The 144,179-nt window shown below is 39.2% G+C and overlaps 2 protein-coding genes and 1 long non-coding RNA gene across 3 annotated transcripts; 2 read left to right on the top strand and 1 right to left on the bottom strand.

The window, feature by feature from the left end:
• Positions 1–34,612: 34,612 nt before the first annotated feature.
• On the top strand, positions 34,613–42,331 carry LOC121522261 (FAST kinase domain-containing protein 5, mitochondrial). The gene is made up of 2 exons (XM_041806430.1): positions 34,613–34,729; positions 39,543–42,331. Exon 2 carries the CDS (start codon positions 39,552–39,554, stop codon positions 41,994–41,996), a length of 2,445 nt encoding a protein of 814 aa, XP_041662364.1. The 5' UTR covers positions 34,613–34,729; positions 39,543–39,551; the 3' UTR covers positions 41,997–42,331.
• Positions 42,332–43,930: 1,599 nt separating this feature from the next.
• Positions 43,931–126,089, top strand: LOC121522153. The gene is made up of 5 exons (XR_005992953.1): positions 43,931–44,230; positions 44,854–44,905; positions 46,140–46,232; positions 118,886–119,003; positions 124,170–126,089. It is a non-coding gene; the product is annotated as an uncharacterized LOC121522153 (long non-coding RNA).
• On the bottom strand, positions 105,820–109,248 carry slitrk5b (SLIT and NTRK-like family, member 5b). The gene is made up of 2 exons (XM_041806273.1): positions 109,054–109,248; positions 105,820–108,594 (listed from the first exon to the last, which is right to left on the bottom strand). The coding sequence occupies exon 2, from the start codon at positions 108,534–108,536 to the stop codon at positions 105,933–105,935; it is 2,604 nt and encodes an 867-aa protein (XP_041662207.1). The 5' UTR covers positions 108,537–108,594; positions 109,054–109,248; the 3' UTR covers positions 105,820–105,932.
• Positions 126,090–144,179: the final 18,090 nt, after the last annotated feature.

Below are 144,179 nucleotides of genomic sequence, written 5' to 3'. Positions count from 1 at the left end.
TACTGCAGCGGCAGTTTTGTCTGAACTGGACAATTTGTCTTTAGTTAAACAAAGGCACAAAGCAACATTGAAAGCTTTTCAACAGGCATCCTAGATCGTTGCGGTCAGCCATATACCAGGTTTTAACCTAGTCTTGTTCATTTATTTAAACACCATTTTTATTGACCTTCAATGATGACAAAGTATGAACATTAATCGTCACATATTTTACCCTTTTAAGGCAAGTCTATGTTGGTCTAAAGGGTGAAGTTTGTTGCTGAAAAAACATTTCAGTATAGGATTTTTGCATGTCTAAAAACCCCTCTGTTTCAGCCCTGCTCAGAACAAGCTGTTTGTGTGTCTGTAGCTTTAAACGTTAATGAGCTGTCTGACTCCGCCCCTCTCAGGAACCTTATGTGGCTCTCCACATCCTAGCTGAGAGGAGGATCAGTAGAAGAGGGTGGAACTTTCTTCCAAGTAGGGAGGGACAACTGAACCTGGGGGCGGGGCTAACTCCCCACATGACATCATGAGGGAAAAATCTGAGAATGGCTTGTTTCAGCACACATTTTCTGAAGGGGGGGGGGTTCTTATTCTTGGGGGTATTGTAGACAGGCCAGGGGGACATATTTTTGTAAGAAAAGCCCAAAAAGGTATATTTTGCATGATATGTCCCATTTAAGTGTCTGATAATGTGTGAGTAGAATAAAAAGGTGAATTTATTATGGTTAGTAAGCTGCCTCTGACATTGTGTTTTACCTCAGTTCATCCCTATTCACCAAGGCCAAAGTCAGCAGATATTCAGGTACAATAACAAACTCTTTGTGAGTGTTTCCAACAATGCCATTGTGCTCACACTAACCAAGTAAAGAGGAGGCAACTCTGCTTAATTTCATTTCGTGTCTTGTGACCTCCTGGTTTTGTTTTGGCATCTTTATGCAATGTTGAACATCTTGGTAATAAAAGCAAGCACACTAAAATGAATATTAGGCTACTAAACAGACAGGGCTGTGACTTTCACTGACATCCACATGAGCTAACTGTCATCACAGATCAGCTGGAAGAGAATCTAACCTGCAGAAGAAGTGGATCTTTCTATTCTGTGGATGAATCAATGCTGCCGTAGCCCAGGACAACAAATGATGTAACTCAGGGGCAAGAAGAAAATGAAATTAGAAAATAAACAGTCCGTTAATTAAGTTCTGCTTGTAGCCAGGGAAGTTTCGTCAGCAATCGACAGGTTTCTGGCATTTTCCATTGGCCTGTAATTAAAATAAATAAGCCAGTCGGTAAACCAGCTAATTAAAGTAGAGGATCAATGGATCAGAGAGGAGATCTAATGAAGAAGCCATGAAAATTTCGAACAATACTTGGCTTGGCAATTTGGGAAATTGAGGCATTAACTTATACTTATGGGTATATGGCTAGATTTATACTTTAACTGTGCAAGAAGCATATCAGACAGTGAGTTAAGTTATAGAATTTAGGTCAAACAGCTCCTATGAAATACAATTATCTCTAAGTTACAGCATAGGCATGAGCTTATGTGTTATTTTACAGCATTAAATCAGGTCATTTGACAGATCTGCCTTATCTCAGCCTCTCTCGTCTCCATTGTGGCCTTGGTATCTCACACAAACCCTCTGAGAAATACTAATAATGTTTTTTGCTGTATTTTACATCTATTATTGCAGTGAAAAAATCAGCTCCTTTCAACAGGCTGTCACACAAAATATATGGGCGCTATCTTAGGTCTTTATTAAAAGCTTTTTGTGTAACTGTGTGAGGGCAGGGAGTCACTCTATAAACACTAATCTTTTCTGCAAGTGGATTAAAAAATGAGTGGGTCTTTTTGTTGGAGCATTTTTGACCTCCATTTAACTTAATCTCTCTTCTTATTAAGGGACTCAGACACAGCAGCATGTCTCTAAGCCTTTTTATATTTAAATGTTTTATTTTGAATATTTATCTCCGTCTCATTTTGGATTTTCCTACTTGATTGTGTTCATTGAATCAGCAAAATTCGATTGAATTCCTGCCACCATCTTAAAAAAAGAAACAGTTTTCATTCTAGTGTGCTTTTGGTGGATGTCACTGAGTTCACAGAAGTGTGGTTCATCTCCCTCCGAGCGCTATGAGATGGTTGAGTTCAGTGTGCAGTGACTGCGGGCGTGTGTGTATCTAGTCCATGTCTGGTGTGTGCATGTAGGTTGTGTTTGCATGAGTGTGGACGTGTCGTGGTCTTCCAGCTTCCATTTTCCTGGCCTGAGGTAGCCACAAGGTCCATCTGGTGAATACCAGTTTTTTTAGTTCATGTCAGGATTTTTATACTTTTTTTATGTAATACGTGCAGCGGCCACAAGTAATTTGTTGGCTTTCTGTTGTAGGATTTTGGTAATGCTTCAGATAACAGCCTGCAGATTAAAGTCAAATTATTTAGTATAAAGACAGATTTAACAGCCCCAGCACTGAGTCAAATATGTTTCAGCAAGATAGAGGAACATGTTTGGTCAAAACAGAAATGTGCTGATTTACCCTTTCAGTTATCATATTAGCTGAAATATAAAGCTGGATTCCCAATTTGCATTGCAGTATCTTTAAAGCAGTGTTACTTAACCATGCTCAACCAAAGAGCCAAATTGTTGAAAAATACCTTTGCAAGAGCCACAATCTAAGGGGTGAAAAGTGGTAAAATGGCTTGAAGTAGCGATGAAATAAGTTAAAGTTGGCAAAAATGGTCAAATGACAGCAAAAATGAATGAAAATGGGGGAAGAAGTGGTCAGATAGTAGCAAAACTGGGTGAGAAATGACAAAAAATGAGTTACAGGTGGCAAAAAATGGTCCAGAAGTGGCAAAAATGTGGCAAAAAAGGAGAGAAAGGTGACTAAAATGGGAACAATAGTAGCAAAAATAGGAAACAAGTGATATTCAACGGCAAAAGGTAGCTTAAATGGGCAAAAAAATGATGGAAAAGGGCAAAAATTGGATAAAAGTGGCAAAAAGAAGTGAGTAAAATGGGCAAAAAAGGAAACAAGTGGTATTTAATGGCAAGAGGTAGCTTAAATGGGCAAAAAGTGGCAATAAAATTGTGAAAAGGGGCAAAAATGGGGGAATAAAATTCCAAATTAAGACATAAAAGAGCCACAAATAATCACAAAAGAGCCACACATTGAGTATCACTGCTGTAAAGTATTCACCCCCTTGGATGTTTAACCTTTTTATTGATTTGTAAATTAATCATGGTCAATTATTTTTAAAAACTAATGTCAGTTAAATAAATATATATGTAATGTAAAATTAGTGACTGCATAAATATTCACCCCCTTTAAAGAGACTGGCCTATTTCAACTGCCAATTGGTGCTAGTAGTCTTACAACTGGTGAAATGGGGATCACCTGGGTGCGGTCAATGTGTTTCAAGTGATTATAGCATGAAGACACCTGTGTCTGGAAGGTCCAGTCACCAGTATTCCTGGCTACCATTACACCATGAAGACAAAAGAACACTCCATGCAACTCAGAGAAAGTTTATTGGAAAGGAAAAATCAGGGCATGAATACAGAATAATTTCCAAAGCATCAATCTGCCATCAAGAAAGGAAGGAATATGGCACATGTGTCCAGATCAGGCCGTCCTCACAAACTGAGAGCAAGCAGGAGACTAGTGAAAGAGGCCACCGCGACACCTATGACTACTCTGAAGGAGTTACAGCTTCAGCAGTTGAGGTGGGAGAGACTCTGCAAATGTTGCCTGGGTTCTTCACCAGCCAAAGCTTTAAAGGAGAGTGGCAAAGAGAAAGCCACTTTTTTTTTTCAAAGGTTTATTTTGGGCATTTTTGTGCCTTTATTTGATACAGGAGAATACCGCACCCCATGTACGCCGTTCGCGTACATGGGGCACGCCTTAAACCACTTGTCCACCTGCACCCCAGAAAGCCAGAAATACAGTATGTGGCTTAAATATCTCAATCGCCCCCTTGTGGCTAGCTGCAGTATTGGGATTTAACTGTGTGAAGGGAGACTGAGTTCACTGCTAAATGCATAAAATAAGTACATTTCAAAGAAAATACAATTATTTAGATCAAAATGTGTCTTCTATTTAGTAAATCTGAGCTGCTGGCGCTCACAGTGTCTGCATAGACATAAGCTGGTCCTTGTACAAGGATAGTTGATGACCCCTGCCTTAGATGGTCCATGAACATGCCACACTGTATTCCACCTTACGACCAAAACAGTCATGATAACTCTCAAATCAAATTATTTATGGTCTTAACCTGGATGTTTTTCTATGAGCAGAGCTAACAGCTAGCTAGCTAGCATAGTTGACATTACACTTACTTCAGTTTGTGATATTATGGTTAATTGAGTTAGCAATAGTCCACTCACAGCAATAATCCACTTCCACAATAGTCCAAAATGATCAACAAAAGGTCTAATCTTTATTAATCACTTGATAAATAACAAGTGTTATTTATAAAGCAGTAGCATATTTCTAATTGGAGGCCTATAAGATACACACTAAACTTAACAAATTAATCATAAGTAATTTGTTCTTTGATGCCATAATTATGCTGTTTACCATCCATATTCTCACCATAGGTACCTGTCAATTATTCCCATTCTGTCGGCAGACATAACTCACTGCATGGCATTGGAGTTTAACAATTTTGACTTAATTATGAGTCAAAAACACAAGCCACAGCTTATCATTACAGCTTATTTTATTCCTGTATCGTACATTTATTTTTAAGCGTATAAGGGATGAAGACAGGTCATTTTATTTCTTTTCAGATGAGGTTGAACATTCAGCTTTGGGACCCACTAGTGGCTTCTAGGGTCCCATGCATTTGCACAGTCCACATATAGCTAAAAAAAGGCTCTGATCCCCACTGTGAAACACGGTGGTGGCAGCATCATGCTGTGGAGATGCTTCTCAGCAGCCGGCCCTGGAAGGCTTGTAAAGGTAGAGGGTAAAATGAATGCAGAAAAATATAGGAAAATCCTGTAGGACAGTCTTATTCAGTCTGCAAGGGAACTACAGCTTTAGAGAAGTTTTCTTTTCCAGCAAGACAATGACTTCCCAAGCATACAGTGAAAGCTACACAGAAATGGTTTAAAAACAACAAGTTGAATGTTCTGGAGTCAAAGCCCAGACCTCAGTCTAATGGAGAATTTGTGGTTGGATGAAAAGTGCTGTTCACCCACCATCTAATGCAACCTGACAGAGCTGGAGCAGTTTTGCAAAGAAGAATGGAGTAAAATTGCAGTGTCCAGATGTTTGAGTCTGGTTGAGACCTATCCACACAGACTCAGTGCTGTGATTGCAGCCAAAAGTGCATCTACTAAATACTAAGTCACTTGTTTTACATACAGATTTTCATTTAAACATGACTGATTAAGGGTAAAACATCCAAGGGGGTGAATACTTTTGATAGCCATCGTATACTGAAAACTCACCACTCTATCAATGCATATACTTGAATAAGCTAGATATATATACCTTCTTATCCTGTTTTTAGAGTAGCTAAGATGTTAATGAATGTAACCATGTGTCATATTAAAAATCCAGGCGTATCAATGCAACTGTTCATCATAAACTAAAATCCACATCAGCCTCACCCTGGTTTCTCTAGGCCTTTTGAGATGATGTGATCTTGCTCCGCCTATGCTCCATTACCACGATGGTGCTGCTGCAGAGGTTACGCCTCATTAATTCAAAGCTTGAATTACTTCACTGCAGACGATGAAGGTTAAGATAGGGGCTCTTCATTTGCTGAACAACAGAAAGGCCTCATTAAAGATGCTCTACTCTTAAGGCACAGGCTGTTATCATTCCTATTGGTTAATTCACACTCACTGACAAGGAGCCATAAGTAATATTTAAAATCTTCTCTAACATAGTAAAATCTTTTTGTTTTCTTGCAACAGAACATTATAGATGCACCTCAGGTTCAGATATGCCTGGAATACAATCCACCCACTAATTCATCAATAAGCTCCTCAAGCCTCCTGTTTTCATGTAATCCCACGCATGCCTATTGTTGGAATTCTTTGATTTACCTCTCTTCTTCTACAATGAAATGCATGCACAAAGCATTTTAAATCCCCTCGCTGGCAGGCTATATATCTAGCAGCAAATTGCATAAAAGCTGAAGTATATTTTGTGGTGTGTCGTGAAAAGGGCGCCGATTTTTGGACGGGGAGGTAAGCCATCATAAACTTTACTGTCTGCACAATGTCTGGCCTGATGCACAGTGATGGCTGTCTCGCTCTCTGGTGTGCAAACCACTTAGGACTTTTTCTGAATTTAGCCTTGCAGCATTGCTGGGTTTCTTGTGAAAACGCCTGCAAATGCTAAATCTCAACCTGAATCTATGAGCTCTCTTTGGATCACATTAGCAGAAATGCTGGTTCTTATATCTAGGACAAAGGGCATGTCAGTACCAAGGAGATCCTCCCAATCCAGCATACATTCCCCTCTGCCTCGCAGCCATTATGAAATGTAGTGGAACTGAGTGCTGTTTCTGAGAGGAAATATTAGTTTATTTCCAACAAATGGTACATCTTTAGCAGCTGTCAGTGATGCGTGTCAGCCACAGTCGGCCCCAGCTGTCTCATTTGACATTGCCTGCAGGAGTACAAGTGTCAAGTGTGATTTTCAGACAAGTGGGGTCAAAGCGTCAATCCTCCAGACGGAAGATGGTGACAGATAATCGCTCGCAGCTTTACTTTGTAAAACTTTCAGAGGATGGAGCGGAAATAATATGCTAATTCAGGCTGAGTAATTAGGAAACACAGTAATCTAATAGTTGCTCAGAGGGGAATTGCTGTGTGATGACAAAATATATAATTCATGGGCCGCAGTGGATCTGTAAACATCCTTCACTAGGAGAGATGGGAGGAGGATAGCACATGCATATGTGTTAACAGAAATATGCATGCAGAATTAACATGGACAGATTTGATTTAGAGGTTTGTTGACGGTGATGGAATCTGTTGAAAGCTCTAGATAGGAAACAGGAGAAAGTAGCTGTGTTTACCCGTTTCCACAATGCATTTGATACAAAAGATCATTGCTTCTGCAGAAATATGAAAGTACAAGACGATGGCTCTCAACTGGTTGAGCCTCAGGACCCAAGATCAACTGCTCCATGAGAAATCGGCTCCCAAATTTCAGGTATTTCCAACCAACTGTTTATTGTAAAAATAGCCCTGTTTGGACATCATGTAGTAGAAAATGACAAATAGAAACATGACAAAAACATGAATCTTTTAGAATAGGTTCATGGACGTTTTGGTGCCGCTTTTGTTCCCTGGAACACATTTGCAACCCATTGAAAGGGCTGTGTGACCCACTTTTGAGTCCTAATCCACCTGTTAAAAAAACCACTGGTATAAAAGGAGCTTTCATTGGGCGATAGATGGTATATCCTGGACTGGTCACCAGTCAATCGCAGGGCTGACATAGAGACAGACAACCAGGCATGCTCACACCCACACCTACAGCCAATTTAGAGTAAACAATTAACCTGATGAGCATGTTTTTGGCGGTGGGAGGAAGCCAGAGAGAACTTATGCATGCACACTGAGAACATGCAAACTCTACAGAAAAATGGAAAAAAAGACATGGAGAAAAGGCTGCTGATGAACATTTTTAGTCATATTTAAATTAACACTGCTTTAAAAGCATTTTTTCTAAGTCTGAGGATTAAAACCCACTGAAAAAGTGCAAGATTCAATGGTTGAAGAGGAGCCAGGTCACCTAACTGGAAGCTGGAATATATGGGTCAATGATGTGACGCATGTTTTAAAGTAGCCAAAAGTTTTAATACCTAAATATCTAAAAGGAGTGAATATTATTAAGATCCATACTAATCCCTTTCACCTATGTCCCTTTTACTGCCCTAGTCTAAATTTTCAGGTTTCAATCAACTTTTTTTTTTTTTTAAAGATTTATTTTTGGGCCTTTTCATGCCTTTATTTGATAGAGGAAGGACAGTGGATAGACTCGGAAACAGGGAAGAGAGTGGGGAGAGACATGGGGCAAAGGGCCACAGGCCAGATTTGAACCCAAGCCGCCCGTGTACATGGGTAGCGCCTTAAACCACTCGACCACCTGCACTCCTCAGGTTTCAATCAGCTTTGAGAGAATAATAGGGCAATTTAGGCAAAAATGTCAATGTGGTGTAACCAAAAAAAATTGGTACAAAAAAATTAAACTATTTTTTTTTAAAGGTGAAAATCCCAACTAAACACTCTGTAAACTAGTCTGGCATAATTTTACACTAGTACTGTTGAATATTAGATAAATGTCTTGAACAATTATTGTTTTATGTATTTTTGATAGTTTGTGGAATTTTTGGAGTCCAGTTGACTTCCTAAAACATCAACGTGGTGTAACCACCGTTCAAGGGGCCATTTTGCTAATATTTTTCAAAAAGACATTTTCAAAGGAAATGATGTCACAGAGATGAACATCTGATGATCATAACTGGTACACCTCAAGGTTGGTCTCTTATTAAAATCTGATATAATCAGACATTTCTAGGGCTTCCTAAGAAATGTCAATGATCATATGTCAAATGGTATGACCCAAGAAAAGCGTCTATATTGCATGATCTTTGTAAAAAAAACATTATTTACATTTAAAGTACTCTTTGACATCTTTATACCAAGACCATGAGCTACCATGAGTGTCTGTGATAATGGCTGTTAAATTTGATTTTAGAGTGAAATGTCCAATGGTGTAACCGGTTACACCATTTACACAGGCAAAAATAAAGGAAACAATGATATTTAATGGCAAAAGGTAGCTGAAAGGGGCAAAAAATGGTGAAAAAAACTGAAAAGGGGCCAAAGTGGTCCAAAAGTGGCAAAAATGTGGCAATTAAAAAATATGAGAAAAGTGACTTAAATGGGCAAAAAGCAGTCAAGAGTGGCAAAATAGAGTGAAAAATAGGAAACAAGTGGTATTTAATGGCAAAAGGTAGGCTAAAGGGGCAAAAACTGGAAAAAAAAAATTGTGAAAAAGGGCAAAAATTGGGAAAAGTGGCAAAAAGAAGTGGCAAAAACGAGCAAAAAACAAGGAGAAAAGTGGTATTTAATGGCAAAGATAGCTTAATTTGGTGAAAAGTGGCAAAAAAATGTTGAAAAAGGGCAAAAATGGGATAAATGGGACAGTTAAGATTGGGTGTGGTTAAAGTACACTCAAAAAGACTAAATCTGACTATTATGGAGTAAAATATTTGTTACTATGGAAATATTGATCCCAGATTTTCCAATGTGAAGATTTAATGATGAATGGAAATTGTTTAACCCTTTGTTGGGGTTAAAAAAACTTAACATGTAAAATGAATAAATCTTAGAATTCAAACCAGTGAATTTGTAAAACAGATGAGGATTATAATTTAAAGTATAATGCCATGTTTATTTTTCTGTCTCTTGCTGACCTTCTCAATTATTCTGCCACAGAATATGCAAAAATAAGCCATGAGCTTCAGCCTATTCCTTTTTCTGTTACTGACTGGAAACCTGTGTGTGACATAATGCACCTACAGTGGATCGGTTTGCATTTAAAAGCCTGCCACAGATATGTTTCGATTATTATAATGTTGCTTAACTGTATTTGACAAATAGACTTGCATTATAAACCACTGAGAATTACTGCTTTGCACCCACATCACCCACAGCAGTCCATAAGAAGCAGTGTAACAAGACCACTCCCCTTTGAGACTAATTACTAATTAATGAGACACCACTAAGAGGCCTGTGTCGTTCTCCTCTTAGTTGGTTTCCTCAAAGAAAATCGATTTGAGCTGTCAATAAATCCTCGCTGCCACGAGGCTTGATTTCCTGCAGACCTCTGCACCACACATTTCATATTGTGTGCAGAAAAAACATCTGAACATGAGACGACATCACGGACACAGATGGTCCAGGAAAGGGGGCGCATGTGTCAAAGCGTTTTCAACCATCGTACACGCAGCTTTTAACTTTATCCCTTAATGGTACGGGCAACAATTAATGTGCACGGTGCAACATCTGTCAGGTCTCATTAAGGCAGACAAACCCCAGCCTGACAATGGGTCAATGCATGTTACCTCGGGTGACCTGGCTTCACAACATTCCTTCAAAGCCTCAGCATGCAGGAGGAGAGCCAGAGGAAGGGGAGGCTGGAATAATCATCTAGAAGCACTGTAAGCAAATATAATCTTCACAATTTGTCTATACAATAAAATCAGCCTAGCATTCTTCGTGGATCTAATGTCAGTGTGACATTCTCCTGGATAGATTATCATCCATGAATGCAGAAGTTAAAAGATTTAATACCTAAAGGAGTTTTCTTCCAGTGCGTGCTAGGAGAGAAGAAGCTCTTTGAGGGGAAATGAGTTATGCCCAGGACTAAAAAGAAAGCTTTGCCTTTCTTCGATTGAACATAACTCCCGCCGTGGAATGCCTTAAGTGAGATAAGGCTAAGCCAATGTTTCATGTTGCCATTATAAAACATAAGAATGGGCTGAAAAGGCTCCTTTCTCCTCTTCAGCTGGAAAATAAATACATATTTCACTAAGGATGTGCTGTATGTCTAACAGGCACTCTACCACAGCAGCACGTAATGTTCTGTCATTTTTTTCCCTCCCAACATTTCCATGTTGCTGTTGGCCATGACAAGTGGTGCAACTGAGGACAAAGCGTAAGGTGACAGAAACACGAGACAACACGCATGAGGCTGTGTCAGTATGTGTGCTATTCTTGTAAATGTGTGAAATAAGCCTTTAGCTCCCACTGAAAGTGGAATCACAGAATGTGGTATGTAATCATGTGTTAATGAAGCTGATGTTTTCACTGTGAACAGATAGAAAACACTGGCAGAGGTAGATGATCGCCTCAGTCCCATTATCATGTAGAAAAAGTCGATCAAATACAAGAGCGTGTTTACCGTAAAGCATTTCGCTTTAAGGTTTAATTAAGATCTTCACATCAAAGTGTTCTCTCTGTGCTCTAAAGAGGACATACATCAAAAGGATTTCTGTATTGATTCGCACTTGATCCACCATCTGCCATCCGTCTTCCTGTTTAGTGTTAGATAGTATCCAGCAGATTTCCCTCAGTCTTTAAGCTAAAATCTTTTCACTGAAAGTTGTCCACTACCAAAGATAATGCAGCAAAGCCATTTCATTTCACAGTGAGGTATGGCTGAATTTCCAAGTATTGGCTGGGATTCATTAAAAGCTGAATACTTACATGAAGGAGATCCACCATACCAAAGAGACTTCTGAATTTAATCACATAATAGGCTGCAATATTTGATCTAACAGAACAAAGTGTTTCACTTCCGTCTAAAGCGGCTGGAATGACTGGTGCAAAATGATTTAAAACTCTTGTAAGGAACTTTTAAATTAATGCTGGTGCCTTTATACCACTGGTTCACAACCTTTTTTCCTATGAGCCCCCCTTACTTGTATCATAGAGGAGCTGAGGACCCCTAACCTCACAAAGCAGATGGATTCGGCCTGTAAAAAAGTGACAGGACCATTTCGGATAAAAGGCAGTACTTCCAGGTGTGGCGGAGTCGTGACGTATGCAAGGTGGTGCAATAATGGCAGAAGAGATTAGCGTGAATGGTGCTAAAGCGCCAGTTTTATCAGAACTTGACATTTCTTTGTCAAAAGAAGAACAAAGAACAGCATTGAGTTGTTTTCTTTTCAAAAACGACAAAAGTCGTGTACCGACATGTCTACAGTCGCCATGGTTCACGCTATGAGTTTACTCTTCAGTAGCGACTTTGTTGCATGTTTTGTTGCTCTTATTGGCACGTAAAGATGTGACAGACAGAATGTTCATCCAGTCACCCTCTGAGTTTTTTTCAAAGGCTCTGCCCTTTCTCAAACACCGTCTATGGGAGGGTTTTCCAGATAAATGTGTGAAATAAATCCATCTGGCGTGTCAGGTTAGAGGAGCTGAGGACCCCCAGGACCCACACAAACTAAAGGTGACACATTAATGTAAAAAAAAAAACAAGAAATTTAAATGTTTTCATTGTTCAAATATATAAAATACAAATTCATAAGGGTTTTATCATGATTTTAGTGAGTATGAGTGAATCTAATTTAGTCAGTCTCAAACAGACTGAGCCCAGCTACCACCCCTGAAATCTAGTTTCATTATTAAAACTCCAAAAAAGGTCTATACATACTTTTCTTATCAAAAGAGATTTATATAAACTACTTAATAAATGTATTATCATGGGTTTAGTCCAGTGGTCCCCAAAGTCCCCCCCCCCCCACCCACGGGGGCGTGAGGTCACGGCAAGGCCAGGCTAAGCAGCACCAGCTGATGACTGCAGCCCTGTAGAAGAGGAGGAGTTTACTGAAGTATCCTCAGATTCTACCATGTTTTTGCAGATCAAGTCCAAATCATTGTCAGCATTTTGGATTGGAGCAGGGTTGCCAGGTGGAATTGGGCTACTTTCAATGTACTCACGTGGGTAGATTTTTTTTTGTCCGTGGTTTGAGCAGACCCATTTTTAATGTCTTGTGTATGAGAATTTAATTTCTGTAGCAACAAACTACTCTATTTACACTCTTATTTCTTATGCACGAGAGCCTTCACCACACTTTTTCCTTTTGCATCATTGTACCTGAATGGGGATGTTGCAAAAAGCTGCTGCATCTACAATACAAAATCACGTCATAGCTAGACATTGAAAATGAACTGAGAGTGGCAGTCTCACAGCTGCACCCAAGATGCAAAAAGATCTGTAGCACCAAATAAGCCAACAGTTGTCACGGCAACTTATTGCAGAACTGGGTGAATAAACCTGAAAAATGTTTGTTAAGTTTTTATTTTCAGGGAGTTGTCCATCTTCAGGGAGTTAGATTTTTAAAACTCAACATTTAGGAAACAGTGTGGATCTCTGTCGAGTCCAAATATCCCCGATTGAAGCAGATACTAGTCCATTTTTCTCCCGTTTTTTCACAGAGACTTCTGTGTTTTGCAGCCTGGAGCCAAGCGTGCTGAAGTGACGTCAGTGCAAACCCCTATTGTTGTGTGTGTAGCTCCACCTTTTTGGGACGGATAGGTAAGATTGGTACCCCTACAGAAGGGTGCCAAAAGACTTGGAAACAAGGAAGATAGTGGGGAGAGACATGCAGTTAAGAGCCACAGGCCGGAATTGAACTCGTGCCACCCACGTACATGGGTAGCGCCTTAAACCACTCAACCATTCGCACGCTCAGTATAGGTAGTTTTTTTTTAGACTCTTTCCGACTTTTGCTCTATGGAAACGCAAAAAAATGTGTACCATGTTGTACCGAACTGGAGTTGCCCCCAATTTTGCAGCTTCTTCTTGGAAGGCTTTCCACAAGACTTTCTGAGGGAGTTTGTGTCCATTCATTCTGTAAATCAATTATGAGGTCAAGCACTGATGTTGGACGAGAAAGCCTGGCTCGCAATCTCTGATACAGTTTATCCAAACGATGCTTGACGGGGTGCTTGATGGGGTTGAGGTTGGGGCTCCGTGTGGGCCAGTCCAGTCAAGTTGCCATGTCTTTAAAGTCCTTGCTTTGTGCACTGGGGCACTGTTATGTTGGAGTAGAAGGGGCCTTCCCCAAACTGTTGCCACAAAGTTGGCAGCATAGCATTGTACAAGCCGAGGCATTAAGATTGTGTGAGATAAGGCCTAGCCCAAACTCTGCAAAACAGCCCCATACCATTGTCCCTCCTCCACCAAACACTGCAGTCAGGCGGGTAACGTTCTCCTGAAATCCACCAGAGAGAAGCGTGATATATCCACTGCTCCACAGTCCGGTGTCGGTGTGCTTTACACCACTCCATGTGGTACAAGTGGACTGTATTGTACGAAATACCACCATGTATACGTGTACATACTATGCAGCCTTTAAATTTTATATTCTAACTTTATATTTCACTGGAAATAGGGGAAGGGGGATAGGCGCTATCCTGCAATTACTGAGTAGGCTAATGACCCCACTACAACCTCAGTCAGTTCTGATTAACACTCAAAAATTGAGATATTTTACTTATAAGGGTCTTTGCATATTGAAAAAACATTAGGTTAACAGAAGAGTGTTGAGTCACTGGCCATGAATAGGACAAAAAGTCAATTTTAAATCAATTATTCTATCTAATATTGTTGAAATCGTCACTGATGTTTCACCACCTTCTGCTCTGTGTGGCCTTTAAAAAAAAACTGAACCAAAGAGGTAACTGCCAATTTCCTTCTACTCCTGTATCATTGTGCTCCTCTATAATGTAATTTAGACAGAAATCGGAAGGAGAAAAGGCAGATGCTACACTGAAGAAATAACCCAAGCATTGTAATTTGATTTGTATGATAAAACACTACAGAGCTACAAGCACAGTAAAACCCTTGACTAGAATCTGTTCTTATCTCAGTTACAACCCTGAAACAGTCTCTTAAACTGCAGGGCCAGGAAACAGTGGAGCAGTCAGCGCTTCAGCATCTGTGCCGCTGAAACCTCTGCCAGAGTCATCTCACTGCCCGGCCTACTGGAAATGAGACGAGCCGATGAAAAGAGATTGGAGAGGTTTTTAAGCCAAAGGGTACTCTGACTCCCCAAGGAGGGGGAATGAGAGACAGGTGACAGTAGGGCTGAGAGAAAATAGGACACAGATTGGTAAGCAGGGGGAAAAAAGTGTGGTTAAAGACATTTTATGTGATTTAGTGGAGCAGTATATCAGCACAGCAGTGTTGTCTCTTGTGCACAGGGCCCCATATTTCAAGGACAATTTAGGTAGCCCCAAACAAAACACACAGTACCTGTAAAAAAATATTCACCCCCTTGGATGTTTTACCCTTTTATTGATTTTATAAATCAATCATGGGGCTTCATAAATATTCATCCCCTTTATAGTGACTGACCTAATTCAACAGAGCTGCAGCCAATTGGTGCCAGTAGTCTCACAATTAGTGAAATGAGGATTACCTGAGTGCAGTGAATGTGTCTCAAGTGACTGTAGCATAAAGACATCTGTGTCTGAAATATCCAATCAGTATTCCTGGGTACCATTACACCATGAAGACAAAAGAACAGTTCAAGCAACTCAGAGAAAATGTTATTGAAAAGTTTAAATCAGGGGATGGATATAAAAAAAATCCAAACACTGAACATCCCCAAGGATTCAGATAAATCCATCATCAATAAATGTAAGGAATATGGCACATGTGTAAATCTGTCTAGATCAGGCCGTCCTCAAAAACTGAGTGACCGTGCAAAAAGGAGACAAGTGAGAGAAGCCACCAACACACCTATGACTACTCTGAAGGAGTTACAAGCTTCAGCAGAAGGGATGGGAGAAACTCTACAACAACCGTTGCAGGGTTTCTTCACCACTCAAAGCCCTATGGGAGGCTAGCACACAGAAAGCTTGTCCTGCCTCTGGCAGTGAAGTACTGTGAGCAGTGTTTTAGCACCTCCTAGTGGTTGTTAAATGAAAACAGGAAGTAAGTTAGTAAACAGAAAGTTGCTATGCAAGGCGGCTGCCATTTTCTCTACATGGGGAATGAGGAGCAGACGCATGTCTCATCTGCTGCCATCCTTTTGTTTAGGCTTGTGAGAGCATCATCTGTAAGTTTTTACACAATGTTATTTCATATTCTGATGATATTTGATGACATTTGTAAGGAAATGCTTGTTTAAATTGTTCGGACATGTTACTGTTAAAAATGTGACATGCATGTGGAAGATTTGTTGGTTATAGATGACAGAATACTGTGAGAGCAATATTTGATTTAAAGTGTGAGTTCATTGCAATTTTAAAAGGAATTCATTGAAGTGAAAGACATATTAGTTTAAGATTCATTTTGTATGAAGCAGTAAGCTACAGCAACTTTGTCATTCGTTTTCTTATTTCATGTCTTTACAGTTTCACTCTTGCTACATAAATGCATCAACAACAGCATCTTATTAAAGGGCAAAACTAAGATGAATCCTGACTCTACTGCATTTATTGAGCGGAGTTTGGCTTGCTGTTAATTTGTGTCGCCACACAATGAGAACAGTACAAAGCTGTTAAAGAAAAGTCGTTCGATCTCAACTAGAATTCACCATAAGGCATGTGGGAGACTCCGTGGTCAAGTGGAAGACAGTTCTTTGGTCTGACGAGACCAAAATGGGGTACTGCACATCACCACAAACGCACAATTTCCACTGTGGAGCACGGCAGTGGCAGCATCATGTTGTGGGGATGCTTCTTGTCAGCCGGGTCAAAGACCAGACCTCGATCAAAGAGAATTTGTGGCTAGACTTGAAAAGGGCTGTGTTGATTCCTGTGCAACCTGACAGAGCTTGAGCAGTTCTGCAGAAAAGAATGGAGTAAAATCGCAGTTTCCAGATGTGCAAGCCTAATTGAGACCTATCTGCACAGACTCGGTGCTGTAATTAGAGCCAAAGGTGCACCCCTTAAATACTGACATAAAAGGGGTGAGTATGCAGCTACTTTTTTTACATTACATTTTCTTATTCAATTTACATTCCTTTGTAGAAATCTGTGTTCACTTTGACATTAAGGAGTTTTTGTAGATTTTTTTGTCCAAAATGCCAAATTTTATTGACCTCAATTGATTTATAAAACTAATAAAAGGAAAAAAACATCCAAGGGGGTGACACTTTTTATAAGCACTGTCTTCTGAGCATGAACCAATCATGAGTGATCAAGCATCTGAGTTAAACTGAAATATTAAACCATGAATACTACATCAGCTCAGACAAGGTCTAAAAAGTTGGATGTGTTTCTTGTGGCGCAGCTGTCAAATATTGTTACTGATAAAAGATCCTTTACAATGAAGCATGTTTAGGTCTTTATAACCATCCAGAATGAGCTACTTAGAATAACTGATATGATTATTACTAAGGCAAATAAATCACAAGGGTCCTGCTTGACATCACAACACATCCAGCGTGTGAGCAGTATATTAAACAGGCGAGAGATTGTTTCCTAATCTCGAGTGGACATTCTTTGAATTCTGTGCGTGTCTCGCTCCACAAGCCACACAGTCAGCAAGTGCTGGAGCACAAAAGATTGCGATTAAGCTCCTTGTGAAAACTCCTCATCAACCTGCTCAGGAAATTAATTGTTTTTCGTGGCTAATTCAAAAAGTGCATTAGCATAAATTGACAGCCGCGGCGTGCCGTATGCATACGTAAAACCCAGAGTTCACCCCGCGGTCGGGCACCATCCTGGAGATGGAGGCGGGGTTAACTCGCAGAGGTCGGCTGAAGGATCAGACCCCCCATCAGAGTGAATGCCAGCAGTGAAATGCAGCTTCAGCAGCATGGCTGACACAGGCCTTTTTGTGTCTGTTAGCAGAATTAAACAACCCCCTAAGACATAACATCAACACACACAAGGTCCCCTCTGAATATTTAATCAGGCCTATAAAAGCTAAGAGGAGCTAACTAGGTTTGTCTTACATCAGTCACACCCTGTTAACCATGGAAATACCTGTACTGATTAAGCTTTCTGAGTTTATACACTACAAGTGGAGGAAACAAATCAGTAGCAGCTTAATTAGAACCGTCATGAGTGAGCTTCAAATTAATCTGCAGATTTAAGCAGACACGCTTAGCAGTGGAAATTTATTGTCATAACACGTGTTTGTTCAGGACTTATGCTAATCAAGTGTTTGAGGACAACTAAGGAGAATCATCGCTAATGAATGTGACTCAAAACTCCCTTCAATATTGAAATAACTAACTCTCCTTCTGTGCAATCTTTGATAAATTCACAACACTTAATAAACCAGAAAACACAAGAAACATGCATGGATTCCCATTAGTGTGATCACTGAGTAATGACCCTAAATCACTTTCTTTTTAGGCATACTTATTATTCAGGAAAAAAGAGAGCACATTGCAGCAGTAAGTGGATGAACAGCCTTGTTTATTTGGTGAGTGAGCACTATATTATCTCCTCTAATCCACAGAGAGTGAGGGCAATAACTGTTCAAAATAAAAGGTCAGTTTTGCATAAACCTAAGCTGAAAAATACCAGCCATGGGTGAGGGGGCTAGTAAAAAATTCTATCATTTCTGTCTGTGGATAAAAAGAGAAAAAGCCAGAGAGAAGGAGAGAGCAAAAGAGAGAGGAGGTGAACTCTGAATACAGATTAGGGAGGAATACGACCACGAGATGAGGAGCACAAGCAGGCACAAGGCAGGAAGCCCAACACGTTGAGCAAAGAGCGCTTTTGTGCTGAGAGGATTGTGTCTTAATTAGAGTCTGCCTTTGAATGACTTGAGACAACTGGCATCTGCAAAGAGACAGGTGTTCATTTCCCATGGCTACAACTAATAGCCCATCACATATCCTCTTATTGCCATCTGAGAGACACTGTAATACGATGACGTGCCCCGAACAACACTGAAATATTTGATAACCTACACATGTTATCATCTGCTCAGCAGGATTCACTACTGGCAGGGTAATCACATATGATTTATATTGTAATGAAGGGGATCATTTTAGACTATTCATTACTATAAATAGGCTATTTCACTGCTGATATACATTTTAAACCAAATGAAATCATTCCCAGGTACAACCTCGATACCAAAAAGTTGAGTCATACGGTAAAGATTTGCAAATCTCATAACCCATAATCTATTCACAATAGAATATAAGCTAAGCATCTGGAAGTGCTCCTGGGCCAATGCAGGGATTTCCAGTCCAGGATCATGTAAGTTAAAGCACTGTCTGTCAACACAGCTCACAATGCCATCCACAAATGCAGGTCTAAGCTGTATTATCAGAAGAAGTCATATGTGAACATAATTCAGACACTCACATTCCTGAGGAAAAAAAGAGAGAGACCATTAGTGCACAGCCTGCATTTCTTATGGTGTGGGGTTACATCACTAACTATGACATGACTAGTTTTCCCATCTAGAAAGGCACTATCCATGCTAAAAAGTACACAGAGGTTGCAATGCAACATCTGCTCCCATCCAGATGACATCTCTTTCAGGGGAGGCCTTGCATATTTCAGCAAGACAATGCTAAACCACAACAGCATGGCTTCACAGTCGAAGAGTTGTGGTGCTGAACTGGCCTTCATGCAGTCCAGACCTTACACCAATAGGAAACATTTGGTGCATCTTAAACAGAAAAATCTGGCAAAGAAGACTCAGGACATCAGACAAGAATGGGACAACATCCTTCTCCCAAAACTCCAGCAACCCGTCTCCTCACTTCCCAGAGGTTTTTCAGACACAATGCTACACAATGATCAACATGGCCCTGTCCCTACATTTTCGAGATGTGTTGCTGCATTCAAATTCAAAATGAGCTAACACTCATCAGGAAGTGGTAAGACATCTCAGTTTCAACATCTGCTATGCTGTTTATGTTTTTATTGTGAATCAAATATGGGTTTATGCAATTTGAAAATGACTGCACTCTGTTTTTACCTGCATTTTACATGGTGTCCCAACTTTTTTGGAACAGGGAAAAAAATATAGTTTTAAACAAAACCATGAATTAAAAAATTTTGAAATATATTGATTTAAAATATTCCAAAAATGTACAAGAAAAACTGGGTGATAAATGTATGCTACTGTATATTCAGGGTAACATGCTAGCAATGACACGGCAACATAATACCAACATGTTTGTAAGTTATCCCACCTTTACTACTGAGGGAGATATTGCTGTCAACCTGCTAACCAACTCAAGATTAAAGTTCTAATGCAATGAAGTTAAAAGATTTTATTTTGCACCGTCACAATTTTAGATGAGTGTGCTAGCATGCTAACATTTCTTTGTACCAACACAAAGAAACCTTCAGCTGAGGCTTATTAGAAGAAACAGAAACTAAATTCTAGTTTATTTCATTTATTAAAATTGTACATTGAAGGTAAAGTCAGCTAACATGACTTGCCTGCCTTTACTTTGTGAGTTAGCATGCTAACGTTTTTGCACACAGCAGTAGCACAGAGCAAGTTTTTGGTCGTACACCTGAAAAGTGAAAGGTTAGCATGCTATTAGTGACTTAGCTAACATTATTTATTTATTTATTTAAATTTGGATGATTTGAGATCAAAATTCCCATTTCCAAGAAAAGAAACACCAAACTTAAGCCAAAATTTAAGCCCTAGAAAAATACTGGTGGACATCCCTTTACTTTCCATTACTTTAGTCACTTATATTTTTTAAATTATTGTGAAAATCAAGGTCAGCGGAGCAACCATTTATGTTTTTTTGCCCATTTATGATAAAAAAAAAAAATCCATTTAGTGTATTCATATTAAATTTTTACAACAGAAACTAAATACAAGTGAAGTCTTATGAGTATCTACTTAAACATTAAAAACACAAAATATTCATTTTTCAAGACATGACTCTGTCAGAGGCAAGACAAGACTGGCTTCAGGAAACTTAAGTAATGGTGGTATCACCAGTTTTATCAATGATTCCAACAAGTTACTGATGATAATCGCTGATTTTAAACAACTAAGTTTATTTTAGTAGTGATGAGACTCACAATAAAAAAGGTTTATGCAATTGAAGTGTAATAAAACTGTTTTAAAACTGACTGAAATCACATATAAACCATTTATTTTTACTCTTAAATCCCACCAGAAACATGAGAAAAACTACAAATATTAAATGCCTGAATTTTTTAAGTAGATATAAGGCTTACAGTAAATTTAATAACTTAAATAAACCACGTAAATATTACAAAACTGTTGTAAAGTTATACAACTAATAAAAAAACACACTGAATTCCACATATACCCTAAAAATTCCTATTGATTAGAAAAATATACCACTGGATCGCTCTTTAATATTCTATAAACGTGGCAACATTTAACTACACTACAGAGTACTGTTTTTCTACATTATAATGATTTATATATCAGTAAAATATACTTTGTATGGCTTGCTAGATGTCTTGATACAGACGTTTTGCACTCCTCTATTTTTCACACTAAAATTTCAGTAATTGTGTTAAATCCTACACAGACAAAAATGATCATGACATTGTCATAATGTCTGAGTTTCATCGATTTACTGTGGTTAGTTAGGATGTTAGAGCTGTTTGGATTCAAAAGAAGTAAAACTGCATTTTTCGAGTTCTGATGGTGACAGGAAGTTTAAGACGCTCAGGGCCGTTTCTGATTGGTCAGATGGTGTGATGCCACTTTCCATGACGTAGACTGATCTCCAGTGATTGGCTGTCTTGTTCCAGAGCTTTCAATTCACTTTTTAAGCAATTTATAGAAATCAGCTACCAAAAACACATTTTGCACCATATTCTGGACTATAGGAGCAGCAGTCCTGAAAAGGTATGTTTTCAAGTTAACCAGCTTAGATAAGTAAGTTTGTATGCTGTGCTAACTAGCACTAAACACAAGTAGGCCACAGTGGTAGCTGGTGGAAATAAAACATTTTTTAAGTAGCATAATCATGAAAGGCAGTAGGCCTATTAGCCAAATCTAAAATACAATTCACTCTATTTTTATGGAAATTCTTCCAACCATGCTATCAACCAAAGGGTAGCATTTGGGCAAAGGCTGAATGATTAGCCAAGTCAATACAATTCATCCTTGGAGTCGCCATCCGAAGAGAGTGATGATGGCTATCTATCCTGTTGGCATACAAAATACAATAAAGTTTAATTAGCAAATGTAAAAGTTAAGTTGTTTAGTTGGAGCTTTCCCCTGACTGGTTATGTTTTAGGTGTTTGGAGTACAGGGAATCATGCCACATTCGTTGACAGCTGAGTTTGTTAAGTTAGCTAATAAAACCTAAATCACCAGGTGCCAGCTTCCTCTTACCCCACAATCATGCAGCACTCTGCTTCATAAAGGCAGAGGCTTTTTTCCTGGACATCAGGGTAAATAGGGGCTGCTAGAGCAATCAGCACCAGCTGACACACAGAAATGCATCTTTGAGTTCATGTCCTTTCTGGATGCTTCCCATTTATCTTGACTGTCAAGTCAAGAGAACATGATAATGAAAGGTGAACACTTCAGTGAACGCTCCCTCTCTGCCAGCCCACCATACAATGCAAAATAATGAAAACTCTGCTCAGTGACCATAGGGAGGCTGGATGAGGGAAACATAAGCCCAGAATGTATGTGGAAGGTAAATCTGCCTGGCTGTATCTGGTATATTTGTGCTTGGAAGAAGGACATTCAGAAAGTACTATCTGAAAATAGATAACATTGATTACTGGAGCTGTTAAAAACACAGTTAATCTAAAACTAAGAATCAGTGAAAAACATGAGTGTGTTAATTTGATTTGGTAATGAAAAGGTGCAACATCATAAATACAACTCAGTTGATTCTTTTTTACTTTCTTCTAAAAATTTCTCTCCCAAGATACAAAACTCCAGCAGCAGGTCTGAGTTAAAATTATATTTAAAAAAAAAAAAAAAAGTATGCAAATCCTTTCAAAATGTGTCCCAACATTATTTCATTCACCTTAATAGCCCTTACACTGTAATAAGCAGATAGATGGCTCCCTCTGCTGGGCGATGATGCTAGTACAGTCTGCAAACTGCTTTCATAAAGTGAAATAAGGAAAAAAGGGAGGGGAAGGGGGCCAAAATACATAATTCAAGTCATTTTTATCAACTGAGGTTACTAAATGTATTTTTACACTGCAGTGCAAATGAAAGCTAATCCTGACTATTAGATTAGACTTCTACTAGTTTGATAAAAGACATAATAATACTTTCTATGCATATGATCTAACATTTTATTATTTTCCCCTCATAACTAAGATATTTGGTTATAGAGGTTCTGACAACTTTGACACGTTTTTCATTGAGCATTCCTGTTCTAACTTTAACCCAATATTAAAACAGTTATTGAAAATGTAAATCAGGTGTATGGAATAATGCAAACAAGTTTTAGTACCTGTTACATGCAGTATTTCTTCAGATTAGTGTTGTGCTTTGATTCAGATTTAAATACTGTCAATGTGTCTGCTTTACACCAAACTTAGGAATTCCACAAGCGACTGTCCCTCGGGCCTGTCCTTCCCAGTGCATACAGTATTTTAATGACTTGCTAGATATATGTCAGTGATCACCACCTGGCGGCCCGGGAGCCAAATCAGGCCCCCCCAAAGCTCCAAATCTGGCCCCCAAAAGATAATTAAAGTCAGAAAATGTGAGGAGAAAAAAAATGTGTTTGGTTTTTAGGGATTATTTATTAAATCAACCCCAAAAGATCAATCCTGCAACAGTTTTATCAGGAATTACTTAATGCTTGAACTGTTAGTGGTTTTCTTTTTTTTTTTTTAATGACTTTTCTAAAAGAAATCCACCATTATTACTAAATATGATACATAAGTAATCCATATTTCTCAGTCAGTCCTGATTAAATCTGCAGTTTTCTGTCAACTTTCCACTTCAGGCTCTCAGAGTGTGCAATTTTCCTGCCTGAAAATCAAAACAGCAGACCTGTTTCCTGCACATTTCTAATCAATCATATTATTTCCAACATTATCCAGTCCTGGTGATGGACAACATGGCAGCCTCAGAAATCTGTAGATGAAAATTTTCAAACATCCCACTCACTGCTAATGCCTTAAAATGACTTTTTGTTGTTGTTGTTGTTGTTGTTGTTGATTTGAAAGTCCAGCCCCCAAAGCATCTGCTAAGATAAAAAGCTGGCCCTTGTAGAAATGTGGTTGATGACCACTGATATATGCCTACATAAAATCTTTAAATGTATGCTGATGATGCAGTTGTATATTTGAACAGGTGGTAAATAATACGTGTTTATGATTTTAAATTCTTAGCTGAATTTTAAAAACCATGGTAGAGATCTACTGGAACATTAAGGATGATCTTTGCTGATTTAGGATGGTAAAAAACAATTGGTCACAGCTGCTCCTTTGTTTTAAATGATACATCTGTTTTATGGTTTCACTGCTGGGGCTCAGATCAGATCAGTTAGTCGACTAATCAAGTCCTCAAGAGGGCCTCTAAAATCCCGGATAAAAACAAAATAGACATCAAGCATTTTTCCCTTCTATGCAAAGTTTGTGTTCTAATGTTTATAACAGTGGTTCTCAACTGGTGGGTCAGCACCCAAAAGTGGGTCACGAACTGATTGCAAAAAAAAAAAGGGCAAAATACCTGATATTGAAGCCCCAGGTAGACATCTATCCATATACTTTATTTTGATGGAAAATTAGTAAATTCTTATTGTTTTCTAGAGATTTTCACTTATTTATCCTGGTATCTTGGATGGAAATATTTCTAAGTGAGTTAGTTTTCATAATAATTTGAAAATGTCTCATCACCTTTCAAAAATCAAAACAAAACAAAAAACAACCAAACAACTAAAATGTGTTATAACAGTAAAACAGTGAAATCAAATGTTTGCATGCACGTCCTCCCAAAGTGTTAGCCTGTCTCTTTGTTCAGTCTTTTGTTGTGTTCCTTCCATGATCCAAATTTCAGCATTTTTTTTTTAATTGAATTTCATAAAAATCTGAGATTAGGGTCCCTACCTTACAGTCAGTGTTGGGTCCTATATTTCAGTGGTTCCCAAAGTGGGCCATGGCAATGCAAGGCTGAACACCAGCAAGAGGTGCAGTTCATTAATGTCATGTCAGATTCAACCATTCAGTTGTAGTTTAAGCCCAAGACAGTGTCTAGTTTGGACTGGAGTACTTTGCTATGCAGGAAAGCCCTGGCGACACTCCTTCCTTTTGTGCAACATCCAACCAGTGTTTTTCTGCTTTTGTCTCAATTAAGACAAAAAAATCAAAGCTGGGCATCGAAAATTTACTGAGACTTGCACCCAGGACTCAAGAAGATCTGCACCAAATAAGCTCACAGGACTGAGAGTATAAAGATGTTCATTGAGTTTTTTTTCATATAATTGTTCATCTCTGGAGAGTCAGATGTTTAAAACTGTATATAAACTGATGGTTGCTGTTATTTCGACAAAGTTTAGAGGTTTTATGCTAAGTAAACTGTTTTTAAATGGTATTTGTTAGCAAAAATCATGACTGTGTGTACATTTACATATTTTTACATGATGATGTTGAGGGTTGGGGGGGCAAAAGGGGGCCCAACAGAAAAAGTTTGTGAACCACTCATGTAAAAGGACTTCCATACATTTATGAGAACTACCAAATCCTCATTGATTCAACAACAAAGCTGAACTTATTTCTGATTTTCTGTAATGCTACTTTGTGTTTTTACTGGTTCAATGTTGTACGGAGTTCAATCTTTTTGTTTTTTTACTAAAGGCTTTAACCTTTTCTCATTAAAATCCTCAGGACAAGTGCAAATTCACTATAAACACCATTACACATGCACGAGTGACTGTTCCACGTTTGTGTATGGATATTGTATCTATCCCTTAAAAACAACCCATGGATAAATAGCTCACTGAAATGTTTATTTACAAGTAAATCACAGAATAACTTGACTATAAATCTAATGACACAGTACAGAAAATTAGACAAATGTAAGCTGAAATACGGGCAATTTAAGAGAACAGTCTAATTCAAAACACCGCTCAAGGAAATGTTGAAGCAAGGAGTTATCTTTTAGATCTGGCTAAAAAAAAAGAATGGAAAAAATAGTTAGTCAATGCACTATTTATTTTCAAAATGAATTAGACTTACTACATTATTTATAGTCTTGTTATATCAAGGATGAATTAAGCCCAAAATCATTCAATTTTCAGATGTATAAGATAGCTTCATCCTATAGTAATACAACATTTAGTGCTTAGGTTGTTCACCATTACAAGCAAGCACAACTAGCCATAGGGTAGTAATTTATACAGTTATTCATGTCAATATTTCTGACATATTTGCACCATGGATGCTCCAATCCTAGATGTACTGGATGGCTATTTGACTGGAGAGTTCTGTGCAGACCAATTCCCTGTTTCCTCAACAGGCCGGGACAAGTGCAATACCACCCAAGTACAGAGCATTGCAACCTCTCCCAACCTGCACAGAAAGGGACCAGCTCTGATGGCTCGATTTCAGTTCTATGATCAGTTTTGCATGGATTTGCACAGCAGTACAGAGAAAAGCTGAAAGCAAACCAGCAAAACTAACCAGAGACCCATGTGCATGCGCTGCAGTTTTCAGGGAAGAACACACGTCTAGGAGTACTTTAAGTGCTCACATTGCAGTAGAATTTTAGAAAACTACCTGCACTATAAGCACTTTAATACTACTGAAACCTTTTTAAACATCTGGATTAGAACTAGATTGAAGAAAACACAGGCCACCGTCAGTTTTGCATAGATTTGCACAACTTATCGTTTCTCGCAGCGCAACTATGCAAAACTAACAGAGAACTGCTACATTTTCAGACTGTCCTCATGCTCAGCATAAACACCCTGCAGATGAGAGTCCCAGCTCCTTATGCCAGAAGGAGCACTTAGGGCAGTAGGTGCTAGTCTACTTCACTATCTGCACTAGATGCACCTTAGCATAAGCACTAGCAAAGCTGAAAAGTGATTTTTCAGAACAGAAATGTGCACAAAAATGTTAAAAACTTGACTTTTGCTGGATTAAAGGCTAGTAAAAGGAACTTAACATTCATTGGCAACACAGCGTCCCTGCACAGACTTATAATGAAATGACATTTTCAACAGTCACACGATGCATGATGCCTCACAAACATCATGCACATTTGATAAGAGGGGCCGCACTCCAGACCTTTTTTTTGCCCCAGGAACCGCAATACGCCGAATCAGACAGCAGCATGGAGGCCATGTCCTCAAAGATGTGTATTCTGATTCAGTCAATCCCGGATAAGCCAGTCATGTCTGTGAATAAACCTGCTCCTTTAGTTACCTTTATCAAAATAGTGCTGAAAGTGCCTTCACTGCAGTAGATTTATAAAACTACCTGCACTGTAAGCACTTTGACACTACAGTGACTTCAAGCTGTTCACAGGCGGGTTTGCATTCAGGGGGTAAAGGATGCCTTTAAATCTACAATGAGGGGCTTTCCAGAGGAGAAACAGCTGTGCACAGGGGTCTGCAAGGAAAGAGGAGACACAGAATTAACAGTATGTCAGCAGTTTAAGCTCTAGGTCTAAATCTATTGTATTGACTTTCTTTATTAGCTAAAGCTGGCACTTGATACAGAAATGGTCATGTAGCCTGCAAAGTCACAAGACATTGAAAGCAAAATTGCAGATTTGGGTTCTCACTTTTGCTTTTGGACACATTTTCAAATTAAACATGAGACTCCAAACAATCCTATCAAATATATATGATTGAATAAATGGGAAATAATGCGCATCTGTTAATTAAATGTGAAATTTCTGCTGCAGTGTTAATTTTGTCGACTTAAACTACAAATGTTCGTTGACAGCCTTTTTTTCCATGACAAAAACTAGACTAACAAAAATAGATCTGTGATGACTAAACTGACAAAAACTAAGTTTAGTTTTCATCGACTAAAACTAGACTATAATGCACATAGTTTTCGTCGTACATTTAAAATCTGTGATATTTCTCCACTGTGGGTAAATCTGTCAAAAACAATGCAGCTGTATCTATTCTGTCTCTCCGCTGTAGAAAGCAGGGACCCCAGGATTGACAGGATGCAGAAAGCACACTACCATGATTTGGTACCAAATTTAGGCAAGAAAATAAATGCTTGGACTAAAAGTAAAGTCTAAAATGTGAGGATTTTTTATGGACTAATATTAGACTAAAAGGTTTTGAGTTTTCGTCGACTAAAACTAGACTAAAACTAAAAAGGATAGAAATTACTAAAATGTGACTAAGACTGAAAAGCATTTCATTTAAAGACTAAAATGAAGATTAAAATTAAAAATAGCTGCCAAAATTAAGACTGTTCTGCTGATATTTACAACCGGTGTATAGGCTGTATAATCGAGGCGGGAGAAAGAAAAAAGATTTTTAGATGTGGAGGTGGAAGATTCTAAATTGGTTTATAAAGATCAGATAATTTAAATGTTTAATACTGTGGAATAGCAGGGACAAAAAGATGGACCTCTGACATGCAGTACATAACGGCAAGATTTGAATTACCAGTTGTTCATCTGGGAAAAATTGCATTTTTATGTTTATAATTTCAGAAATGTTATAGGGAAAGGATGCTGCTACCTGTGGTTCAGTGCAATTGTAAATTTCCAGTTTTCACACATCATCCAGAAGAGAGGATTGTAAATTTATCTCTTTTTTCCAAACACAGATATGTTTATTATATCTGACACTGTGAGAACATAAATGGGAAAAAAAATAAGTGCATCAAAATGCATCAATAATCGATTAAGGATCAAATCGTAGCCCTATGAATTGTAATCGTATTGGATCATGAGGTGCCTAAAGTTTTCCAGCTCTAATCATAAGTTTGTGGAGTTTAAAGCAGAACAAACAGTCCTTCATCAGAAGTCTCTATTCAGGGCGTGAGATGGCCTAGCGGTCTAAGGTGCGAACCATGAACGTGGTTGGCCCGGGTTTGAATCCGGCCTATGGCCTTTTGCAGCATGTCTCCCCACTCTCGTCCCATTTCTAACTCTATCCACTGCCCTCCTCTGTCAAAAAAAGGCACTAGCATAATAATAATAATAAAATTAGTCTCTATGCACGCTTCTTAGACTCAGGACCCACCAATCTTTTTAATCACAAACGGTGACCCAAACTTAAAAAAAGAAAAATAAACAACCCATACTTAGTTAATTGATAATTTTGCAATTTTTTTTTATCTTGGATGGGAAAAAATATATGACAACTGACTTTACACCCACTTTCCCTGTAACAATGTGTACATTTTTTGCAGATATCATGAGAAATCACTGAATTATCATGGGGAAAGTAGCTAGTGATAAATAAGTTAGAAATACAGACTGAAAACAAAATTACCCATCATCAATGTAAAATAAAATGTATGGACACATGTCCTCTAGAGACTTGACACAGACCCACTTTTGGGTCCCAAGCCACCAGTTGAGAACCACTGCCTGAAATTTTTAAGTGTCTTCCAAGAACTTCAGCTCATTTTTCTCATCCTTTAACTTTGAAGTATGCTTCAGGGACTTTAGTTAACTACTTTTATAGAACGTGTGTACATCACTTAATCTTGCATCCCCTAAATAACACTCCACTTTAAACTGGCCCTTATTCATCCACCAGTGTTACATCACTTGGCAGTTCATTCAACTCAGACTGACCCCTACCATGTTAAACTTGGTTTGGAAACAAGAAAGGAGGTTAAGTTAACAGTTTTGTTTTTCTCTGTTAGATAACAAGCAGCCCCCAATACAAAACATAACTCCAAAATAAGTTACATAACAGGACTACAAACGCTGACAAAGGTATATGCTCACCAATATTTGGTTTGAATAAAGCGGTGTCTTCAAAGATTTGCATCATTACACAAGCAAAATGTAGATGCCACTCCAAATGCTTTAAGTTTAAACACCTGATGTGACTTACAGTGGGTGCTGAAGCATGTCTAAGTTTTCCCCCAACTTTTGTTTGCAATTTTGCTCTTGTTAGTTTGGACAAAACCGAACATACTCATGATCGTAGCATCTTTAGACCCGCCAAACTGATCCGTGTATTTTGATGAAAGGAGAAAAATATCTACTGGTAACAGCTCAGAAGCTTTTTTTGGTTAAAAGCTGGTATTTGTGTGATAAAACAGGAACAACATGTCTCGGTGTGTTGACAAAGTTCAATGCAAAACCTGTGTGAACAAGGAGTAGTAAGGTTGGGGATGGCAACACTTGCGCACCAGTCACATTGCTTCACCCCTCCCCCACGCACTAACATGGCGCCCAGAAGTCCGCATTTTTAGCGTTTTATAAATCTACTTCGTCTGACTAGAAAATGACACACAATAGTAACTGAATTCGAAACTTAACGACGTGTGCAATCAACGATTTAAAATGCACGTCGAGCGTACGCTTCCTTTGCCCAGGCGCTCCACGCGTATGATAGGAGCTACTGCAAACTTAAGTGACAATCCAGCACACAACAAGCTAGTAGTATCCGAGGGCTCCATCAAAACAGTCCAATGCAAACATGTGCTAGCATAAGAGGCTAGCGCGTGTAACCTGTGAGTACGGTTAGCTTTCAAAAGCAGATGTATCTCATAAGTTGGACAAGCTCCCACCAACCAGTCGTATTTAAAACGTGCCGTATTTGCAAAATACTTTGAACACACAAAGTCAGCAGGCTAAAACACCCGGTTTACTTAGGAGCATTCCCTTATTCAGCTAAGTTAGCTGCTTTGCTAAAGCTCTCGTACGGACTGTTCCCTAAAACACATTGTGTGTGTTTCCAGGTGTACGTAAACAATAATGTATCATCTTAACTTAGGCACACTTTATGAAGAAACAGGTCAATGCTCATCGTTTTAATATTATTAATCTAACCGTATGGATTGTTAGCGTTAGCAGCGAGCTTACTCAGCAGCTCGCGGGATAGCAAATGCGCGCGGCCTGCTTCAACCCCATGTGCTGCTGCTTTGTTCTGGAGGCACTTTTAAGTGTACACCGCAGCGAACAAACCGACAGCAAGCTTAAAATCACCCCAAATATGCGGCGGACAACATTAACACAGGGGTCGTTAACTTGAGACTGCCATCAAAGTTTGTACTGAGTAATTTCACTTCCCGAGGTACCGACTTGAGGTGCAGCAGCAACACATGCTTTTCAAATCTCCCTCATTCTCCAACCATGGAGGAGAGGTTGCCATGCGCCCCGTACAACATTGTTTTCAAATGCGGAAACTGACGATTTAAACGCTTTTCCCTTTAGAAAACGTGAAAGTGTGGCTATGGTGTTGCATTGAGTGGAGAACATTTTACTTTCCTTACGTTTAAGGCATCTCCCGAAAAGGCTAACAACAGGTTTCTTGCCAATAACATCCGCGTAATAAGACACTAGCTTCTAAAAAATCCACCATCTTCACTCACTTGAACGGACTTACCGTTTACTCACACTGTTGCAGAGGTATCTGCAAAACTGAGAAAAAAAAGAAAAAAGACACTACAAAATTGCTTAGCAGGTAGGACGCATAATCCAAAAAACACAACCATGTGCTCCTATTATGATTTGCAAGGAGTTTGGGAATCGTAGTAAGATTGCGAAAGTGGCGCGAGTGGAGTCTGGGTTCAACCATGTGGTGAATGAAGGGCGGCTCCCAGCCAGCGTAGCTAAACCCCAACTCCTTCATTAGCATAAATCAACTACTTCCTCTCCAAGTCAGACTCTCAAGTTTCACTTGATTTAGGCTGTTGATAAATAGGCGGAAATAGTGATCTATATAAAGTAGGTGTCAACATTTATCCGTAACAGCCTCATGATAAAATGAAGAAAAAAACCAAAACCGGAAATACAACTCAAGAAGAACACAGACAAGTTAGTTTTTTAATCCTTAACACAAGAGATGCGCAATTTGACAACCTTTTAGTTTTATAACTCGTTTTTAAAAAATGTTTTTCTGTGTGAAGTTGTGTCTGGCATCTGTGAGAAGGAAAAAATAAAAATAAATGAAAAATAAAGTCAGCATAAAAAAAATCCTCCATAAAACCAACAAAAAAACATTAAAACGATTGAACACATTTTTCTAATTCATTATTTCTTAAGATTTTTTTTAAAACGTGAAGTTACATATTATTTACTTCTTTTCAAGCATTTCATGTAATTCTTTAAAGTTTGCATTTTTCATCATTTTTTTCCATTCCGTACTTCAGGCAAAATAAGGTTATAACTCACTCTGGTAAACACATAAGCATTCTGACATATGGGAAGTCTTGTAAGGAATGTTTATACATCCTAAAGAGAGAGCAACAGTTTAATGAATTCTTATTAAACAAATAAAAACAAGTAGAAAACATCAGCTTTAAATGCTCTTAATGCAAATATGTCCTCTTTGATTTTGGAAAGATACAAATATTAAGTTGATCAAAACTGAAAATATATCCTTGTCAATATGTATCTGATGGGTACAATTTTAAAAAAAGTATTTGCATATGATTTTGATTTTACACACACTAAAACTGCATTAAAACATTTCTCTAAAGGTGACAACAAACTGTTAAATGGTTTTGTTCCTGTCTTAACAATTCCCAACAAAAAACTTTTCAAATGTATTCAAAAAATCTAAATTGAAAACAAATCATCTTGTTCCAGACAGTTTTTTTTTTTATTGAAACGAAAACGTATTCCCTATTACTCCAGACCACAGTCTTGTTTTTAGACTTTATTCTTTAACAGAGCCATTAGTTTAAAACTGTATCAGCTTTGTAGATGCTTGTTTGGTTAGGTAAAGTTACTAACGGATCTAAGCAAGGATGAAAAATGTTACTGAAAAAACTGATCTGGCTCCCACTGAAGGGGTGTGAGGAAATTAAGCACAACAGTGGGGAATTATCTTTCTCTGGACCATGGCTCAGACGAGTTCAGCTTCTGCCTCATGATTCAGTCATGTGTCAAGTCAAAGAAAAGAGGCACAAGATTCAAAGTTTCCCTCCCTTTCAGATTTAAAAAGCAGAGAAATAAAATGTAATGCTAATTTAAATTACTACTAAAACTTCCTGTTTATTTTTGTTTTACCAAAAGAAAATTAAAATTGCCTGCCTAATCACAATGAATTGCATGAGATTACAACAGTTTATTAAAGTTAAAATCTTTTCTCAACCAACTGTGTTGCATGTCTAACCTTACATAGCCTACTAAGTTCAAAATAACTTAACCTTGAAGAAAAATCCATTCAGAGGATTCAGAAGGCAAAGATGGCATTTTCTGTTGCATGTATTTCCTCAAACATTTATGTTTTATTTAGTTTTGAACACTTGGAGTAAAAGTGCATTCACATTTAAATCAGTCAGTTGTGTGTTATTTGTTTCCTTAAACATGTATGTAACAGTTTAGATTGGAACAGTTAATGATGCTCTTTCTCTAACTTTAAGAATATATCTAATTGACTGAAAACTTCACATAAGTCAACACAGAGCCTGTTCCCATAAATAGGCCCTCAGGAAGAAACTCTATTAATAGCTAATTTCTGACTTTGCTTATCCTTCATTGAATGGCATTTTAATGTCTGACCAATAATTTTCCTCTCTTTTAAAAGAGGAAGAGATAAAATGACACGTAATGAAAGTCATATCAAAGACAGCTGTTTAACATTAATTTGGTTTCCTTTTTTTGAAAAACAAAGCCCAAAAATTACACCAAAATTTTCAAAAAAATTTCCAACTCACACCTTCACAAAATGAAAAACCTGTAAAGATTGCGTTAATAAGAGTGAGCTTGCTCTGCTGCGACATCTAACTGTGTCAGAAAACACACTGATAAAGAAAGGGATTTTTTTTCACAATACAAATTAAAGAAAACACTTCCTCTTTAAATGTTCACTTAAAGGTTAATTTACATTACCAGAGAACTGTAAAAAATGTCTTTAGTGTCATTAAAAATATCAGTGCTGTGTTATGGGAAAAACAACCAGTTGTATGCTTCTTTTATTAGTCTCTGCAGTGCATTCTTTATTCAGCAATAGACAAAAAGTGGTATACTGATATATCTGTGTGCTCTTATCAATTAACATCAAATAAATACATAGAACAATTACGGGCCTTTTACGCATAAACTAACAGTTATTATAAAAATGTTCAAACAATTAAATCCACATCATTGTTAACTTATTTCAAGGTTAAATCAGATATGTTAAAAATTTCCTCAAACCCTAATCCTTGCCACAACAGATAAATTAAGTGAATACATAGGAGTTGTGAAAACATGGGGGGCATCCACTGAGTCCCATAATAACTAAATCAATACAATACTTTGGTAATTCATGAAGTGTTGATCTGGAAAAAGAGATCAGTACTGATCTGTAATTTTGTTCAATTTTATAGAGACACAAGCAGCAAAGATAAATCTGGTCAAAATAAAACTGTGTCAGCTTATAAACTGACTGTTCTTTTTAAAATGTCTTCATTAACAGAATTTTACTTAAGAGTTGGCTATTCACTATTTTTAGCAACTTCTGGTAAGGTGTTGCAGTCTTACAAAAAAAGACTGAATGATAAAGTACTCTTTCTTTGTTTTCGTTGTATTTTGACAATTTTTAGGTTTCGAATTTTAAACGTTTTAAAAACATATTTTGGTTTTTTAGTTTAAAACACGCTAAAACGTGCTGCAAGGAAGTTTTCTCAACGTTCTTTTCATACCGGCGAAAAATGAAAGCCTTACTCCCTCAAGTAGCTGTATTTATCAACAACAATAAGGCTTCATTGTTTTATTTTGCCATACTGTTGCTGGGGATGATGTTATGCCGACTTTTTGTTACGGTAGTTTTGTAGTTAAATGAAGGTTTGCGTTCCGTCGGCATCCTTTTTGAGCCTACCCGGCAGCCATAGGTCATACCCTGTTCAGTTACTGCTTCACTTAACGGAAGCCTCGACAACCATCCAAAATAATACAAAAAGATATTGCCGACACATCTATTTGCAATTATATAGAACAGAAACATAATTTATTTCTAAAGTTTCAAATTCTTTTTTATATTTGCGCCGTTTTTTAACTTTATTCTAGTTATTGCTGGTGTTATTGTAGAGAAAAACAAAACATGGTCTTTTATTTTGAAGGTCGTAATGCCGAAGTTCCGGCATGATTTAACAGCATGCATGTTTGTCAGAAGCGAACTTACTGTTCAGTTCCATGTGGTTTATTTTTGCATTATGGACGTTTATTAAAGCCACATGTTGACTCGTGAGAATATAAGGTGAGTTAACCTATCAGGCTTCCGGATATTAACATTTTCAATGGGATTTATTACTTTTTAAGCTAACACTTACCTAGCAACTTAAGCCTGAGTTACGAAGTCTGCAGTATGAAACCACATTCACGCTCTTATATGTCTGTTACCTGTGTATTGTACATATCTGTTTTTATGTGACTGCTGAAGAGCACATCACTGAACAACGTTAAAGACTGGTGTAGCTTACATCTCGGTCAAAGTAAGTGGCGCATGTTAGCTTTGCTCAGGGAGACATTGCTCTCAAAATGAAAGTGAGCAGACTTTGGTCATAGTTCTTTAGCCACCGTTTTAAAGCAACGTTTAATATATAATTCATAGCGACTATTAGAAATTAAAATACGTTTATTTGGTCTGACTGAAGACGAGGTCAGGCTATTGCCAATTTAAACTCTTGTCAAACACAGAGGCATTGCCTAGTGCTTTGTAAAGACAGAAAAAAAGCTTCAATATGTTGGGAAGTCAACATTGATATTCAAAATAAAATAAGCAGTAAAGCCCAACAGTTGAACGTTAAGTATATGAAAAAATACACATAGAAGTTATGCTATACTACATAAAAGTTGACCTAACCTACCATTACAGCACAGATGTGAGATGCCAAATTGAAGTGCAAATGGGGGAAAAAACTTGATTTAATAATTAGCTGTTGCCCCCCCAAAATTAATTAATATTTTTAGAGTGATGACATGAAATTACAACAGTACCTCTGGTCATGTTTTAGATTAAACACAAGGCAAAAACACCTCAGTTAAGGAGCATTTGCCAAACACTTTAACATTCGTAATAATAATAGATTGTAAGACTGACATTAATAGATAGAAGCATGTGGAGCCATGCCCAGAGTCATGTTGACAACTCTGCCGAAGCTGTGCTTGGGTCAGAAAGGCCTAGAAAGAGGGGCAAGGGTGGAGAAAAGCAGGAATAAGTGAGGGACAACAGAAACAACCAAACTACAAGTGAAAGACAAATTTATGGCAGTTGTGACCATAAAAATATCACCCATTTTGTAGGAAATAACTTTATCAATGATGGTAACATAATGTGAAAAATTAGCAGTAACAGCTATGATTGATAGAAAACAGACATGATAGAAAACAGAACAATGCTGTAATAGCATTAGCAGCTAAGAAATCCAAATCCAAACATACAGCATAAAAATATGCCATAATCACATGTTTTTTCTTTGAACAACCCATGCTTTTGACATGCTCTTTTTTCCTTAGGGCATTTTGTTTTGTCACATAACCAATATAGAACCAGCTGACATAAAAGAATTTAAGAGAGGGGAATGGAGGGGGGGGGGGTCCTAGCCTAAAACATAATAATCAAGTATATTGGTGTAATTGTCCTTGATTGTATTAGATTAAGTCAGCGCTCTGCCAAATTATTGCATGGCAGAGGTGTTACAGGTGCCCATCTCTTGAAAGATTTTGGCTTCTGAAGTTGTAAGGCATAGGAGATTTTTCCCATTTCATGTTACTACACTGGATCCAGACATTAAATGATGTGGTTTCAACTTTAACCATCTAGCTGTGATACACTTGATGGCTGCTATGCATGGGATTTGGAGTGCAATATTTTTGTGAACATTTTCTGGGAGTACACCAAGGAGGACAACTGTTGGGTCTTTGTGTATCTCGCACTGAAAAACTTCTTTGATAGTAGGGCTTAACAATTTGGAAAAATCATCTAATTGAGCCTCCCCACAAAACAAAAGAGATTTAATATTCAATTATTTTTTAAGTTCTTCATCTTATGTATTTTACAATAAAACAAGCAACGATGCATTCTGTTTTATAACAGACAATATTTGGTAGGTTTTAATCTACGGCTGAACAATTCAGCAAAAATAAGTAATTGTGATTATTCTGACTCATTGCAAATTCAATATGCTGATATGCTGAAGGGAATGCTGATTTTATGTCATTCTCATTTTTAATAAGACAGACAAAAACAAGGAAAGTAGGATTTTTTTTGTCATGTATTCTTAAAAAATACACTTGAATGTTGCAAAAAAGTATTAAACTGGTATTTCACACATTGTATGAAAAAAATGCACCTTCTGCAATTAGAAAATTGCAGTAGAACATAGTTTAATCTAAGAATCAGTTAATTTCCCAGCCGTATTTGAAAGCATCAAATATATCCCTCCAGTATCCACTCAATTTAGGGCGTGACCACAGAATATAAATATAGTTGCCTACATTTTCTCCTGCACTTTTCTGACCCTGTTTGGTTCCATTTAAAGGTCACATATTATGTAAATTACACTATTTAGTCTTCTCTAACAAGAATGTGTGCCTGTGGCCTGTCCACAATCCCCTCAAGAATCAGAAAATCCCCCCTCTTTTTCTCCACCTTTCAGAAAATGTGTGCTAAAACAAGACGTTCTGAGATTTTCCCCTCATGATGTCATGTGCAGAGTTAGCACCGCCTCCAGGTTCGGTTGGCCCATCCCGCTTGGCAGAAAGTTCCGCTGAGCTGAAAAGAAGATCAGGAGAGCCGCATCCATTAAGCCAGACCAATTTCCTGAGAGGGGTGTGGTCAGGGGTGGAGTCAGACAGTTCATTAACATTTAAAGTCACAGCCATAGAAGCGGCTTTTTCTGAGTAAGGCTGAAACAGAGGGATTTTCAGACATGGGAAAATCCAATACTGGAGTGTTTTTTTCAGCAACAAACTTCCCAGGCATGTTTTGGAGACATCTGAGACCAATATAAACTTGTCTTAAAGGGGTAAAATATGTGACCTTTAACTGTGACTGTGGTGTTCTAAAATATCTGGTGTAGATTTTCCACCTAAGCTCTCTCCAAATATTAGAACTGGTTACTAAAAGTGCTTTCTCACATGCCTGTTCCTTGGTTTGGTTAATACCCTTAATAATTTTTGCATAATTTGCATCATATAACTGTTCTTAATGCTAGACAGTGATACCTGAGTATGCCATACTCTTATGCCATGTAAACTCACAGAAATTTGACCACTCAGGTTCACAGCTTGAGAAATTGAATGGATATTTGAAACAAGTATCACTATTGTCATGAAGGATATAATCTTGTATTGCGTACCTTTATTTCTCACATATCTGTCAGCATTTAGCTTGCATCTATGCCATCCAATTAAGGGCCTTGGGGCCGGGCCAGCCTCCCCAGTATCTTTTTTTTTTTTTTTTTTTTTTTAAGATGATCCAAAGATTTTTTTTTACATAGAATAATATAAGTTTATTATATTTGTATATTTATTGGTTACATTAATTTCCCCTTTTTCATCCCACCCCATGATGCTATAGTTATCCTTGTTTATTCATATCCTCTCATTCATGGCTTACACGTGCATTGCTTTCCACCTCAGCATCACAATGCACACATTTCAACACCTGTGGACATTAAAAGACACAAAAGCAGATGCAGATAACAGACAGTTCAACAGTGAGTGGACAGAGGAGTATGTGTTTTATTCTGTTTGTGCAAGGCCTTCCACAAATACATATTGCTGTACAAGAAATACAACTTGAGAAGGCATTTCAGGACAAAGTGCTAACACCGACACTTCCTGGCTCAGATTTTTTCCATGAGAAAATTTAGGGGCAGACATCATGTTAAGAGCAAAGACACAGCATCTGTTTAGGGCTTGTACAGAATCAGCACCATTACTACAAGTGGCATGACATTTCCGGCACAAAGAAAAAGCCATTAATACCTAACCATTAAGGCGTGAATGCTTACGTCAATTGAGGAGGTGGTTACAGATAAAAAAAAAAAAGCAAAACAGTTTGGTTGACTGAAGCTTTAAAAATTATTACACATTTTTTTCTGATATGTCGATATTTACAGTTTCATTATAGCCGAAATCAATACCAATATTTAAAAATGCTTTTTGGACACAAAATTTCAGTCCTTTAAGACACACTTTAAGGTCTGAGGATGACCAAGGAAACAAACTTTAGTGCTTAAAAACACTTCAAAGTTTAAAGAATGAGGATACATAAAGAAAAAGACCTCAACTGACATAGGTCTGTTGGTTCAGCATAAAACCCCACCAATTCATTATTATATATGGACAATATTTACAGTCGATGTATGCTGAAATACACAGGCAAAATATTGGATGTAAATATCGGCATGAAATTTTGATATCTGCCTGAACCGATATCACACCGATAACATCGTGCATCCCTACACATACTGTCTGTCATGCAATATCTCTTAGTCAATATCTAATCTAATTTAATATCTTAATTTAATTAAGTTGCATTAATAACTTCAGTATGCATATTCCTTTAAAACTGGAACACTCAAACTTTCTGTAGCATCTGTCAAGCAGGAAGTTGTGAAACAAACTCATGTATATACTTTGGGGAATCTCCTGCATTTTATTTTTAGTTTAATTTGCTTATAATTTAGAAAAACATCAGCTGTTGCCTTTTGGCCATTTGGATTTGTTTTACAGTGTTTTCTCTCTGCTTCTGCCAAATTTCATGGCTGAAGGAGTTTCACGTCTGAAAATATTTAGCAATAAGATAGCTTCCAGTCTGGGAAATCTTTCTGGAGAAAAACGACTTTCCCAGTGGTCAGAATTATTCAGTTCTCAAAGTTCAGCCAGGATATTTTCCAAAAGTTATTTTTGCTTGAATATTAATCAAGTTTGAACAGAAATGTGAAAAGTAAAACTTCTGTCTGTTATCAGATGTGAAATGACCTAATTAGCCTCAGTGGTTGTCTTTAAAATGCTTTTTCTGCACTTGAAAGCTAACTTGTCCTGCCCTATTTTCTTTTTAGTCTGGCGAAATGATGGCTGCCTATGTGCTGTGTCGACGGGTGCCCAGGCTGCGCTGCCTCACGGGCGTTAGGAATGCCTTCATCCAGGCTCAGCACGTGCATATCAAACAATGTCAATCAGAGGAGGCTGATGATCTTGAGGGAAATGAAGGGCCGCAACACCAGGAATCCTCTCTGCCAGAAGGATATAGGCTGCATTACAACCCTACGTCATATCATCAGCCTGTGTGGAACTCTGCAGACTCCTGGAGCCGTGTGGATAATGAGGAGGATGAACAGTGTCTTCCTGCTCTCACTCCTTCCTTCTGGCAACAGAGCAATCGCTACAGCGTGAGCTGCTCACGGCATCTCTCCAGCTCCAAAAACACCCTCCTTGACTTAGCCTTCAACAAAAGCCCTGAACCAAAGATCCCATCAGTGTCATCGCTGCACAGAAAAACCACACCACCAGATGTTAGAGTGGATACACGTGCCTTCCTTAGATGTAGGTCAGCGTATGCCTCTGTCACCCTTGACCTTACCCAGCGGCCTCTCCCCATCGAATGGGAAGAGGCCATGCTGCTGCTGAAAAAAGTGTCTGTTTTAAAGGGCAGCATGAAACCATCTGATGTAGCTCACATATTTACAGAGCTCAGCCGCCTGCATCCAGACAAGATGCCATTAGTTAGGGGCGACTGCCACTTCATCATGCTGCTCCGGTATTCTGTGGAACACCTTCGCCTCTTCTCTGATCGTGAGCTGCTGGAGTTGCTGCAGGCATTTGTGTGGATAGACATGCCTACCACACACACTGTGCTTAGTCTGTATGAGGCCGAGCTGAGCCACCGGGCCCACCAGATGAATTTACACCAGCTGTTGTTAGCTGCTGATTTGTGGCGCTGCATTGGTAAGCAGGTCCCCCAGTTTTTATCTCACCTGTACGATTCAGTGCTTCTGAATCTAGGACAAGTGGGAGTCCCTGAGCTGGTGCAGCTGTTGTATATAATAGGAGAAGGCAGACACTGCCCAACTGACTTGATCCGTCCTCTAGAGCAGCTTCTAATGCAGCATTTACCACAGCTGTACCCAGAGGAGGTTGGGACTGTGTGCTTGGGGCTCTTTAAATCCCAGACTTCAATATCTGAGAGTGCAGTCACTTGTATTGTTGATAAAGCTCACTCTTTTGTGAAGGAGATGGGTGACTTCGCCATGGTGAATGTGCTGAAACTCCTGCGTTTCAGTTACCTGTATCACAGACCATGGATGGAGGCCATGGCACAGGAAGTCCCTAGAAGGGCTCAAAGGATGGGAATCCAGGGGCTGATGCATGTGGCACTGACCTGTTCAGCTCTGCATTGTCGCAATGATAACATCCTGATGGCAATCGCTGAGAGAGCTCCTTCCCTTGCGCGGTACTGCAGGATTAAAGACTTGTGCAAACTGCTGTGGGCCTTTGGGACATTAGGCTTTCAACCAGTGCAGAACCCGAGCTTTTATCCAAGCCTTACAGAAGCCCTGAGGCAGAGGGAAGCTGAATTCCAATGCTACCCACAGCATCTGCTAACTGGTCTTCTCGGCTTGGTCTTCGTCTCTCAGTTTCCAAAGGACTTAATTGAACTGGCTTTGAGTTCTGACTTTGTAAATTTAGCGCTGAAATCCACACAGTTCGAGCTGAAAAAGGACTTCTTCACTTTAGATGGAGCTGTGGCTCTGGAGCTGCCTCAGTGGACTGGTCCACGGCTGAGCTGTAAACTGAAAGAGGAGATTGCAGAAATGCTGTGGAAGTTTGCTCAGTCAGATGTTTGCCACAAACCAGAGGTGCTGGAGGCAGAATCTGCTCTGCAGAATATGCTTGGAGGAGAAATGTACGTACATAAGAGGATGATTCTGCCTCACACTCGCTCTATTGACTTGGAAGTACATCTGGACTCTACTGGAAAGCCCATACCTGTACACCCAGAATCCCACTCCCCCACGCTATCCCTCGAGGACAGCTCATACAAATGTCCTCCTAATCAGGGCTGGGGAAAAAAAACTCTAGGAGTTACTTTAACAGATGATCTATTAGCACAGCTAATTAATACCACAAATACCACAGCTCCTACCACCCCATCTCCCAGATTAAAGCCTGCGTCTCTTCACAGAGTGGAGTCTGATGAAGGTGAAAGATTCTTTAACACGGGGCTGGAATTGACAGGTGACATTACTGAAGCACTTACCAAACCCAGTATTCCCAGCTCAGCAAGTAAGGTATCTAATGGCATCATCAAACTGGCTATCCAGGTCCCCAGCAGGAACCACTACTGCTATCAATCCCAGCAGCTGTTGGGGCTTCATGTGATGAAGAGGAGGCAGTTGAAGTTGGCGGGTTACAGAGTTGTAGACCTCAGCTGTCACGAGTGGTTTCCCATGCTGAGGAAAAGCAGGGCAGAGAAGCGGGCCTACCTGAACTGCAAAATCTATGACATGACATGAAATGTCTCTCATGATTTGCTGGACTCTAAAAACCAAAAGAAACATCTGCAGACTTGGACTATAATGCACACATTCAGACCCTTTGGCCTCTGGATGACCTCTGCAAATCACAGAAAAAGCTCTGCTTAGGGGATGGAAAGACCTCATTCCAATTGCTTTCTGTACATGTCTTTCAAAGATACTTATTTATTTCATCCAGCATGTTGCATTTTTATGAAAAATTAAAGACTATTTAACTATCCACATTCTTGGCCATGTTTTTTATCTACATAGAGTAGATACTGGGTTCAGATTTTCTCCCTGTTTGTATTTGAATTTGAGTCTGACCTAAAGAACTTGCTTGTATCTTGTTGAAGCATAAAAAAAACATTGTTTTGGTATCACATTCACTCAAGCATGATGGCCCCCTCAGAGGTCAGTGCGTCTATGTGGAGAGTTATTAGATCACTGCCAGCTTTGCACATTAAAGGTCAAACTTGATCTTTTCTTAAGCAGACTTCTATTTTCTAGTTTTTTGGTGCTGTGGCTGCTCTTCACTCCTTGGAATTTTCAATGAATGGCTTAGAAATACTCCAACAATATAACACAAAACGATGGAGTGAATGCTCAGTATTTCATTGAAACATCTCTAGTTAATGCAGACCTTATCTCTGACAGACACCTGTGCTTTATTTCTGCATGGTGCATTGAAAGTGATGAGCAATGGAGCTTGTTAAATTTGTCCTAGAATTCATACTAGCTTTGACTTATGTTATTACAAAGTTCATGAGACAAAGTGTTTAGGTATTAAAGAAGAATCCTTGTTCATATTATAGTAAAGGAAAGTGAAAATCATGGGTGTGATAAATTAAGGAAGGAAAAAAATTAAATTTGTTTTAACAAAACTATGGCTCTCGATTTGTTTTATCAAATAGGCATTGACTGATCCTATCACTGGTTCATGACAGGCTGTTGGAGGTTTGAATGGACAAAATGATGGAAATGTTAGGTGCTCATAAATATGTAATGCTACCACAAACGTAAGTGCAAATGACTGGTTCGAAATGGGGGCTCGAAGTATATGAAAGATAATAGTCTTAATAGAAAGGACAAAAATTGGACTTTAGTGCCTTTTGTTACCTATTTTTCAACAGCCCATAAAAGGATTTTATACCAGATCATGAAAAAATTTGAGCACAGACTTTTAACCTCTGACTGTACCGAGCCTGCTGAGTCTTCAAGAATAATCCTCGTACACTGAGATGAAGTTGATGGTTTTATGTTTCACTCCGAGTTCTTCTAAGAGGACTTCTGGGATGATAACCTGTCTTTTGGTCATTCAGATCCTCTGCAGGGTGAGTATGTTTGTGTAAATTTTGACAGCTTTTTAAAATTTTAGTATTAAAGATATTTTAGTTTTCATCATGTCTATCCCTTATCATTCAGTCTAATTTTAGGCAACTAAAAGTAAAAAAAAAAAAAATAGCCCAGTTTAAGTCAATAGAAATGGTAAAATTTGCAAAACTTACAGACAAAACATTTCTCCTATTTGCCTGATTCTGGTGCAAAATCATACTTGTGTTTTCAAGCACCATGCAAAAACCTGGGGTTCCCACAGCTGAGACAGAAGAGCTACAGATACATTGTGTTTTGACAAACAATGACGTAATAGAATGGATTTTGAATGTCCTTCAAAAATTAAATTACTTTTTTTTTTTTTTTTAACATTTTAGTGTCTTTAAGGAAAACTAAACCATGTCTTGGTAATGACAATAATTTTAGTTGTGAAGTGAGCTTCAGAAAGTGTTTCTAAAAAGGGCTGAAATGCCGATACTCCCTACGTTGGAAACTTCCGGTGTTTTATTTCGAAACGCCGTTTCTTACCTTACTGGGTTTCATTTTTTTTAATACCTGGTTACTTCCGGCATTTTATTTTGAAACTGCACTTCCGGAGTTTGATTTTAACACACCGTTACTAATCTAGACATAATAAGTATAGACATAATATACGTTTGGTTACTAACGGTAATTTATTTGACACTTCCGGCCGTCACCTCCAACCGTTTTTAAAACTTCTATACAAGCTAACTAGGCTAGTTAACTTAGAGCTAACGTTGCTAACGAGCAACTAACTTTTTTGTCTTAAACACTGGCGCAAATTGTACACCCGACTGCTGGAAAAACTCTCAATTTCCATTGTGTTTTTAAAAACAATCTACCGAAAGACATCAGAATTCTCTCCAGTCATTCCTAAGGTCTGGTCACATGTAATGTGTCAAACAAGCAGCAATAATAGGGTAACAATTAGTCGGGTTTACTTTCGGCTCGGTTTCTGCTGTCTCGGTCCAGGGTCAGATTCAGACCAGTCCCGTTTTGGCACAGACATGAAGCTGTATCACAGTGTTTTAATTTGTAATTTCTGTTAAATGCAGATTATTGCTCACGTTGCTATCCGAAGTGTATGTCCGGTAGTTGTTGTAAATTGCCGAAATTCTTGAGGCCTGTCGGTCATTGAAGCCTGAGGCAAAAACGTGCTTGCAAAATGTCTAGCGCAAACTCCGAGCAACAGATACGTAATGTTTTGACGGGTTTACCCACAGTAGAATTATATCATGAATTTTGAATATCCGACAAAAATCAAATTACATTTTAGTCTTAACTTACTTTTAGTTAGATTCGGAGTCTTCAGAGACCTGTTTTAGCTAGTTTTAGAACAGTCTTTGTCATGGAGAAGAGGTACTTGATAACAGTCATCTTTACATCTAACTCTGCAGAAATATGTATATTCTTTTTGTGTAAAACTCTGCCACATTCATGTCATGTCTGTTTATTCAAAGTTTTCTGGGTTTTATAATCTGATATCTTCAATTCTTTGCAGTTGGACAGCCTGAGGTCTGAAGTCCCTCTTATCAGCACTCTCCACAAATCAGGTACAATTTAAATAAGTTGGTTTTCACCCTGACATACTGAATATATTAGAAAAAAATGTTTATTTTTCATACAATTTGATATTTGTGGTGTTTTGATGGGAATACAAATTCATGGCAGCACTTAATGCTCAGAGATGATACCAATGTTAATGTTTTTGTAGACTAGAGTGTACAAAAACTTTCTTTTAAGAGTAAGAATGGTGAATAGACTTATTTTCGTATAAACCCCACTTCTGAAAAGACTCAATTTGCAAATCCTTTTCTCCCTGTATTTAATACAATGCAGCACAAAACCCAAAGTAATAACATTCTTTGATTTAGATTTTTGATGCCTTCAGCATTTTCATAAAAGTTGGGACTGGAGCATGTTAGATTACCGTTCTGCAAACAAAGGTTGAAAAAACTGCTGGTTTGGCTCTGTTGGTGAAGCAGGCACACATGTACAGAGGCTGCAGTCTTTGATGCAGGTTGAATCTCGATTGTTGTACTTTTTGGTGCATGTCTTCACTCGCTCTCTTCCTGTTTCTGGTCTCTTCAGCAGCCCAAAACTCCAGAAATAATCTTAAAAAGAACAAAAGTTAAAAATGATTTGCTTTTTTCACACTTTACACAATATCCCAACTTTGTTGGAATTCTGTTTTGTTCTTTTAATGCCCAACAATTTTCCAAATTTTGCTAAGAATGTCAATGTAAAAAATCAAGCATTTTGTGTTAGTTCAGACAGGCCACGGAGGTAAGCGCTGTCATGTATTTGAGAACAGCTGATCCCAGGTAAAACCTCAGCCTACCCAGCTGATTCACTTTAGGCATGCTGTTGGCTAATTGCTCTCATGCTGCCATATTTATGCTACTCTAATCTGGCTATGCTTTGCTGCTCCCTCTGCAAACTGCTTTTGCAAACCTCCTCCACCCCAGCTCCTCCTCTATGCTTTATCGGACTAAATCATTCCGCTGTCATTGCCTGCTCTGCTCTGGGTTTTTGTGGCCTCTCTTCTTGCCTCAGGCTTTCCTTGCAGGCACAGAAAGTAGCAGGAACATGTGCTGTTCCTGCTTGATGTTTTCCACATAGGCTGATGGAAGGGCAGGGGGATCCCAGAACAGCCACAACGCCTAATATAAATAATAGCAATGACAGCAAATTAATAATAAGATAAAAATTGAAAACTCATGTGTGTTTCTTGACAAAGTGGTCCTGACTGAACTGTTGTTTGTGTCTGCTGACCTCCATATCCAGGTTTTGAGAGCATCTGCGGGGATCTCTTTTGTACTCGGTGAAGACAGAGCTGCGATGAAACTGTGTGGTGAGGACACACTGCAGAGATGACAGGTTTGTGATGTTTTCCTTAAGATGTTTCATCTTTTCCTTCCTGTTTCCTCATTCTTATTTCCTCTTTGTGACCCAGAAAGGGATGTTTGTGCTGTCGGAAACAAAAAAAACAGCTTCAAGGTATCCTGTTGGGACCGATTTGTCTGAAGGAAAAGGCTGGAAAATCCTACAGGGGTGGCTTTTTAATGCTATGTCAGTGATTGCCAACACTGGATGAATATTTGATTTGATCATCTGAATTTTCCCTTCTGAATATAAGATAATGTCCCCAAGCAAACAAGCTGAAAACAAAGATTTTCTACCCTGTGATTCGCCGTCTGCTCTTAAACACCAAGGCATCATTTTGAATGATCATATATGGTTATTAATGATATAACTGGACTGACGACTCAAGTTAGTGTCACCTCACTCATGGAGTCTGTAAACAACTCTTTTCATTGCTCTTCCTTGAAGTCACTTCCTGAAGGGAGACAAGACAAGTGGAGGGAGGAAAGGCTCAAGCAGTCGGAAAAACAAATTCAGTCAACACGATGTCTGCCAGCATGCGTGGGAGTGTTTGGTTTTCCCCCAGGAGAAGTTGGAGGAAGCTGCTGGGAAAAGAGGGACACTGGCTGCTCTGTTGCCATTTCTTTTCAAATGGAGTGAATCAAAAAGACCAAAACTGTAGGGATGTAGAGGTGTGCTCACCGTCTGCCAGCAGAGGGCACTCTTAACTTTAGAAACATTCAGTCTGACTGACAATGATGAAACTGCACCATAACTCTACTTCACATTCAAACAGCTTTTTTTAATGGAACTATTATTATATAAAAGAAAGGTGTGAATTGATTTGGTAAGAAAGACAGTGGAAAAAGTTTTAACAAGTGTAGAAAACATATTCAAAGAAAGCGAGTGTTACATTTAGTCAATTTTGCATAGTGTTTCCAGCAAAAGTTAAAAAATTAATCTCCAGGCTTAACAAAAGAAGCACATTGACTGTCAGTAATTACTTTTTAACAAAGCTGACAAAAGTCAGTAAACACCTCTCTTATTCTCTTCAGATCTGAAAAAACTATGAAAGAGAATTCATATTTGGTTACTTTCAAGTCGGTGCCACCCCTGCAGCTACAAATTTCACACTCCTCTGTGTGCAGGAAGCACGCTTTTGAAGTTGAGACGATTCACTTTCTCATTTAGATCCATTTTCTTTGGATTCAGATGACTTGCAAAATAAAACACTGGAAGAAAACGTTGCGCATCTCGCTGATGTTGTGTCAGCTTTATTATCAAGTGGACGCTAACAAGGACTAACATGTTTAGGGGATAGGGAGTACCTGCCTCAGTGCTGCACTTTTATTAGAGCGTGTGGAGTAATGGGGAGGATTATTGGCTTAGATTGGATCATTATGCTGTAGCTGCATTGTCTCCAGGTACAAATAGTCTCATATTTGTCTCTTTGTGGCTAAGGACATGAGTTATTAACTAGCTCCAAACACAAATAATTAACCAGTGAATAATTATTAAGCGTAGACATTATTTTCAGATGTGACCAGTTCTTCACCCGTTAATGGAGGAGGCTCTGTGAGACTGAATGCTCTCTCAGTAATCCCCCGTCTTATTTGCATTTCAATTCTTGTGCTTTCCTCAGCCGGGAAGCTAATCCAGCGCGTTGTGAATGTAGGCTAAACTTGAATCAACATTTTTTAAGTTATCTCAAACATAGAGATATTACTGTCTGTCTGCTCTAATTCCTTAATTTAGCGTATTGTGTGGAGCAGACAAATCCTTATGTCTCATATTCTTTAAAGTGTGATGCAACAGTTCTACTAGCACTCCTCAATACTTGGAAACGCAGCATTTGAGGTCAAGAGACAGGTACGGATTAAAGAGATGAATGCAAATTTCCCTGGAGAGTGATGGTAAATGATCCCGATCACAGTTTTTTTTTTGCCCGCTGATGGTGCATACTGCTGTCAGTGTGCTGTCTGTATCACTCCCTCCCAGTGCACCTTCGTCTCTGACCCCTTCTGTGGCATTCAATAATGCGTCTGGATCCTCGCCTTTAAGATTCCAAACACACGCTCGCTGCTAAACCAACTGCTGCAGGGACACAGCTAATAGGGAGTGTTTGCATTCAGGGCTTGTCTTTGCTGCTATTGATAGACTTTTATTAACTTAACCAGGTTCAAGATTTTCCTGGTTTCTCACTTATTAGGCGGATAAACCTTTTCACCTACAGAACACAGAGGATTTGGTTGGATTTGGATTATTAGTGTGGTATATTTGCCTCCTTTAAAGCACACAAGAAAGTGGCTTTAAGGATTGACATACCTTTTTATTAGAGATGCATCGATTGCAAAACTAGGGACAATACAGATGTCTAACTTTACTTTTCTGCTGAGTCTAATGCTGATTTTTTACATTACATCTTTATAATAATAGGAAAAAAAGATAACCCAAGTGAATACAAAATGCAATTCAAACCTACCTGGCCCTTTGTGAAATTGCCCCCTCCCACAAACCTAATAGCTGGTTGTTCCACTCTTGGAGGCAACAACTGCAAGCAAGCATCTGCGATATTTGGCGATCAGTCTTTCCCATGACTTTGGGGAAATTTTGGCCCACTCTTCTTTGCAGGGTTGTTTTAATTCAGCCATATTGGAGGGTTTTAAACATGAACAGCCTGTCTAAGGTCATGCCGAAGCATCTCAATCAGTTTTAAGTCCAGGATCATCAAGATGTTTTTCTGTGTCAAATGTAATACAAGCATTTGGACTCTTTTGGTCAGCTGTGGTTTCCATCTTGGAACTTTCCGGTCTCTTTCTTTCTTCTCTTGAATCATGAACTCTGACCTTAACTGAGTCATGTGAGGCCTGCAGGTCTTTAGATGTTGTTCTGGATTCTTTTCTGACTTCCTGGATGAATTGTGGATGCACTCTTTGATTCTTTTGGTAGGCCAACCATTCCTGGGAAGGCTCACCATTTTATCAAGTTTTCCGCATTTGTGGATAGTGGCACTCACCATGGTCAGAGACTTTGACTCTCACCTGCTCTTGAATTTCTGTAGATCTCGGCATGGTGTGTTGCTTTTTGAGATCTTTGAGATCTGTCTAACTCTGTCAGACAAGTTCTATCTAAGACGGGGATGTCCAAACTATGGCCCTGGGGCCAAATGTGACCCACTTTTGATTGGCCAGCAGCAAATTTTGACTATAAAAAATGAAATCAGAACATGAGGCTTTTGCTTGACTGTATTGCACTTCTTAGTTTCAGCACAAGGCAGTGCTACCATGGTAATTCTGTAAACAAACATTTCAACGGGAATAATTTATGTTTTTATTAATTTGTGACTTAACTAGGACGATACTGTAAATGATAAAGATATTGAGTACTAAAGTAATAGTGTTATTTTGATTTATAATGCCCTAATTAATCACGCCACTAAATAGCGGCACCAGCATTGTTCCAGGTGCATAGCCGTTGGTAGCCAGGGCTAACCAGGCCCCCCTGAATTCTGACTGGCCTCCTCAAAATCCTTAAATTGATTGACTATTTTCCTTGTCAACCACTAACTAGCTAACTAGTCACTCACTAATATCTTAATCTATATTAGACTGGTTTATAACTTTAATATGCTTAAGCTGTGAAATATGAAAGTGGCCCCATCATTCTTATGTATTTCAATATGTGTCACTCAGTGGAAAAGTTTGGACCCCCTGATCTAAGGAATATCTTGATTCAGCAGGTTTGGCAGTAATCAGGCCTTGATGTGGAAAGTGAAATTGAACTCAGCTTTTTTTAAAAATGTGGATCATCACAGATGATTCATGATCTAACACAAGGTGGCAGTTACTTTTTCCACACAGGGTCAGGTAGGCCTTATCTCTATTTTCCAGAGCTGTAAAGATACACATATTCTTATGTGGGCCCATCTGTATACCCTTGGAATGAATGTATTCAGTTCCTACACGGAAAGCAGTGTAATTGGACCATCATGGCAGCCTCAACAAAGGAGAAAGCGGAGCTTGAAGATCCCCTTTTATAATTAAGATGTCCTGTTTGGGAACACATTGGTTTCCTGATAAAATTCAACAATGGACAACGACCAACAGACAAAATGAAAGTAGTGTTTGAGCTATATTAATCAGGGATTGAGTATGTTGCTGATAACACGTCCAATTCATTTGAAAAGGCACCAGATGAGTGTGAAAATCACTGCAACTAGGGAAGAAGACACCATAGAGCAACACGCCTCCCTTTGGCATTTAAACAGCCTTTTACTGGTAGTTCTAAGCAAGCCAAAGCGATAAAAAAAAATGCCACTGGTGTTTTTATAGCAGCGGCTCTATGTCCATATCAGTGGTTGAGATCATGGGATTTAAACACAGTTAAGGCAGCTGAGCTGCGATATAAAAGCCCTTCTTGTCTGCATTTGAGGGATTGTCATTTCAGCCCTTTATGAACAAGCTAAAGCTGCCGTTGTGCACGCCATGTCCAAGACGCCTGCTGCCTCAAAGCAGGCCTGCCCACAGCAACGGACGGGCTCCTGAAAAAAAACCCAGAGAATGGCCCTCCCCAGCTATGATGTATTGAGGATGTCAGTGCATGTGTGTTGGATCAGTAGCATTGGTGCTAGCATCCTGGCTAACCATTCCCTCATTTTGGGTTACTACTTGCTACTTTTAAACCCTTTTTCAACACTTTTTTCTCCCACTTTTGCAACTTCTTTTGCCACTTTTCACAGATTTTGCCACTTTTTTAACTCTTTTTTGCCCCTTTCCACCCTTTAGTTTGCCACTTTTAAACCATTTTGACACTATTTACCCATTTCTGCTCCATTTTTGCTACTTTAAACACATTTTTTGCTACTTTTTCCCTTTTATTGCCACTTTTTTGGCACTTGAACCAATTTATACTGCATTTGTACCCGTTTTTGCAACTCTTTTGCTACTTAACTATCTTTTTTGTCTTTTTTTTCACATTTTTTTTCAGTGGTTTCCATTAAAGGTGTCAAAGTTTTTCTGCTTTGTTTTCTATCAACCTGAAGAGGTTACAGAAAGACCTGACACATTTTTATATTTTCACACTCTGCATCATGATGATAATTCTGCACACTACTGTTCATTTTATGGGAATCATTTCTTTCCCAGGCTCTACAGCTGAAGTGAATCAATGATTCTATATAACATGAATAAACTGCTATCAAGCTTAGAAACATGAGAAACAGCTATATAAATGAATAAATAGATGAAACCTTTATTGCCTCTAGAGAGGTCTGCCTTGCACCAAGGGCATAAAAACACAACAGAAGTCTAAGCAGGACAGCGCATGATAACATGAAAAAAAAAAAATCAATAAAACACATCACTAAGAAACATTATTAAAGCATGACATGATACATGCAGTGAATGTCAAGTAGTAGGCTGATGTTACATAAAGCATAGTGCTGAATTATCAGCACTTGTTTAGCAGCTGAATGCTCTGAGGTACTCAGGGTGTGATGCTTCTTTTGTTCCTTATCCGTGGCAGTCTGTACCTGAGGTCAGCAGTTCATACTCAGACCAGAGGGGATGCTGTGAGTCTGCTATGATCTTGTCAGCTAGATCTAGTGTGTACCTGTCTGTTAGGAAAGAGATGCTGCACATTTGTGTCGCAGTTATCTTGGTACCTAGTTTAACAATCATGTCCAGTTTGATTTTATTTTGTTTATGGATAATGCTCCCTCAGAACATGGATACTAGGGCAGTCAAAAGATGAATAATCTTAATAAGTATTAATCATAGAATTTCTGTAGTTAACGTCCTGAAATATGAGCTTTTTTTTTTTTGGAATGCATTTTTAGTTTCTCCCACTTGATTGGAAGAAATAGGACTTAATAAGTTAAAACAGCCTGGTCTTTAAAAAGGATTTCTTTGGAAATTTTCCTTACCAAAATCCTCACAAATTCCCTAAAATTTGAGAGAAATTACCTTATATTCCTGTGAAAATTCTTGATTATTAAAAAAAAAAAAAAAAAAAAAAAAAAAAATTAATATATATATATATATTATATATATATATATATATATATATATATATGTTGTTTTTTATGACTTTATTTCTAGAGAGGAGGACAGTGGATGGAGTTGAAAGCAGAGATGAGAGAGTGGGGGAGAGACATGCAGAATAGGAGCCACAGATCGAACTTGAAACCAAGCCGTCCATGCACATGGGTCAAAACCAAACCACTAGGCGATCTGTGCCCCATGTTTTTATCTTTTTTTTCTTTTCTTTTTTTTTTAAAGTATTTTAGGTCCTTTTTGCCTTTATTGGAGGGACAGAAAAGCGACAAAATAGCCACAAACTGTACTTTAACCTGGGCCGCCCTTATTCATGGGGCCATTAGGCCATCTGTTCCCCCAAATTCTTGAAAATGTAAAGAATCCATCCTCCTAATTCCCAGTCAAATTCCCAAAAATTACAAATTTCCCAAATTTCTATGTAAAGGCACAGGAATTAAAAACAGTCCCTAAAATATCCTAACAACTTCCCCCCAATTTCTATGAAATTGGAAAAAAACCCCAACTGAAAGCAAATTTCCCAATCTTCCATTAAACTCTCAAAAATATGGAAACATTTCCCCTTAATATCCAATAAAATACTTAAAAAACTCAAGGCAAAGCCATGAAATATTCAAATAGCAGATGATCCCAACATTAAAATTTGATGGACATTTTGGACATCTATCTCAAAGTCCCAGAAGAATGTTGAAATTCCACTATTTTACATTTAAAAACATTTTTTGTTCAATTGTGTATTTTTGCTCTTTCTTAAACTAAGGGTCAGTGACTTCCTGTTTGGATGGAGACCTGCTTTTATTTTGAAATAAAATAAAAAATTTTTGGTGAACTGAAGATTTTGACTGAAAAGGAAACTTGTTATGGCTTACAAATTAAAGGAACAATTTTAGTTTTTCGCTGTTGACATTAAAAACTTTCTTCAGTCAAGACCACTTTGTCAAGTAACACACAGAATTTCTGTCATAAATATTTTCTATCAGCAGTTCTTAATTTTCACTAAATGCCATAATTCATATTTGGCATTGTAGCTGTTTTGGGTTTCGTAGAAAACATCAAGTAGAAACAGCATACGCTTGTGCCTTGTGCCCACAAGGGAGGAGAAGAGGAAGAAAAGAGGTGATAAATCCAGAGCAGAGCAGGCAGCATTGACAGCTTTATATAGGAGGAGCTGGGGTGGTGGAGGGTTGCAGAGGGAGTAGGAAAGAGTAGCCAGGCTAGAAAAGTTTAAATATGGCGTGAGTGCAGTCAGCCAATAGAGTGCTTAGAGCAAATCAACTGGTCGTCAGCTGATTAGGGCTTGCATGAGATCAGCTGATCTCAGTTATATGGCACTCAGGGGGCTGCCTGAATTAACACTATATGCTAAAGAAACGGATACATTGTTGAGCCTTTGCAGATCTTTAATGTTCATCCCATGTCATTTTTTAAATTGATAATCGAGCTCAGAAACCACTCTGAGATGTTATTAACAGCGTTTATGTCTGTTACATAAATGCCACATAAAAAGGCAAGAAAAGGAAAGGCTGGCTACAACAGAATTACAGAGAGATTGGCATCTGATCTTAGAGGCACAGATTGTTGTCAGACGATGACGGATGAGGATCGCAGATGGGTTCAGAGACAAGTCCAACGCTGACTTCTTCTTCTTTGAATCTAGTTTTCCAGCTTGCCAGCTTTAAATTGATGCAACACAGCAGATACACATTGGCTACAGACATCTGTACATGCCTTATTATTCATCACTGTCAGGGGCTGATAGCGGAGTCTGATGTTCAATTGATGCATCAGTCCATCTACTTCCTACTTAAAGTATAGCCCTACAGACATAGAGAAACATATGACCATCCACCAAGGGAGATTAATAATCCATTGAGGAATTAAACATGACATAGTAGTGGGATTTTAGAGATGTGATACAAGTCTTTCTACTCTTAGTCATACATCCATAGAAGCATTAACAACTGGCCCATGAAAAAATCCATCTTAACCTCCAGGCACATTAAAGAGGAAGGTTGAGCACAACAGAAATATTAATAATATGCATGCTTGCTTTCTCAGTTCGAAAGTTCAGCGGAGATAAACATTTGCAAAGGAAAAATTCCAGTAATTAAAGCATATACTTTGGTAATTAAAATATCCCTCCGATCACACTGCAGGGACCATTTTTTTTTACAAGCTTGTAGAAGATAAAAGCTATTGAGAAGGAAAAGTAATGTGTGTTTTCTAGCTAATTAACATCATGTGTCCCCCAAGTTCAAAATGACACTTATTGCAGGCTGTATTGTGTTGCATAACCACACTGCTGTCCCTCTGCACTCGCCACTTGGTGACACAGATCAGTACCGCTCAAAGCAGGATTGATGTGAGCTCAGTAACCGGAGTGGAAGTGTGCAGAGAGACACTGTAATACAGCTGTGGTGTTTGCAGGGGCTTCATGCAATTATTTAAACCCATAATCATATCTGGTCTTTGTATCCGGTGTTGTTTCAAGGTCAGGTGAGGTTAACGGCTTGATAGGACTGCGACCTATCTGAAATTTGTAATGAAGGCTTCTCATTTAATCAAACCCCATATTTATATGTAAATGACATTCAGTTTTGGATGACATTTTGTCACCAGAAACCATCCTTGTCGTTTTCTGCGGTAATTGCCTTAGTTTCCTCTGCTACTTGCTCTCAAATTGGCTTCCTATGCACAAGGGAATCACAGAAAATGATGGACATGAATGTTGGATGTGATGAGGAAGATAAAAGCAGCTGTCAGGGGACACAGTTAACTGTCTATTTTCTTAAAATAATGAGACATGGCATGCTGTTTTTGTTTGTCAGATACATAAATATAATTTGCTGTCCTGTTGATATGCATTTCATTTGAAACTTTACCCAACATTGTTTCAAGGAATAGAGCTCAAAAGTGGTTGCCCGCTTTGGTTCTCTAAGAAAATTTACCTGTTCAGATCCTCCATTGGCATTTTACAAGATCCTTAAATCAACATTTTTAATCCTGGACCCAAGCCAATTACCTATCTGAGTCTTCATTACTGTGAAACTTTTGATTGAGTGCAAAAAAGGATGAAGAAAACCCATCCCACAAGCAACACTGTCAGTAATAACATTATAACATTACAGTTTGACTATATACTGTTTTATAGTATGGCATAAGGTATCATTGTCATCAAAAGTCAACCGTGGACATTCACAGGCTAGGTAAGCATTTCCATTGTAACATTGAGCTTCACCAATCTGGAATTTTCTATTACACTGTGGCATTGTGGGGTGGTGCAATTCTTTTTTGCACAATATTGTATAGCAATCATGTTTTTCTTAAAGGTACAGTGTTGAAAAATGGGAGTATAACATCCAACAGTCAGGTCAGGTCACGCCAGGTTTGGGAGCCTATGCTGGTTCAGCATAACCTTGCAAAGCAGATGGATACACCCGTTACTGTGTTTTTCACTGGCGAATCCATCTTGAAAAGCTCCCATCTGAACCGTTTGGGCCCGCTTAGAAAGTGACAGGACCAATCAGCGTCGAGGGGCAGTACTTTCGGGGGCGGTGGAGTCTTGATGTAAGCGAACAGCAACAAAAGGCCGGTGCAACTATGGCGGAAGACATTAGCGTGGATGCTGCTAAAGCACCAGTTTTATCAGAACTTGATGAAGTTTCTTTGTTAAAAGAAGAACAAAGAACAGGAGTGAGTTGTTTTCTTTTCAAAAACGACAAAAGTTGTGTACTGACATGTCTACAGTCGCCATGGTTTGTGTTATGCCGCTATAATAGAGTTTACTCCTTCAGTAGGGGCACAGCTCGCTGACGGCTACGTTATGTGTTTTGTTGCTCTGATTGACTTGTTAAGATGTGACAGACAGAATGCTCATCCAGATCCAGTCCCCCCCGAGTTCTTTTTCAAAGGCTCTGCCCTTTCCCAAACACTGGCTATGAGTGGTTTACCAGATAAATGTGTGAAACATATCCATCCATTACAAAATGTCTGATAAAGCGGAGTAAGCAGTCTGCTTACAGGTCTAAAGCTCCTCCTCCATAAAAACATTAAAATGTAGCAAATGTAGCTCTGTTAGCTGCATAAACTACATAGATAACGTAGCCAAAGGTAAAGCTCATGAAGCCTGGGATCTCTATACTTTCAGAGGAACAAAGCTGATGTTAGCTATGTAAGCTACAAAGCTATGTTATCTATGTAGCTTACGTAGCTGTTAGCATAAGCTATGTTGGCTAAAGCTCACGTTGCTAAAGTTTACTTAGCTACATTGTCTTACGTAGTGACATTAACTACACAGATAGTGTAGTTATGTTAGCTTTATGCTGACTGTCATTCATGTATCTATTTCTAAAACAGGTCCATACATAATTTACCCCCAGGTAAGTTTTAGCTACGTTTGCTAATAGTCATGTTGCCAAAGCCAACCTTGCTATGATTAACAGAGCTATGTAGCTAGCATAACTACATAGCTGATATAGCTATGTAGCTAACATAGCTATAGCTAAGCTCACAAAGCCGCTGTGTAAGCTACGTAGATACACTAATGCATAGCTGCATTAGCTTCAGCTATGTTACTAAAGCTTACATTCTTTCTTTGGCTTATACAGTTACATTGACTATGTAGCTAATATAGCCATGTTAGCTTTTACTAAAGCTACAAAGCTAGGGCAAGTTTGTGTAGCTACTTCAAAAACAGGTCTAGACATAATTTAATCACAGATTAGACCTCTGATCTTTCTCTCTTTTTATTTCTGAAATGTTGCATAGACTGTAATGTTTGCAATGTGGTTATTTCTTGAATGTAACTGCCAGACTTTGTGTATGAGTGAAATTGAACTAAAAAGAATCTAAACCTGCTCTAACAGAAAAGCCATCTCACAGTAATAGTCTGCAAGAGGGGGCATCAGTTCTATGGTCTGTAGCCAGACAGTTTTGTAGTGTTTCACACTCAGGTAGCTTGTGGTAAGTCTACCTTAGAAGAATATGATGTAATGGCTAGTAACCAAACCAAATGGAGACAATGAATGGGATTTTTACTTCCACAACCAGACTTATGAGCTCTATTGCAGTTGTCATTTAATCATTAAGGCTAGAAATACTGAGAATGTGGCTTTAAACCAGCATTGAATGATTTTTCTGCCAATTCCATATAAGAGATCACGCTGTAGCGCGGTAGTATCAAGATCTAGCCGCTGTTTTGAGTAACGTTTTGATCTCTACCAACCCCCTAAGGAGAAAAAAAACTTTATTGGCATAATGCCTCCTTCAATCAATACTTCACTCCTGAAAATTCCCCGACATTGTTTGGCTGCACGTATGTACTCAAAGAGCTCAATCTGATCACCCCCTCTTTATCTCTCTAGTTCATCTGTAATAACTGCCTCCAAGAATATCATTCTATCATTATATCAGTTTCATTCCCTGCATGCAAATAGGCCAGTTGGAAAATAGTTTATTCTAAGCCGATATTCTCTGCCTTGTATTTTTCACTGCTAACCTCAGTTGCTTGTTTTGCGAGTTCTACTGCTGTGTTTGTGTAGCACAAATGCCTGTATACATGTGGACGTATTATTAACCCAGGACAGTCACCATCACAGGAGACTCCTCTTCCTCTTCCTCCCCCTGCTTGTGCTACCTAGCTCCCCCCTCACTTCAACCAAACACCTTAAGTTGTGAGAGCACATTGGACACAGATAATCTCCTGCTGAAAACTGCATACTCCACCTGAAAGGCAAATAATGAAAATATCAGGGCCAGAATGTTTGGACGTTATCTAGAAAATTCCAGGTGTTCACAGTCCTATTCGCATTTGGAGCAAAACTCCTAGAAACTCTTTGACGTTTTAGAGGTGAGCTGCATGTGCAGACATATTTTCACCCTGACTTTACTCTTGCTTTTTTCTGCCATTCCTCTGGTATATTTTAGGTGTTATGTCGAGGTGAGCTGATGTAAGAATGCAGCAGGAAATATTCAGGAAAATTCTCAGGGAGCGAGCAGGGGTGGTGACGTTCACATCGTGCAACCAGTGACATGGGACTAGTGTGATCTCAGTACTGTTAAAGAAAGGGCCATGTTTACCATTGTGTAGCATCCTCTCTTCTTTTAACAACAGTCTGTTAAGATCTGAAAGGTGAGGAGACCATTTGCTGGAGTTTTGGGAAAGGAATGTTGTCCTGTTTTTACAGCATTTTAGCTGCTTGACAGCCCTGGGTCTCCATTTTTTCCTATGGATTGACTACAGGTAGGCCACTGACTGTGAAGCCATGCTGTTATGATGCATGTGGTATGTGGTTTATCATTATCTTGAGGAAATGCAAGACCTTTTCTAAAAGAGCCATCTGGATAGGAGCAGGGAACAATCCATTTCTACCCCTTAGCCCTTGCCCTTGCCCTTCCCCTTCCCCTTCCCCCTCAAAACAGAGTGGTAAGGGGTAGGGGTGAAAACCTTCCCTCAAGACATGAGACGCTACTTGATTGCTGTCCATCATCACACATTGCCGATAAACAAAGCGAGGTGACAATAAAGCTTCGACCATCTTGCTCATGCTATGGATCTCCATGTTCATCTCCATATATTTATACAGTTAATAGCCCTGGTTTACAGGTGTAAATACAGAAAATACAATAAACGCCAATCCCCAGTGGCTAAAGATTGAATATATATTTATATATATATATATAAACATAACAGTTGTGTTTTCTATAATCATTATGCCAAAAACATTTTTAAATGTATGCACCTCCTTTGTAGTCTGTTGTGCCACTTTGCAAATGAACGCAGTGCATGGTGGGAAATTCATCATAGTCCTTGGTTTCAAGTGTGGTCCTGGAAAATCTTCATTTCAAGGACCAAGGGTAGCCCTTGGCCCTTAGCCCTAGCCCTTGTTTCAAAAGAGAATTGGGACACCCCTTCACCTGATCTGTACGTGCAAAACCAAGGGGAAGGGGTAAGATAAGGGCTAAGGGGTAGAAATGGGATTGACCCCAGATGTTGCTCTAAAAGCTCTAAATACTTTTTAGCATTGATAATGATTTTCCCATCATGCCCATGTCATAAGGGCTAATGCATCCCCATACCATGAGAGCTGCAGGCTTATGAACTGTGCGCTCATAACAAGCTGGGTGGCCTCTCCCGTCTTTAGTCTGCAGGACATGGCGACCATTAACCTTGCAAAGCAGATGATTTCGCCCATTTCCGTGTTTCTCACTGGCGAATCCATCTTGAAAAGCTCCCATCTGAACTGTTTTGGCCTGGTTAGAAAGTGACAGGACCAATCAGCAATGAGGGGCAGTACTTCAGGCACGACAGAGTCATGACGTAAGCAAGCAGCAGTGAGAAGAGGCCGGTCCATTTATGGCAGAAGAGATTAGCGTGGATGCTGCTAAAGTGCCAGTTTTATCAGAACTTGACGACATTTCTTTATTAAAAGAAGAACAAAGAACAGCAGTGAGTTGTTTTATTTTCAAAAATGACAAAAGTTGTGTACTGACATCTCTGCTGTCGCCATGGTTCACATTATGCAGTTCTGTATGGTGTTTAGGCCTTGGTAGCGGTGCACCTTGGTTTGGAGCTACGATGTCACGTGTTTTGTTGCTCTGATTGGCCAGTAAAGATGTGACACACAGAATGTTCATTCAATCACTGTCCAAGTTTTTTTTCAAAGGCTCTGCCCTTTCCCAAATGCTGTCCATGGGAGGTTTTCATCTGGTGTGTCAGGTTAGACAAACGTGGTTCCCAAAAAGAATTTCAAAGTTGGATTCATTTGACCACAGAACAGTTTTCCATTTTGCCTCAGTTCATTTTAAATTAGTTTTGGCCCAGAGAAGATGGCAGTACTCTTGGATCAGATTCACAAATGGCTTCCTCTTTTTTCAATATGTGGATGGCATGGTGAACCGAGCTGTCAAAAATTGATTTCTGGAAGTGTTCCTGAGTCCATGCAGTGATTTCCAGTATAGCCCCTTTCAGAGTGGTGAACCTCTGCCCAGCTTTATTTCTGAGGCCTCGTTTACACAACGTTTTGCTTTGTTTTCTGTTTTTGTTTCCAAAAAGTTTGATATTCAGATGGCAACATTTTCAAAATGATCTCTGTTCACACGAGACTGTGGGAAACACCAAAAAGACGTAGTATACATGCCAGGCCAGAAGATGGCGGTGTGATTTTCGTGCCTGCACCAGATTCTGACTCAACCCATATGCCGTGATGTATGGGTCGAGTCAGAATCTGGTGCAGGCACAAAATACATCTCCGCTGATGGTGAAGTAAATCAACACTTTGTTGAAGTACAGTTAAATTCAAGAGAGTGAGGAGCACGAACAGTACACTGGTGTCGGCCATCTTTGATTTGTTTGGGCTTTCCGTCCGCCCATGCATTTTAAGCCTACTCGCGCATGGATATTTACCGCATCCACAGTGCGCATGTCCGTTTTCAGAAAGTGCTGTTTTTCTGTTTACACAGAGACAGAGATGGGGGCGTTTTGAAAAACCTCCACTCTGGAGCCCGCTTCCGATATTTTCCTTTTTCAGGCACCAAAACGCTATTGACAGCCAAGACACTACAAGTTTTTCGTTTTCACTCTAAAACGTTGCTGTGTAAATGGGGCATTAGAGACTCTGCCTCTCTATGATGCTGCTTTTACACCCAAAAATGTTACTGACCTGTTGCCAGTTAGCATAATTCATTGCAAAATATGCTCTTCTAGCTGTTTTTCATTAGTAACACCTTTCCAGCCTTTTGTTGTCCTATCCCTACTTCCTTTTAGATGTGTTGCTGACATCAAATTCAAAATGAGCTAATATTCTATTAATACTTGATGTTGTTTGTGTTCTATTTTTAATAAAATGTGTGTTTTTGTTTTTTTTTTCAGATATGCAAATAATTTCATTCTGTTTTAATTAACAGTTTTTGGGGCACCCCAGCTTTTTTGGAATTGGGGTGATAGATATAATAGCATCATATCCCATTGTAAGCTGCATGTATGAACAACTAACTCAGGAAGATTTCAGGGCAGTCGGCTTCGTCATGTTTTAACAGCTCATGTGTGAAAGAGACTTCTGGCATTTGACATTGAGCTAAGGAGCATCCAGCTGACTACTTGTGCTGGAAACAAAGTTAGAGAGTGGTTACAGCTGAGGTCAAGTCTAAACAAATCACTGACATTAAAAATTCTGTAGAGTATTGGATAATATGGAAGTTTTCATTAAATGAAAGATGCATATATCTTAAAAGGATGGAGGAGTAAGTTCTTTATAAGAAGCCTTAGAGGTATATATGGAGGATTTTATCACTTAGATGTTAAACGAGTCGTTGCTTTCTCTTTCAGTTGTTGGGGCTTCAAAACGTTGAGTAACAGCTCTGTCACTTCTGTGAAACTTCAGCCTGAGTCATATCAGGGTTTAGGTCGCTGGCTCTGCAGGATGACTGAGGATGAAAACCAACTGCATCTGACAGACCAGGAGTTTCAATTTGTTCATGGATCAATGACGTCCTTATTTGGGCACTTTTAGCACAAGCTCAGTGCACTAGAAGCACATATTTTAAGGAAACAGTGCACTCACAGGGGTTTTAAAATGAGTTCGTACAGTCAGGGAGCATTAAGGTTTTTATCTACCGTGAACAAATGGCATGATGGACCTTGAAGTATTTTCAGGATCACATTAAACAGTTTCGTAACAATCCTTTATCCTGTAAAATATCTGAGCGCCCTCTTGGTAAAAAATGTGATGGAATCAAAAACATTCCCTGAAATACTCTAAATCAGCCTCATTACCCTGAAAATCTTTTGTCTGAACTGCAGAAGCATAGCCAGGCTTTTCTGACTGTGGTGGCCCAGTGAAAGTATGTGTGCTCGCTCTGTCTGATTTCACTTAACATATCTTGATAAATGTCTAACAGCAACAAAATCCTACAACTGTCTTATTCTCATGAATCTATATTTTAACTTTAAGAATAACACAACAGAGTGACAACACGTACCGCAAGTCTTCTTAGATTATTTTTGGAAAACTTAAAGGTACAAGCATGTAAAAGTAAGCTTCATCTAACAGCCAGCTTCTACATTTCAACACTTATTTGCTCAGCCCTCCTGTTGGTAATGTCAAGGTGACTTTCAAGACAAACTCATCCATGACAGACTCAAATATTTCAGTATTTTGGTCAATACAAATTTGTCTGCAAAACCCCTCAACAAGCTTCTATTTTAGTCTTTCTGTCTGTGCACTTCTGGTGGTAACTATCTGGTCAATTCTTTAGAACTGAAGAAACATGGTGGTGCAAGATGGCTGAGTTTGTGGAGGGGGACCTTCCTAATGTTTCTATAAAAGACTTATTCTAAGTTGATTCAGGTGATTAAACCATAATTAAAGCATACATACAGTACTGTGCAGAACTTTTAGCATGTTCGGGCCAAACTGAGGCTGAAGTAGATGTGGAAAGGGGCCTATCTGCCAGAGGGGCACCATCAGGCAGGAAGGAGGATTGACACAACCCAGGTAGTGCTCCAGATGTCGTTGCATATTACCAAGGGCATGGGAAAATAGTCTGTTGAAAAAAATAAAGTCCAAACCTTTAGGGCAGACTTAGGAATGAATGTGGCCTAGGCTAGTGTCCAGGCCTGAGGTGGGGTTGCCATAAGCCCCTGGTCCTGCTGTGGTTGTCCAAAGGCCCTGCAAACCTGCTTGTGGTCTCTGGGCACATCACCAGGGTGGCTGCAGGGTGATACGCGTGTGTCAACATGTATCGAGCTTGAGCCCCCTTCAGCCCCAGGATGTGGCACCTTGTGCCAAATGATAAATAGTGTAGAGGGGTGTGGCTGCTGACCGTACAGCTCTGACAGCCACTTTCACAGATGGTTCATCCAAGACAACATGTATCTGAAAAAGGGAGTGCAGTGATTTGCCAGTACAACCTATTTTGAGTTTTAGATTTTTTTTTTAATGCAGCTGCAATCACTTATTATTTATAAACAAAGTCTGGCAGTTACATACATGACATAACCACATTGTAAACATTACAAAGCAATGTTTCATAAATAAAACAGAGAAAAAATGATTAAATGATTAAAGTATGAATAGACCCTTTTTAGAAGTAGTTACGCAAACGGTGGCTTGCCTTAACTTTAGAGAAGGCTAACATAGCTACATTAGCTACGTAATTAATGTTACTGCAAAAGCCAAAGTAGCTAATATATGCTTTAACAATGTAAGATTTAGCCAACGTAGCTAAAGCCGATGTAACTATGCAGTTAATATATCTGTAGCTTACATAGCGTCTTTGTGAGCTTAGCTGTGGCTATGTTAGCTATGTATCTATGTTAGCTATCTAGTTATATAAGCTATGTAGCTCCATTATTCATAGCTAGGTTAGCTTTAGCAACATGATCATTAGCAAACGTAGCAAAAAATTCAGGAGTGTAGAAAATGTAGATAAGTAACATAGATAGCTGCTTTGTGAGCTTAGCTTTAGCTAGGTTAGTTACATATCTAAATAGCTCCATTATCCATGTAGCTTATGCGGCTAACATGGCTATGTAAGCTATGCTGTTGCTGTAAACAGACTGTTTACCCAGCTTTATTGAACATTTTTAATTTCGTTTTGCAGGTCAGGTTTTCATCTTTTAACTTTTGGTATCCTGTTGCCTTAACTCTTACCGTAATCCTAAATAGAGGTTTAATCTGATTTTATTCAGAAAGTTTGAGTAATTTTCATTCTAAGGTTAAACCTCATCTCAGGTGAACAGTCTTTGAGAGTGGCTAACAGAAATGAACTGCCAGACTAATTAATATTATGGCATTTTTTTTAACTAAGTTTGTTCTTAAAAATACCATAATATTTTAAATACTGTGCCTTTTAAAAGAAGATGCCAGACTTCACAATTAAGACAGATGGATAGATAGATACTTTAAATAATCCCAAAGGAAACTAGATCAAAATTGCAATTTCAGCTGAAATTGCAGGAGGATGCTGAGAGCTGAATTGTGAAAGAACTGCTGAAATAGCCAAAAGCCCAAAAATAGCTGAAAATAGCACAAAAATAGCATAAAATGGCATACAAGTAGCTGAAAATGGCATTCAATAGCTCAAAAAGGTTAAAAATAGCTTAAAGTAGCCTATAAAAAGCTGAAAATAGCCTAAAGATAGCTGAAAATAGCATAAAAATATCAGATTTTGGCCTGAAAGTAGCTGAAAATTGCATTCAATTGCTGAAAAAGCATAGAAATAGCTGAAAATAGCATGAAAATAGCTATATTTTAAAAATTATAAATTTAGAAATGAGAAAAGTCATAGCCATCGAATGACGAAGAAACTGAATTTTCAAAATTTAAATGGTGTCGATATGACAAAGTATGAAGGAGGAGACAGCCAGCGCAGACGAAGAAGAATAAACAAAATGGCCGACAGGAATATCAATAGTGTGGATGCTCAGCATCCCCACTAATTACATTTCAATTCAATCCAACATGAAGTATTAACAAATATAAATCTGCCATGCAACAAGGAAAAAGTGTGAAAAAGCACAAAGCCTATAGAACTTTGCCGCCCAATTAGATTTCTGGGGTGGCCATGCCTACCCGTGCCCACCCCCGTGGATGCAGCCTTGCTGAACTCGGCTTAATGTTTCACCCATCTTGATTCTCTACCATGGAAAGAGAAAACAGGATTTTTCTGCCTGCTCTTGTAGTAAATCACATCATCTGACGCCTACCCTTTGCATCATTTAAGGCATTATAAAAAGGTATGCAGAAATTGTCAGATCTTACTCAGTTGGCCTTGTTTGCTTTTGTAGCCTGTATAGAAGCATCAGTATTCATTGTAACCTGTTTTGTAAGCAGAAAAAATCTCCCTGATAGGAGCTTTAAAATTTAACATTTATGGCAATTAATTCAGTTTCTTCCTATCAAATGTGCATGGATGAATTCCTAAAATACAGATGTTACTTTGTCCCCAAATTAAAATGGGATTCCCACATGAGGAAACGGAGCAGTGAGCATTTCTTCACATCATGCATATGTTTATCCTGTCTTCCTTTCTCTCTCTTTCTCGTCTCCCACACTCGAAGCTCATCAAGCAAACAGACATGTAGCCTCCAGGTTGATATCAATACGTGACTATATTTAAAGCTGGCAGTTAAAATGTGATTCAAATTAGGCTGATTTAGGACATGTGGCCCTTCTGTGTGACAAACCTATTGTGTATTTATTTAATGCATGAGTGCAATTTTAAGTGCTTTCATAAATAGAAGCATAATGTCACAGAGAGGTGATGCAGCAGTTGCAGCATGAAGAGTGGGAACAAACATCTAAGACATTAAAGTTTAATATTACATGATGTAAAACCCGATGTTTTTCTATTATCATGGTCGTGTTTTGCTCAAAGCTTTGCATTTAATGTAAGATGGAATAACAGATTAGAGAAATAACACAATCAGGATGTGACTCATTCATTTAGGAAGTGAGTTAAACTTTAATGGCAACCCCTGAGCATGAATTAAAGCCGTCCACATCGACGGATGCCGTCTTATGCTTAATGGGAATCTATATTTTAGTCTGTAATTAGACTCTAGAAAGCCTTGCCTGTGTTAGGGATTATGTAATGATTAATTACATTATCTCCACACGCACATGGATGAGGTATTAGGATGTGTAGGCGGGGTAAATAGAGACAGGCACACTAACAAAGCCCACATGTTGGTTAGGGAAAAAACACTCCACCTAGTTGTGTTTGTAAGTGAATTCTGCCCTTACAACATTATATCATCAGGAGGCATGCTGGGAAAGACACTGGCTGAAGGAGCCGGAGAAATTTAAAATCTTTCCAGTGTTCCAACTTCCTTTTGTAAATAATTGATGGATCTTACAGTACATTCACATTGCTTTGACATTGCGAAACATTGTGCTCTGCTGCACATTATTGTCGTACATTTCCATTTCATGACCGTGGCGAGGAGGAGGTGGGGGCAAAAAAGGAGATGGAAATAGCTACTCTGTATCACCGTGTCTGTATAGTTCACTTCCAGAAGAGTACCATGCCACCCTGAGTCATCCCCGCCCCATGACAAATAATGACTAATAGCAATTCTGATAGAAGTGGTGTTCAAGTGGGACGTCTTTTTTTTTTCTTTCCTGCACTGCAAAAAGGTGGCAAAGTGCTGCTTTCACTCTGAAAGCAACATCGGCGATGGGTGCTTAGATTTCAAAAGGTCAAAAAGGACAGTAAATAAGAGCGTCTACCCAAAGGGAGAGGACAAATGTCAGGGTACGATAACAAAAACACAGCAAGGAAGCTTCTAAACAGTGACTGGAAAATGGGAGCTATTTTAAGCTACCTGGAAATGTCAAATGTTTAGGAGGCTGCAGCTCTAGCTCGCTTCTATTACAGATATTCTTTTACATTCCCAGAAACAAAGAGGAAAATCAATGCTGTTAATCGCTGTCTCTCTTCTTTCTACACCATCTGAAGCCAACGCATGCTGCCACAGCTGTCAAAGCCACATATTTAATGGATTTGACTGTATGTGGATGACCTCATTCTCCAGGATTGATGCATTATGAGACCTTCCGATCAGAAGGAGTTCTTAATAATTTCTGCCTCCGTGGCTTAATGCTTATCAACATATCCTGCTGCTGATTAGACCGCATTCCTGCTTTAATCCAGACAACTTAATTATACAGGAGATGTCAGACTTCCAAGGACGCTCTTATTGCGTGTGTGGTAAATCCAAGAGTGAATATTTGATGTTTCCAGCTTTCCTGTGCCATAGAAATTCTATCTCCTGGGAGAGCCAGGAGGACATACACGCAGAATGTGACTCATACATACATGCATGGCAATGCCTTGGCTTTACACATAATCTGACCTAAATCATACCTCATGTACATTAGATGTGTCTTTGTTAATGCAAAACAAACAAAAACCTGTCTAGATTTATTCCACAGTGGATGTGAAGGCATTATACAGTGCTTGTAGAGTCATTAAGAGAACCTGCTGCAGCCATCTGCAGCCATCACAGCAGGTGTTGTTGCCCTACAAGCAGCAGCCTGATTAATGTAGTTAATATGCCCCTGTCCTAATAATAAAAACCTACTGAGAGACCATACAAGAAGTGGTTTAAGTTGCCATAGCAACCAGCCTTTTTCTCCCCTCCACGACTGTTTTCCTGTGAGTGGATGTTGCTTTGATCTGCTAGCCAGTGGCTAGGTGAGGAGTTTAACTGTGTTGTAACCAGCGGGAGAGCTTTCCCCGTAGGAGAAAGAAACCCATCAAGATCGCTATCAACACTGGGATTACGGAGGAGGAAATATGTTGTAATCTGCTCGCATGAGTTTATAATCTTCTAGGAATCGATTGCAAGCTTTTAAAGGTCTGTTGTAATTCACTGCACGACTTTCAGGAACGACACAAAAAGAGGACGTCTTTAGTGTAGTTTTTTCAACTTGTTTAATTTGTCTGCAGGACTGCTTCTCTAGACTGAGGGTTAGGTGTTGAATTCTGAATTTTTGAATTAAAAAATACTATAAATATGCATGTAAACCCCTGACAAACTCAGGTATTTTCAAATATGCAGGATATGTCATGAATTATTAAGGGACATTGTGAAATCTAAAATAGTGCCTGTGAATAATTCATGTGACATTCTTATGACTTGCATATTGCAAACCACAGAGGAGACTGATTTGTTATCATCTGTTGTTTGAGAATTTGTAATAATTTTAGCGTCACTTTAAATCTATTACCATTTAATTTGATTGCAGTGCAGAGGAGCTGTCAGCAGCTCAGAGGACTCTCAGTGAGCAGCAGGTGGCTCTGCCCGGTGCTAAGAAGCAAGGCCGCCCATGAGGGGGGATAAGGGAGAGCTTCCTGGGGCCCAGCTAAACTGGGGGCCTATGGAGGTCATCAAAATCATGATCCATTATAAAGTCAAGCAGTGATAAATATGTTATTTTTAACCTGAATAATAACTACTCTTGTCAAAGCAACACATTTTTTTTATTCATTGATGTAGTATAATTTAGCCTATTTCAACATGTAAATCCCTTTTCTTATCCAGAATTACACTTTTATTGGTAATGTTAACAATGTGTATGGGCATGCTGATAAAAACAATAAGGAAAAATAATGGCAGAATTCATGGTAAAGCCAGGATGTGCACACACATCAGGATGGCAGAAAATAATGTAGAAGAAATAGAGACAACTCTAATGGATAATAACTGAATGATTGTGGAAAGAGACAAAAGTTGGATGAAAAAAGGTGGCAAAAATATGCTTAAGGTGGCAAAATTGGTAAAAAGTGATAGAACAGGAGCAAGAATTGGAAAAATGTGTCAGTAAAAGGGGCAAAAATGAGCAAAAAGCAGCAACAATGGGTGGCATAAATGGGCAAAAATGAACAAATCTTGATTGTGTGTTACAAAGTTTTAAAAGGCAAATAAGGGCAAGAGCAGCAAAAATTGGTCAAAAGGCAAAAGAAAGTGGCAAGGACTGGCAACAATTGTCAAAAAATCTGGCAATAATATGCTAAAAGTGGCAAAAAAAAAAGGCTAAAATGGGCAAAAAGTGGCAATATAAATGGCCAAAATGAGAAAGCAGCAGCAAAATGGGTTAAAAGTGGAAAAAAGAAGTGGCATAAATGGGCAAACATTGTTTGAAAATGGTAACAAAGTGGCAAATAAGGGCAAAAACAGCTAAATTTGATCAAAAGTGGCAAAAAGGACTGGCAAAGATTGGCGACAATTGACTAAACAAGTGGGCAAACCATCACAAAAAATTACAAAATAAACAAAAAGCAGCAAAAAATGGGTTAGAAGTGGAAAAAATGGTATAACTGGGCAAAAATGATTCAAAGTGGCAAATAGCAAAAGCAGGAAAAAGGGTTTAAAGTGGCAAAGAATGAGACAATTGGCAAAAAAATTATCAAAATATGGCAAATAGTGGCAAGATGAGCAAAAAGCCAAGATGGATTTAAAGTGGACAGAGAAGTTGCATAAATACAATACAGTAAAATACAGTGCAATACAATACAATACAATAACTTTATTAATCCCCGAAGGGAAATTCATTTGTCTGGAGTCTCATCTGTTTATGGTAGAATTATATAGTCTTATTGCTGATGGTATGAAAGATCTTCTATATCTTTCCGTCCTGCAGCGAAGAGAGAGGAGCCATCCACCACCGTTGTTTTTTTTTTTTGTCATTTAGGGAGATATGAAGTGAATGATCCATGTTCCCCAGAATGGCCTCCACCTTCTTCATTGTGCATCTCTCCACCACATCCTCCAATGAGTTTAACTTGATTCCAACCACAGAGCCAGCTTTTTTCACCAGTTTGTTCAGACGCCTTGCATCCTTGTGTTTTACACTGCCCCCCCCAGCAGACTGTAGCATAAAACAGAACACTCTCCACCACAGACTGATAGAACATCAACATAAAACATCAACATACCAAACAATCATCAATAAATGTGCAAAAAGGAGCAAATATTGATTAAAAATAGTAAACCAGGGCAAAAGCAAGAAAAAATTGGTTAAAAGTGGGAAAAAGAGGTAGCATCAATTGAGAAAAACAAATGTAGAAATATGCAAAAAAAAGGGGAAAGGGGTACAATGGGGCAAAAAAGCTACAAAAATGGTTCAAAAGTTGAAAAAGAAGCTGCATTAATTGGCAAAATTAGTAAAAAAAAAGTTTAAAAGTGACAAATAAGGACAAAAGCAATAAAACTGCTTAAAATGGTAAAAGAAGTGGCCAAGTGGCAATATTTGCCAAAAAAAAGATGGCAGAATAGGGCAAGCTGCTGCAAAAATAGGCAACAAATGGCTAAAATATGGCAAAAATGGTTGAAAAAGGGCCAAAATATGTTAGAAAGCGGCAAAATATAAGCCAAAGTGGCAAAATTTGGCAAATTTGGCAACAGTTGACAAGAATCTTGGCAAAATTTGGCAAAAAGGGACAAAAATGGCAAAAAGCACAAAAATGGGCTTGAGTGGTTAAAGTGGCAAAAAAGGTAAAAAAGTGGTTAAAAGTGGCAAGAAGCAGCAAAAATGCTTTACACATGGCAAAAAGAAGAGGCACAGATGGGTGGAAAAGTTTTGAAAATAGTTAAAGTAGTACTAATAAATAATTCCAACATCAGAACCCAATAATAGCCTGACACACTTTTCAGCTCCAGAATGAGGGAACTACTAGCCAGGATGCCAGCGCCAATGCCAGTGATCCAACAAACATGCATTAATACAATGAATAAATCACAAATGGGGAGGGTCCTTCCTCTGGGTTTTTAGGGGCCCAGCCAATGTGGGCAGGCCTGCTAAGAAGACAATGAAAATTAATTTTTTACATGCTTTCCACAAGGATGATCACCTCGTCTACACCCGAGTGTGTCCTCACAAGAATGTGCTGCATTTTTGAAGGACCTCTGTGCATGTGGTGATGAGCAATGTGACAGTAAACTTAACAACCTTCAGTTATTATAAGGAAGGTCTATTTCTCAGAAAGGCAAACACACATTTTCTGTTTTAACTGGCCTGTAGAGAAGTTTTCCCTGTCTTTCTTCATCTGAATTCTGTGCTTAGTGATCTGTATGAGTGTGTCAGGCCTGCAGTCACCTAAATTATAATAGCTGATGCTGCAGTAGCAAATACAGCTGTGTTCAGGGTTCATCAGGGATTGTCAGTGCTCTCTTTGGATGTGTGCTGGAGCATTTTAGTGCTAACCTCAGCTTTATGACACCTCTGTGTTTTGATGAAGTACAAGCCTTTCCCTGCTTGTTTTTTTTCAGTTTGAACTTTGATTGATGTCAGCATTTCATATCTATAAGTAATTCTCTATATACATAAATGTAGTAGTGGAAAGTAGGTCTGGAGGCATTGTGATGCTGTGTTTTGACAACACTACTTTTGGATTAAAGGGAATGATATGATTAAGCATTTATGTGGTTTGAAGAATGCATTAAAGAACACAGGCTGCAGGGGTGCTAGCAGCTCTGCGCTGATGTTAGTTGGAGGACTGGTAAGCTTCATGGTAGCGTGGCAGCACAATCATAGTGGTAGATAGGTGATGTTCTGCAAGAGGGCTGTAATGCCTGTGAAGTTCAGCATCACTGGCTGTGCATGAAATTTATTCACTATTCCCCTCTGCCTACATAAGGAGTTCTCTACTGTGGTAAAAATAGAATTTTCTGCATATGCTCGGGCATGTCAGCTATTCAAAAAGGAAACAATGTCGATATAAGCAGTGAAAAGGACCGGGCCCAGGACTGAACCCTGTGGCATACCTCTATTTATTTAGTTTTATAAACTCAGGAACTAAGTCCCCACTTCAATTTAATTTCAATTAAATTGAATTCAATTAAATTCAATTTAATTTGTGCATCGCCAGTATTTAACCTCTCCTCATCTGTTCCTTCTCCCTTTGCTTCCATTTTTACATCCCCGTATCTCCTTCCTTTCCTCACGCAGGACCAAATAGGGCCTCTTTCCTATGGAGCTTGAAGAGACGGCTCTCCACCAAGAGTCTCTGGCCTGCTGGCCTTCAAGTCAACAAGGATTCAGGATTGTCATTGCATCCTTTGATGCCAAGCATATTTTCACAAAATTTGTAAATAAAGTCACATGCATACATTCTAGGCATGTAGGACACTAAGAATACATCATGGCCCTGGGCTTGAAAGGGATGGGGAGATGGCTCAGCCAGAGCCAAGCTTGACACATGTCAATACACACGTGTAACTCAGCAGCAAAGGTCAAGCTCAATGGCATTTCTTTTGTCCTGGACTTTTTTTTTACCCCAGGCAATAGACATTTTTGGACTATTTAGACATCCACAGCATATCAAGGGGTGCATGGCAACTCTCCTGTTTTCCCAAATGGTATCCTTATCTGTGCTGTCTCCGCCCTAATGGTGTAGACTTTGTTATTTTTTTCAACTGATTATTTCCCCATGCCTCTGGTAACACGCAAGGACATTCAAAACACAACATAGGTTGTGTCAGTCCTCCTTCCTGTCCTCAGGTGGACTACCTCGCCATCACACACCTTACTCCAGCCTCAGTTTTTGGCCCAAACATGCCCAAAGGTTCTTCTCAGCACTAAACAAATATAATGCACTATAAGTAGGGCTATCAATCCTGTTTGGAAAAAAAACAAAAACAAAAAAACACTTGCCCCTATAGCCACATCCAAGCTGGTCACTTTACCAGCAGCCATTGTTTACTAGCTAAAACAAGACCGTGCCAGTAGCTACCACCTCCATCTCTACAAATGACACTGATTGGTCCATCCAATATCAGCCTGGAAACAAACATTTTTTTTTTAAGTTAGAGCTTTCCAAGATGGATCCACCTGATTATGTACATGGAATCTGGCCAATCCTCAGGGATCCTGAGGCGTTCCCAGACCAGACAGGATATATAATCCCTCCAGTGCATTCTGGGTCTTTCCCGAGGTCTCCTACCAGCTGGATGAGCCTGGAAGACCTCCAGAGGGAGGAGCCAGGAGGCATCCTGATCAGAAGCCAGAACCACCTCAGCTGGCCCCTTTTGATGTGAAAGAGCAATGGCTCTACTCCTAGTTCTCTTTGGATGTCTGAACTCCTCACCCTATCTCTGAGGCTGAGCCCAGCCATCCTCCTGAGATATCTAATCTCAGCCACTTCACTTCTATCCGCTGTCTTATTCATTTGGTTATTAGCCAGGGTTCATGACCGTAGGTGAGGTTTGGGAGCAAAACTGACTGGTAAATTGGAAGCTTTGCCTTTTGGCACCACAACAGACCGGCACCACAATGCCTGGAGTACTGCTGATGCTGCACCAGTCCACATGTCAGTTTAACACTCTCTTTTACCCTCATTTATGAACAAGACCCCTTTTAAGAGAAAATTAGAAAAGTAAAATGTTTGAAAACACAATGTGCAGATGACATCTGACTTGTCCACTGAGCTGTCTGGGAGTTTTTAGGAGTAAATAAGAGATTAATATGCAGTGGTGGAGCTGTTTACATCACTGTGGCTGCAGGGAGACATGGCATGGACTAACTGAAATGTGCTAAAAGGGACAATAAAATGTGATTAATGCAATTAAAAATTCACCAATTATGTGCATTGATTAATGCATTAGTGCTTTCTCAGACTTACTCCTTCATTAGAAAGAACTTATTTTAAAACTGCCATAAAATATTCACTTTTCTTAGCTTCTTCTTCACCTTTATTTATTCTCAAAAACACATTATGGTTTCCCCCATTTCCAATGCCATCAAGATTACAAGCACATTAAGCAACCAAAAGAACAAACAGATGAAATCAATTACAAAAACATAGAGATAATGAAAGCATTTATAACTGGAGACAAAGTGAGTAGAATCCAGGGTCCTAAATTCTGCAAAAAAGGGAAGAGCATTAATCTTCAGTGTTTGCTGTAGGCCTTCCGGGAGCCTGGGGCATAGGAACCAACTTATCAGATGAATGAGTCATATAGGCCCCAGAATTGTATTCCAGCAGGCTGTGATGAAAAGAGATAGTTCACTAAAAAGAGCCTTGTTGATATAAATACCAGTGTTTGTTGAATTTCTCTTCAAGAGGAGGCTAACCAACCTTCATAGAGAGGATACAACGATGAGTGATGAATCCATCATGATTCCGAGGGCAGAGTGATGGATAGAGTCCAGGGGCTTCAGAGATGAAGCTGCAGCATGTCCATAAATCCTCATCATCCTCATAAAGCATCACTGACAAGAACACGGCTTCAACAAGTCTGTCCCTACAGGACAATAGAAAACCTGATTTGTCGGCTTCCTCCTCAAACTTGATTTGAGGAGGAAGCCGACAATTCAAGTTTTCAAGCCCACTCTTTGGACAACTTGGACACAAGAGGGTTCATATTGAACTTAAAATAGAATTCCTATTCAAGCCACATGCCCATGTATTTATTACTGTACTCTGTGACTCTCAATTTTTGAATCAGTTATGGTAGATACAGCGGGAATTCATTTAGATTGTTATGGATACAGTTTCAAACCCCACAAATTTCCCACATACCCTATGTCTATATCATCAGTCTTCTTGTTACACCTGCAAATGTAATAATACCCATGAATGTAATAAACCATAAACACAATACTAGTCAGCAGTTTTTAAAGCTATATTGCCACAAACATAATACATTTCTCACAAATGTAATAGCAGTTGCCTACTGCAAACATAATAACTATTACATTTTCAGGGATTTATTACATTTGTGAGAAGGTAAAAATCTCTGGCTTTTAAAAATTGTTATTATGCCCCACTAATATAACATTTACATGAAAACTACATTTTTCTGGTATTTTCTTGAAGCCTTTTTACAAAGTGATGTTAAGCTCAAGCCACAAAAAATAATGTGATCATGGCAAATTTTTTGCTCGACATGAAACAGTAAGTTGTTTTTTTCAGTCTTAAAACACTCGCAGAGCCATGAATCTTAATTCTCCGACCAATCAAAATGTATTTTTCATTACAGAGAGTTTGTACATTGCATGTTTAAGACTCAGTGACTTGCTTTGATAGGGGAATACAGCACAGCCTTAGCCTGTGAGTTTTGTTCACATGCAGAAAAAAGTGTTTTTCCAGCCCTCTAGGAACTGTAAAATTGCTTATATTTGCATCAGATGAACTCTCTCAGAGGGCTTAATTCAAGAAAAAAAGACCTTGGATTTAGCAGAAAAATCCAACATTTATTTCAATCCTTATGGCATTTTTTATTCACCATTAAACAGGAAGTATTTTTTTTCTCTTAAAACCCTGGTAGAGCCATGAATCCAAGCAGAGTGGATAAAAATGTGTCAAAACAGCGCCCTGAACAGAAACAATGTTTACCCAGTCGGTTTTATTGTTTAACTTAAAATCCCCAACCGCAAAATTTGTTTTGAATGACTGGAAGTTTGTGCATTGTATTTTTAAGACTCAGTAACTTGCTTTGATAAGGAAAGACAGCACAGCCTTAGCCTGCGAGTTTTGTTCATGTCCAGAAAAAGATTTTTTCCAGCTCTCTATGAACTGTAAAATTACTTATATTTGGGCTTAATTCAAGAAGAGTTTTTTTTATATCAATCATGGCAATTTTTTGTTTGCCATGAAGCAGGAAGTAGTCTTTTAACACTGGCAGAGCCAATCTAAGCAGAGTGGATTAAAATGTGTCAGAACAGTAGCCTTGCAAAGCAGATGGATTTGCCTGTTTCCGTGTTTCTCACTGGTAAATCCGTCTTACAACGCTCCTGCCTGGTCCGTTTGGGCACGGTTAGAAAGTGACAGGACCAATCAGCGTTGAGGGGCAGTACTTTCAGGCACGGCGGAGTCGTGACGTAAGCGAGCAGCGACAAGAGGCTGGTGCAATTGTGGCAGTGGAAGACAGCATGGATGCAGCTAAAGCGTAAGTTTTATCAGAGCTTGACGACATTTCTTAGTTAAAAGAAGAACAAAGAACAGCAGTGAGTTGTTTTCTTTTCAAAAACGACAAAAGTCCTGTACTGACGTGTACAGTCACAGTGGTTTGCGTTATGCACTTCTCTATGAAGTTTACGCCTCGGTATCGGCTACGACGTCACGTCTTTTGTTGCTCTGATTGGCCCGTAAAGATGTGACGGATGTATGAAACACATCCATCTGGTGTGTCAGGTTATCAGAACAGTGCTCTGAACGGAAACACTATTCACCCAGCCAGATTTATTGTTTTACAATAACTGAAAATCCCTGTCCACTTTTAATTTGTAAAATTGTTGTAAATCAGATGATGTTTGTACCTTTGTACCCCCTCCAAGGTCTTAATTCAAGTGGAACCCCTTTGATTTTGCAGAATTAATTAAAATCTCAATTCAGCTTTGTTTGTGTAGTACCTTTGAAGACATGTAGCCCAAAGTGCTCACCAAAGAACAGACAGACAGCACGTCTTGCAGCAGAATTCTGATCAGCTGTGTTTTTTTTTTGTTCAGTAAAAAGAGAGTTAAAATAATCTTAACAGTTGGTAATAGAAGCATGAATTATAATTTCAGCATCTTTCTGTGTTAACAAAGGTCTTATTTTGGCAGTGTTTCCTAGATTGAAAAAAAAGTTGTATAAAATATCAATCATTCCCTTTTCTTAAAGGATGCTAAGATTCATGGCTCAATGAATGTTATAAGACTGTTGGAAAAAGTTCCTCTTTCATGGTAAATAAAATTACCATAACTGAAGTTTTTCTTTAAATTTTACTCAAGTTTAAGCTAACATGAACCCAGTGGAAGCTGTAAAACAACAAACTATGACCACAACTTTAATTTTTCATGTTCAATTTCCATTTGTGAGAAATTGCTACAGTTTTGAGAGCTAGTGATTGTCACCTTCCCATAAATGTAAAACATCCCTGCAGATGTTATAGTCATTACATTTGCAGTCGGCAAATGCTCTTTCCTTTGTTACAAATTTATTACATTTGTGGGATTGTTATGTTCAAATTGCAGATTTGTATTACATTTGTTGTTTATTACATTTCCAAGTGTTACACTCACTTTCCTGTCAGTCTTTGGTTTTCCAAAGTTGTAGTCCACCTCTGGCATGTAGTTATTCCCACTGAAATAGTATTTCATAAATTTACCGTAATAGAAACTCATGCAATTTCTGCACCACTTCACATACAGCCATTGCTGCTGTTCTCTATTGCAGCCATCAGGTTTAAATACTCAAGACTAGTGGTACTAAGACTTAAATGACTCAGTTCATCAAAGCAAATATAACTAGACAGACGCAACCGACCTCCAAGGTGTAATGGCTGATACATGTATGACTCAATCTTAACATTTCTAATTCTATCAATAATAGTTCACCTACTTACTCCTGCATATTGTACCTGCTGGATTTTGCTCCTTTTCCCCCAGTCTGTCCCTAGCACCTCCAAAAGGAACTCTGGCTTTGACAGATGAAGAAAATAATGTTTATGAAAATTATTAAATGGATGTATATAGACCTGTTTTTAAATTTAATGAACACGGCTTTAAATCAACATGAGAAAAGCAAAACATGCAAATACAGTACATGTATATTTCCTGCATGTTTTGGATTTTCTTACAGCCTACTTATATAACCATATAAATGATTGCACTGTATCAGTATTAATGCATTAACTTGGCCTGGAAGCCAGCCCTCTTGAACCTGCTTGCTCTTAATGCAAATTATAGGTTATATGGGTCATCATGATTTGTATTGTATTTCTATTTTTTTCTACCTCAGTCATCATTTGTGTAATGATTTTGTGAGTTATTCAGTGAATGTTTGCTAAAGTCCAGTTAAAAAGATGAGGGAGAGAGTCAAGGAACTCCCTCTGAGCTGTCACTGTTGTCATAGTTGTTAGATGTGTAGTGCTGTCTATGGTGCTGATGTAACTGTCATGTTTTCATAGTGGGACAGACGCAATCATGCACTGTGGTCTGAATGAAGCCACAGACTGTCTGTGTATGAACTACAAAAATTGTGTTAAAAAATGAATGAGTTTCTCCACAGGCCACTATGCCAATCATGCAAATGATTGTCATAATGTGTGCAAAGGCAGGCAAACCAGCGGCGATCTCTTGCTGCATGCTGACGATTTAAGGTGGGCTTACGTATATTCAAAGTGTACGCACTGTAAAACAAAAAAACAAAAAACGAGTGCAGTATGGAGGGAGAGAGACAAACATCTGTGTGGTTTCTTTCTTTGGTCCTGCACACAGTACGCCTTCCTGTTTGCCCCTGCTGCGCTGTCTAGCCTCATCATCAGCAGTCTGCCTAATGGCCACGGCGACATCAGTCCCTCCAGCTTTTTAGACAGTTTCTTTTTTTTGTATAGAAAAAACTCCTTCATGTCAAAGTGCAACATTTCTACAAAGTAATGTCAATGAAACAAAAACATGTAAATAAAATAAGTGACTGCATAAATTTTCACCCTTTAAAGTGACTGACATAATTAAACAGAGCCAGTTGGTGCTGGTAATCTCACAATAAGTGAAACAGAGTTCAGTGAATATGTCTCAGGTGACTGTAGGTCCAGTCACTGGTTGGTCAGTATTCCTGGCTACCATTTCACAATAAGAACAAAAAAATACTCCAAGCAACCCAGAGAAGATGGTAATAAGAAGTAGAAGTCAGGGGATGGATAAAAATTTTTTTTTGACACTTTAGTTAAAAAAAAACAGATTTAATCTCATCCAGAGTTCCCCAAAAGGCATGTGGGAGACTCCATGGTAAAGTGGAAGAAAGTTCTTTGGTCTGATCAGCCCAAAGTGTTGCTTTTTGGCCATCGGATTAGACGCCATGTTTGGCAGACACCAAACTCAGAGGTGGCAGCATCATGCTGTGGGAATGCTTCTCGGCAGCTGGCCTTGGAAGGCTTGTAAATGTAGAGGGTAAAATAAGAATAACCTGCAATTTCCACACAGGACGACTGCACTGCACACCGAAGCACCGTGGGTTTGGTCCGACTGAAGGCGAGTGACCTCGCCCACTGGAAGTGAGTCTAGAGCGCTGTGCCGTGGTGCGAGGCCCTGATCAGAGGGCAGAAATCATGGGTGAACTGCGAGTTTACACAGGAATAGTATGTCAACAGCAGATTATTTAACCTTTAGGGGTTAATTTATCATCCTTTCCGGTATAAGTCCATGATGTTATTGCTTTAATTGGGTGAGTACATTATAGAGTTAAAAGGTTAATGTTTGCTTAAAGGATCTGTGGTTTTATGCAAAATTCTTTAGCTAAATATCCTAAAAATTTAACTTTTCCTCGTTAATGGCACCGTTTTAGCTCTGTGACCCACTGACCTCTCTGTGACCCTTTGCTCTTGCTGCAGGTTGAGACATAATGTTGATATAGTGATGATTTACGATCAGAGTCCGTGCATTGCAACTTCCTCTTTTGAGGCTTTCTGATCTATGCGTATTGACACGATTTGGCAGCAGCTGGTGCTGAAAATAGACCTGCAGTGTATCTCGAACAAAGTGGAGTGAAGTGTCAGTTTAGGCATGGTCTGGACTGTGGAAATGCTCTGATAGACTAGAAAGGGAGTGATTTGCTCTGCAGTACGATTTGGCGGCAAGTTGCAGCACGGTCGCTGTATGTGGAAATTAGAGGTAAGAAAAATCCTTGAGGACTGTGTTATTAATTTTTGGAGAACATGGGAAGCAAGTAGCAAGAATGAATGGCTAATTTATATGGGAGAATAATTACATGAGAAAAGCATGATAACTTTACAAAGAGGCAACATCACTGATACAGTTGGGTGTTAAAAGTATGGGGCCCAAAACTGAACCTTGTGGTTCACCTCTATTCATGAACAAAGAGTGCTCATGCACTTTTGTTCAACCTTAACCGTTTTGATTTAAAGGAGAATCAGGATAACACTGGTTGGTTGCACTGGTTTTGTTTGATCACAGCTTTTCTTAGCAACACTTTACATGATCATACATCTAGCTTGGTTTTTGGCCATTGCTTGTACACACCTTTCTTTGCATTGTGAGATGCAGTGAGTCCACTACACAGGGTACGATAATTCTCACTCATTATTCAGACAGCACAACAAAAATGTTGAATTCATTATGATATAGTGACGAGTGGGTGATTTTGGACACAGCCACACTCTAACCCTTTGTGATTTGACATCCTGAAATTTGTTATTCTGCACACAGCTCTTTCTGAAGGGGATATGAATGTCTTTACTATTTATTGCAACCCCTCCAATAGAATTTGACACTTGTCACTCAATATCACAAAGTTAACTTCATGGAGGAGCTAGAGGAGAAGTCAACAAATCATTCAAATTCATAGGCTGTGTTCCATCAATGTCACTGCTGTTGGCATGTAAAGAAAGATCAAGGAATAACCAAAGTCATTAATGTGTTTGTACAGCTGTTATTTCGATTTTTACACTATTTGACATGTTCCAGTCAGTTTTAACTGCTGTATGGCCAACAAACACTGCAATCCATAGAAATAATTAGTGTTGGGCAATACTATGGTAATACTGTATCCCTTTAGGTACTGTCATGGAAAACTCAGCTGTTAATGTGTGTATGTTTATCATAAATGCCTTAAGGGTATATGTCTGTTTCCAGCAGAAATACCTCTGCCCTTTTCAAGTGATGACAGACTCCTGGGAATGTTGTAGGCCTGATTTGTCAGAAGAAGAACCTGTCATAAAAGGAGTGAGTATTCAGATGCGCTCAAACTCATCAGATCATTACTTGAAGATGTATGGTTGTGAGACATGTTGTAAAGTTGTGTTTTTGACAATAGACTTCAGGGCACAGACCCCAGAGACACTCTGCTCTGCTGTGTTTGTCATTATGTGGTCTGATAATATATTCACCCCCTAGTCTTCCTCCAGCATCTGTCAGTGTCCTTCCTCATATAAACATATACAACTGAGACGGGATTCACATTCAGTGAGTGTTGCCCTAGGATGATAGGAGTGCTAAAATCCAGCTCCAATCTACAGTCTTCCCTTTTGTTGAACTGTGAGGTGAAATTCTCATTGTAGTGTTTTCATGGCTATGCATGGCAGGGGTGGACTCAGGATGTTTGAGGGGCAGGGGCAAACATATGAAAGGACTGTATGTGGTGGGGCATCAAGCACAATAATTTTAATACATTTAAAGTGAAAAAGTAAGAAATTATGGTTAACATAAAATGTTTTGTTGTTGTGTGGTTGTACCTACTACATCTCTAAAAAGATATTTGTTAACTGTTTAATTTACAAAGATGCAGGATGATGTCGGTGAAAATGAATTAAAACTTAAAGCTTAAAGCTTAAGTACTTCATTGAATTTCTCCACTACTGAACACATCCCCTTAGGATGCACTTTATCAAGATTAATCCACCTAGATGCCATCCCAAAGGAGCTTATCAGGTTTCAATTGCTTGGATACCACCCTGGTGGACACTTTATCACATTTTATCCACTTAAATTGACTCTGGAGGACACCTAATTGGGTTTCATTCCCTTAGATGCCACTCTAGACGGCACTTAATCAGGTTTTGCCCACTTAGAGGCCAATCTAGACGGCACTTTGTAATGTTTCATCCCCTTAGATGCCACTCTAGAGGGCCCCTTAGATGTCACTCTAGAGGGCCCTTTATCAGGTTTCATCCTCTTAGATGCCACTCTAGAGGGCACTTAATCAGGTTTCATCCCCTTAGATGTCACTCTAGAGGGCACTTAATCAGGTTTCATCCCCTTAGATGTCACTCTAGAGGGCACTTTATCAGGTTTCATCCTCTTAGATGCCACTCTAGAGGGCACTTAATCAGCTTTCATCCCCTTAGATGTCACTCTAGAGGGCACTTTATCATGTTTCATCCCCTTAGATGCCACTCTAGAGGGCATTCAATCAGGTGTCATCCCCTTAGATGCCACTCTAGAGGGCATTCAATCAGGTGTCATCCCCTTAGATGCCACTCTAGAGGGCATTTAATCAGGTTTCATCCCCTTAGATGCCACTCTAGAGGGCATTTAATCAAGTTTCATCCCCTTAGATGCCACTCTAGAGGGCATTTAATCAGGTTTCATCCCCTTAGATGCCACTCTAGAGGGCACTTTATCAGGTTGTGGTCTAAGGTCAAAGAAGCCACCTTAAGCACTTTAAGATAAGATAAGAAGCCTTTATTGTCATTGCACATCAGTTATATACAACGAAAGTAATTCTCCAGCCAGTGCAGCAGGAAGTAAATAAATAAAAAGTACAATAAATAGTCAAGGAATGAAAGGATCCAATTAAAAACATTCAATCATTGATAAAGTGCAATATGGTATCCATTCAACACACTCTTTAGGCTGCATTCATGGATCTTAGAGCCCAGGGAAAGAAGCTGTTTTCTAGACAGTTGGTCCTGCTTTTAAGACACCTGTGCCTCCTACCTGAGAGCAGGAGGTCAAACAGGTGCTGTGCTGGGTGTGTGGAATCAGCAGCAATCTGCCTCACTCTCCTCAGACATCGCTTGCTGGCGATGTTGTCCAGGCAGGGCAAGGGACGGCTGGTGATCTTATGGACAATTTTTAAGAGAGCTAGGAACCGCTGCGTCCTTGCGTGCCGTCAATTTGCTTTCAAGACACTTTAACTCCAAATTGCTCCAATTGCTGCATCAGTGGGTGTGAATGTGTATAGATGTGTATGGATCTGTATGAATGACAATAGTTAAACTGATGGCCATTTCACATAGCAGCCTTCACCATTATTGTGTGAATGTGAAGTAGAATGGTGTGAATGCGTAAGTGTGACCTGCAGTGCAAAAAGTGCTTTAAATGGCCAGACAGTTAGAAAAGAACTATACAAGTAAAAGACAACGTAGAAAATCAGATCTGTTCTGATGTTAGGTTTTGATTATTATTTTTTGAAGAATATCTGAGTTAGGGAGAAGAAAAGAATATGCACCTTTGTCCCACATCCTCGGTCCAATCAAAAATGCTTAGCCATCTCAGTCATAACTTAAATATCTGCTGGAGTTCTTCTCCACTGATGTAGCTTTCACATCTGTGAACTTCTTCTGTATAAAGCTAGCAGAAGCATGCCTCTGTTTATTGTCAGAGCAAATGGAGGATGCCTCAGTATCTGTGTGAAAAGCCCTAAAGCCAAAATGTAAATGTCAAAATCTTATTATCTGCTACATTATTCAAGCTGGCTTTTATTAAATGTCAAATAAATGTGTATTAGGGCTGGGTGATATGGCGTAAGATTTATATCATGGTGATTTTTTTCCTTTATGGCAGGGGTGTCCAAACTTTGTCCACTGAGGGCCACATACAGAAGATTATTATTTGGACTTTTTCATATACCTCTCCTTTATGATACTGAAGTCATTAAATCCCGTCTTATTTAGGTAAAGATGGGCTTAGAGATTGGATAAGCTTAAATGACTTGTTAATAGCTGACAATGGGAATAGCAGTCATTTTAAGAGTTTTAAGGAGGTCAGTCAGATTTCAGGGTGGCCTTGGTTGGCCCTGGCTCCACCCTGGTCAGAATAAGAGTGACACCTCATGTACCAGAGAATTTATGGTGTAGTCTCAGTTTAAGTCATGATAAAAGCACATTGATAAATTGTCCTGTCAAAATGTTACAAAAGAATGTAGTTTTGTGTTACCTTCCCGGACAAGCCCCCAAGAAAACACAAAACAATACTCATCTGTCAAAATATACAGTCAGGCATAAGCTTGAATTTGCTGCGGGCCAATTAAAAAAGATCCAAGGGCCAAATTTGGCCCTGGGCCATAGTTTTGGACACCCCTGCTTTACCGCATAAGATGGTATAACAAAATTAAAAGGGTCAACACTTTTAAATGGATTTTCAGGGGATGCCATCCGCTTCTCACCCTTAAACAAACCTGAGATGGCATATTCAACTTATTGATATCAGTGCAGGTGTTGGATCAGCTGCATTGGGGCCAGCATCCAAGCTAACAGTTACCTCATTTTGGAGCTGAAAAATGTGTCAAACTATTATTGGATTCTGATCTTGAAAATATTTATTCATGCCCCTTTTTAACCCCTTTTCATCACTGTTTCCATCCATTTCACTACATTTGTTTCCACATTAAATCTATGCCAATTTTGGCTACTGTTGAACCCTTTATCACTATTAAAGTAGCCCTTTTTTGCCACTTTTTGACCCCTTGCTACAATTTATTTTGTCCTATTTGGCCATGTTTTTTACCATTTTGACCCATTTTTGCCAATTTTGCCACTTCTCTTGGCACTTTAATGTCATTTTTGCGACCCCCCCCCCCCCCCCCCCCCATTTCTGCCACTTTTTACCTCTCGCTGCCATTTTCCCTTTTTTTTGTGCCACTTTTTACTCCTTGTTGCAATTTTTTCCCTATTTAGCCACTTTTTCATTCATTTTTGCCACTTCTTTTTGAACTCATATTTTTCTTGCCATTTTTGCACATTTTGGCAACTATTTTGCCACTTAACGCCAAATTTTTGGCACTTTTAACCCATTTTTTTCTGTTTTCCACCCAATTTTGCTTTTAACCTTTTTTTTGCCACCTTCTCCCCATTCCGTAATTTTTTTTTTTTTGGTGCTATTCAGCCACTTTTTTTTCTTTTTTACCATTTTAATCATTTTTTGCCACTCCATGCCAAGTTTTGCAACTGTTTTGCTACTTAATGCCCATTTTTGGCCAGTTTATTTTGAACTTTTAACCCACTTTTGCTGCTTTTTTGCCAATTTTTGCCACTTTTAACCTATTTTTGCCTATTTTTGTCCATTTTTACCACGTTTTGCTACTTTTAACCCTCTTTTACTGCGTTTTGCCCTTTTTTGCTAAAAGGTTGCAATCACAGCTTAACTTTACAGTGGACCATGCTTTTGTTGACCCCCATTTGGCTGTGGCCCAGAAAGCTCTCCCCTTTATCCTCTCTTATGGGCAGCCTTGAGTCTATGTGTATGACACCTATCAGGCAGGTTCAAATGACTCATTAGATAGTGAGTCCTCTCTTTGTCGTCTTGTTTCCTTTTTAACATCATATAGAGGCATCATTGTTAATGTCAGTCTGTTTATAACAAGCTATAAACTCCCAAAGAGGCTTTCAGAAGTTCTTTTTGTTGATCTTGTTTTAAATCACCTTTCTTTAGTTATTCTACAGGCATACATTTTTGTTTGTACAAAAATCAACACTCCTTGTCAAAACTGCCGAAGTCTTTTAGTGGTTGGCTGGATATATCTGACACATCTTTGGGGAGATCTGGGAAATCTTGGCAGTCAACCAACAATAGCCTGTCAATTATCCAGTCAAGAGTGAACGAGCGAAGTGGTGTCTTACATAAATGGCTTTGAGCTTCATCAGCATTATGAGAGCTGACACACACTGGCGGCTCTTCTTAGTCTTTTGCCTTGTTAGGAGTTGTGTAGCTGCACGATACTTAACACAAGGAGGGACTTAAAAGAAATGTTTTGATGCTGTTGCCACCAGCGTGCAGTACACAGCCTTGAGCAAATAATGCTTCCTAGTGTGCTTAATGAGCAAATACATGAATGGTCAAATGTAGTTAATGCTGAGGCATTGAGATACCACTCTTTGAAGTGCAGCTTTTTGAATATTAATGATATTCATGACCTATTTGCTACTTCACTTTATGGAAATTCCTAATGGCCTTGCTGCCCTCCTGCTTTCATAGAGGAGATGAAGATGCTGTTGGCGCAACAACAATATAATTAATAAGAGAGTGAACGCATAAACTTCTTAATAACAAGCCAGACTTTAGCTTTAAAGCTGTATTCGCACTTTTCTTTTGGATGTCTGAACAATTTTGTAAATTAAAATCAAAGTCAGGATCTCATTATATTTAGACAAATGAAACCCTGGGTGAAGACATTTGTTTGACAGCTTGTATATGGCAGCACTCCCTTGGGTTCAGAAGATGCTTACTCAACACCCCCACCTTGCCATCTGTCTGGATCCATTGTAGCTTGTTGTAAATCCCACAAGGATACTCAAGAGAGGCAGAAACACAGAAAAGTGCTTTCAGGAACCACAGCACATGCTCAGCCTGTCATGACAGCTGAGTATGACATGAGTCTCCTCATGTCATGGACCATTGACTGTGTTAAAAAGTTATCCTCAAGTTTAAGAGTATCAGTAACTAAGTTTTCACCAACCAGGTGAAAAGCTTTTCTATACCTAATATTTTTTTTATTCAATCACTCTTTCGGGTCTTTGAACAAACTTTCTCAACTTCTGTGTTGCCGAGCAAGGTAGGAATGTTTTCCAAGAGGATCTGTCTGCAGAACTCTATGGTGGGCCACTTTGGGCTCATCTGTTGCAGACCTCTACAATGGGGCGACCTCAAACGTGGGCTGGAAAGTGACATACATTACCCAAACCAGAACCTAAATGATGAACTGAATGACGTATGTTTTCTGCTAGGCGTCAGAGGTCACGGTAATTGGTAATTTTTCAGAACCACAGAATTTTTTTAACAAAAAAATGAAAATTTACTGAGGGGAATAAATCTAAATGTAACACATCAAAAACCCTAAACTAAGTTTAGTTTTTGTCAAGATGAATAAAACTAGACTAAAATGTAATGTAGTTTTCGCTGGACATTCAAAATCCGTGATATTTCTCCACTGTGGGTAAATCTATCAAAAAAACAATGCATCTGTATCTATTCTGCCTCTCAGCTGTAGAAAGCAGGGACCCAGGTTTGCCAGAGGGCAGAGAACACATTACCATGATTTGGTACCAGGTTTAGGCAAGAAAATAAATGCTTTGACTTGAAGTAAAAACTATATGTGAGGACTTTTTATGGATTAAAACTAGACTAAAATGTTTTGAGTTTTTATTGACTAAAACTAGACTTAATCTAAAAAGAATAGAAATGACTAAAATGTGACTAAAACTAAAATGCATTTTATTTAAAGACTAAAAGACTAAAAATAAAAATAGCTGCCAAAATTAACACTCAATTGCCCCATAGTTGCAGCTGCAGTTTAGGCCATTGGCACTAATCTCACTGCCAAAGGCAAAAAAAAAAAAAAAAAAGAACATTTTGGAGGAAAAAAATAATTAAACAATTAAATGTTAATTGGGCCAATATATTTAGTTAAATGTAGTTTTTTGGAAGCCCACCCCCTTTGGTGTCTTCCAAGTAAAAACAGTTGATGACCCATGGTTGACACCATTCACTTTACCTTTAGTGGAAGCATATAATGATTACATTAATAAACTGCAAGTAAGTGTTTAGCCAACTAAAACCATAGCTAAAAATGTAAATTGACTGCCTTTTTTAAGTGATGAGGCTAACTAGTAGCCCTCAGTGCAATGTGCAATAGTGGGCAGTGACCAACAAGCATTTGACATTGCCTACTGTTGAGCGTTGGGCATCACCCACTTTCAAATGGTCGTCCACTCAGACGGTTGGTCTACATCATTACGTCATCATCACCTTTGACCAGCGTCATCACACCCGCTTTCAAGAAACAGGAAGTAAAAAGTACGCTACGAAAATGATTCAGAATGGAAAATACTAGTTTAAATAAAACATTATATACCTTTTTTGTAGATAATGGATATAATTCATGTTTTAGTTGCTGTCATCTCCACATACGATATCAACATTTTTTACATTCAAACATGCATTTTCTTTGTCTTTAATCATTGTATGCTCTTCAGGATAACTAGCAGGCTAACCAGCTAGTACTGTGAGACATCTGCTACTAATGAACAAAACATTTACTGAAGTTTTTAGCATTTATCTAAAAAAATCTATTACACTATAGTTTATAATATATAAAGTGTAGCACACTCACAGATAGATTAATCTGATTTTTAATATTCAACTTGATTAAAATGTATTTTTTATCACATAAAATTCAACTGTCAATCTATTCCACTTGAATTGTTTTTGAGCCTTCAATTATGACGATTTTTGTCAGATACTCATTGTTCCATTTAGCATTTCTCTGTATTGTTTTATCGGTGGGTCGCAAACTATCTTTATTGGTGCTATTTTCCTCCTACCCCACAGGTTTCATTGGAAGGGTAAAGCAGCGTTGAGTGGGCGATGCCCAACGTTGAGCATTGCCCACATTAGGCTCCGCCCCCATTGCACACTGCATTGAGGGGCTTCTCGCTCCTAAGACTAGCTAAAAATAGGTCTTTGATGTCTAAAACTCTGACTAAAACTTACTTAAAATTTCATCAAGGAGACTAAACAAGACTGAAATATAATTCAGTTTTTGTCTGACATTTGAAATCCATGATGTTTCTCCATTGTAGATAAATCCGTCAAAACACCGCATATCTGTAGCTCTCGTAGCATCCACCATTTTCACGTTGTTAGATCAAGCCAGCAAGGGGAGCTCAAAGGATGATGGGTTGGTGCGCAAGGGCTGATAGTAACTGTGGTTTCCACTTTCCTTCACTCTGCTCCACTTAAAAAAAACAACACTTTTTTTTAGCCCTGAAGACCCATTGTTTGAGACGTGACATGTTTACGACCATATTAAGCTGCTTCTGTCAACGCGATATTAACAATTCTGTTACATCTGTACTAAAATGTGACTAAAAGTAATGAACATTTTCATTTCCAGACTAAGACTGAAATTAGAAATAGTTGTCAAAATAAACACTGCTGCAATGAAAGAGAAAAAGAGATGACGGCAAGTTCAAGGCTTAAACCTGAAATAAGGGGGTGGGGCAATGACTATGACGGGACTATGACAGGACAAAGTCTAAGAGCCCAATTTGAACTTGAACATTTTTGATGAGTTGACTTTGATAAATAGTGTTAAATGGAAGTTTTGATGCTGTTTATCATAAATCTTTCAGTTAAGATCAGGACCTAGATCAGGCTGGTCAGGAGAGAATCAACCTCTAAAGAGGGATTGATTATATCATTCTTTATTGCATAAATGGGGAAGGCTGAGTTGATTCACAGGCAGGCATATTATAGAGGGCCTGCCTCATCTGCTGCTCTCTGTTGCTAAGTTACCCATGAATGACATTACTGAGACCATCATATATGGTCTATACATAACAGCCATAGAGTGTTTAAGTGATGGACGTTGCCAGCATCATCCATTTGTTGCTTAACTTCTACCTGAGGTTTGCGATTAGCTGTGATGCTTCTCTGGAGCCAGAGGTGACCTTATTTAGAGAAGAGGGTGGAGTCTGGCAGCAGGAAGTTATCAAAGCAAAACTATCAATGATGAATCACAGGCTGAATCACCAACTGTTGACTGAGTTACTGTTCCCTCAGTGAGTGGCATAGAATGTGTACTTATAGTAGTGTGAGCTGACCGCAATCATTTATTCATCAGACTAAGAAAGAGCTTGTTACACCTGTTCCTGACCCCCGGTGAGAGAGTGGTACATGATGCAAATGTACCACGTACCTCTATTTCCTGACTGTATTCTTCACTGTAAACTTTTCACAGAAAATACAACAATTCTGACTTCTTTTTTCTTGGCTTTGAAACTCAAACATATGTAGTACTGGTGTGGCCAATATGAGGCAGCACAATAATTAAAACAAAAATAAAAATAGAGAGGAATTGATGAGTGTATTTCATGGATAACAGCTGTTTAATTTGAACTGAGAAATCCAAAATCAAAAAACAAATTGTTTCCAGGGAGTCTTAAATGAAAAACAAAAAATGATCCATTTTCTTGTTTTCTTTTCTTACTTGTTTTCCAAAAGAATGGAATAAAAAAAAATACAGTTTGTTTATAATCTGTGGTGATATTACATTTTGTTTTCCTCTATATGTGACTAGATGAAAAATAAATGAAAATCAAAGTGTTTCGTGAAATTTTATATGTCTCTTGGAAAATAAAAACAGGAAATGAAAAAGAGTTTATGTTTTCCATCTTTGGATTCTCAGTTTAATATGAACAAACTTTTTTTCTATTTCCCTTTGTTTTTCAAAAGAAATGAAAGAAAATAAATGTTTTTTTTCATCATATTGTTTAGTGTTCAAAATAAAAAGGAAGATCAAAGAATGGTCTGCTGATATAACATTCTTTTTACCTGTTCGTGTGCCACGCTTCAGGTGTTGGGAAAAAGGATGTTGCATCATCAGCGTTCCATTCTTTGAACTTTCTTTTTTTATCAGAACACTAAAACAATAAGATGAAAAACAAACTGTTTCCATTTTACCATTTCTTTTGGAAAATACAAATTAACAGTAACAACATTTTCCATCTTTGGATTCTCAGTTTAATACAAACAAATTTTTGCCTTTTTTCTTTGTTTTTTCACCAATGGAAATGTGAAAAAAAAAAAACTGTTTTTACAAAAAACTTTGTTTTTGTGTTCTTATCAATAAAGGAAGATCAATGAAATATTTTTAATTCTTTTCTATGTGTAACCCACTGCAGGTGTTGTGAAAAAGAATGTTACATCACAGGTCTTTGATCTCCCTGTTTTTGATTAGAACAAAAAAAAGGTGAAAAACAAAACATTGTCCTAAGAGGGAGTATTTGTCACTGCACAAAAAATAATAATGCATGAAAATCAATGTTGCTGCTAATCACTGACATAGCTGAGGCTGTAATAATCCAAAATTTAAAAAAATCTACTTTTCATGTAGTATATTGAAAACAATTCATATTTTCTATTTTTTTCCATTTGAAAACATGGGGCCATCATGACAAAACCCTGGCATTTAAAGGGTTAAAATCTTAAGAAATTCAATAATATTTTAAATCAATATTTAGGCCAGATGTTGCTGAAAAAAATGAGCTCCATGAAAGCAGAATAAAATATAAATGTATATATATATATATATATTTTTTTTTTTTATTAGCGACAATAAAGGTCCCAGAGGGTTAATAGGAACAGTGTTTTCCTTTTTTTATCATTTTTTTTCCTTATAATTTTTTTTTTTTTTTTTTTTTTTTTTTTTACTGTTTTTGTTTTTGGGTTGTAATCAAAAATAGTGACAATATGAACAAAAAATAGGTGAAAAACAAAACCATTGTCATTTTTCATTTCTTTTCTAAAACAGAAAGCAGACATGATAACCAGTTTAATTTTCCTTTTCCATTTTTTGATTCTTACTTTAATAGGACCAGTGTTTTTCTTTTTCTCTTTCTCTCTGGTAAAATATATGTTACTTTTTAAAATCTTTTTATTTGTTCTAATCAAAGAAGGAAGATCAAGGAATAGACCTTCATTAACGTCACATTCTTTTCCCTGTATGTGTGACCCTCTGCAGGTGTTGTGAAAAAGAATGTGACATCACAGGTCTTTGATCTCCCTATTTTTTGATTAGAACAAAAAAGGGTGAAAAACAAACCACTGTCATTTTTCAGTTCTTTTCAAATACAGAAAGCAGACATAATTACCAGTCTGTTTTTCTTCTTCCTTTTTTTGATTTGTACTTTAACTCATTGAGTGCCGTTGACGTATATATACGTATAGGGCTGGCACTCAGTGAGTTAATAGGAACACTGTTTTTCTTTTTCTCTTTTTTGACCAATAGAAATGGTAAAATATAGATTTTTTTTTTAAATCTTTTTTTATTTGTTCTAATCAAAGAAGGAAGATCAAGGCCTGGACCATTTGTAACATAATATTCTTTTCCCTGTATATGTGACCCTCTGCAGGTGTTGTGTAAAAGAATGTTGCATCACAGGTCTTTGATCTCTCTATTTTGATTAGAACAAAGAAAGGGTAAAAACAAACCATCATTATTTTTCAACAACAGAAACCAGACATGATAACCAGTTTGTTTTTCTTTTTCCATTTTTTTTCATTGTTAGTTTAGTAGGAACAGTGTTTTTCCTTTTCTTGTCCCCCCAAGAAACTGAGCCTTTGTAATGTAACATTCTTTTCCCTGTATGTGTGCCCCTTGGCAGGTGTTGTGAAAAAGAATGTGACATCACAGGTCTTTGATCTCCCTTTTTAGATTAGAACAAAAAAGGGTGAAAAACAAACCATTATCATTTTTCATTTCTTTTCTAAAACAGAAAGCAGACATGATAACCAGTTTGTTTTTCTTTTTCCATTTTTTGATTCTCAGTTTAATATGAAGTGTCTGAAAGAGCCAGGGGCACATTACTTCATGTTTTTTTCTCCTATTTTTTAAAACAGTGATTAGAAAATAGCTTGTTTCTTAACTTTGTTTTTCTCATTTTGAAGTAAAAGTCTGTTGGCTGTGAGTTCCTCTGAGCTGAATCACTGGCAGTTATTTACATTTTTGTTTAAGACCGCTATAATGTAAACAATGATTCAAGGAGACAATAGCCTGTGTCTTAAATGTAAGGGTTGCACTTTTTGAAACCTGGATCCTGTGCTGTGAAGTTACCTAACCGGAGGCTAAAAGTATGTGTGGTCATGATGATTCGGGTCACAGTAGGTCTCCCTGTCACCTCAAGTGTTTATTCTACTGCTGTGTCCTTGAGCAAGGTACCACAACCTTTAACAGCTCAGAAGGCGTCACATCATTAAACTGACACTGAGCCAGGGCGAGAAAAGAAACCTTGCACTTCCAAAAAAGGGTGAACCTGTGAAAGGCTTTGCTCCTATCGCCTACATGTGGTTAGAGTATGATTCAACCAAGACACAACTACTGAGAAATGAAGACATTGTATGAGAAATAAGGGAATATATTCAGATCCTGTAGAAAAGACCTTTATGCTTTCCTGCACTGGACAGTTTCTTGGCCTCAACACATCAAATGAAGTCATAACTATTAATCTGGTATAAAAATGACACTAAAAGCTTTGGCTAGACAATTTATGTAGGAGTTAAGTCATGTTATATGAATCATTCAGGCCATAAAGTGACATTTCTACCATCACTTTTGAAGATATACTCATGAAATTATTATAGTTAGTCTCTCCAGCTTGGCCAGACTAACTGCTACACGTCAGAATGAACAAACATTCGAACAAAGGCGAGCGGTGAGCTGCCTTCCTCCAGCTGTCGGTTTGGTTTTATGAAATGGTCAGGAAAGAGAAGGAGGGAATGTGCATCGGTACTGCAGTAGCTGCATTTAAATTCAGGCTGCCAAAGTACATGGGCAATCTGTACGAGTCCACTCACACATCACAGCACTTGATTCAAGAGCTTCACAGGCAAGGCAGAATTAACCGTGAGTGTCAGAAGAATAATGCTGCAAAAGAATGATTTTTTGTATCAGTATAAAACGGATCTGTAATGTTTGTAGCTCAGATTTTAAGCTTAAATGTAAATGATGTCTACAGCTCTGCTCAGATGGTCTATAGCCATGTCTTTTTTTAATTGATTCTGAACTTAAGTGTGGTGTTACCGTCCAAGGAAGGTCAGCTTCATCACTGAATAAGTAAGTGAGTGAGGAAGCCACAAACAGGGCCCTTTCAGGTCACATCTATTTCAAATCAGGAGACACTGCTGCAGTGAATCATGCTGGTGGGCTCAGAGAAGAAATCCAACATGAGACATAAAACAGGTTTATGATGCTGATGTTTAACGCATATTTTACACCATATTCACAGGCATGGGGTGTTATATATTCAGGCTTGTTTGTTTTCAGTATAAATTACAGGCCAAAGCCTGGCAGCCTGATATACAGACTCTGGGCTAGAATACAGAGGAGGACGTGCCCTTGATGTGCTGAAGAGCCATGAGGAAAAGTGGCTGATAAAAAGAGGGCGGATATCGGTCATGCACTGAGGTTAATGCGAGACGAGCGACTCAGGGCAGCAGAAAAGCTGCACAGTATGCTTGGACTGAAAGAGAGAAAACATAATATCCAGAGTGAATCATTTGAATATTGTTAATTTGTGTTTATACTGGCAGAAAATCTCAGAGAATGATATTATGCATGACTATGTAATACAGAGCATTCAAGAGCTGTGAAAGCCTCTTATAAACATCAATACGCTGTATTCATAAAACAACATCTTATTTTTTGCCAGAGCTTTTTCCTTTTTTTTTTCTGGGATGTGAAATATCATTTTCGTGTTTAGTGTAGGGAGAACTATAAATGGGAGGATGAAAAGGGATTTTGTCACTTTTTTCAGGTTGGCAGTCATAAGCCTGGATAAGCCCTCATAAATATTAGTCTGTCTCACACGTACTGTTTCCAGTTGTTGCAAATATACTGGCAAAGTTTAGCACATCACAAATCCAAATCCCCCTCTCTGGGTGTGTTAATGCCTCTCCAGCCCAGTAGCATGTTGTTTCTCTTTGAATCATTCTCAAAACAATTTACATTGCCCTGACTTATGTCCCTCCCTGGGCAGATACTTGTTTCTGATTGGCTGCAGGGTGAGAATTAATTCATAACAACTCACGATATTATCACTGCAGCTATTTTCCTGGGATGATACACAGATGCTGTTTTGATGTTTTTTTGTTTGTAAGTCATTTGCTCCATATCAATATATGTCTTTTCAAAAGATACTCAAGGACAGCCGGCTGAGATTGAAAACTGAGAGTCAAATTGGGGCATAATTTACAGCTGTTAGCTATCTAGTACAGTGGTTTCCTGCCTTCTTCCTTAGCCCCCCCTCCCTAATCAAAAAGTTAAGCCCCCCAGGACCCACTTGGAAAAATTCAAATCAGTTCTAATTGTTTTCATTGACAAAATCCGAACATAATAGGCCCACATACACTTGTTCTTGATTGTTCAATAATTGATGTATTAACTATCCAGTATAAGGGCTACTCTTGAAAACAACAATAAAGAGGATTTAATTTTTAGAAAAACCTCTACATTCTCAAGTTAAAAAAGTCATTAATTTACAAGAAAAAAAGAAGAGATTTTTTTTTACTTTAAAAGTTATAAATGTAAGTGAACCAAAACTTTGACAAAAAGAAAAAAAAAGTTAAAGTTAACTTTTTCAGTTAAAAATGAACAGATTCTCTTCATTTTTGAAAAATCTTTCAGGTTGGCCTTTATAAATTATGCTTCTAAGCATGATTCTAAGAAAATATATATGTACATCTAATTTTGACAAGCTTAGAGCAGACAGGGCTAGCCCTGAGATCTTTGGCGCCCCCTCTAGGGGTGCCTGGACCCCAGGTTGGGAACCACTGATCTAGTACACCCTATATGATTGTTCCCAAAGCCCAGGTTCTGACCCACACTTGGGTTGTACACAGCTAACACCACTTAACCTACAACACAAGTTATCTAGTTGTTGTTAAAACTGACACTGCTTACAAGGAATATAGTTATACTTAAAGAAAAAAAAAACAACACAAAACATTAAACAACCTCTAACCTACCTGTAAGCTACCCTAAAAAGCAGCTAACACCAACACCCAAGTACACCCTAAATTACCTAAACTCAGTCAGCATGACTGTGTATGTTAGCTCACACATTAGCTTGTTCCGCGTTATCTAGTTTTTGTTTCACATGAACACTGCTAACAAGGTATATAGCCATTTTTAAAGAAAAAACAACACATTTGACAACCTGTTAGCTACCTTAAAAGGGAGCTAGATAGATAGATAGAAACTTTATTAATCCTTTGCAGGAAATTGCTTTTGTTACAGGAGCAAAACATTCAGACAGCTCATCATCACAGAAACACACCTAAACACACATAATTGACATATGTTCATAAATAAATATAGCTACACTAGAGCCCAAGTACACCCTAGATTACCTAAACTCAACATGACATAAGACAACTATGTTAGCCTTTTTGTTTTGTTTCTAATATGGTGATAAAGGAACGTGGCTATATTTTAAAGTGGGAAAAATATCTGATAACCTGTGAGCTAGCTTAAAAAAAAGCTAACTCTAGCACTCAAGCACAGATTACCTAAACTCAGCTTTCATTACATTATCTATGCGTTGTTTTCTTGTTCTAAACTTTGATGTGAATCTGAAAGTGGAATAACATATTTGATAATCTGTTAGCTAAACACAAGCTACTCAGACATTCAAGCATATCTTACATTACATTAAGTCCGCTAACATCAAATTAATCTGATGCCAGTTGTCTATTTCTTTTTAGCTAACATTTTAAAATAGGAATAATTTCCCCATATTCTTTTAAACGACCAAATTCCAGTAGTTTTCATCTATCATAGCTTTAAGGGTAGAAATATATTGGAATGGTAACAGTAGGATGTTTAAATGATCTGTTTGAATGTAGCAAATGTACTGTATGTGTATTTTAAAAATATGGCCATATATCCTGGGGATTTTCACTTAACTTGTGATGAATCTGGAGGCTGTGAAACCCTAAACTTTGCAGCTTAACAGCGAGGACACTGTGGTGCGACACTAAGACGAATGTGATTACAGAGAAAATGGCGAGTTTCCTCACGGTGGTCAACTGAACATCCATAAAGGACTCCCAGCTAAAATGCCTGTTTATTGTTCAAAACTGATATTCAGGTTACACATTTATAAAATGACCAACAGGAACAAAATTTAATCATGGTGATTTTGGTGCTATAACGTTGCTAGCTAGCTAGCTAGCTAGCTGAATGATTGGCATTCATAGCCTTCAGTTGTGTGACTGGCACAAGGTTCTGGGGCAAAAAATAACTAAAAGGCTACCAATGACCGTCTCTCAAAACATGCATGTTTACATCCCTGTACAGCCATAGAAAGCTGGGATATCAAGGCAAACTCTCAGTTCTGAACCACTTTGGGCCCTTACAGGACCTGTGACAGTATTGTTGTTGCTAAAACATTACATTTATGTATGGGTGTATTTTTGTCTGGGTAAATAATAATGCTGTGCGGGAAGTGATGGGTAAGAAATTCCTTATCATCAAATCAGACGTCAATGCTAATTTGCTAATGTAAGCTAGTTAATGCTGCTAATGACACTGTCAGGATCACGGCCAGCTGTCACTTTCAGTCAGTGTTCTGGGGCAGTAATGGTAGATAAAAGGGAGCCATGTTTTGAACATGTTTATCCAATATGTGATGACAGGATTAGAAGTATGTTCAGTGCTATTGTAACCAGCAGAGACAGCTGAGTGTCTAACAGCATTATTATGCTCCTCTCTGGGTTTTTCTTTCTGATATGGGGTTCTGTAGAATGATAACTTGGGTTTGTCATATTTTCAGTTATGCATCAAGGTCAATGGAAAAATCTGCATTTTAAAAATGAGAATAAAACTGGTTAGACTGCATACTGAGATGGTCAACCTCTCTGTAGTGTACAGCAATGAATGCCCTTCCAAACGTTTAAAGTCTTGAAATTATTGATTGTTAAAGAAATCCAGAACAGTCTGCTATGCCACTGGATGTCTTGTTCAGTATTATACCTTACATAACATAGACCACAGCACACTGGAAACAGATAAATGACAGCTTATGTTCAGGATGTAATTCATCAATTATTACTGAATCCCTTTACTGTGCTGGTGAGAAGTGTGAATGTTTTCAAATGAAAAATGTTGAAAGTCGAAAAGCGAGCATAAAGGTCCTGCTACACTTGGTGGGCTGAAGTCTTGAGGCAGGCATGAAAACACTCTGAGTCAATAATTTATGCACTCAGACACACACACGCACACACACACAAAGTGAGAAAGCGAGAAACGGGGCATTGCCATACAGGCAAACAGAAGACTGAAAAAGCTTCAGGGAAAGACACAGTCTGGGACGAACAACTGCCATACACATGTCGACAGATGCGAGATATATTATTCTGCTCTCTGCTAAAGAAGGAAACAGAGATATATCAAGAAGCTTTGAGTCAGTGGTGTTTCTAATGCGAGAGCTTGCCTGATGTAAGCCGATAGTAAAGGTTTTTTTCCTTTGGTGGATGCTAACAGTCATATGTTTTCTTCACACAGCCTGACACATCTCTTCAAGCTTACATAATGTAGATCTGCCCTCATTTCTGTCTCCCCAGCAGTATTGGGGTCTTCAAGCATCTAAGCAGCATCACACCATCAGTCTGACAAACCCATGAGTCAAAGGTGAAGAGCTGCCTTATTGCTTTTGCACTCATTCTTATTAAAATTGACACTTTTCAGACTTGATTCTGTTGCTGCTGACATCAGCTCTGACTGGGTGTAGTGCAGGGAGATGTATCCCATGCAAATTAGAGCTCTTCTTTTTAACACAGTATGTCCATGCGAACTTACAGCTATGAGATAAGTGTTAAAAAGCTGACTAAGAATTAGTCCCCTCTCTATTTCTGGCTACTATTTCTCACTCTGGAATGTTTTCTGTGTCAGGTAATTGGATGTTTCCATGGATACTGGGCTGCAAGATAGCTACCCCTGCTAAGAACATAGTTTTTTTTTTTTAAAGTGGCATCTGCATGATGTGCCCATACTGCACAGAGACATTCAAGTCATAACCTTATTCCAGCTTTAAGCACATCAACCCAAACACTTTGTGAAGCTGGAGATCAAACACTTTTGAGTTCAAACATGCACAAAAAAACCTCCGATTCAGTTAAGTACATTTTGTAATATCGCCCCGGGCCTGTTCTGAAGCTGCTATTTGCACAGCTGTCTGAGCACTTTGGGCATCGGATAATCAGCTTGTTTGTTCAGAGAGAATTGATTGTTTAAGCTCTTAGTCAGAATGTCTTTGGGTGATAATGACTAAAACTTAAGCATTGTTAAAAACGAACTACTCCTTTAGAACAGGGCCCTCTTTGTTTTTTCCCATTAGCCTAATTGAGACCATGGAAATGGGTTTATCTGAACATTCAAATGGCCTATTGTAATTTTGTAACATTCTGAAAATTGCCATCGGGGCTTTGTACAACACAAACTCTTCTCCCGGTGCACTATGACATTTACAGCACACGCAATGTTTTAGAAGGGAACACAGAAACAAGGTTATACCAAATGAATGCATATCTTTTATTCATCAGCTAACAACTAAAGAAACAGCACATTGTTGATATATTTACCCCACATATTCCTAGTGTTTTTACGAGGGTTTTTGCCTTTCAGAGCGCGATACAAGCTCGCATTGAAATGCTGATGATGTGTTCTATTTACAAATCAGAGGTTGACATAGAAAATACTGCTTTATATGAAAATCAAACAAAGCAAACATGAGAATAAGACACTGACTGGACCTCTTCTTTGCACGGACACACAGGACGGTTACATTTCAGTTCAACATCGTTTTGGATATTTGTATTCGCACATGTGACGGAAATCTGCATTTGGTCATCGGTTACAAAAAGCTCAAAGAGGACAAAATGGTACAAATTTGTTATTTACAGTAAAATCTGTGCCCCAGTACACAGCTAGCTTTGCAAAATTCATAGAAAAGACTCATTATGGCAAATAAAGTTGAAAGTGTTGGCTTTCATCCACTGTATTGTCTAGTTCAGTGGTTCTCAACTGGTCTAGCCTCAGGACCCATCAGCCTCTTTTATGAGAAATCATAACTGTAAATTATGTCAATAAAAAAAAATGTCAATAAAATGTTTATTTATTGAAAAATGTGAGAGGCGCCTAGCTGCAGACATCAGACATCCATAAATGTAGAAGTGGAAAAAGTACCTGACTATTGTACTCAAGTAAAAGTACTCTTACCCTGTTTGAAATTTAATGAAGCACGGCCCCCAAGGAAGTTCAGGCTTTCAGCTCGAGCTAATGATTCACATCTGACATGCCTCATAATCAAAATCACACATAATCAAAATCTGAACAACCTTGCTCTCTGTGCACTCTAGTTTTGCACAAACATAGCCATCAAATTAAATAGAAGAAGCTCAGCTACAACCACAAACAAACCATTTGTACCTACACCACAAACAACTCAAAAAGGAATCAAATCAATGACAACATATCAAAGTAGCCGTAACGCTACGTAGCCAGACACTTCCGCTTCCTCTTCATTATTGTACCTTGATTATTCAAACAGACTTTGTAGTTACAGAGTTATAATCATTTAAAGATGGGCTGGTAATTTCGAGCAGTAGCTTAATAAAAGAGGCCAGGGCTTAATATTAAGCTGCAGGATATCCTGTCTCTTCCTGTGCTCTGCTTGGAATCAGCACTCTGCTTGTGCTTTCAGCCCTCCTCCACCCCAATTCTGTTTTACAGTCTACCACGCCCTATCAAAGCAATCTAAACAATTGTGGAGACAAAAAAAAAAAAAGCCAAACAGTCACAGCAGCAGATAACAAGTGTAAGTGTGCAAGTGTGTAGTAAAAGTGAAAGTACTGGTTTATAAATCTACTCAAGTAAAATGTATTTTATAAAAGTTTAAGCACTGAGTACTGAGCAGCTACTGTGGCATTGTAGACTAAAATGATCTTTCCTAATTGGCAAGAACAAGATATTGGATCTCCAACCAGGTTGTTCAGGTAAAGTAAAATAAAGTAAAATACACAGCAAAATTAACAGTGTTAATTTAACTGATATAGAGTAAAATTTAACAATTTAGAAGTGTCTTTATTGTTCCACACTATATAAAGTTAAAACTTTGAAATGTTTAACAATACCACAGCGCTGCAGTAACTCCTGAAAATCTGTTGTTAGGTAGGTCTCCTCTGACAAGAATGAAGTAGAGAGTAAACCAGTACAAGCTATGCAACCTTAAGCACCTGGAGCCACAGGTGGGAAGTCTAGCTCAGTGGACAACTTCACTCATGGTGCAAATGTGTCTCACATCACAAACAACAATCCACCAGAAACATAAGCAAAAAAACCCAAGCAGAGATCACTGTTCAAAAAAATGGCACAAAGGAGAAGAATTAAGTTCTCTTGATGTCTGTTGTCTGATACCAGGCTCTCTTTAAGTGTCTTTTTGATCTTGGACAAATCAAATATATGACTGAAATAAGAAATAGGACAAAAATAACAGGTTTTTACAACCCATTTCCCCTTGATAAGTATATTTTTGTTAATTTTGCAGAGGAATTTTCTTGATTTAATGGGAAAAGCAGCTCTGTAATTGCCAGAAAAAGAGATAAGTGAGTTCAAATATTGAGAAAATTACCATTATCATGGTAAACAGGGTAACATAAAATGCAGGAATGCATGTTGATTAAGGTCTTCAGTAATCCATTAACTTTTTCCTAGGCACACTTTCACATTCCACTAAAAACAGCCCAGCAACCCAATTTTGGGTCCCAACCCACCTGTTGAGAACCACTGGTCTAGTTTGTTATATTCTCTGTACAAAATTTAAATCATTATTTACTTCAAAACTGAAACAATCAATACAATTTTGTCCACAAATTAAAACATTTGACCTTGTAGGCTTTCAGTGTTTTACCATAAACACTGATTTCAAACAGAGACACACCCTGCATGTGATGAAGAAAAAACCTGTGCTTCATTGTTTCGACTCCATTTAACTTGTTGAGATGACTCCCCAATGAGTGTTCATAGGTCAAGTGACAAAATAATCCCAAAAATGACTCCAAACACAAAAAAGGCAACAAACCAGGCCTGTTTCTGGATAAAAAAGCATGACTAATACTGCAGTGTAATATGTGATGACATGCAGACAGGATCCAGATGCACCATATCCACTAATTAGCTGACTTAAGATGACAGGTTTAGTGCATAATACTGCATATGATGTGAATTTACTGTGTGTATTAAACTCTGAGGGAAAGTCACATCTCCAGGCTTACACTATTGACCCAGAAATTGTTCAGACTGCATTATGGCTGGATGATGTGCTGGGATTATATCAGAGCTTAGATTATTTCCTGTATGCGTACCACTCTTCTTGTATTCACCCAAATACTGCATTCATTCGTTGTGCTTTTCATCTAACAGCTAAAGCTCTTGAAGACCTTTGCACATTTGTTACACCACCCATCACCCCCTCCTTGAAGAGTGAAACTGAGCCTGCTAATTGCAGTCAAATTGCCAGATTTCATACAACCTCGCACCAAACAGATGAAACAAATAAAGCCAACTAATGAGACAGTGTTTTCACTCTTATGCAATACACTCAAACACTCTCTATTTTTACCCTTAAAGCACATGTTGTTGAAAAATTGATGTTTTTGATTAAAAAAATGATCCTACAAAGCACTAAGGAGAATTACAACTCAAATAGGCAGTTATGGGATGCAACCAAATCATTATATTTTAAGTGTTATGAGCAGTGATGAGCTGTTGGCTTCTTTGTATGGATTGTCCACGTAAACCCTTCATCTATGCATAGTGCAAGGTTTTCAAAATGAGTAACTTTGATCTGTGCGATTATCAAACCTACCTTTATGGCTATATGCATGTGTTATCATATTGTGCATTTCAAAAAGTGACATCATTGTTGACCTGTAGAAGTCAGTAGTGCATTTTTTAAAAAGAAAAACATAAGGAAAAGAAAACATTGTATAAAAATAGCAATTTAAGATGTATTATACGGACAGATTTTCAGCTCATAGTCAAACAGAAGCATATTGAGATATAATATAGACTCTTAATATATTGCACATTTACTCATATGTATTGCAACTGAAACAAAATGCATATAAAAGGCTGCAAAGATATAAGAAGCACATGTTTGTGCTTTAATGTGGGGATGCACGATATTGGATTTTTTACCAATATGCTAGTATTTCCAAACTCATTTGTGTAGAAACAGACATTAATACCAATATATACAAGGTTCTGCCAAAGACTAAACAAACTTTATACCTGTAGAAAAGGTAAACCAAGGGATGGGATTATTCTTGGAATTTTCAGTCATTATTCATAAAAGACTGACAATTTCATTCAACTGTTGTCTAGTTTAAAACGATATCTTTTCCACTATTTCCAGCACTGTGTTTAATGTGGAAACCCCACCAGCAGATGGCGCCTCTAAAAGCTGTTTGCCATTAAAACTGGAGTATTTAACATTCGATGAGAGCTGTGTAGAATCAACTCTACTCCCCCTCCCTTCCTGTTGTTCTCCCTGTTTTAGCTCCATAGCTCCGCCCATCTTCTCACATATCTCCTTGTGGATGTGCATGTCTGAGTGATTTTGCTCTGCTTTTCCACTGAAATCAATGGCCGCATTACAGGCAAGAAAACACTTCGTCTCAGCATGAACAAATTCTACATAACGCCGACCACTGCCGGTTACGCCACCATTGTATCAACTTCTCACTGAGCTGAGAGACAGAAGCCCCCTACTACAGCGGCCAATAGGAACGCTCCCTCTGACCTGAGCTGTGATTGGCTGCGAGTGCCAGCCTCCTCATTGGCTGGAGCATCGTCCCTTGCTGATTTTCCTCAAGTGAGAGTGCAGCGCGAGGAGGCATTGCAGAAGTGTCTTATTCTGGTAGATGGCTTTAATAAGAAGACCCTGACGGGTTGTGTTTTTTTTTGTGGGCATACGACACTAAAAATAAATTGCTTACTGCAGCTTTAAATGACACAAAACGAAAGCAGTAATGTCTGGTGAAACAACAGACTCAAGAAATTAACTAGGTGGTATGGCTATTAAATAATGAGACTGCACTTATGAGGGTAAGACCACGTGGTCCACACTCACACCCAGTGCTATATATGAAAGGTTGGGTCTTCACACACGCAAGTTTACGATAACTGATGTCTTTAGTTCACTGTTAGCTACTGATTGAAATGTATGTGGTAAGGCATTGGAAAATGATTAGCTTAGAGGCAACATATTTTACCCCTTTACGACAAGTTTATATTGGTTTCAGGTCCCCACGCCTGTAAAGTTTCCAGTATTGGATTTTTGCATGTTTAAAAACCCTTGGTTTCAGCCCTGCTCAGAATGAGCTGTTTCTGTGTCAGTGGCTTTAAATGTTATTAAGCTGTCCGACTCCGCCCTGGCCCCGCCTCCTCTAAAGAAATGGGTGTGGCTTAATGGACCAGAAGAAGAGGGTGGAATTTTCCTCCGAAGGGCGGCCAACCGAACCTGGGGGGGGTCGCTAACTCACCTAATGACATCATGAGGGGCACATGTTTTGTTAGAAAGGCCTGAAAAAGTGCATAATGTGACCTTTAAAAGTTGAGCAATACATTAACTTGAAATTTTTGTTGAAACGGAACAAAAAGGCAGCCAAATCTTTTTTAACTGAGGTGTATGGGGAACACTGCATTTTGCATGAATGGCACAAAAGGTTCTGTGAAGGCTGAGAGGATGTCCAAGGCGAAGAACGTGCAGGACACCCAGGCACATCAACAACGTCTAAAAACATTCAACAAATCAAAATGATAGATGACTCAGTGTAAGAGTGAAAGCAGAAATGGTCTCCAGTGACAGTTTGGCAAATTTTGCATCACAATTTGAAGGTGACAAAAATGTGTGCCATAGTTATCCCAAAACTTCTGACTCCTGATCAAAACGAAAAACACAAGCACATTTGTGGAGACAGGGTTAGGGTTAGTTGGAAACCAACATTTCTTATGATTAGCTGAAACTTTTAAGCTCATCATTTTCTGACACCTTTGCAAAAAAACGTGCACTTCGATCAGTAGCTAGCAGTGAACTAAAGACATCACTTATTGGACACTTACAACAGTTGTGCATCATAAGTGTAGTCTCCATATCTTGTATTTTATTGAACATTTTTATGTAAATGATCAATTATTCAAGCAATTATCTTAGTGTTGTCAGGCAAATTAACACTAGAACCCAATCGGGTAAAATTTACCCAAGGCTGTTCATTAATTGTTCCCAAGTTTAGTTTGTTGTTCGCATGAAACCAATTTTTTTTATAAATATCCCTCTATACGTAAAACAGCAATGTGGGTAAAATTCACCCAAGAAACCATTCATTTTCCCTCTGTTATATTTCATACCAGCGGATAAATAAAAGATGTTGCCAAGGGAAACCATATTCCCAATTGTTTTTGATCAGCACTATCCATGAAAATCAATGCACTCAAATAATAGGTTAATTTTACCTGATGGCTGTTTCAGGTATATAGAGATCCCTGGCAGGTACAGTGATAATCATTTAAGTTAAAATTAGCACCAAGCAGTGCTTAATTTTTCCGCCCATTATGGCAATTTCAATAATGGTTTAGCATTGAGCTAACAGATGTAGAGTATGCACCAGCCCACGTCTTAGAGTCTTGGAATTTTCTCTTCACTGACTTTCAAATAGTAATTTTCTTTGAAAAGCACAACCCACACTGCCGACATGGCTCCCACTACCTTTTTAACCTATTATCTGCCACTGCTGCCATTATGCTGATAATAACATGCATCCCTACATTAATGTTTTCTTCCGAGGGTCAATTTTTGCATACATAAATTTCTGCAAAGAGTTTTAGTTGTGGAGCAAAAAGAGAAAGTCATTATAGTTAACCAATTTCAAAAGCTGTCTATTCAAGCAGAAAATCCCTTAGGTTTCCATTAGTGTCATATTTGCATTTAAATCTAATCCTGTTTCAGTTGCAATTCATCTGAATACAGTTGAGATTACAGTATTACACTTACATTTCTGAGTACAGTTTCAATACATGAATATTTAACTCGATAAAAGTGCAACATGTGTCCACAATCCACGAGTGTAGTGGTTTGGGATTTGGGGAGGCTCTGCAGGATCACCACCGACTCTCACAGACTACAGTACAAGCACTGGGTCAGTTAAGTTGTAGGTTACATGAATTATTCTCCCCCAAATCTGCAAAAAAGACAGCAGAGATTTACTGGCCTCATAATCTGTGATTTAAGGTTTTACATCGGAATTTATTTATAATATGACTTTTAATATGATCATCCTCAAGCTGAGCATTCTGAGGGACAAACTATCTCAATCAATCTGTCATTTTTCACTACAGCACAGTTCCAAACAGATGTGTAGGCCATGTGACCTTATTTTTCTAACACCTACACCCAGATCTAACTTGCGGAACTAATTCGATTTAGTCTCATGTCTGAGTTTCATTTGGAAAAAATCTGTAAAGACAGAACTGGGAGGCATGAAAGGGCGACTGTAACGAAAACCTGGTTTATTTTGGGATTCAAATGTATTATATGCTCGGTTCATTAACACTTATGAAGTGTAGCTAATCTGAGGTGAAAGCTCTGTCTCACATTATTGTCAAAGAAACAGCTCCAGGGTTTATTCTATGGCGGGGTGAGTCATAAGAGCCCTGAATCTCTCGTCGCTTGTTCGTATTTACAGATTTAAAACACACTGTGTAACACCACAGGGATCAAGGGTTAAGTGATTCTGCACTGAGTCGTCTTCCCCTTTAATATTCAGTCCTGCATGGCATGATTCAAACAAATGCATAATGTAGCTCGGAGTCTTTGTTTCACACATGTTCAGTTTCCTGATTGAATGGACACGTTGCATCAGTGCATCCATACAGGCCGATTCTCTTAAAACTGTGTAAAAGTTGTTCGTTTTTCAAGAACCTCAAGATAATCCGGATCAATATGAAGCTTTGCTTTCAGTTCCCAGTACTCGCTCCGGTTGGGCTCCACATAAACAGTACTTGGCGCTGTACAATAGAGTATAGTCTGTTGCACTCTGTCTGGGGGCACATACTGATGCCTTGCATCAAAGTCTGAGGTATACTGGCTCGATGAGTGAGCCGTATGCTTGCATGAGAGTGTATTGCTGTAGCGTGTGTGCTTGTCAGGCTCGAGTACGTCTCTGTAGTAGCACAGATCATCTCGGTGGGGGGTGGACGGCTTGTTAAGAGGCTCGGGAGTCGCGGCACTGTATTCTGAGCTTATTACATTACTGGCTGCCTCTTCATCTGAGTTACCCAGAAAAGGGCCGCTCAGCTCGTCGAAGTCTCTAACACCATCCACTGACTTGCTGTCCGTGGGGGTGTGGGCAGTAGTTCTACATGTGGAGTCTGTGGGAGGTGGGATGTACTCATACACATGCCCAGCAGATGTCCTGACTTTGGGAATGGCTCCCTTTTTGTAAAGGCCGTACTCCATGTTAAGAGAGCTGATGCAAGCATTCATCGTGTTATTCTGCTTGTTTTGACTCTTTTGACGTCTCTTCTTCATTGCCACGAACATTCCTGCAGCCACAAACACGGACATAATGAACATGAGCAGAAGGGCAAGAATCATCACAGATAAAGGAATGGCGCTGTATTGTGTGTCCGAGTCCAACGATGTTTCTATGGTGATAGTGCTGCCAGGAAAAGATTCTTCCGAGGGTGGGATCATAGAGGCAAGTATATCAGAGTTATTAGGGCAGAAATTAGCTGTCTTGATGTATCTCATATCCTCCCCTGCCAGCTTCTTAGGCGACCCACAGATGACATTGTTTACAACTGTCCCTGTGCTAAGCTGCTCAAGCCACATCTTTAACTCCAGGATGCTGCAAGAGCAATCCCAGGGATTCTCGAACAAATCGACTTGCACAAGCGCTGTAAGCTGATCTAAAACACCACTTACAGGTAAGTACCTCAGATGGTTGTTGCGGAGATTCAGTCGGGCTAACGTCAGGCCGGTAAATGTCCCGACTGGTAGAGTTTTTAAGAGGTTGTTGTTCAGAAAAAGAAGCTGCAGTTTGGGCACGCTCTGAAAGGTGTCAGCAGCGACCTCCTTAATGACGTTGTACTCTAAATACAAGAACTGTAGGCTCTCTAAACCGAAGAACATCTCAGCTGTAAGATGGTCTATCAAATTCCCATTGAGGTACAGCCTTCTTAGGTGCTTTAAGTCGCCAAAAGCTCTGTCATGTATGCGTGCTATTCGATTATTACCGAGATGAAGTAAATCTAATCCAGTTGCTTCAGTGAAATCTGATCGACGCACCACAGGGATATAGTTCCCAGTCAGGTACATCTTTTTGGGATTGTAAGGTTTGGGCTCTAAGTCAGAGATGTGCTCAATCTTTCGCTCCTGGCAGTTCACATTCAAGCCAAGGTCTGAAATTTGAAGATTGCAGGTGCAGGCAGCAGGGCAGTCTAAAGGCACAGGAGATTTGGTTTGATATGAAATGATCTGCCCATAATTTTGTGGCTTGTTCGATGGGCTGCGAATAGTTGGTCTTGATTTTAATTTTCCTGACTGGCGTGGTCCCTTGGTGGGCCTCGATGAAGACCGTGCAATCCCAGATGATGTTAAGGAAGCTGTGACTAAAGATGGCGGTGTCCTATAGTATGCATCAGTGCTCAGATGTGGCAGCGGTGGCATCTCATATTCAGCGATGGCTCTCCTCGGGCATAACTCCTGCTTTGAAACCTCATCGAGATCTCTCCCGTGAAGCCGGAAAGGAAACTCGCATACAACATCCCCGACCAAGGCCGTGTAAGAAATGCTCTCCAGCCAGGTTTTCAGCGCTATCAGCTCGCAGGAGCAGTTCCACGGGTTCTCCTCGAGCTGCAGCTCCACAACACTGTTCATGTGCTCAAGCAGACCCAAGTATGGAAGCACTTTGAGCTGATTCCCCCGCAAGTCCAAATGAGTCAATGGTACGTACTGGAAAATGTTCACAGGCAGTGTTGAAATTAAGTTGTCATTTAGGATCAGGACCTCCAGTTGTCGAAGTCTGCTGAAGGCGTTTGGTGCCACATGAGTGATGGAATTATAATCAATTTGAAGATACTCCAGACTTTCAAGGCCGAAGAAAAACTCTTCCTTCAAGGCATCGATTTTGTTATTGTTGAGATGTAATCGTTTTAATCCCTGAAGTCCATTAAAAGCTCCAGCTTCCACCTCAGATATGTCGTTATTTCCAAGATGTAGTATTGTAAGTCCTTTGTAGTCTACAAAATCATTGGCAGACAGCTTTTTCAAACGGTTCCCTGTAAGCAGCAGATGATACTGGGGGAAGAACACTGGGCTTATGTCTGAGAGACTTTCAATTCCTCTGTTTTCACAGCTCACTGTCAGTATCCCCTCTCTCTCCTCACAGCCACACAGTCTTTGACAAATCTCCCCGTAGCTGCCAAACAGCTCCACAGTGCACACTGTCGTCGCACTTAGCAAAACATACGAAATCCAAAGATGCATTTTCCTGCAAAAATGATGGCCAAGCTCACAGTTCCCGCAAAGATATCCTCAATGTCATCTAGAAATGAGAGAGACACACACAGACATGGTGCTGTCAAACAGGCAGTGGGAGCAACTTGCACACACACACACAGACAGAGCAAGCAGCAGCCTGCATGAGTCAAAGCTTCATTTGCTGTTACCCAGAGGTAACTTCTGGCTTTGTTGGCTGCTGATAGAAAATGGCTCAAACAAAGCAGGGCAGAAAGCAACTCCTTCAAGCTATGTAAATAACAGAGAAAAGCAAGGTCAAAGCGAGACATAAGCACAAAACAATGCTCTAAATCTGCTCTGAGGGGGGAGGAAGCCATATCGGGTTTGCTAGTTAAGGAAGGAGAAATGCAATTAGACACTGCTTTGTATTTAAAGCTATTTAAATGTATATTGTTAGCTGGGGATTGTGCATCATAGTGCACGCCTTGTCAAACATAAGACAGCCTACATAATCTCTTCTCTAACTCCAGCTACAAATACATACCTCCCGCTCATTGATGAAGATGTAGTCTCGTTAGGTGTTTCGGCGCGTCTTTCATTTCTTTCTTTTAATCCGTGAAAGCGACAAAAGCAAAGAGGATCTATTTAACGCGCGCACGTTCGCATTACGCACCGGAGAGGAAGCAAGAAACGCTGATGAACCATAACTGCCAAACGCTTCTGTTTTAGCCACGCTGTGCCGGAGGAGACACAGCTATGCCTGGTAACAAAGTTGCTTACTCCCCCCCTTGTCTCCCTCTCCCTCTCTCTCTCTCTCGCGCGCTCTTTTTCTCTCGCTCTCTCACTCACGCACGGACGTAGGCACGCACGCACGCACGCACAACTCGGTGGTCGGGAGGTTGTCAAGTCATTTCATGCACAAACAATCAGCTCAGTGGAGCATCCTACGGAGATACACCCCCTTAAAAGATGTTGACCTACCCGGAGTAAACGTGCCCCCCCCCCCGCGAAATAAAAAGAATCAATAATTCACAGTTGTAGGAGCGCGCAGCTCAAGCTGTCTCCTAAACCGCTTATCATTTTATTCATCCACAGACAGAGAGGGGGAAATAATCTATCCTGTGATGTTAGGTACCCACAGAGAGAGAAATATGCTCTCAAACATGGGTGACAATGAGTCTGAATGTGTTTCGACCTGACCTGAACTCATTACATCTGTGCAACATCACACAAGCAGAGCAGCTTTTAATGCAACATCAGTGCTATTTTTAGACCTTTCACCTTAAAAAAAAAGAGAAAGAAAAAGCTGCTAATCTCGTCATGGTGCTCAAACTGTAGCCTCTTTTTTCAAAATAAATCATGCAGTCACAGGCGGTTTTACCTTTAGGCAAAGGTAAGCAACAGCCTGGGGCCTCATGCACAAAAGGGCCTTGAGCAGGAGCGGTTTGGGGAATTTGGAGGCCCCGGGCAAACCCCGGTATGACACCCCTCCTTTCTTCTAGCCATAAGCAATAATAGCAAGTAAACAAATATTTCTGAAGCCATTCTTTTCAGGGAAGAAAGTGAAAAATCTACAGAGCAGAACCAAATCTAAAATATAGATGTCCAGATAGTGCTTCAGCCTATTGGAGAGCCTCATAGCTCAAATTATCCAAATATTTTAACATGTCTGTAGGCAGGCTGTAACTCAGGGGTGTCCAAACTTATATAAGGATGGTGGGGCCACTTTCATACGCCTCACCTTAAGGATATTAAGGGTTAACCCTTAGAGCTCACAGCTATTTTTTCACCATAATGTCTCGCCTGGACTTTTTCTTAAAAAAGCTTGTAAAACATCAACCCTGTTGTGCACAGACAAGTTCAATACATCTTTCTTTTCAGGACAACCGGGGCTTTAAGAATATATCTACAACAGTAATTTCACTTGAATTATGAAAAAGTTATAAGACTCTAAAGACAAAATAAAAAAACAAATAGGAATTTGAAACTCAAAGATTTTCATTGATAACACAGTAAACAATAGTGACAAAGCCTTTTCTTTGCATAGACTTGTTCTCACATCACGTGGGGACAAAACAGTGAAAAAATAAACATTCTGTGACTAATGGTTTTCAAAATATGTAAATAAATACAAAAGAAAGTCCATGCGTTTTTTTGTTAGATTCATTTGTGCCGTTCTTTTAGGCAGTAGAGAAGCAACTGGTCGACTACAACTCCCACAGTGCTTTGCATCTAAACGTTGCCCTCAACAAATATGGCTCTGCCCACTGAAGAAAGCCATTAGTAAAGTTATTCACTGAGTTACTAACTACCTGCCTGTAGCAGGGGTTGGTGTATGATTTTTATTTTTGGATGTTTCCCAACTCTTTGTCTCTTTGCTCCATCCTTAGCAGAAAACACCTGAAATTACAGGAAATGACACATTGTTGTGTTACAATCTTTAGCAATATTTCCATTTTTGGAAATAATTACACAACTATTTATACCTTACAGTATCAATATGAGGATAACAGGAAATTTGTCTCAGCAAGAAGAGCTGCCACTTTTTACTCTATGACGGCTCGTAATTGGGCTATCAGTTTGGCTTCAGTTGACCTGCCCATTTTAGCAATATCATGACATATGATTGATATAATAAATGCGCTGCTTGAGGAACAAGGCCTCACATGTAATATTGTGCTTCTATAAACGTTGTTTAAACATTTTCTGTGCTGCAGCTTGCTGCCGTTATTACCTTGCACTCCTGCACTCTAGGGTGAGAGTTGTAACAGGCTATCTCATGAATGAAAGCTCACCTGCAACATTTATAGAATACCGAGAGAAACACCTCAAAAGGCAAGTGATGTTACTCGAGCATCCTTTTATGGCATATAAATGAATGCTTGATGAATAATGTATACAAAAGATGCAAAACAAGTTGGGATGAGATGACCCCTCTTGGCACCCGTACTACCCATTATAGTGTCAATCTGTGGGAAACGCTGATTTATACTGATATAATTCATTCAATAAGTCTATAGGGATCCACCTAACTTATAATGCAATTTGCTTGATATGAAGATGTTCCGAGGCTTGGCTTGAACCTTGCTGTTGTAGCCAGGGGCCCACCCTAGGGACTTTATGAATAATTAACATCTATTTGATGCTATCTTATTCACTCAGACCCTTATTTACATACAAAATACATGTTTAAATCACTAAAAGTGATTGGGCATATTTCTCAAATCTGATGTGTAAATACAATATAATACTATAGAATCAGGCCCCTTAAAGCATGAAAGATCCAGTCAGATAGCTACCTTTGCCTAAGAGTGAAACTGTATATGAAATCAAGGCATAGTTCAGTGTGCATCAAATGTGAGCAACAGTGCATTCAGAAAGTATTCAGACCCCCTTCATTTTTCCCCCTTTATGTTGCAGCCTGATGTTTTTGTTTTAAAATACAGTTGTTCTCATTAATCTACACTCATAATGACTCATAATGGCAAAAACCTGAAATATTACACTGACGTAAATATTCAGACTCTTTGCAACAAAATTTGAACTTCAGGTCAGGTTCCTCCCATTTCTCTCGATCGTTGCTGAGATGTTGATTGGAGTCCACCTCTGGTAAACCAAATTGATTGGACATGCTTTGGAAATGTACACACCCCTCTATACAAGGCCTCACAGCTGGTGATGCTTATCAGAGAAAAAAACGAAGACATGAGGTCAAAGCCAGAGCTCAGAAAGGAAGGCACAGATCTGGGAAGGCTACAAGGGCACAGTGGCCTCAATATTTCTTAGATGTAAGAAAGCTGGCACAACCAGGACTCTTCTAGAACTGGTCACCCAGCCAACTGAGCAACTGTGGAGGTAGGGCCTTAGCAGTGTTAATTTGGTCGACTAAGACTAAAAATGTTTGCGTTTTTCATGACAAAAACTAGACTAAGACTAACAAAAAAAGATCTGTGATGACTAAAACTGACCAAAAGTAAGTTTAGTTTTCGTCAAGATGACTAAAACTAGACTAAAATGTAATGTAGTTTTCGTCAGACATTCAAAATCCATGGCATTTCTCCACTGCGGGTAAATCTGTCAAGAAACAATGCAGATGTATCGCTTTATCTCTTTGCTGTAGAAAGCTGCGACCCCAGGTTTGGCAGGGTGTATAGAACACACTACCATGACTTGGTACCAGATTTAAGCAAGAGAATAAATGCTTGGACTGAAAGTAAAATGTTAGAACTTTTTGTGGACTGAAACGAGACGAAAATGTTTCTAGTTGTTGTTGATTGAAACTAGACTAAAACTAAAAAGGGTAGAAATGACTAAAATGTGATTAAAACTACAAGGCATGTGATCAAAAGACTAAGACTTAGACTAGAATTATAAATAGCTGTCATAATTAACACAAGGCCTTAGTAAGAGAGGTGGCCAAGACCCAGATGGTCACTGACTGAGCTCCAGAGATCCTGTGCAGAGATGGGACAAAGTTACAGAAGGACAGCCGTCACTGCAGCCCTCCGCCTATCTAGGCCTCATGGCAGAGTGGCTAGACAGAAGTCCCTCCAAATGCATGAAAGCCCACTTAGAGTTTGCTAGAACACGCCTGAAGGATGAAACCAAGATTAAACTGTTTGGCCTCAATTCTAAATGTTATATCTGGAGGAAACCAGGCATCACTCATCCCCTGCAAAATGGTGTCCCAACAGCGAAGCATGGTGTTTGCAGCATCATGTCGTGGGGGTGTTTTTCAGCAGCAGGGACTGGTGTGTGTTACTGTAGACCAAAAACTCCATGGGAAGGATCCTTGGAGGTGCTTCTGAGATCAACCCCATTAAAAAGTCCACTGTGTCTTCATATTGAGCAAATTATCACAAGGTAGAATCATATAGAATTATCAAATTGATGAAATAAAGTATTACTGTGTGGTTAAATGGCATAACATAAGTAAAAAGAGCTGATATTACACCTGCAGTGCACTCATAATTATTTCTACACCTTGCCTTGAGATGTGTCACTATTGAGACATGCAGACTTTGAGTTCTATTGTTACTCATACAAGAAGTGATGAGCAAGGTCGCTTGCTCACATCAGGGTATGTCTTGTAGTTATGTAATTCAGTGGCTTTGTTAATTGAAAAGAAATGCTTCTATTTTTTTCCTTTAGCAATGTCTGCTTTAAGCCAGATGGGGAAAGGTCTCTCTTTGCTCTTTGCTTGGGGCTTCTAAATTACTTAAACTGCTCCTGGATTCAGGTCTAAGATTTTCCAGCGATTCAGGCAGAATACGCGGTCAAAATCCAGTTGAGTGAACTGTCGCACCGATCTCTTTGCTACTCATCAAACGCAGATGATATGTCCTGTGCTCTGCAGCCTTAGTAATATTGTCATCCTCTGCGTGGACTCACCAAGAATCTCCCTAAAGAAGCGAGTGTATTGATGAAGTGTTCTGGCAGAGTAATATGAAAATAAAAGCGCTCAGAAAGGGGAGATATTATCCTCTTGGTTGATTAAAATGAGAGAGAGAGAGACAGGAGTCACACAGAGTGCATTTCAACCTGATCTTAATGAAAACCAAACAGGCCTGTTAGGAGTTCACAGAGGTATAATTACAGTTAATTATTCAGCTCTCATTTTAATTTATCAGATCTGAACTCGCACATTGCATACAAAATGTCAACGGGGTTCAGCAAGAGCAAAAGGTAGGCTAAAGGAAAAAGACCAGTCATGTCCCATCCTGACCTGATGTGTTGCCACTCATGTGGAATCACGTCAAGTGTGGTCGGCTACGGCCATGTCCTCGCGGAGCCGTATCCATCATCCTCTCCGCTTGGCTCTTGCTCACATGGGACTAGAGCAGGCACATCAGGGACACTGCCTGTGGCTCACATTAAAGAGTATGAAGGCTGTATTCATGCTGCATGCAATTCATTTGTGCTTCTGTTTCCTCTTTGCCTTCAGAGGTTTGCGCTGCATATTGAGCTACAGTCTCAGCATTAGATAAACCCCATCATTACACCTCTTTTCTGCATATATTAGCATTTATGTTGGTGGCAAATTGTGCAGCTGCATGGCTTGTATCTTATTTTCACCAAAATAGCTGTCTCCACCAGTATCTGAATGAATATTTATTTAATATGTATTAAATATTCTTTTAGATTTTATCTCGGGAATGTTGCGTGTTTGCATTTTGTGTATGTCTCCACATATGTCTGCATCTTTGCACAATGATAATCCATGTTAATCTCTGGCCACAATCGGCATGGGAACCACAAGGCACATGCAGGCAATGCACGATAGGACCCTCATTTAATGTCTCTCCAAGTCTTCCATGACACTGAACATAATCTTCACCAACTGGGAGCAGAGGATAGCACACTCTTCCCACACACATGCACGTGCACCTGAGGAATCAGCATAACAAATGACTGCAAGAAAATGATGATGACTAACAATTATGCGCTTCAAGGTCAGGAATACACAAATGGAGTTGGAGCCGTGCCACAGAGGATGATGGGTAGCGCCTCTGATATATGTTTCCTTGCAGATGGTGCGTCCTCACTTTGTCAACTGTGTCCAGCTGGAGCTTACAAGAACACTCGACATCCAAGTGAACTGTGCTGCCATAGTCTGGCGTGAACATCGCTGTCAGGGCTCCTGCAGGCCTTTGTTGCATCAGGCAGGAGGTTGCACTGCACAGAACAAGACAACACAGATACTTTAAGAGCCTCATGTCAAGCATTAGGCTTTGTTATTATTTTGATCTTTAAAATGCAGGTTCCTGTGAATATGTGCACATGTGGCCTACTTAAAAAAAAAAAATCCTTTAACACTATAAAGACCATGGCAGATGCTTTGACTTGTTTTCACATTTTTTATAACAATGCTGAATGAATAGTCACAATGCTGCTGGTCCTGGACTTTTCCTACAAGAATCTGTATTTTAATTTAAATGTTTTTTTCTACAAATTGCACAAACTGCATAGAAAATATGACCCCTCTACTTAGTAAGACTGCAGGCGGATGCCATCTTCCTTCATGGCATCCCCACAACTCTCTGTGATACAGTGGCACCTGAACGATACTCTTACCTGATCAGTGGAGATCAATCAGTGTCACAGAAAGTGACACAGCATCCAACCAATCAGCAGTTGCCAAGAGCGTCCTTCCTCTTTACTCCAGAACTTGAAAAATACAGTTTTACGTCTCTTTTAGTCCCAAACAACTGATTCTAACATCAGAACTAACGGTGATAAGTCGATGAAATTCCCACATTATATAGAGAATAGTAGTGCTAAATGTCATAGGTTTTGTTTGCATAGGATTTCTTGCATTTGATCATGTGCCTATTTAGACGGGAAAAAAAGCTGTCTATATTCAGACTTTTAGAGGATTATGGCCATTTTATCCATCAAGGCATACTATGGGTATTTTCTAGACAAATAAACTTATTATAATGTTGGCAACAACTCTATGTTTGTAAAGAAAATAAAGAGTGATCCAGTGGTAACTTTTAGAATTTGGCTGAAACTTTCAGGTAAAATAAATAGTAAAAAAAGGTGTGACTTTGGTCCTTTTTATGATCTCATCCAGTTTTATGGTTCTTCTGTGGTCATAGCAGTTTTTATTTTTACTTTGAGAATATTTTTCTGCTTAAATTCATGAGAGATTCAGTATTTTTGATTTATAGGATATTTTATGTTTTCTGATGGAATGATGAGGGGAAAAATGGCATGAATAGAGAAATATATGTAATTTTAATCAGTTTTACAACGTCAAACAGTTTTATTATATTTTAACAGCTTTGATCAGGTTTTATTTCCACTGTGAGTCTCATCACTGCCTAAATTTACTTATTAATTCAATATTTGTGGTTTTCTCAGGTTTCCATTTGGAATTATGAGTTAAACTAGTCATACCACCTCTACATATACAGTATTCTTAAGCCAATCATAACTTTCCCCCAATGGAGGTCAGAATCTAAAGACAACCTCATCAACTCTGATGTCTGTGAACCTTTAAAGAGACACTGCAGGCATCTCAGATAACTGAGATACTGGCTTCATTATGTACCTCCAAAGTAATTATTAAGAGTGGGAGAAAAAATCAAGCAGGGCACAAATGAGATGGACATGAGGTTTGCAAGAAGTGCTACATGAAAATAAAATACTGCAGGAATACGACAAACACGAGGGCAAGACTAATGCTGAATCAGCTAAATAGTTAAATAAATATTAATATATCGCAGTATATGGTATCTCAATACTCACTGTATTGCAAAATGTTTAAAATGACTATAATATTGAATTGTGGCCCAAGAATTGTGATAATATCATGTAGTGGGGCCACTAGTGATTCCCACCCCTCGTGATTCTGTGTATAAAATAAATATTTAAAGTTGTATTCAAATTACCTTTTATGTGCAAGTAAATTATCTTTTGACTCTACGTGTGTTTATAGAAATATTTCTTTTTTATTATAAATGGTTAAAGAACCATGTATGGTCATTTTGGTGACCCTAATTTTCACATTGATGCATTTATATATAAATAAACACAAAATATATACATATATATATATATATATATATATATATATATATATATATATATATATATATATATTTTATTTTATCTTTTATTATTATTATTATTATTTTCATTTTTTTTTCTGAGGCAGTTTCCCTCAAATTTTAAAACAAACTCCACCCAAAATTTCTAAGATATTTCCCCCAAATTTCCAAATTTTAAAAGGAAATTCCCCACCCAAATGTCCAATAGAATTCCCAAAACTTTAAAAATACATTCCCAAAATTACAATGAAAGTACCAAAACAATTTCAAAAATTCAAAGCACACAAACCCCTTGTGTGGTTGGGCTCAGCCTTAGAGATGGGGTAAGGAGTTCAGACATCCCGTGGAGGTATTTCGGGCATGTCCAGCTGGGAGGAGACCTCAGGGAAGACCCAGAATGCACTGGAGGGATTACGTATCCTGTCTGGTCTGGGAACGCCTTGGGATCCCCCAGCAGGAGTTGGAAAGTGTCGTTGGGGAGAGGCACATTTGGGTGGACTTGCTCAGCCTGTTACCCCCACAACTCCAGCCCCAGATAATCGGATGAAGATGGATAAATGGATGGACGAACCCCCCAAAAGATCCCAAAAAATTTAAATGAAAATTCCTGAAAAATTTCAAAGCAAATTCTTCAGACATCCCAAGCAAATAACTTTAATGGAAATGCTGGAGGTTAACGCGGCAAGTTTCTTTTGCTGTGTTGCTTTAACATAGCTTGTAGCTTAGCTCTTGCCGTATTATTTCTTTCAAAGGTATCCCAACATTTTGTTTATACTGTATATCTTTCATCAGAAATAACAGAGTTGTAATCTAGCAGTCAAAATGACCTCTCATGGTCTTTCTAGGTTTGTAATTCTGGCTTTTCTAGTGTGAATCACTGTTTCCTTGCGTCTACCTTGCCTAGAAGTTAAAAACCTATTTATAAGTCTGTGCTCTGACAGAGAAGGTCAGATGAGACTCAAAGCAGCTACTTTGAAGAATTTAACTGGCTAAGAGAAAGGGGATGACATTGAAGGCAGCACAGATACTGCATCATGCATAATCTCCTAAAGCACACTGTCCACCAGGGAGGTGCTGTGTTTTTCCAACAAGTCCAAGATCTGCCTTGAATTGTAGGCTCTGCTGAGCGACTAAAAGAGGTATTTTATGTCGGGGACTATAAGAGCAACTGTGGTGGGTAAGAGGGGAAGCAGAAGAGGGAGAAAAAAACTGTTACATGAGGAGGACTGAGGACAGGCTGCAGGAGAGGAATGTGAGAGTTTGTAGGAGCACAAAAAAACATCTTTAGATACAAGAACTCTAACAGCAGGCGGGCTGAGAACATGCCTCCTCGGGTATCTGTGGCCCCCTCGTGTCCCCGTGAAGGCGTGGGGAGAAAAAGATGATGGCCACATTATCGGCCATCACCGAGGACACCTCACACCCCCCACGTGGCTGCCTGAGTGCCCAGGGCAGCTTTCTCCACAGCAGGCAGCTCCATAAATAAAGACACAGAACTACATGCTTTTCATCTCTGCTGCCACATGGATTTACATTAATGATCCCAGGATAATTATGTGCTATTCTTTATAAACTACTGCTGCTGAATTCTTTACGTTATCAGTCAGTTAAATGCACATCCTGCTGTGGACATGCTGCTTTCTTTTAAATGTGAATGCTAATTTAAATTCTATTTATTATTCGTTGGTTATCTTGTGTAGTTTGATGCTACATTCAGATGCAACACATTTTTAGCAGTTTTCCCTCTGTATTGTCAAGTTTTCAACCTTATCAACTGTGTACTAATATGGACTATGTATCTCTGTCTCTTGTGCTGTACAGAAGGGAAGTCAAAATACCTCCTGATGGGTGCTGACATACTGTGCTGGTGATATCACTTGAAGCCAAATTAATGAAACCATGGTAGTGATACAACGCCTCCTCTGCTGATGGACATACAGTAAGTGGTTACACCATGAACCCCTATGCTTCAATGACCCTCAAAATACTGTCATTATATGTGCATCTAGAATAAGGTATCAGCCTAAGGTTGTATAAGGTTGGCAGCAAGAAAGTCACTCTTGAGTTATATCTTGGACTTGTAGTGTTTTTTTTCACAATTAAGTTGACAACATATGTTGAAACCTATGAAAACAAAGAAGATGGGTAGTCCTGGACACCTTTGAGAGAAAGAATGGAAATGAACGACAAATATCTCATATGAAGGTACTCACCTGACAATCTAGGTGGGAGTAATGATACTGATTAGGGCTGAGTATCAAAAACTTGTACCAGTACCAACATACCTGATACCTTCTGTACTGACAAGACAGATTTTGGTGCTTTATTTCAGTACTTCCCTGCCCTGCCACTCCAAAGAAAAATGGATGATACAGAGCCGCTGACTTTTAAACCACTTTTTGCTTTAAAAAGTATTGATTTAGCACTGGTATCAGAAAAAGCCAAACAATACCCAACACTACTCCTAAGTGTTTGCGAGCTGCTATGATCAGCTAACAAAGAAGAGGGAAAAGCAGGTATCACAAAACACAGGGAGTAGAAAATTAGCTCCTGTAGCAAGAGCAGCATAGCTGCAGGACCAGCCTGCTCCTTATTGCTCTCCTCAGCATCTCAATGCTGTTTAAACAGCCTCTGGATATAAATGGTCGAAGATAAGGATGTTCCCAGGCGTCTATTTTCCTTTTCAACTAAACAGCCAGTTGAACTGAATATAACTGACTAGTCTAAAGAGGAGAAAATGCTCAGAAAACAGTTAGATTATGACAGGGTCAATGTGACAAGCCTGATATGCCGTGTAGAGTGTGGCAAACATTAGCAACTAGCTCAGTTAGCCTTTGTTCCTCTTTGGAGATGAATATCGTGCATACTGTTGTTACTCATCACTTCAGTTGAGTAGTTATATTTGAGTGTGCTGACACAAAGCTTCACTCTAGCCAACATGCTAACCGCTAAGCTACTCATATTTACGTCCAATGAAGTGCCGGAGAAAGCTCTAACAGGAAGGCAGCAGCCATTAACTGAAATTATGGCGGCTCCTAGTGGCTGGAGGCTTCATTATAATCTTAAAAGAACATTCTACCAGGATTTCAGGTTTATACAGATTGACAGGTGGTTAGCTTAACCAACTTATAAATCTTGTACTGGCTAATTTGATTTATGAATTTTACAGTTTGACCAGATAACCGTGTGCAACCCTGGTTGAGTACATAACATACGTTGACGCATTTTAAAGACTATGCATAGCTGTGTCGAAGTAGAGACACATTAGCTACACATGTGTATTTTAGTGCTCTGCTCAGGCTCCAGTACAACATCCCATCCTGCTTCCACCAGTCTGAGGTCCTTTACTGATGTTCACAAGTGGCGATTCTGCATGAGTAACCACTGCACCTGCTGTGTTAAGAATCACAGCCCACTTCATAAATCATAATAGAGAGCACATATTTAATTTCCAATAAGACACTAGGCAATTCATTTCTGTGTTGGTGTTTATTTTGCATCTGTTTTTCCCTCTTTGTTTCTCATGTTTAATCCCTCGCAGGCTGTACCAACAATCACAGGTAGTTCTAAATGACACCATATGAAACCATGTGTAGGCTGCATAGACTTTATGCTCTTTTATTAACTGATGAACTCAACCCCTACTGAACCATGACCCCAGAATCGTGACCTCAAGGAACTGTTCCACCCCAAGTATTTGGTTATATTTGGGTACGTCCTGTTGATCTCTGACTTTGTTACCTGAAAATACACGCTTTATTATTGCTCACTTGTAATAATTGCTTTTTAATGAGGAAAAGCGTCATATTTGTCTTAACCCGCGGCCTCCAAACTACCAAAGCCTCCCCTGCTTGCTAATGTAACCACGCATAACACTGTCTGATAAAGCAGCAGAAATCCCTCAGGTCAGTACAGTCCTCTCCAGAACAGCTTGTTGTGTTGATTTGAAGCAGACACATTTGCAGAATTTTCAGTGACTGTGTTGATGTTTTTATCACATGTTCTCTCACTTTTCCTCCCTCACCCTGCTTATCCAGTGGAGACTGCTGCAGGAACTGTATTTGTCAATATGGCTGTCGATCATGGCGCTACGCCCACTCTTGCTTGTATCAAATAACTAATTAAAATGGCTGCTCAGAAAGATGAAGTCTTGCACAGAAATCAGGGTAAAAAAACCAAACTATTGCAACAGAGTCCTGGTTTGAGAAAAATTGATCTGACATGTATTTTAGCAAAAATATTTTGGCATCATACCGAGACGGCAATCGCTCCAACCTTAAGATACAGTCCATGCTCAGTCCTATAAATATGATGGGTTGTATTTTGCTGCTCAGAAGTCAGACAACTTGCCTTGACTGTAACTACTGCTAACTATCAAACATATCGCTACAAATTACCTGCAGAGTATTCTGTAGTCCCCAAAGTGTGGGGGGCGGCCATCTAGTGGCCCCCGGAAGTACTGCACGTGAACTGCAAGAGGTCATTTACAGTAAACAAAAAACATAGTATGATTTAGTAAAAAAAAAACAAATCACAAATCTTGATTATTGAAAGTCAAAGAACTAGCAAAACACAGCCAGAAGATTGAACTTACATGCCACCTTTTAATCATTTACTGTCTGATGTAGAGAACCGGTGTCAAGGCTTTACTGGTGTTGGATTAACTGCAGCATAATACATTGAAGTAGTTGGAAATACGGCTGTAGTGCATTGATTATTACCACATTTTTATCCCTAAAACCAACAGTTATGACCCCAATTCCAAAACAGTTGGGACACTGAGCTCACTAAACTCATATTTAATTTACAATAGAACAAACAACATTCTAGATGTTGAAACTAACGCGTTTTACCATTTCATTAAAATATTAGTTCATTTTGAATTAAATGTCAGCAACACATCCCAAAAAAGTTGGGACATGCCCATGTTTACCCTTAGTCCTCTCTTTTTTGACAAACTGTCTGTAAATGTCTGGGAATGAGGTGAAGAGTTGCTGGAGTTTTTGGATAGGAATGTTGTCCCATTCTCGACCGATGTAGGATTCTAGCTGCTTTGGGTCTTTGTATGATGCACCAAATGTTTTCTATCGGCAGACCAGTTGAGCACCCGGACTCTTTTACAGCAAAGCTACGTTGTTGTGATGGATGAGGTATGTGGAGCATGCATTGCTTTAATACAGGGGTTCTCAACCTTTTCAGGTGCCAGTGACCGGGGACCCCCACTGTACCTGAAGGTGGTTGAACACAGCCATGCACATTCTAGAATATTCATGTGCAGACAAGGCCGCCCATGGGGGAAAATGGGAGCGCTTTATAATAATAACCACTCTTTTTAATAATAACCACTCATATCAAAGAAAATTTTTTAGTTCATTTGTGTTGTAAGAAGCCCTCTTAAAAGTGCATATCCTTTTGTTAAAAACAGAATTAAAATACGTTAAAAATAGCTTAAATGGGTTAATAATGGAAAAAAAAATGGTGGGAAAGGTGGTGAAATTAGATTTTAAAAGTAGTAGAAATGGGTTAGAAATGCCAAAAATTACAAAAAAGTGGCAAAAATAACCCAAAAAAGGCAAAAATAGGTTAAAGTGGTAAAAATGTGCATATTAAGTGGTAAAATGAGATTTAAAAGTGGCAGACATGGTGTTAAAGTGGCAGAAATAGGTGGAAACTTGGTGAAATGGGATGAAAATTGATATAAACGGGTAAAAAAGGGTTAGTGGAATCAGTAATAGTCAGAAACTGGCACAAATGGGTATATCAAATTGTGAAATGTGACTTCTAATACAACCAACAATAGGCAGAGAGTGGCAAGATTTGGTTTAGAAGTGGCAAAAACAGGCAGAAAAAAAGTGATGGAAAGTGTTTAAAATTGACAAAACATGGTAAAAATGTGTTAAAGTTGGTGGGAAAAAGTGGGAAAATTGGGTTAAAATTATGCAAAATTGGTGTATAGTGGCAACAGTGTAATTCAAAAATGTTCGTAGTCTTTTTAAGGCATCTGGAGACCCCCTCTTAGTGTCTCGCAACCCCCAATGAGATCCTAACTCCAACGTTGAGGACCCCTGCTCTAAAACATCTATATACTTCTCAGCATTGATACCCTCGCCAGATGTGTAAGCTGCCCACACCATAGGCACTAATGCAACCCCATACCATCAGAGATGCAGGCTTTTGAGCTGTGCACTGATAACAAGCTGGATTGTCCCTTTCTTCTTTAGTCCACACAGCAACCACATAAAGAATTTCACATTTTTATTCATCTGACCACAGAACAGTTTTCCATTTTGCCTCAGTCTATTTTAAATGAGCTCTGGCCCAGAGAAGACAGCAGCATTTCTGGATTGTGTGCACATCCGGCTTCTTCTTTGCACGATAAAGCTTTAACTTGCATTTGTGGATGGCATGCCTGATCCCAAATGTGTGAACTTGACAAGTCAATTAAATATAATTAAATTTCCCTGCCTTTAAAAGTTTCAGCTCTGACTTAAAGCTCCTGTGAGGAATTTATAACTGTTTTTAACCAGACTGAAATCAACAGCGCTGCCTCTTCATGGCCTACACAAGCAAAGAAGACCATCAAGAAAAAGGCCGTCTTCTTCCAGATAAATAGATTTAAACCATTGCTACAGGGTAAGTTTCAGAGGAATCAATAAGTAAGGAAATGAGCAGCAAATTGTCCAAACTGTTTGTTAACATTTTCAAGGACTCTTGATGGGTGTTACATTTGATCGCCACAGGGAAGCAATGAGTTTTTTTTTTCAGGACAAAATCAGCAAAAAGATAAAGGCAATGCTCTGTCAGCAGGAGGGCCCAAATTGTCACAATTGGAGACTTCCTCACAGGATTTTGATGGAGCCACAAGTAAACTTTCCCAGTTGGAAACTCTTTTCTGATTTTCCTGACATGGTGTGACACTCACACAAACGTTCTCCCTTTTACTTCTGTGGGACTACTTAATCATGTATTCATGCAGTACTGTGCATAAGCTGGACTTGTTTTGTTTGTTTTACACACATATTCCTGAACTCCTTGATATTTTTCAATTTCCTGTATTTTTTTCCTACTACCAAGATGTTGACTCTCTCCCTCCTTATCTTCAAAGCGACCCCCCTGGCCCACCATGAGTCCACTAAACTGCCCGCTCTTCATCCCATCCTGCCCTGAACCCAGACATTCCTCAAACACCTCCCACCTGGCCCCCTGTACTGATATTGAACTTTTCTGCTGAGCTCATTCCATCTGACCTTCAGTGGACTTCACATAGTCAGAACTGACATTTGACCAACTGCAGCTCCTGTCACACCCTCAGCAACCTGCCGGGATGGATCTCTCTTTGAAGCAGCTCCTGTGGTTTGTTACATTTCTTTCACAAAAGTCACACAGTGCTGAATTTAAGATCTAATGTGTGCCTATCAAGCACATTGGGATATTTTTGTAGAATCTGCAGATGTGGTGTAGGTGCTACATGGTTCTATTTCTTTTCATTTAATTTTCAACATTAAAACTCCAATGAGAAGTTTATCGCAGGTTACATAACAGACTGGAATTAAGATTGATGTTGTTTTATTCAGTTTGTACTGCTACTGCTACGGGGTAGGCGTCACAGTGTTTGATAGGCTTTGTTTACATCAACCACAACAAAACTTCTGAGTGGTGATACACAGGACTTCCCACAGAACTGACTGGACTCCTGAAAAACCCAGAGAACGGCGCTCTCCAGTGTCAATTTATTAATGAAGTCCATGCATGTATGTTGAATCAGTAGTATTGGTGCTAGCGTCCTGGATAACAGTTACTTTATTTTCAAGCTGAATAGTGTGAACAGCTATTACTGGGTCCTGATGTTGAATTTATTTATTTGTGAACCTTTTTAACCCCTTTTCATTACAATTCCTGCCACATTTGTTTTCACATTAAACCAACTTTGCTATTTTATTTGGCCAGAATTGATTATCTTTAGCGGCCCATTTTTGCCCCTTTGGCCCCCTTTAACCCATTTTGTATTTTGTATTTTTGTATTTTATTTTATTTGAAATAACAGGGTCAGTACATATTATTAAACACTTATGTGTAAATATGTAGGATTATAGCCAATGGCTAATTTCTGTCCTTTGACCCTGGGCAGGTTGATGTAAACATTGTACAGTCAATAAAACAGAGGTACAACAGCAATAAAAAGTAGAGAATAAAAGAAAGCATATAAGAATGAAAAGTACAGTAAACAACCTAGACAGACAACAAACTCATGACAGATCAGAAAAAAAAGAAAAGAAAACCTTGGGGATTTGGCTTGTTAAGTTAAAGTGCCTGTGTGCTAAAGTGCTTTATGTGCTAAAGTGCTTTATTTGTTAAAATGCATAAGTGCTAGAGTTTTTAAGTGCTGTTGTATATTGCATGTTGCCCTAATGCACTTAATTTGCACACACAGACGTGTGTGTGCAGGTGTTAATGCACTGGTTAGCATACATAGGTTTAATTATGTATGCACTATATCACAAAATTTGCATACATACATTTATGTAAGCATATAAAGTCACTAGAATGGCTAGTCACAAACAAAATTCCCAACAACCCATTACATAAAAAACTAGCACCAGTTACATCCAGTACACTTGACAATACACATGATATGGTAAATCCATTCATTCATTGTGACTGCAGCTTTGATTCTCCAGTAACTACATTTTTAAGTGCTTAGTAAAAGAGGTAAGATTGAGATGCTCGATAAGTAAAAACTGACTGCCCAAAGACACTTTTTCTAAATGGAACCAGACGGTCTCCTCTAGACCCTGCTCTGGTTGACCCATTTGTGTTAATCTTATTTTGCAATTTATAACCCCTTTTTGTTACTTTTAACCCATTTTGCTATTTTTTAACCACTTTTCACTATTTTTACCACCCATTTTCGCCCATTTCCAGCCTCCTCATGCTATTTTTGCCACTTTTCTTCCACAACCACTTTTCACCCTTTATTTCTGCTGGTTTTTGCCACTTTTTAACTGGTTTTTTACCTTTTGCCACCAGTATTTTCTGCTTTATCCCTTTTTCTGCCTCTTTTAACCTATTTTTGCCACTTTGCACAACTTTTTGCCTCTCTTTTCACCAATTATTTTACTAATTTAATCCTTTTTTCACTTAGAACCCATTTTTTCCATTTTTAACTCCATCTTTACCATCAATTTCTGCCACATTTAGACAGTTTTTGTTTGTTCAAACCATTTTCACTCCTTTAGCTGCCTATATGCCCCCTTTAACCAATTTTTGCCAATTTTTACCAATTTTGTCAGTTTTTTTCCTTTCTTAACCAAGATTTGCAGCTTTATCCCTTTTTCTGCCTCTGTTGACACATTTTTCCACTTTTAAAAACCTTTTGCCACTCTTTAATCACTTTTCATCTCTCATTTCCACCATCTTTTGCTACTTTTAATCCTTTTTGTCACTTATAACCCATTTTTGCCATTTTTAACCGCATTTTAAAGTTTTACTGCCCATTTTTGCCACTTTTAACCCAGTTCTTACCTCCTTATGCTATTTTTGCCTCTGTACTACCCCTTTTCACCACTTCTTTCTACTGGTTTTTGCCACTTTTAACCCATCTTGCCAATTTTTAACCATTTTTCACCATTTTACCATTCATTTTGCCCCTTTTTCCCTTTCGTAACCTCTATTTGCATTTTTTGACATTTTTTTTGCCACTTTTAACAACTTTTTTGCCTCTCTTTAATGACCTTTCACCAATTATTTCTGCCACCTTTTACTAATTATAATACTTTTTCACTTATAACCCATTTTGCCACTTTTCACTACATCTCACCATTTTAACCATCAATTTCTGCTACATTTAGACAGTTTTTGTTAGTTCAATCATTTTACACTCCTTTAGCTGCCCAGATATGCCACCTTTAAGTAATTTTGCCCCTTTTGACCCATTTCTGCAGCTTTTAACCCATTTTGCCACTTTTTATCAGTTTTTCACCATTTTTACCACCCAGTTTTGTCACTTGTTCCCTTTCTTAACCAGTATTTGCTGTTTAATCCCTTTTCCAGCCTCTTTTAACTTATTTTGTGCAACTTTTAACAACTTTTTGCCACTCTTTAATCACTTTTCACCTCTCATTCCTGTCATTTTTACTGCCTAATTTTTATCCTTTTTGCCACCTATTACCTATTTTTGCCATTTTAAACAGCATTTCAAAACTTTTACTGCCCATTTTTGCCACTTTTAGCCAATTTATTGCCTCCTTATGCTATTTTTGCAACTTTACTACCAGTTTTCACCACTTAATTCTGCTGTTTTTTGCCACTTTTTGCCTTTATTTTGCAATTTTTTTGTCTTTATTTTAAAAATGTTTAGAATTATTTCCCCCTTGAAGTTATTTCAATTCTTTCCACTGTATTCTCTAGTATCCTGACGTTTGTGTGCATCATGGCTGAGTCGTCTAGTGTGCGCGCTCAGAGGATCATAAAAAGAAAAATGGTGTTAAATTGTCCTTAAGTCCGTGGTCTCCCATGTTTCGTTAAAGATTCGAAAATCGCCTGGTGTGCGGCCAGCTTAAGAAAAATCTGATAAACTGCCATCACAGTTAAAGTCTTTGATAAAGGATTAACCATTAAAAAGGAATGACACATTTATTGATTCAGTGTGCCAACCTCAGCGTACCCCAGCTGTTCCACATTTTTCACCAGTGTTTCACAATTGTTCCTCTTTTTTGCTCTTCTAGACTGCCGTGACCCTTTGACTCTCCTAAATTGTTTTTCTTGTTTTATAGTACCCATAATTCCCCATGCTAGAGATCATAATGTAAAAATGAGATTATGTAAAGGTCCAATCATTGCTCTCTCATCATGCTCTTCTGTGGATTCCTCTTTGGGCCTTTGAAGTGCTATGAGACGAGCTGCAATGCCGGCTTTGAAGTTATCATCTCTCCCAGTTGGTGAAATTTCAGGAAAAAAAAATCAGACTTCATGGAAACATTTCAGGGGCCGCTGGTGGTCCAAGAACCCCAGAGTGGATTTCAGAGCCCACAATAAGCATCAAAATCAGGGCTTTTGTTTTGTGTTCCCTTGCTGCTGTGGCACCACCTGTTGGTCAAAGTCATGAACTACAAAGAGAGAGAGGAAGAGGAGAGGAGACAAAGAGGGTTGTGATGTTTGCTTAATGATGCCAGTCTTCAGATGTGACAGCAGAATAAAACAAGTCAACACAGTTTCCAAGTTTTGAGATTTATTCTTTTTTTTATTCCTGCAAAACTCAAATTACTGACTTGTTTGTAACAGAGTTTCAGCTGCGAAGATGACAAGGACACAGCAGTTAAAAGTCAGCCTCCTCTCCAGCTGTGTTTCTCTGTAATTGGATGGAAATCGAAGTGAGAAAGAGAAAAACATTTAAAACCATTATTTCCTCTCGGGTCAGGTCAAAGGCTCCCTGTTTTAAAGAGGGTTAGAAACTGACAAAAGAAACACTGGATTGCATTTAAGCTGATAAACCTTGTTAGCGGCTGACTTGTGACTGAAGAGGTGAGCGTGCGTCTGAGGGTGACTCATGCGGGCTGCGGCTTGTTGTGTAGGGTCAACAAGAACTAAGAAACAATTATCACCCACAGTCATGGTCAGAATGGAAAAAGCTATTGCTTTATCCTTGCCTCTGACAGTTTCATTTCTATTTCATGCAGCGAGAAGGAACCGCAGTGAAATTGCTTGCAGTAACTTCCATTTGCTTCAATTTGATCTTTGACACAAACCCTATGAGGAGGATTTTTCCTGCAAAAGCTGCAGTTTCTTTTAGAGAAATGTAAACTCAACATAAGATGTTTTTTAAAGGAAACATGCACAAGTCTGGCCGCTTTTTGTAACCTGTAGTTATCTTTATTTGTCAGCCTGAACCAAGCATGCAAGAAAACAGCATGCAGTCCTAACTCAAACCTCTAGGTGTCACTGCTTACCTGCAAAAGAATCGTGCTATTTCACCTCCACTTTTCCTTCCTTTGTTCCTTCCTCTCACTGTGACACAGGGACATTAAATGACTCACAGCTGGAGTAAATATAAAATCAATTCAGGCTAAAAGTGTCAAAAAACCCACACAAATTCACCATCAAACCTCCCTGTGATTTAATCCTCAACGCTCATTTAGATGCTCTGATTTTGCAGCTTTGCATGACAGTGTTTGTTTGATTTTACCCTCCTTATTGTTCAATCGTGGCACGTTGCAGACTCTGTTTTGAGTGTATTTTCCCTTTAAGTCTGTCAAACGCCAGCAGCACAGCTAGGAGAAATATTCTCCGCTAATTTGATGATACATCCTGTGCAATCTTGAAAGAAAACAGCAACAAGTTCAATTGATGGTGCAGGGGGAAAAAAAACAAGACACACATTAATTAGCATTTAAGTATTTTAGAAAACACTAAGAATAAAATGGTGTAGCCTCACTCGGCTGACAAGTATCAGTTGAAGATGCGGCACGCTCTGCTTGTTGAAATCAGAGTGCTGTCTGAAAGCTATTTACTGTCTTCACAACTCCTGCTCAGGGCTGATGGGAGCAAGATAAAGTCTTGACATGTTCACTAAGGTCAATTGCTGTGTGGTGTCTGTATGTTCCCAGATATCAGGCGGGCTTCCTTTCCCTCTTAATTAAATACTACATTCACCTTATCTCTGTTCTTCATGCTGACAAGACTCTCCAGCAAAACTAAAGACATCTTTTCTCCGGCTGACAGATCAAATGCTAATGAACAAACAAACAAACAGGATGTGAATGTTGGAGAAGGAACAAGCATTAGTTCTCAGAGGAGTGCAGAAACCACACTGCTAATCTGATGCAGAAAGATCTCTGTGGGTTTTATCTTTGACTCCCGATGACTCAAGAGCAGAGGTAATTACCTTGGTCAGAGAGGTCGTTGTGGAACATAATGGAAAAGTAAGCGTGTTGGGAGTTCAACTTTGTTACATATAACCAGGCCAGAGCAAGGACATGTCATTAAATTGAAGAAGTAGGACATACGAGGTATGGCTATTAAACTATGAGACTGTCCTTATGAGGATAAAACCACAGTGTTCAGTCACACTCAGTAGCTGCGTTTCCATTACCCTTAGAAATGCGTAAAATTGAAATAGCACAATAAAAAACTAGTAATAGAAACACCTAACCTTGTGAAGCAGACGGATTCACCCGTTTCCGTGTTGGTGAATCTGTCTCACAAAGCTCTCATCTAAACAGTTTGGGCCCGGTTAGAAAGTGACAGGACCAATCAGCATTGAGGGGCAGTACTTTCAGGTGTGGCGGAGTCGTGATGTAAGCAAGCAGCAGCAAGAGGCCGGTGCAAGTAAGGCGGAAGACATTAGCGTGGATGACTGCTAAAGCGGCAGTTTTATCAGAACTTGATGACATCTTTGTCAAAAGAAGAACAAAGAACAGCAGTGAGTTGTTTTTTCAAAAACGACAAAAGTTGTGTACTGAGACTGTCTACAGTCGCCATGGTTTGCGTTATACGGTATTCTATGGAGTTTACTCCTCGGTAGCGGCTACGTCACGTGTTCTGTTGCTCTGATTGGCCCGTAAAGACGTGACAGAACGTTCATCCAAACACCCTCCGAGTTCAATGGCTCTGCCCTTTCCCAAATGCTGTCTATGGGAGGTTTACCAGATGGATGTGTTACATCCATCTGGCATGTCAGGTTAGGAAACACCTGAATTTCAAAAAACCTCTCAAATATCGCTAAAAAGTTTTTGCGCTCTCATGAGGAGGTTACAGACATTTGGATATAAGAATATATCGCAAAAGTGCAATGGAGTCACAGGATGTAACATTGGTGCCACATGACCAGTTCACTCCAAGACAACATATGGCCAGGAGAGTAGACCGACACTTTTCTTAACATCATGCTTGTACCTTTATACGTGGCTTTTGCCATACAAATGGATTTTGCCTCTGAACTATCATCTGTTGCCTTCGTCTTTTGTTCAAAAATATCAAGGCAACTGCTGTAGTTGTAATCTGGTTTTTATTCATTTATAAAGGCTTACTTGGTAAAATGCCATCATATATCACATCTCTGTTAAATCAGTCTCATAATCAATACTCAGTAACAGGCAAACACTTTATTTGGAAGAACTGCTTTCAACTTCTCTGCTGTGTTCACTTGGAACACTTTACAATAAACATTTCAACTGCAAGCATTTGTTCCTATTGGTCAGTTTAAAACTATGATAATGAACTATTCTGTTTTTGAAAGTAACTGTTTTTAATTGTGCTGTTGATATTCATTGTATCATTTTGTTTGATGCATTTTGGTTGCACTCTCGACATCACCGAAAATGAGGGAATACCCTCAGTGAGTTTTCGAGATTAAACAAACATGGATTGAAAGAATGAACCGCACCAACACGCAACAGATTTTGAGCACCCATCTTCCTTGCGGTTGAGTCTCGCGAAATGAGATTTTACGAGAATTGTGAGGCTCATGCCCAAAACTCCCTTAAATGGAAACACATTCAAAGCACAAATGTACTGAGTTGAAATTTAAGGAATGTCACTTTTATTTCACAAAATACTATAATGGAAACACGGCTACTGTTAATATATTAAAGGTTGAGTATTCACGCACAACTGCAGAAAGTTTCTAATAACGGACATCTTTAGGTCACTGCTAGCTACTGATTGAAGTGCACATGCTTTTGCTAAGGTGTCAGATAATTAGCTTAAAAGTTGAGCTACATATTTAATTAAAATTTTAGGTGAAATTGAACAAAAAAGCAGACGAGTCTTTTTGTGCATTAACTGCTTACATTAATGCTGATGCTCCATGCTGCTGCTGGCAAAGCTTCACCTCCTCCACCCCAGCCTCCTCCTTTATAGCATAAAGCTCATTCAGATTCATGCTACCATGGATTAATTACTTTTGAACACATTTTATTGGATTCAGTATGTACATTCATGAATCTATTCATAAGGATTTCTAACCATGCACGCCATGGAAAGTCAAAGCATGCTGGTTGACTGACCTAGGGAGCCTCTTGAGAGCAGAGCCTTCTCCCTCCAGTAAAACTGTATTCCAATGTAACTCCATTTTGCAGTAAAATGGTTTGATGTATGAGGGGTGTTTCTGAATGAAACTGAAGGAAAACAAACGTTTTTCGAAATTTAATTTCATGCAATGAAACTTGGATCTTCAAATATAATTCTTTGATGAAACGGCAGTCAAAGCACTGGAACACATCACAATGAAGAACGCACTACAAAGCAAGTCTAAATCCAAGGCCGTGTTGATTGTTTTCTTTGTATAATTTTGGAGGAGTGGGTTCCAGAAGTGTCAACAAACATGTTCAAGAAAAGCTGGAAAAGGGATATATTGCCGTTTTGTTTTGAAATTGTTTTCCATAAAGACGGAATCGTTTCAGGAAATATCCTCGTAAGCACGGAACCGCTGAAAACGCTGTAGTGCATATGACAAGCCTGTGCGTGGCGCTGTAACGCTGCCACGGACATTTGCCAAACGAGAGAAGAAGATCACAGAAAACTGACACAAACTTTCTTCTAGTTGCCCTTCTGGTTGTTCTCCGCATTGGCTTTAAGAACACATGGTGTTTGCGTTTCCCGGTGGTGGTAAAGGAGAATTAGCTTTGGCTATAAAATCCATAACAAGCTCATCTGCAGCACGAACACAACCCTGTATTCAGCCATTGTTGTTTTGGCTGGACCAGCGCAGGCATCTTAAGAGAGCTACGCTGTGTGTGACTTAATCAGTTCAAGAAAGATCCGGATAGCTGTCCACACAGAGACGAAACGGTAGTTGTTTACGGATTTATGCACTCTGAGACCTGTTTTCAAGAAGTATCATTTACAGTCACCCAAAACGCTGTTTCTGTGTTGATGAAACGCCGATCCGACAAAAAACTTTTGTGTATACACCTGGATTCGTTTCCGTGTGGATGGGGTCTTAAGCTGCATGCCCGGGTCCAGACAAAACAACAATGGTAGATTACAGGGCTGTGTTCGTGCTTTTATACGCATGCTCCGTAATCTTCTTGTCTCTTTTTGGTGCATTTCTGTGGCAGCATTACAGCACCACTTACAGACTTGGCGTGCATACTACAGCATTTTCAGTGGTTTCGTGCTTATGTGGACATTTCCTGAAACAATACCGTGTTTAAGGAAAACCTTTTCAAAATGAAACTCCATGTGGACAAGGCCTTAATCAGTGTCATTCTGTTGTCATTGATGCCTGCTCTGCTCTGGGTTTTAGCTGCTTCTCTTCCTGCCTTATGCTTTCCTTATCGGCACAGGAAGACAGGAGCATGTGCTGTTCCTGCTTAAAGCTCTCATAGGCTCGTGGAAGGGCAGGGGGATTCCAAAAAAAACAAGCAAAATAAATAACAGCAAGTGCTAATCAATAACTGCAAATAGAGAAATATTTATAACCACAAATCATGTGTTTCACTGTGCTCTCAGTAAAGCAGTTTCTGGCCCAAAAACAGGCCACAGTGCTCGATAAACCTCCCTATTCACCTGATGTAGCACCGTGTGATGTTTTTCCTTTTTCCTAAGATCAAATCTGTGCTCAAAGGTTTTCAGTCTGTGTCAGAAGTTAAGAGAGGAACGACTGAGGCACTGAGACAACTGTTCAAAGAAGACCTACTGCATTGATTTGATCAGTGTTCAGTAGATTTGTATTACAACAAAATTTTTAATTAACCTTGCAAAGCAGATGGATACACCCGTTTACGTGTTTCTTACTGGTGAATCCATCTTGAAAAGCTCCCGTGTGAACTGTTTGGGCCCGGTTAGAAAGTGTCAGGACCAATTAGCGTTGAGGGGCAGTACATTTGGGTGCAGCAAAGTCATGACATAAGCAAGCACTGACAAGAGGCTGGTGCAATTACGGCGGAAGACAGTAGCGTGGATGCTGCTAAAGCACCAGTTTTATCAGATTTTGACAACATTTCTTCATTAAAACAAGAACAAAGAACAGCAGTGAGTTGTTTTCTTTTCAAAAATGACAAAAGTCGTGTACTGACACGTCTACAGTTGCCATGGTTTGCGGCATTATGCAGTTCTCTATTTACTCCTTCGGTAGGGGTGCAGGCGCGCAGCTCGGTAGAGGCTACGGCAGGTGTTTTGTTGCTCTGATCAGCCTGTAAAGATGTGACGGACAGAACATTCATCCTATCACCCTCCGAGTTTTTTTCAAAGGCTCTGCCCTTTCCCAAACGCCGTCTATGGGAGGTTTACCATCCATCTGGTGTGCCAGGTTGATTCTTAATAGCCTTACCTCATATGCCATAAAACATAAAAGTGTGAGCAGGGCCCAAACATTTACAGCGACCTACATGTGCTGCAAACATTTGACAGCTTTGCCATTTTGTTTGTGGAGTAATTGTTTTAAAATTAAAATTCCAGCTAACACTGGCGCTCCTTTGATTGTGGAGTGTTGCTACTTCTCCCCACAGAAACAGGTTGTTACTGAATTCCCCACAGAGAAGAGGCAAACAGTGGGATTGTAAAAAGTGCAGCAGCAGGGTACTCGAGCTTTATTTAGCTGTGTGCCTTTAATTCTCAGGGGGGACTGGGTGCAACGTTGAATGTTCACAACCACGGCATTAAAAAAATGGAGGCCTCTATGATGTTGCCACGGTAACGCACATTGTGCCTTTAATGACACCCCTCCGCTCACATCTTTTGGGTGATCATTTGCAGCCGTGATAGCATCCCTACCCATTCTGATTCTCTGTGTTCAATAAGTCATGTGGCTACATGTGTTTAGCATGCATTTAATGGCGAGTAACATGTTTGTTTACACGCAGTAATTAGCCCACAGTGTGTGTGCATTTGCATGCATGCCGTGTCACGCGCGTGCCTCTGTATGCTTAAGAGTTGTGAGTGTTTGCACGCATGCATCAACATGAGTTTCTGCAGCCTGTTGTGCGTTATGTCCCTGTTCCGCACCAGTTGTGATCATTCAGCTGACCATCACCTCTCTGCCGGCTCCCGTGTGGATTTAGTTATAAAGCACAAGGAAGGAAGGAAGAGCAGCGGCTGAGACGACATAAACAGCTTGAGTATTTCTATCACGTTCATCAGACCATCCACCATCCAAACTGTTATGGAGTTGCTTTCATTTTCAGCTCATATTTGTATAGCCTTAGGCAGTAACCCAGAGTAATACCTAGTGGCAGCCAGTGCTCACAGCGCTGTACATCACTGACGTATTAATGTCTCTACTCAATTAAGGTGAGAGTGCATGTTTGCGAAATGTTATTCCACCTAATAGCCCGGGTTTCTCGCTGCCATTCATAATCAATACTTCATCTGGATCTGCATAGAAATAGGAACACATGCCGCTGTATTCATTTTGCCAGAGTTTTCTGTACAAGATGACAGTCTGCTGCATACTTAATTGCATATTCAAAGGATGAGGGGATAATAACTTGTGTCTGTGTGCACTCACACATGTGTGAATGTGCCAGAATCTGCAAAACGGTGATACAACTCCTTGACGACTCCTTAAAATAGAGGCAAATGTTCATTTTAACACATTACCCTATTAATTCATTTAGAAATTGGTGCCTGGCACTCTCTTGAATCTTCCGGTCTGTTCATGTGAGAGCTCGGCTCGCCTCTACAGACTTTATTTATGATTACCTTGAGGCATCTGTGCGTGTTTGTGCGGTCGCTTAAAGACTTCCTACAGCAAGCGGCGGTGGCGTTTTGAGGATTCAATAGGCACACATTGCTCGGAGTTCACAGATAATGATTGGAAGTTGGCCTCAGTACACCTTTAGCTCAAAGAAAAGGTTTGTGTATCGTTTAAGCTCCTGGAAATGACACGCTGTAGACTTTTTTTTCCAACTTCCTCAAAACATTGTTCTTTTCAGGGTTTATTTTGACCTGTTGGAAATTCAAAGTGAGAATATTCTAGCTGTGGGCCACCTCGTAGGACTCAAAATACTTAAAAGGAGCATGTATTCATATGTTTGGGGATTGTTTAGGGGCCTTGGATTTTACCAAGACTTCAAAGAATAATGGGATAATTATTGCTCCGACTACCAGAGGGGAAGAGAGAGGGAGACACACTGAGACTGAGGGACGGAGAGAGAAAGGAGGAGGGAGGGAGGAAGTAATGAGTGTTATGAACAGACAATAAATCTAACACCGTGCAAATTGAATGGAAATATGCTTCCACAGGAACATCAAGTCTGTGATTATTATTGTCAACTCTGATGCTGTGATTCTGCCTTTTTTCTCCTCATACTGTGAGCTCCTAAAATTGCACCTAATGTTTTTTTTCCAGCCCCCATACTATGCAATGCTCAGGCCAGGTAACAGAGAAAAACAGCTGGTGCAAGCGCGGCCTGATAGAAGCATGCTCACACTGATTAAATTGCAATCGATTGCTGCGAAATGTCAGGAAACGCCAGGGTCTAGTGCCATTTAATGTGCGTCAGATGAGAGCTGAAGGTAAGGGTCTGTGTTATCACTCATACGTCGCAGAATGTGAGGGATGACAGGGGCGGGGAGAGGAGGGGGGTGGCGGTGAGTGGATACGGTGGGGGTTGCCAGGGGTTTAATTGGCGTTAACACTGGCGGTGTAGAGCGGCCCAGGCTGAGTCTCGGAGGCGATGCCCAGTCAATGCGAGTCAAGAGAAGCACTCAACAGGCTTTGAAGGGAAGCAGTTATATTTACTTACTGAGATGGATTTCGGGGTGTGTGTGTGTGTTTTTTTTTATAAAGCCTTACAAGATTCTGGAGAGGGTTTTTGGGAGGCATGAAGTTCAGAAGAAATAAAAACAGAAAACAATATATTGAGCACACACAAATCAGGATCAGTCAACACTGCGGCTCTCCAGCATCGGAGAAATCCTCGGATGATAAAAAGTGATTTTGTTGACTAATAAAACAGCCTATGATCAATATGCCTGTAAATTGCTTTTGCTGGATAAAGCACCACTAGGCTTGAGTAAATATAATCATGCAAAATAGCCTCTTCGGATCTAGGGCCTACACAAATGTGTGCGAAAGTAGATGTAGACTTGATAAAAAAAAAAGTGCATGCAAATGTCCAATAAAGAGCAAAATGACTAAGCAATTGAGTTAGAATATCTTAGCTGACAAAAACCATAAATACTAATTAGCGCAGTAATTGACCAGGAGGGCACAGCCAACCTGCTCAGTTTAAGGTTTCAAAGACATGAGAAGATTATTCTTTTGGATTACTGAAATGGCTTTGCAGGGAGAAAGTCATTAATCAAAAGGCCCCCTCTGGTCAGAGAAAAAAAGCTCCATAGAAAATATCTACAACCTTCTCATTTCAGCGCCCAGATTTCTGGCAAAGCTCTAAAAGCGCAGTGTCATGAATGACTGGCCCCACTCCAAAGCCATTAATGATGCCATGATTGAACTCTCATTCACAGAGCAACCCAAGACACTTGAAATGTCACATCAGGTTTGTCAGCAGAGGTTGTTCTGACGGAGCAAGGTCACGCACAGGAGATGCGGTCTCAGCGTAGCTTGTTAACTTTTTGACTTCCTGAGTAAGTGTGCATGGCGATACACTGAAGCGGGGGTTTTGAAAGACAGCAGTTGCACTCACACGTACCTTATAGCTTTGAATGTTTCATAAGTTTGTGTCATCATAATGCTTTCCAGACAGAATAGAGTTGATAAAACTTGGATGATGTGGAGTTTTGGCTCATTTACTGCTGTTAAATAGAAGCTTTGCTGTACACAAGGGTTGTGCTGAAACTATAGGCTGTAAAAGAAGGGAACATAGCCATCAACTCTTGGTTTTTGCAGCAATTTTGACATCTTGCTGACATCAATGTCTGGACTTTTTGGAACAAAAAGTGACCATATTTGTAGCCTGGGTGATACGTCCATATTACAGTGACTTTCCAGTCACTCGTAGCACAAACAAAAATGACACTTTACTGTTGCTTTTACCCCCTTTAAAGCCTTTAAAATAAGTGACTGCATAAATATTTGTCCTTTATAAAGTGACTGACCTAATTCAACAAAGGTCCAGCCACGAGCGTGCACAGAACGTGTCTCTAGTGATTGTAGTATAAAGACACCTGTGTCTGATAGGTCCAGTCACTGGTTCATCATTATTCCTGGCTACCATTACACCATAAAGACAAAAGAACACCCCAAGCAACTTGGAGAAAAAATTATTGAGAAGTGTAAATCAGGGGATGGATACAAACCTATTCCGCAGACACTGAACATCCCCTGGAGTTCAATAAAATCCATCATCAAGAAATGGAAGGAATCAGTCTGTCCTCACTAACTGTGACTGCAAGAGAGAGACCACCAAGACACCTATGACTACTCTGAGGGAGCTACAAGCCTCAGCAGCTGAGATGGAAGAGACTCTACATACTGCAACTGTTGCACAGGTCTTAACTTGTCACAGCTTTATGGGAGAGTGCCATGTTGAAGTTAACTCATATTAAATCGCAACTAGAGTCCACTGGAAGCCATGTGAGAGACTCTTTGGTCTGGTGCTTTCTGGCCAACAGACAAGACGATTTGTTTACCACAAACGTACCATCCTCACTGTGAAGCATGGTGGTGGCAGCATCATGCTGTAGGGATGCTTCTCGGCAGCCTGCCCTGGAAGGCTTGAAGGCAGTAAAATGAGTAGGGCAAAATATAGGAGAATCTTGGAGGATAATCTTATTTGTTTTTGCGAGGGAATTATGGCTTGGGAGGAGATTTGTTTTCCCAGGAGACCCCGAAGCATACAACAAAAGCTACACAGAAATGGTTTTCAAGACAAGAAGGTGAATGTTCTCGAGGGGCCGAGTCAAAACCAAAACCTCAATCCAATAGAGAATTTGTGGCTGAAACTTGAAAAGGGCTGTGGATCTGAGAGCATAATAATCAGTCTTATTGATAATTAATAAGGCTCACTTTTGAAGAATCACTATTGAATTTGAAGTTTTAATGGTAGTTCGCTACAGTTCTACAGTTTAGCTATGAAAGGATTAATAAGTGAGCATTAGATTTAATGTAAAATCACAGAATTGGTAGTGACTCTGACATTTGTCATTGAACACAGAAATAGGAAGTTAAATAAATAAAGATTAACCTTTTTGAAAACAAAGTAAAATCCTAGAAAAATATAGACTAAAATAACATTTGTATTTAAGATTTTTGTGACTCATACTTAAGTTATTCTTTGACTATACAAATATGTTTTGACACATCATAAAGACCTTTCATTACATTTTAAGGAGTTCCTCAGGGCAGGTGACTGGGTCTCTGTCTTTTCTTGTTATCTAACCCGCAATTTCCTCATAGGACGACTGCGCCAGGCACCGAGGCGCCATGGGTTTGGTCCGACTGAAGGCGAGCGACCTCGCCCACTAGAAGCGGGTCTAGAGCGCTGCACCACAGCGTGCAGCCCTGATCAGCAGGAGAGATCACGGGACAACAGCAGGTTCATGCAGGAATAGTATGTGAACAGTGGACTATTTTACCTTTGGGGCTTAATTTGTTATCCATTCCAGTATAAGTCCATGATATTATTGCTTCTGCCATTGAGTGAGTACATTAGGAAGTTAAAAGGTTAATGTTTGCAAAAGGATCTGTGGTTTTATGCAAAATTTTTTGGCTAAATATCCCCAAAAGTTAACGTTTCCTCTTCAATGGCGCCGTTGTAGCTCTGTGACCCACTGACCTCTCGGTGACCCTTTGCTCTCGCTGCAGGATGAGATGTAATGTTGATATAGTGATGATTTACGATCAAGAATCTGTGTATTGTGTTTAATTTTAAAAGAACCGGATATTCTACACTTGTGACTTCCTCTTCTGGAGCTTTCTGATTGGCGGGTATTGATGCGGTTTGACAGCGGCTGGCGCAGAAAATCAACCTGCAGCGTATCTCAAACGAAACAGAGCAAAGTGTCGGTCCAGGCACACGCCTCTGCTGGTCTGGAGCACCGGCTGTGGAAATGCTCTGATAGACTAGAGTGGTGGCGGTTCGCGGCACGTTCGCTGTATGTGGAAATTGGCGGTAAGCTTCATTATGAGTTGTCTTTTCAGAATGCTTACAACCTCCTAATTTTTGAGATATGGCATTAGAACCTAAGCTTTCAAACATACTAATACGAAATATCATTCTGTATTTATACAACTGTGGAGGCAAAACTCAAAGAAAGATAAGACAAAGACCTACAGAGTCTTCTGTGGTTTTATTCAAAGAATTCAATACAGCTCATAAGCTCTGAAAACAGCAAATAAGTCAGAGCAAAACCTGAAATTGTGCTGATCTCACCTCTCAGTGTCTCTGCTCTCAGAATAAAGAAACTGCTGACTGAGCTGCTGACTACACACATTTAAATGTCAGACATTACCATACCAAACCATGCCATACCATGATGGCATGGTCATGGAAGGCATGTCCTGGTGCGTGTATGAGTTTTATCTTGTCAATCACAGGTAGCAAACCAAAAATACCCCAAATATGGTCATCCATACTCGGATTTATGACCATCTTGGATTCTGTGACCATATTTAGCCATCAGGATTGGATATTGGTTGATCACCATAGCATTTTGTCAATCACAAGAAGCCATGTGCTAACGTGTAACTTGGCGTCTCCAGGGACTGGTTTCAATCTGCAGAGCTGAGGCCCATATGCAAAGATTATGGTCCCTGACGTTCTGGGTTGGACTGTTGATCATCAACCATTTGGTGCATGTAATCCCCCACTCTCTCCTATCTTCTTTCAGCTGTCATGTAATGCCCCCCCCCCCCAAAAAAAAAAAAACTCTTAGAAATAAATAAAAAAGGGGAGCAGGCACTATACCTTGGTCTGTGGCAAATCTTAGCCCCCCTTTGGAGTCTTAAAATTGGCATTTGGTTGTAGCCATCCTGGCTTTTTGGAACCAGAAGTGACCATATTTGGCCAACAGGATATGCTAGGGGAAGAAGGCCTAAAGAACACCTTCATCCAATGCATATGTCACTCTGTTCCACCTTGGAAACCTTTAATTTTTGGCTGACAGGTGGGCGTGCATTTTGTCTTTCTGTGTATTAAAATGTAGCGTGTAACCCCATCTTATTTTGTTGTACAGAATCAAAGCCAAAATACCCCCACAACAGGTGCTGTCATGCTGTTCTGGTGAAATTATTTGGAGCCAAGACAGGAGCAGAAGGGAGCTGGCTGATCTGACACCGTGCCCCTTCTGTGTACTGAGCCCTCAAGTACGTACAAGAGCAGAACAGATTTTTATGTCAGTCTGACGTAAACACTCTCTGTTACGAAAAGTTTTTGTTACATTTTCTCTCACCTTTCTTCCTCTATTCTGCTAATATGGTTGAAAACTCTACAGGAGCTGGATTTGTCAACAGGGATGTAGATCATACAATTGCATTCACTCTTTTTTCCCATCTAATGACTAATTAAAACTAAAATTACTCTGAATATTTTGGCTTCACTCCCAGATGGCTGGGGCTTGTATCCCATTTGGGCATTTGGATACCAAGTGGTAATCCTTAATGCTTTGTGTGGACCCATTTCAGTGTGTACTGAAGATAATTTGATATTCAATATCTCAGACAACAGACAGAGAGGGTCTGGGATGCCTTCATCCAGATTGGCTTGGTTGTGTAGACGCTACATGTACTAGCATGCATTAAAGATGGCCAATCAACTGATGTGATCTGCTGTATTTTCTGCTAGTAAACAGAAGCATGGCCTTTTTAATGTCTGTCCAGCCTCGCTTGGAGTGATGGGAGTTGTAGCTCTTTTTGGAGATCCAGATTATTTGGCTAAGCTCAGTAATCAGAGTCAGTGTTTTAGTTCCCAAACAGCTCTTCATTTGGAACCATTATTTCCTTGTATATGTTTAAAAAGACCACAAAAAAGGAAATGTTTCTCAAATGGGAGCTGACTCCCACAAAGATCATAACTCCCTTATAACTTGTAAGTCGCCATTTCGATTTAAACACTGACTGGCAAGATTTATTTGCTAAATACATTACTGTGTCCTTTAAAAGATTGCTCATGACAACACAAGGGAGAAAAGCTGTTAAACAGGCACTGCTGCACTGTTAGCTTGTGGCTAATTCACCCCTACTGGTTTGCATTGCCAGCAACCTCACTGCACACAGCATGCTGGGATGTAAAGCCACAGGAAATGAAATACAGGCTGATATCAGGGAATCGCTGAAGAGGTATTGTTGATGCATACTTTGGATGCATGTCTTACAGTGCAGTCGCATGGTGTCAAATGCACAAAACGGATCGTCAGCGCAAACTGTAAACAGGGCCTCAGATAGCACCTTAGGGCGCACTAGGCAATCTGTACTCGTACCATGCTAAAACCATTTGACCAATTTAATTTCCTTACAATGTTTATGTTTGCGTTAGCTTGCAGACACACAGAAAGCAGATGATGTCTTCTGGTCATTAAAAGTCACATATTTTACCCTGTTAAGACAAGTTTATATTGGTCTCAGAGGCCCCCAAAACACGCCTGTGAAGTTTGTTGCGAAAAAACACTCCAGTATTGGATTTTTGTGTGTCTAAAAAAAACCCTCTGTTACAGCCCTACTCAGCACGAGCTATTTCTTTGGCTTTAAATGAGCTGTCTGACTCCACCCCTGGCCACGCCCCTCTCAGGAAATGGATGTTGCTTAATAGATGTGGCTCTCCTGATCCTCCTCTCAGCTGCATCAGGAGAGGAGGGCCGAACTTTCTTCCAAGTTGGGAGGGCCAACCAAGCCTGGGGGCGGGGCTAACTCTGGATTTTTGCGTAATATGTCCCCCTGAAATCCTGACTAGGAAACTGTTTCCCTACACCTTGGTTAATAAACGCTGCATGACGTCTGCTTTATACTTGTAAATGACACGATGCAGGTGCGATCAAGTGTTAATAGTTACCATAATAAATTAATTAAAACGCTTTATGAGATTAAAGAGTCGCCGAGCCAGGATCACGGCGATCATATGATCAAAGGCAGCTGCACGCTGATCATCTCTCAACTAATATATATTCTTTAACACAACGTGATGAGCCTTTAAAATATAATAATGATTGTGAATAATGAAATATAATACTGCCAGACAGGTGCAGTAAGGAACCTGTCATGGATTAAACTGGTCCCCAACTAAGGGATTTGTTTTTTTTTTAAAACCTGAACAACCAACTGGTTGGTTGGTGCCTGGATGTAATTTCGGTCAACCAAGTTTTTCTTTGGCTCACCACAGGCCTACATTGTAGTCTAGTTTTACTTATCTTGATGTAAACTAAACTTACTTCTAGTCTGTTCTACTGTGTGCCGAAGTAATGTGTGGGGAGCAAGATATGATCCCACTAAAGTGGCATGCAGAGGGTTTGCAGGCAAGTCCCTTTGTAGGGCCTACAACATCCTGGGCATCACAGGGGCCAGGAGGCAAAGGGCCATCAAGGAGGCAGCTGAGGTTGCCTCAAGGTGGCTGTGGATCAAGAGAGGAGATCTGTTGGTAGGGTAGTGCTACCTGAATACAAGCTGGGGCTTGATCAACCTCAACCTCAGGTTGCATCACTAGTGGATGTATGTCACAAGTAGTCATCACAGATCTATTTTTAGTTAGTCTTAGTCTAGTCGTTCTCATGGAAAAAAGGTTGGTGACTAACATTTTTAGTCATAGTTTTAGTCAATGAAATTAACACTGCTAGTTTTGCTACAGATACGTATATCCAAAAACAGCAATGGAGGCACACAGCTCATTTGCATTTAAAGAAACATACACCAAAACTTTAGGCCCTGAAAACAATATATTGCCGTTTCGTTTTGAAAAAGTTTTCCGTAAAGACTTTGTCCCAGGAAATATCTGCGTAAGCACAGAACCACTGAAAACGACTGAAAACGCCGTAGTGCATATGCCAAGCCTGTACGTGGCGCTGTATTGCTGCCACGGAAATGCACCAAAAGAGAGAAGATCACAGAAAACTGACACAAACTTTCTTCTAGTTGCTCTTCTGGTTGTTCTCCGTGTTAGATTTAAGAACATATGGTGTATGCGTTTGGCGGTGGTGGTGAAGGAGCATCAGACTTTGCTGTAAAAGCCATAACAAGCTTAGTAGCTTCTGCAGCACAAACACAACCCTGTAATCAACCATTGTT

This window comes from Cheilinus undulatus, linkage group 15 (assembly GCF_018320785.1).
Source record: "Cheilinus undulatus linkage group 15, ASM1832078v1, whole genome shotgun sequence".
Lineage (NCBI taxonomy): Eukaryota > Metazoa > Chordata > Actinopteri > Labriformes > Labridae > Cheilinus > Cheilinus undulatus.
This window is presented reverse-complemented; position numbering and strand designations above follow the sequence as displayed.

Coding starts and splice junctions, on each gene's coding strand:
- LOC121522261 (XM_041806430.1), top strand. CDS start 39,552: ATGATGGCTGCCTATGTGCTGTGTCGACGGGTGCCCAGGCTGCGCTGC.
- slitrk5b (XM_041806273.1), bottom strand. CDS start 108,536: ATGCATCTTTGGATTTCGTATGTTTTGCTAAGTGCGACGACAGTGTGC.